Here is a 144,179-nt window from a genome sequence, read left to right on the forward strand (position 1 = left end):
GGAACAGTAGCTATTCAAGACAGTCTTGATTCAAACACACCAGATACTTTACCTGCCACACTAATCAAACACAGACAAAAGATGTGCAAATTGCTATTTTCAAAAGCTGAAATTAAATAGTTTTTTTGCAGTTATAGCAGAAAGACAACTACAGACATATTTTATCAGTCAACCAGTATTAAGTGCAAGTTCCAAACAAAACAAACAAAAAAACCCAACAAACAAAGGAAAATATCAAATTATTTCATACAGTGAACTTAACTTGCGAAATATTATTTTCCCGATAAATTTTGCAATAGCTGCCAATTATTTTACTATCACTTCTTAAAAAGTAAACAGAGGATGACACCCAACACAAAGTGGCACCTGAAATTATCTACTAGATCAAGACTCGTGAAACTAAATTCAGGTCATACAGCGGCAAGTGATTTTCAAATGTTAATACCTTAGGCAATTATTGTCAGTAATGGAGAGTGTTAAGTCAGTACTGGTTTGCTCACACTACAGCCTCTACCAAGACTAATAAAGATTTCAACAACAAGAACAGATTTTTTCCAAATTCAGATAGATTAAAAGTTTGGCACATGTAGTTTATCAAATGTAATCCCCTCTCTCTGTACCTCTATACCTCAATATTGACAGCCATGAGACCTTTAAATTCCCAAGATGGAATGAGGTCACAAGCAGACAAACACACAAGAGGAACTTGCCAAAATACACACGTTATGCAATTATTCTTGCTGTGCTGGGGAAATCCAGATAAAACGCAACTACAGCACCCAAACTGCTGCTCCCTGGGTTGTCGGCACTTCTGAGCTTTGTGACGGCAGCAAAGCCAGACAGGTCTGGGTGCTGGCTGAGCCGCCAGCTAATACGGCCGTTTCAAGGTGTGTTCAAGTCCACATCCCATCCTTCACAGCAGAGCTCCAGAACACTGAAATTGGCACCCGTTTTCTACCTTGAGGTCAACATTTTTAGGAAATTAAAAAAAGTCGTAACACAGAAGTATGTTAAAGACAGATCAGGCAAAATGCCAGAGCATCACTGGAGTTCTTACAATTGCTTCGACTATTAATACACTTTGCTGGCTTTGACAATTGAATCCATGGTAGCTATTCATACCACACATTGCAGATCCATCACCATATAAACTCTTGAAACTCTTACCAGTTGCCAGGCTTATATGCTATGACACATTAATACTGCAAAAACCCACACACATTAAGCTTAGCCATTGTCTGGGTAAATTCAGGTCCAATCCAACAACTTAGTATGTCACTAACTTACAGCGCAGCCTTGCAGGACATGTGGGAGTATGCCTAGAACCCCAAGAACTTCATCACTCTTTCCAATCGGACTGTCCTTCATTAAAAAAAATAAATTAATTTCTTAGTATTACAATTGACTTAAACAGTAGTTACTGACAGCGTTACCAGAATTAGGGTAATTTTTTCTAGCTACTTACACTGCAGTAGCCCTTGGAGACCAGAACTATTTCTAACAATGTGAAGACTGAAAAAGGAAGACCATCACCACTAATTTTTAGCCGCTGCACCTCACTTAGTTTGACTGGATGGTGTAAATACAGCAGTAGGAACGAAACACTGCAGTATTTGAGAGATGTTGCAGTGGCCTTAAAGATATTACTTCTATGTTCCAGATACTGCCCAGGAGTTGAACAGTTCAAATAAATTAACCATTATTATGAATTTAAAAATTTCATCCATTTCAGAAACACTATCTGGTTTACAGTTACAGGAATAAACAGTGGCTAAACATTATCTATGCATTTCAGAAGCCATAACTTTTGTAATGTATCTACTGCTGTATTAAAAAGGAAAAAGATTGAAAGTAAGAAAGTTATTTGAAAGTCATTCTCTGATAAGTATTTTTCTAAGGGACAAATAACTTGAATTTGACCAACATCTTTGTTATGTGGTTTTGTTGTGGGTTTTCTTTATTGTTGTTTGTTGCTTTTTAATTGTGCATGAATAACTCAAAAAAGAATTAAATTTTGTTAAACTATTTTCCATTCTGAAATAATCTGCGGGAATTTGATCACATATAGAAGACTGAGCCTTTCATGCTGCTTAATAATCAGCATCATTCTTGCATAGGAATGAAATTGGACTGGCAATGTTACAGTAGGCATGGTACTTCTCTGCTAGGAATTGAATGCCAGGATACTGCATAGCTAATACTGTTTACAAGCTGTTTCTATCTGTATTAAAAAAAATCACTATTCACATTACCTAATAACTTGCTCTAATTAAGAAGAGCAACAAAATGAAAAGGGAATAACCATCACCTTCAGCTCTCCCAAATGTTTCAAGAACAGATAAGGGAAAAAGTTACGGTCAGTTGACACCATAGCTGCACATTTCATTCTTTTGTTATAGTCCTTCTTTAAAAGTATTATGAACATTACACAATCACTACTATGTATCCCAGATTTAATTACCTAATCTTCCAGTATTACAAAAAGCTAATTGGGGTGGGGACTCAAATTTACAACGAGGTTGTGTCTTTCTGTTTCAAAACAAGTAATTCCCAAAACAGACTGGTAGCTTGTGACACAACAATGAAAGAAAAAAAACAGCAATTACACAAAGTGATTTGACTTGATTTGCAAACAATATCAAGTACCTCCACTTCTTTATTATGTTTTTAATATATATAATATTACTTCCTTATTTAATAAATAAATAAATAATGCCTGATCAGATTTCTGGGTAGTAAAATTTATTATCAGTCTGATTTCATATCCGGGATCTGTTCCTGAAAATAAACACTGAGCTGTTCAACATCAAATAGAAGAGAAAAAAGATTTGATTTGAGTGACTGACCAGTGTGTAAAACTAGTCAGATACATCTATTTTAGCAGCCTTGCAGATAAAATTAATCACTCTTTTAAAAGTGAAGCTGTTCATGTAACACTGATTTTCAACACAGTACTGGAAGCAATTAAATCATTCAGCAGCTGTACTTTTGTTTTTTTAATATGTATTGATACATACATACAAACATGGACAGTGCACAAGAAATCCCTTATACATCTTTACACTCAGTAAGCATAACAAAGAAAAGCTGAAGGTATGTCTTCCCTTTATGAAGAAATCAAGTAAAAATTGCAAAGCATTGCTAACCTCAACAAGCTTTAATCTACTTTCTATGTTCTGTAAAAGAATAATTGCTCCCCTTGCTCACAAAATTATTTCAGGATAACTTGTATTATTAAGATTAACAACACAAAGCTCATTTTTAACCGTTTAATTTCAACATAATCTCCTTTTTAGTTGAAATAAAAAAGATTTTTGTTTAAACCCTTTCCTTATTTAATCTTATTTTATTTACAGACATTTTTACTGAAGTTATTTCACATACCATCACACACAAAATATCCACAAAATTCAGTGCACTGTGTCATGCAATATTAACCAAAAAAAGGAAAAAAAAACAACCAAAATAATAACGAAAAAAAAGGCACAGGACACTTTTAGAACAAGGCTTTTTTTTTTTCTTTTCCCCGGTGAGTAAAAGAGATCCTTGCTTAGCTTTTGTTTCCCCAAAAAATGAATCTTGGCAAGTATACAAGACAAAAAAAAAACTCAGAAGAGAACAAACCTGTCAGACTCCTTAATGTTTACTGCAAGGGAAAATTAATTATTTTTAATGCGTACTAAACCACTCTGATCGTACAGCAAAAAGTGGGAATCTACCTAATCCCTGTATTTCTTAGCCTAATTCTGTAAAAGATTTTCTCCTTCTCAAGAGGCTTGAGCATTATGCTTTCCAGTCTCCCACACGAACAATAACATGGAAACAGCAGTAGCCCTTGTCACAGCACCGCTGTGTGTATAACCTTGATAAACTACCTGCAGTGACTGAGGTCCGTATGCTTCCGTAGTTCCCAAACTGAGCAAGCAAAGCGAACAAGCCTCATCCTTCATGCTATGTTATAAAGCTATTCTAATATACGCTATATATGCTAATATGTGCTATATGTAGTATAACTTAACAAGATTTTGAATTGCAGTGTTATTTTGCATTTTCAGAAGGCATGCTTTCCTCCAACTGCTACGGTATGGTAGTATGGAGGACCATAAATGACAAAGAAACTGTGCTTTTGACTGAGCATTCCTGTGCAGATCTCAAGAGGATCCTAAAGGAATGCCTTGTCCAGCAGTTCTTACAGCATTTTCTAATATTTTGGAGGGTGAAAAACTAGTCTTTTGGCTAGCAGACGCGTCTGCTAACAACAGGAGGGGGACTAGGTTAGCGAAGACCATCCGTTAAATACAGGAATATGATGCTGAAGACAGAGACCACATTCCAAGCGGCTGAGCAATGGAAAGAGTTACAAGCCATGTTCAGAAAAAAAAACACCTCCCTTTCAAGTAGATACTCTTTTCCCAGAGTCCTTATTCCCCGTGCCATTAAGACCATCCAGGCTATCGGTGCTTGTGTACCTTATCTATTATTCAACTTGTTAACTCCAGAAAAGAAAGGAACAAATCTACATTATTGCAGCAGGCCTGGAAGAGGAGGGTAAAGAATAATGCAGATTATCAAAACGTGCATAGTCAACATTCATAATGCAAGACCTATGTACTTCTGACTCCAGACAAAAAACACAGGATCACTTTAAAATGGTCTGCAAGCAAAATAATTTTGGGGGGCAATTACAAAATACTTTGATTTAAATATAAAATCCAGTTCTGACAAACACAACCCCATGTATATCATCAAGAGAGCCCAAATCTGTAGTCTGAAGACATGGCCAAGACTGCTACCACCTGAATTACAACAGTAAGCATTTTTCTCCCTGTGCTGACCTGCTGGCCTCAAGACGACTGCGCACAGAAACATCAGTGAAACTCTGTACTGAGCAATCCAGAGGACTTTTCCTAACACGGTAAGCCAGCACTGAACTTACAGATTGCTGGCAAGATTTGCCATGCAGGTGAACAGAAAACCGCACGCAGGCAAAACGCAGAAGGTTCTCTCCTCACCCAGGAGGGTCACCTCTAGGGTTCCACCTCCTCGGGAGAAAAACCTCAGGTTTCTGCTGCTGTAGTATTTATTAGTCGTGTTGTTCCTCCTTTTAAGAGCAACTTAAGAGCTTTAAGAACTTTAGGATGTACGAGGTTTTTTTTAATTTTTTAATAATAGTTAGCTGTTTTAGACATTATTTTATACCATTACAACTTGTTAAGATTTGTTATTTTTAGTTTATGGCTTCTCCAAACAGGAATAACATCTCTGAGAAGCCTCTGAATTAGGAAGATCAAGCTGAATTAACTCACTTGGGAAGTGTTGCTTTGGCTGTTTTTGCTTTTACAAAAAATAAGAAAAATAAAAGATACCTGCAGATATATTTGTTATTTCCCACAGTGCTAATAGGAAAAAACTACCCTTCTTAACCCACTTATGACTTTTCCCCCCCTCGCTTGTGTGGTTCGTGTAACCTATTTTTTTTTCTTAATCTTTTGTTTTCATTTTTGTTGCCTACATTCTTCACAGAACTTTCGGGCAACTGTGAGAGTCAGATCTGCACAAAAGCAGATCAAAGCTGACAAAATGCTCATATTTTAAATACCGAACTATGGCCCATTTTTCCCAGTACTGCACTTACATACCCCAAACAACCTGCTACCGCCTTCTTCCACACCATCTCCTGAGAGACAGCGCCAGACCTACAACTCACCTCACTGTAGCCTGTTATCTGACTCAGACTCTGAAGTCTTTACGAAAGCCCTAATCACAGCCTAGATGTACTTTCGCACTTCCCCAACTCTCCTTCAAGAGCCTTTGCGTTCTGAATTTCAGTAGTCCTAACCACTGTTGCAGGATTTTACCCATATTTTAGAATTAGAATTTCACTAGATTTTTCAACTGATCTTTTACACCCTGCCTCAGCAGTCATCCAGATTTTTAGTAATCTTTGACCATACCTATTTTTTCATCTGAATGTATTTTGAAGTTTCCCTGGAACTACTAACATAAACGTCTTTATATCTTTCCCAGCCCTAGCATTTCCCAGTTTTGAAAATGTGAATAAAATCCTATCTTACAATATCAAATTCCGGTGTAAAAAACACAATGGATGGCTCAAACTCTTTCCTGGTTTTGAGAATAACTGGAAAACAATCTGTAATTATCTCCCACAACAGCACTTTTCCAAACCTACCTCTACGAAAGCTGCATAGCTTTGTTCCTATGAAGAGCTTTGTAATTCTAATTGCTGAAAAATTTCTACTATGTAAAACTTTTACTTCTTTCACAGAAAAAGGCTTTCCCCCGTGAATGGCCCAGGAAAGAGCCTGTCTAAAGTTCAGATACAGGGACTGCAACAAGTTTTCCTACTCAAAAGCAGACCACTCAAGTTCTCTTTACCTCCCTACTACACCACCCCTATGCTTTGCCTGTTCTTTAACGAACAGCTGGAAGAAGCAAAAAATGAAAATAACACAGAGACTTTGAGGTGGAATATGATAATGTAGAACAAATCCTGATGGAAATACTCATTTTGAAACTAACAGCTACTGAGCATTTTTTGCAAACCAAAGTTCAGAAGGTGAGCTGTTGAGCCTCAGCCACCACAACACCCATACCGCTGTAAAATTTAAGGCTACCCTCTTTGGCTCAGTTCTTCGTCTTTCCGCAGCTAACATTCACTTTCAGGTTTTACACTAGTTACTTTCTCTCTTCCTCTACCTTGTCACTGCTTATTAAATAAGTTCAGAGATCAGACAGTACGCTCCTGTCACGTGAGAGAGGATTTCCAAACACAAAAAGGCAGACCATACCTGACCAATAGGTATTATTTACACACATCCATTTGTGCATTCTGCAGTTCAAAATATAAAATGAATTTTAATGATCTAAAACATATCCAATCCAACTTCTTTATTTTTAATCAGTAAGGATCGATTATACCTTGGGAACTTTTGGTTATGTGCTCAAAATGTGAGTCACACCAGAAACTAAAATAAGCATAGAGAGGAAGGAATTAAGATAATAAAGAAACTGAGAGCAATAAGAAAATCCTTAGGAAAGCACAGCTGCCTTTCAGTGTTTAAGCAAAGAAGCAAAAAAAAAATTAATGCTGTAGAAAAGTAAATAAGAAGGACAAGTAAATTAAAGCCTACTCTACTGACACAAAATGAAAGGAAAAAAGAGCCACAGATTTTTTTTTTTCCTGTTACATCAGACACTTAACAGCTCTGTTCTACCCATACCTATCATATGAAGGAATATATTTAAAAAAGGATGCACATTTTATGCTTAGCTTGTTATTCCACGAACCCTGTCTAGAAAAATGACATTTTTGTCCTATCACAAGTCCATGATGATTCATAAGCAAACTTAAATCCTTACAAAGGAAGATTTATTTTGCTCTGCCCACCTCTATGACAAATCGGTAGTTTATCTTGCTTTACATTAACCCCGCATATCTGATGATTTGCTGAAAGAAAGCATACTTAGCTGAGCAGCTTTTTCAAAGAGATCACCCTCACATTTGGCATTTAACAGTATCATATAATAATCTAGAAACAAAGTAAATTTTGACATAAATTAACTGTATATTAACCTGTTACACATATAATTTAGCCTTAAACAGACAAAGTATTATGCTACAGTAAGGTGTATTAACAGATTAGTAACATATATAAAAAAAATAAACTGCTGAAACACAATCCTGCCTCAGTGAGTTAAAAATTAACTGTAACCTGAAATACTTGGCATGTTTTTTAGGCCAGTATTACATTCACATAAGAGTCCGAGATGTTAAAAAAAAAAGTGGTTAAACCAAGGAGCCCACATAATTACAATCACAACAAAGTGAGAGAAATTGTCACTTTGACAGTATAATTGCAAAACAGGGTCAGGGACATGTCCTTCGTGATCTGTGCAACCCTGGAAGTCCTTCTGTTGTAGTCATAGTCACCTGAAGCCTCATTTCTTTAATCCTAATACATGTTTTTGTTTTGACGTGGAAGAAGAAGGGCCCTAAAGGATTCAAGAATTTGAAGGGAGAGGTGGGTGAAGAGCAAAGTAGTTATTCATTTCCAAAGTAGAAAATATTTTTTCTTTTTTATGCGTCTTTCCCCATTATAGTCTTAGTGGCATAAGCCAGTTTTAAATACAGCTTGTTTGTTTTAAGAAACAGCACGAAAACAAGAATATATTCTCATATATGCTCATATATTGGACTGTATTACAACACAAACATACAAATGTTTACACAGCAAAAGTTTATTAGCTTTTCCCATGTTCGTATGACTTTTTAAGAATTTGAAGCTTAAAATTAATCAATTTAGAAAGAAGTTACAGCCAGTGTTAACAAGGAAGTATGCTAAAAAAACAGTAAAAACATGGCTAAATACACACTTCATCTCTTACTCATCCACATGATGAGACTAGAAGAATATTTTTGGGTCCTCACAGCCTCCTAAAGGAGGAGTTCTACCCCTTTTTGCCACAAAATATAACAATTAACTTACCTTACCTGAAAATAAAGCAATTAACTTACCTTTAACACTTTTTCTGTTAACATCAGCGCCTTTTTCAAGCAGATACTGAGCAATTTCTTTGTGGCCTTTGTAGCACGAAATCATCAAGCACGTATGCCCGTGGCGGTTCGACACCTCCAGGTCTGCTTTGTGCTCCACCAGGTACTTCACTATCTCCAGGTGGCCGTCGAAGCAGGCAGCTCGGAGCGGGGTCGAGTTCGTCAGGGTCGTGTTGTTGACAGAAGCACCGTGGTCTAGCAGGCACTGAACCACCTTCAGGTGGCCGGCAGCCGACGCTGCCCACAGCGGCGGGGCTCCCTCGATGGTCTCGCCATCGAAGTTGACCGACCCGCCGACCTCTATGGACGCGGCACAGTGCTCCAGCAGGTACTCCACCATCTCAAGGTGACCGTAGCGGGCCGCCATCAGCAACGGCGTGGCCCCGTTGGTTTTCTCCGACACCAGTACGGCCACCTCCTCCCTCGTTTTGCTCGCCAGCAGCTTGGAGAGGAGCCGCAGCTTGCCATCGCGAGCTGCGTTGAACACGGCGGTCTTCAGATCCATCTAGCCTGCGCCCCTCGGCTCCGAGCCCGGCGACCAAGGAGCCTACTGGCGGCACGCCCGCCGCCCGCCGCCTCCTCTCGAACGGGACATGGGGGGGGGGGGGGGGGGGAGGCTCCGCGCCGGCCCCCAGCGGCCTGCCGACGACCTGTGGAGCACACAGACGAGTCGCGACGGCCGAGTCACGACCGGCGAGTCGCGACCACCAACGCCTCCCCCCCCCCCCCCCCCCCCACGGCGGGACTCCCGCGATGCGCCCCGAAATGGCGGCGGGGAGACGAGGGACCTGCAACCTCCGGCTCCCCCCGGCTCCCGGCCGCCGCCCAAGCCCAGGATCCCTCCCCGCCTGACCCCACCGGGCCCCGCCGAGCCTCGTGAGGCGCCCCCGGGGCCGCCGTTACCTCCCCGCGGCGCCGCCGCCCGCCTCACAGCACAGCGCCCGCCGCCCCCCGCCGGCCCACCATGACAGCCCGACCGCCAGCCGCGGGTCTGCCCGCGGGCGCGGCGCAGCCCGGGAGGAGGGGGGGGAGCCGGGCCGCCGCAGCCAATGAGAGAGAGGCGCGGGCGCCCGCCAGCCAATGGAGAAGGGGAGGGGACGGGACTACGCCGCCGCTCCAGCGCGGCGGGCGGGCGGGCTGCCCCGAATGGCGGCGGGCGGGGCAGGGCCGTGAGGGGAGGGGAAGGGAGCCGCGGGGAGCGGGGAGGCGCGGCCGAGAGGAAAGGGGCGTCGCGGCTGGCGGCTCCTCGGGGTCCGAGCTACGCGCATCGACACGCCGGGCTTCCAGAGGGTCTGCTAGCCCCGTGGGTGGCGGGTGCTGCCGCATCCTTCCCCCAAACACCGCCCGATTTCGAAAAGGCTGCGGGTGGAGGAGGACGGACCAAGCGGGGCCGCCATGGCGGGGCGCTCACCTCAGGGCAGCGTCCGGGTGGGAGGCAGCAGGAGGGGCTCCTCGCCTCATGGCCGTGGCATTAATGGGCTGCCTGCCTGGTGTACAGCTCGGCATGGCTCTGCCCTCCTGCCCCACTAGCTCATGCCACTCTGGCGGACATTTTACTGTTTTATCCACAGCCCCGGCTCCAATAGTGTGAGGAAAAACACAGGGCACCACACAATGCTTGATGGAGTGATAGGTCTGGACCATTTTTTTTTTTTTTTGTACAGAGTTTGCACAAACTCCCATTGAGACCATTTTGGGACTCACATTCAGTTTCCAGCCAGAGTGCCTGTTACAAAGCCCTGTATTATTTCACGTTGTCCATTCAGTTCTTTCTCTATGTCCCAAAGGGCAGAGGAGGATGAGTGCAGAACTGTAGGTTCCCTTCTCCTCACATCAGGCAGCGCAAAGGAATACACCTAAGAAAAACCTAACCCGCACCTCAGCTCTTAGCTTAGACACTAAAAGCAACGCATCTGTATTAACCTGGAAATTTCTGCAAATTTTTGATCTTGCTTTTCATCACGACACAGGGGGCACCACCAGCATGGCTATACTTCTGCTAGGCCCTGAGCTAACACACATCTATCTCCATGATGCATTTTTGCATTTCGCAATTACACCTCTGCATGCAGTGTGTAGCTCATGTCCTGCCTCTGCTGGTGCCCAGTCCTTACACCAGCCTGGCCGAGGGTTAGATTGGGAAGCAGGTACAGGACCCTCTCTGGTGGCAGGAGATGCCCATGCTGTGTGAGCTGGCCAGGGGGTGCAAACCTGTGTCCCCAGGCTGGAGCGAGGGCTGTTGTGGGTGGACACAAGCTGAGAAGGAGAGGTCTGGTCCCCAGGTACCTCATTTCAACAGAGATATGAGCATCTCTGCCTGTGTGCCCAGGAGAGTAAGGATATCACTTTGTTTCCAGAGAATTCATCTGAGCGGAGATTTTACTTCCAGCATCTCCTTGAAAACCATTCCAGTATTTGGCTCACTGATTTTCTGTGGTCGTATTGAGAAATCAGAGAGACAAATAAGAAAATGATAATCCGTTTAGTTCTAATTCATAAAAAAACTTGTATAGATCATGCCAATTTTCTATGCTATTAAACTATATATATGCACATATGCATGTATGTGTATATAATGGAGATGGTTTGTAGGTTAACTTCCCTAAAATATGCACAGTGGTTTAGTGATGGAAATATACTACAGGGGACAGGTGCTGTTCCACGTGATGTGGGTATTTCTGAAAGGTGCAAACAAGGCAAGCTTGCAGATGTCCTCATATGCGTGCTTTTTAACAGCCTGCTGATGCGTCTGCTGAAATATTTCCTCTCCTCTCTCTCCATGGTCTCTGGTGCTAATTCAAGTGGCTGAAAGTACATTTACAGAAGTTGCAGTTTCCAGGGATTCAGACATCTCTGCTGTTAAAATTGGTGGCAGATGTGCACTTAGCTTTAGGTCAGTATTTGCCGAGCTTGACAAAACAGAATTTCCCTCTAAGAAGGCAAACTCGATTTTCTTCCTCTGCTGGCAACCTGTGAGGAGAGGCTGATGGAGCTGGGACTATGCAGCCTGGAGAAAAGACTTGGGAGGTGCAAAGGAGATGCGGTGCTCTCTTCAGTGGTGCCCAGTGGCAGGACAAGAGGCACTGGGCACCAACTGGGCACAGGAGGCTCCCTTTGAACACCAGGAGCGTCGCTTTGCTGTGCAGGTGACCAGGCACAGGCACAGGCTGCCCAGAGGCTGTGGGGTCTCCCTGCTGGGGGACCTCCAAAAGCCCCCTGGATGTGGTGCTGGGCACCCCCAGAGGTCCCCGCCAGCCTCTGCCATGCTGTGACTGTGTGATTCTGTGTCCTCCTAGCATGCATTGTGAATGACATGCACGTCTGAATTCGTGCATCCATTCATACACTCCAGCTAGCCTGTGCATGACCATATGTTGCCTCTCCAATGACAGTATTCTGGCTTTTTGGGAGAGGCTGCGGTAGGCTGCATAATAGATCTGAAGCAGTAAAACCTGTAAATTTAACACAGCAGAAGTTAAATGTAACAAAAGCAACTGCCAAAAAGAAATTATCTCCCAAAGCAACATTTGCCACTTACAAAATATTCTCATATTCATCAATATGGTTGTTTCAAGTCATCAGTTGACTAAGCTGTAGATAGCAAATGGGTTAAAAATTAACCTGCTGTTTTCTAACCATGCCATTATTAGACAGAGCCTGTGATGCTCATGCTGCTAGGCCAGGAGCAGATTGTGCTGTGCTGTGGTGGGATCCTCCACCAGAGCAACACTGGGCATGCACAGTGGCTTCGCATACAGACGACTGGTGAGACTAAGCCTTTGCTCTGTTAAAATCTGGGTCGTGCCCTTGTGACACCAAAGGCCTCTGGTGTCCCACAGGCTGTACCTGTTCTGGTATGTTACACAAGTGAAACCCCAGAGGAGGCTGCTCACCATCTCTGCGCTGCCCTCCTTTACCCCATCCATATTGTCCTCCTGCTCTTTTCCCTCCTTTGCACACAGGCCAAGGCAAGGACAGGCCTGACAGTGCTGGCGAAGACACACAGAACTGTAGTTAATAAACTCACGAGATTTCTACAGTGGGTGGAATAGAAAATACATAACATCCTCTGCTTTCTAAATATAGAACAGACATTTCACCCACCATGAAACCTACCAGGCTAGAGGTGGCATTTGGCAATATGCATACTCAGCTCCCATGCATCAGAGCAGCCCCCTCCACTGATTCCCCAGAATACATCCAGAAAAAGAAGGGAGCTGAGGCAGGCTCTGGGGAGTCCCAAGCGTTGGAAGCAATCATCTCTGCGGTAAAGCTACTTCCCCACAAGTAGATGTCAGCAGAGGAGGTAAGCCAGAGAAATGCTGCCTTTACCGAAAGCAATGGGGGACAACAAAACAGCACGAGCACCAGGCAACGGCCACAGTTGCGACACAGGCATGTGGTGGTTTCTGCAGGAGCTGCGGGGTGGCCGGGAGCACCATGAGCACGCTGCTGTAATGCCAGCCCTGGGCCTTGGCTGCAAGTGCCGGTGGTGCCCCTGCCTTTTAGCCATCCCCAGCTGCCACCAGCAGTCCGCAGCAGCAGCTTGCAGCTTGGACGAGGATGGTGGCAAGGGCCACCAGCCCGCAACAGTCTCTGGCCCTGTGGGTGCATGCAGGAGTGGGTTTCTGCTCTCGTTTTCTGCCTTCGGGCCGTGTACGCCAACAGCTGGTCAGATGCAAGCCTGCAGCCTCTCAGCCCTGTGAGTTGCTTCCTTATTAGACCACGAATAGTGACTTTTCCGTGCATCTGCCTCTGACTGCAGGCTCCAGCTTGCTGCAGGAGAAGCAGAGGGCATGGGACTGTCAGAAAGGGACAGTCAGAAAGCTGTTTCCGAGCCCGGCTTTGCTCTAGGTTAGGAGGCAGTGGGTTTTTTTGTGACTTAGGGCTCACCCATTGACTTTCTCAGTTCTCTTGTGCAGGGGTGTCTCCTCTGCCTGTCAGTCTAGTGGCTTTCTGCTAGGAAAGACCAGTGACATTTACAGGGTGGTTCTTCTCTCGGAGCTGCTGCTGGCCACGGCCAGCCCCAGACACCCAACCTGCCTGACCTAAACTCTCAGGACCCTCAGCAGCATGCCAGAATGGTTGAGGTTGGAAGGGACCTCTGAGGATCATCTAGTCCAATCCCTTAGCCAGGACTTTTGCATTTCTGAGCTGGTCTGCCCTGTAACTAGTTCCCTGCACATCTAGGCTGCATGTTCTATTCCTCCAGCATATGAGCATCAATTTTTTTTTTTTTTCTTCTCCTGCAGATTAGGTTACTAAAACACATTTTACTAGGGCTTCTTGCAAACATGCCTCGGAAGACGCACTTGGAGCAGATTGGAGCTGCTTGCTTGCTTTTTAACACTAACAGCGCTGAGCTTATTAAACATGTTCTCCACAGATGGCCTTGGTTCATTTAGGAGTTATAGATTTCTTGGATTTAAGCCACTAGTACCTTGAGTACACAGCCACAGTCCTTTCCTTAGGTACCCCAAACTCTGGCTGTCAGCCAGGGAGCTCAGGCAAACCATCCCCAGCACTGAAAAATGAGGAGAAGGTGTGGGAAGGGTGAGCTCTATCTCAGTGAGATTTTTTTCCCATTCTAGTGGTTATGCCAAATCAGAATGACAATTTGCTGAGAAGAAGAGCTTCTAGTTTTACCCTGCCCTTTCTCTATGGGATGAGTGCAGGGCGGGGTGACGTGACAGTCAGGTTTCATGTTTGCCACATGCCAAGTAGATTGGGAAGCATCTGAGACTTGTGCCAGAAATTTTGCAATACAAATGCACTTTTAAGAGAGAAAAAGCAGCAGATGGCTTATTCCACTTGATAAGTCTTGGCAAATAAAACACAGGTGGCGACATAAGGATCTCTGTCCCTGCTTAACAGCTGCAGATAGCAAGACACAGAGGTTGCTGCAGAGCTTTCAGAGCTCTTCGAGCACCTAACCCACTGGGGCAGAAGGGATGCAGCACAGCAACTTTCCAATGTGCTTCCTGTGCTTTTCAGCACCTGGGCACCAAGTAAGGTGTCCCTCATGTGAGCCACCCAGTAAGAGGTGGGTCAAACTGGGGGGGTCTCTGTAGCCCCCCTGTCCCATGCTGCAGTGGCAGGAGCCCTTTGCGATGCTCAGGATCCCCAGGATCCGTCCCAGTCTCTCACTTTTGCCAGGTCAGGACATACAGAGGGGACAGGTGGTGGTGGCGTGACATCTGGGACCTCCAGAGGGAGGAGGTGGTGCAGAGGCTGCCGACTGCAGCGTGCTCTGATGCAGGCGGGAGTCTGCAAACGCTATAGTCATGGCAACAGCGCTCCAGATTCTCCCGGAGAGAGGTAATTCAGCTTCAGGCTTAATTCCATATATCTGGCGTGTCGTGCAGTGCTGTTCACCCAGCAGCATGCTCACAACTCTTTTACCATACCGGAGGTGGGGTGGGGTGACCCAGCTAGTTTCTCCATCAGTCGCATCCACAAGAGTGAAACAGGGGCAGGTCACAGCTGGGTGACACACGCATTCCGTCATCATTTTTAGTGCAGGATACAAATTTCCTCCTTTTGCCACAGTACCCCTGCATACCCTTTTAACACAGGGAATTAAACGCTCTGGGAACTTTGCAGGTAGCAGGAATGCAAACACCTGCAAGAGGCACAGACGAACAGCAGTCAGCAGAGGGTACAGCCCAAAATGAGTGACAGGAGCTTCATCTGGCTGGAGTCTGTAACACCCTGGCAGGTTCTCAATGGCCAGGCAGTTTTCCCCCGAGCTGGGCAGCACACCCAGAATCCTGGTAAGTCCACCAGAAAGGTTGGCTACAGGCACCCATCGGGCTATGCAAAAGGTAAAGGTTTCAGAAATCAAGGTTGGGTACAGCACCAGTAACGCAGTGTGCAGTGGCAGCATGCAGTGGTGTGAGCAGACAGTAACACTTTGCAGGAACAGTTTTCATTTGAAATAGCTGCTGAAGGAGAACAGCATCAAAACATGAATGACCTGGGGACTTTTGCCCTGAAACATTGCCTGGGAGCTCCATGGTAGGATATTGCCTGCAAGTTTGGGCTTCTTACCGGCAAAGCAACTGGTGTCTCCTGGGAGCAGCCTGAAGAGATGGTCTTACAGAGGTGGAATGGTTTCACAGAGGTGGAAACAACAGTTAACAGCAATGTACTGACTTGGTAGCTGAGGAACAGGAGTCTTGGGGTTGCTGAGGTTTGCTCTGAGCCAAAGAATGAGCTTCCCTTTTTGGAAACATTTGGCTGCATAACAGCCCAGGGCAGACCACTCCTCCTCCCATTTCTCTGAGACTTTTTCCAGTTCTCCTTTCCTTCTGCCTTCTATGCATAATCCTCCCACCAGTATGGTTTATATGCTGTACAGTATAGATGTGCAGTCCTACATTTACCATTTCAAACATCACAGGAAAAAGTCAATTTACACCAGGGAGAAAAAAAAAATACCGTAAGCAGCACTTAAATGAATCAGCACTGACAGAGGAACTCAGAAACCCTCCCACAGCTGAAACCCTCCTTGTGGCTTTGCTCCAGGAGTTCTGGTGGCTCTGCCAGTGCTGCTGAGACAGAGAGGCTTGGGAGCGCAGCACATCACGCCCCTGACCATGGCTTCTGCTTGCAGGCAGCTGCCTGTCACCAGTGGGCATTGCATCCAGCACCAGGGGCAGTAGGGTTGACTGCCTGAAAGCGCCCTCCCTGCTCAGGGCTTGGCGGGGCCAGGAGACTGCAGGGACCCAGTATCCCCCTGGATCCATGCATTTGCTTCCCTGCGGCACTGGGGTACAACCCTCAGGTGGAAGGAGCACGCGGTGCATCTGTAACTGATTCTCACCCTGAAGTTTTGAGGCAGAGATTCGCAGATGTTATTCTGCTCGCTTGCAAAATAGGGAACAGAGGCAGAATGCAAGACACCATGTCCAGTCATGCTGCATGCAAGCAGCGGCACAGCTACCATGCCAGCTGCCTCCCCACTGGTACGGCATTGACGCCAATCCTGACACCAGAGCCCCTTTCATTGTCTTTTCTCTTCAGCAAAGCACAAATTGTTTTAGTCAGAGCTGACTGTCCTCACATTTAGAACAGGCATTTTTCAGTCACTCAGAAAAAAAAACAAACTGCCATGTTCTAATTGCATTTCCACCAGAAAAAAAAAAAAAAAAAAAAGCAAAGATTTCCAATGCTGTTTTAGTAGTTACATTCCACATCCACAACACAAAACTATACTTAAATCTAATGTAAGGTGGCTTAGTAAATCACAAGTAGCAGTCTTATCAAACATAGCAGGAAAAAAGCACCTTTGAAGATCCATCTTAAATCTATTCATACTGGCTTAAAAGCTAGGATATTTGGAAAGCAATTCAAAATAGAATTGATTCAAAAAGATGCAGTTTCTGTGGCTCTTCTCCTTTTCCAACTTGAGCTTAGAACAGTTACCTTGAAGAAAAACACAGTCTCCCTCATTATCTCCAATGCAATTGTCTATTTTTTTCCTCTAAAAATGTACCAAAAAAAAGTTCAGTCAAAATCAGCCAAGATGTTTTTTACTGAAATTACAACACACATCTGAAAATGTGTTTTTCTACATAAAAAATAACAAACGTAGCAAAACCAAAATATCTACATGCCTGTTTCTCAAAACAGCAGCATTCTTCAGGGAGTGCCTTTCATAATGTGTAGTTTTCATAAAGGACTAATATTCCTTCTTTATTTACATGTTCCAGTATCAAATACAGGATGTGAAGAGCTGTAGACTTTTAATAGAAAACTGTGCAGTTCTGGCAGAGCACACAAGACAAAGAAAAAAATAGCTAGGGATTGGGATTGTCAGCCCTGTAAGAAGGCCCAGTGACAGTCATGCCTTGATATACAGCATGTGTTCAGTGGTACTTTATTAACATGCTATGGCAGAGAATTTTACCATTAATTTTGTCAAAAGAATAGTTTCCTTTATCAAACAAGATAAGAGAATACCACTTCTGCTTTATTCTGAACATGGTCTGCCTTCACAGTTATTTCACCATAAGCGCTTTAGTTTCTCTCTCATCCTTTCCTGCCACCATCTCTCTCTCACTGTTGCCTACCTGTAGGCTCTCAGAAAAATTTCCCCACTTGTTTTGCAAAGCCTGGACCATCTCTTTCAGTGTATCAGTAGTCTGCAAAGCAAAAGGAGTCTTCTCACAAGTGTTGTGGTTTAGCCCGGCTGGCAGCCAAACACCACACAGCCGTTCGCTCACCCTCCCCCCTCCCTCTCTGGGATGGGGGAGAGAAATGGGAAAGTGAAGCCTGTGAGTTGAGATAAAGACAGTTTATTAAGACAGGAAAAATAATAACAATAATAATAATAATAATAGTATTAATAGTAATAATGTGTACGAAATAAGTGATGCACAATGCAATTGCTCACCACCCGTTGACCGATGCCCAGCCTATCCCCGAGCAGCCGGCCTCCCCCTCCACCCCAGCTAGCCACCCCTATATATTGTTCAGCATGACGTCAGATGGTATGGAATACCCCTTTGGCCAGTTTGGGTCAGCTGTCCTGGGTCTGTCCCCTCCCAGCTCCTGCTGCATCCCTAGCCTGCTCGCTAGCAGGACAGAGCGAGAAGCTGAAAAGTCCTTGGCTTGGTGTAAGCACTGGTCTACAACAATTAAAACATCAGCATGTTACCAGCGCTCTTCTCATCCTAATCCAAAGCATAGCACCCTACCAGCTACTAGGAGGAAAATTAACTCTGTCCTAACTGAAACCAGGACAACAAGATAGGAGGTTATTCAGCTGCCTTGCATGTATCAGAGAGTTGTAATTGATCCTGTTTGCTAAGAGCATTGACAAAGGAGGTGTAAGACTGAAATGCATACGGATGTCCACTCAGATTTTCTGCCAGTAACATAATAGTTATGCTTAGCCATTCATAGCATCACTTCAGTTTTCCAAGATTTGTTTACTACAAGGCATCCCTGCAAAGTTTGTTCCAGGTTTAACACTAAGTTTGTTCTGCAGCAGGTTCTGGATTCAGGTGGATTCTTCTACATCACCTCAGAGTGCAGAGTCACAATAGAAAACAGCCTCAATATTCTGATTACCCCCGCAAACTGTTGCAGCTGTGCTTGCAGGCTCCCAGATTTTGGCAGATTGGCCATGCAGTTCATTAATTAGCTTGAGGTCTCTGAGTTGTATTCAGGTTGATAGGCTCTTGCTGCTGCTGTTTGGGGTTAGTACTGCCTGTCATGACAAGCACACACACCTGGGACTGATTTGCTGACATGACTAGCATCTGTTTTCTCCTTTCTAAAAAAGGAAAAAATGAAAAGAGAAAGAAAAAAAAAACCTTCAAGGTATTAAGGCAATGTGAAAGAAGAAAACTTTTTGAAACACCACAAATTAGTTTGCATGGAAGAAGTTGTCATGCTAATGAGGGAAGGCAGAAACACTAAGAGAAAAGCTGCTGCTTCCAGTTCAATAGTTTCCAGCCCTTTTCCCTGATGAATGGGACACAGGGCTCTCTTGATATGGCATCTGTCCTGTGAGGGGACATTGATGGGCTTGGTGTTGGGACCACAGGCTGGAAGCTTGCCCACTCTGGTATGGTCCACGCTCTTGCTCCAGCCAAAGTCAGTGAGGGGGCAGAATGGGGAAGTGTCACAAAAAGCATTTCATTCTTGTTTCATCCTTTAATAGTTGTTTGCTCAGCTCAAGCTAAACATAGAAGAACATCCTCCCTTTGTGTAAAGAAGCTAGAGAAGCTGAGGTTTTTAATACTGGTAATACCCTTTACAAACCTGAGTAAATCCACAGGTCTGAGTGGGGCAGGACCGTGGGTGGGACCACAGGCATTTGGTACTCTCTTGGTGGAGAGGCTTCCATGCCAAAGCATCCCGCTGCTGAGGAGGGCTGGACTGAGTGCTCTCCCAGCCCTTCCTTCCCCAAGCAGTCCACCAAGGGTGCCCCCAGCCATGCCTCGGGCTGACCCACAGCTCTTCCTTCTTTGTACGCGGGGTTAGGCCTGTATGAACCCACTCATGTCTCAGCGTGGGGCCTGTGGCAAGAGTCACCCACAGCTTCCTGCTGTCCCCACATTGCTAACACCTTTCAGCGCTGCACAGACTGGATGGGCCTGGTTTCTTCTTCTTCCATCATTAAATGTTGGCTCCAGCTTACCCCTGGAGCCTCGTGTGCTCTCCAGTGGTGGGTGAAGTGCCAGCTGCTCTAAGTGGAGATCTGCTCAAATTGTGATTTCATCCTTCAATGCCAATGGTTTGGGCAGGAGGTCCTGCTGCCCCCTGGGGCAGGGCCTGAAACACTGCAGCTCCTGTTGAGGTAGAAATAAATTCTGTATTAAAACAAACCAGATCACTTTTGTTTCTAAAACAGGTTCAGCCCAGGTCCAGTCAATGGTTATTGGGATAAGCAAATCTTTAAGGATATGTGATGACCTGGCCATGCAGCCCTGCACAGGAAGATGGTAGCTCTGGAAATCACAGGAACGGTAGATTTGAGAGAAAATACTGTCTGCTGCACAGCAGGATAATGGTTTATCAGTCACACAGTCTGCAGTAAGAAGGTGACAGCCTGAACAATGAAGATATCTACCATTTTGAAATAAAGCCGTAGCAAAGCTTTACACACCTCTTTTGTTCATTACATGCTGTTAGTCCCTGGCAAGCTGCAGGAGCGGGAGTGCAGAGAGAAGGGATCTGTGCCTTCCACAGAGTCACTGGAGCAGCCTCTGGTGTTTGTTTGATCATGCTTCCATAGCACAGAGCTGGTTTTCTAATGAGTCAGCAAAACTTTGGGCCGATTTCTTTTGTTTGAAAGCATACACGAAGAAAAGAGAACAAACTGAAGGCTTGATTTTGTAGTGAGAATGAATTAGCAACAAGCTAAGTGCTTTGAGCAGTAATTACAGTACAACACAGACACAGCTCCTCTACTAATGACCCCTTGAAAAAAAACCCGCGTGACCTAGCATGGGGCAGGCATGCGGTTACTGTGCTTGTTTGCTGCCCTCTCTTGGAAGCAAAGACCAACCTCCAGGAAAGGAAAAGCAGAATAAAGGTTGTCAAGAGAAGGACAAGCAGCATATACACTCGCTCCAAGAGGGTGGAAGAAAAAAAAAAAAAATATATATATATATATACACTCACACACCAATATACTAAATAAGTAAATATACCAAATAATACCAAATATGCCAATAATACAAAAACAAAAACAACAACAAAAACTTTTCCCTGCATTGGAAAGAATAATGAAATGCTTCTAAGCATCTGCTTTCTTTTCTAAGGCAAAGTGTGTGACAGAGTTGATCTCAGTGATGAGGCTGTATGTCACAGATAAACATCACCCTTTTCTACCCATTATTTTATACACCTAATAAAATATATACCTTACCTCTCCTTCCCCATAAAAGTGATTTTCTAAAAAAAGAGTGATTTTTGCTTTTCAAACCCTACAGCAATATTTGAGCAGACCTCCAAGGCATTGCCTCACTTGCCTTCTGCAAAGATTTCTGTCTGTAATGTCATAAAGGCTAAAAGAAAACTGGATCCTGTGAGTAACGGTAATCATTTGCAAGAAATAATAGTTCCACTTTTCAGAATAAGTTTCTTTCAGCTTTAACTTCAGGCAAGGGAGTCTGTATCGCTGAGGATCCTGTATGCACAATAAAGATCCAGCTGGTGGGCCCACTGGTGCTGCTGACTCTTTGCTCCTTTGCCAAGTATAAAGCTCCTTCCCTGGACAAAACGCCCTGGACACAGTGGTGGCAACAGAGGTCTGTGTGTCCCACAGCATTTTGCAATTGGATTAATTTTATTGGAAAAGTTTTTATCATGATTAGACTTACGTCAAAAAAGAAATCCTCGTTATCAAAACAAATACAGGACTTGTGTCATCTCAGCGAATTCCTGAGACAGTTTTCTCCCTTTTCTGACCTTCTCAGCCTACAGCTTTGGAGAAGGTCAGCAAAACCTCAGTAAATTCTGTTGATAAGCACAGGACTTGGTCCTGGAATATTGTGCCCCAGTTATTTTAGAAATCAAGATACTTCATATCCTATGAGAAGAATTTATTTTTATTTTTATTTTTAATCTTGAATGGTATATGAAGCAAAATTTGAAATATATCATGTGACAAAACAACAACAACAAAAACAAAAAAATACCCAGCCCTCTTTAAAGACTGTACCACCTTCCCCAAGGACATAAACTTTTGTACCCCACATGAAACACATCACTATTTAAAATGTTCCATAAACATAGCCAAGCAGCCTGAACTCCACCTGGGTCTCAGTCCCTAAAAGAAAATATATAAAATAGCTGACGCCCATTTTAATTCTGACTGGAGATCAACTGCCAGGGATCTTTAATGAAACTTCCATGGAGGGCCATGGAAGTCCTCCCATGGAGGATCCATTCCTCATCATCTTTACGTATAGTAGAGGCTTCAACCTTAAGAACCACCTGCATCTACCCCAAAGTCTGTTTTGTGTAAGCAGGAAGCTGTGGATGCTTGTCACTTTTGAATGAAGGGTATTTCCTTCACTGCCTAAGTGTGGAAATCCAAAAGCTTCATTTCAATCCATTTTTAAAAATTTAATCTCATCCCTCACCCAAGAACAGTGTTATCACCTATGGTACATATTCCCACTCCCCTTTCCAACTCTCCCCTCAGATTTTGTTCATGTGCTTGCTCATGGTGTGGAGGAGCACATGCAAACCCTCAGCTTACCTTTGGCTGCTGCAGGAAGGGCCTGTCCCCAGTGCTCAGCGCCCAGCTGTGAGCAGCTAACTCTCTTCTCCTTGCTTCCCAGGTGATTACTGTGCACACATACACGTACAAGCACATTCGTTTATCTCAGGGAGATTTGCCCAATTCAGCCCTGCGTCTGAGACAGAAACAACTGCATACTCATTAACCTCAGGCTGATGTAAACTCAGAATCCTAAGGACAACAATTTCACTGTCAACAACTCTGTAAGTGAAACAACAAAAGGACCAAAAACGAGTCCACCTTTCCCTCTAGTGAATGCCACTTGGGGAAACTTGTGCTTTTCTTCCCAGCTGGATTCTTCATTTTTCTGTAAATTAGATTTGCGAGCAGGCAATTTTTGGGAGACCAGATACACGTGCCGGAGTAGAGCTGTCTGTGTTGTGCTATGCAGTTGCTACATCTCGAGCGACCTCTGTTGCCAGAGAGATGGGATGACAGAGGTGGATACCTGATTTCCCCTGGCAGCCTGTAAGAAACGCTAGAAAAAATGGTAGAGAAGAGCTTTAGAGACTGCCTGGAAGAAGAGAGCTCTTCACCCTGCCTGTGTGCCCTCTGCTTTAGACAGGCTGGCTCAGCGTTGCTCCCCTCCTTTGGGGAGACTATTCCACAGACTCACCCGGGATATAAAGTGACACTCCAGTGTTACAATGTCTATACTGCCCTGCTGTCAGATTCTGTTGAACCAGATGAGTAGTTTTCCAGGGGTAAAAAAAAAAAAAAAAAAAAGTGAAATCACCAGATATCAGTAATAAAACTCACTGGAGGTACAGGAAGCTCCCATTTGAGATGCACTTGGACAAATCTGGACTAGGAAAGTGGTAATGAAAGACAGTAGTAATGAAAGAGAAGATGGAGGGACACAGAATAAAGACCCATTAATAAAGCAGAGGAAGCAGCTGCAGTTTTACCCTGATGGATGAAGAAGGAAACAAACATTTCACCACTGGTGGTGCCCACCAGGTTCTTGTTTTGGGCTGTGTTGACTTCTACCTCTAAATTTTTTTTCACTGATGGAATCAGAGTGAGCATGGTAAATGTTTTCCCATACACCTAGTGTACTCATTTACCCAGTATACTCTTCCTGCAGGGCTATAGCTGCCCCCACTTCTAGATAAAGCCATACCTCAGGACACTCTGGCTGCTGTTTTCCATTTCCATTCCCTTAACATTTCCCAGTCTGCTGAAACTGTGATGAAAATTTCTTCCCTAATAATTGTGCTGATCAGTCATTGTAGTATTATGGTGTGTTGGTTTACATCATACACTGATCAGTGGAATTTTACTAGGGACTTTGGTGTTGTATGTGCTTAAGCAAGCAAACTAAAGAACATCAGCTCATTGCAAAGTCAGCCCCAGAGATATGGGCTCAGCTACTTGGATGGCCAGAGAAGTAGCCTTGCAGGCAAAACAACCAGGATAATGCTCGCATCCTAGCCACTTCTAACATATCTATCCTTGAAGTCCAGCCCCCTCACCCCACAGGGTCTGGTGTCATAGATAAGTAACTATTACAAAACTGAATGCAGGGATGCCTGAAGTAATAGGTAAGTTGCCTTGTTAAGTTTTACTGTGATTGGTAGTCAGTAGTATGTGTTAATTAGTGATTGGACAATTTATATTGTACCTGTATGCCTGAAAGGTATAAAACCCCATGTCCAAACACACTCATGTATGAAGAAAAACTTACCCTTGTAATTCTATACTTTGCATCCTAGCCACTCTCCTCAGTCAGCAGTGAATTTTCATGACAAAATAACATTGCAGACAGCTTTATCAGACATTTATACTTGCTTTAGCCTTTTATTATTAAACTATGTTTTGCAGCCACAGAATGATAGCCAAGCATTTTAAGAGAGTATTGCTTACAAAACCACATCTAGAGAACTGATCATGTTCAATAAAGCATGACTTTTGGTCATCATACACAGTACTCTCTTGGGACAACTTGCACACAGCAAGGAGAACACCTTTTTACCTGTGCTGCCTGCCAAGATACCGCACAAGCCTGCATGTTTTCTCCCTGTGCCGTATGCCTGTGCACCTGTCCATGCATGTGTCTGTTGTAACTTCACAGCACTGTTTGTGTCTGGCATCCTCCAGGTGGTTGCAACCTGCTTCTGGGCTGGCTGCAAAAGATCAGTTATTGACTTTTGATTTAAGTAAGTTGGTAACACATTTTCACTGAATATGAGCCTGGGCTTTTCAGTGCCTACTGGCTGTCTGACCTTGGATCTACACCTAAAGGGTAACTAGTCTGAAACAGCCCACCTGAGCTTTAGTCTCACTCAGATCAGCTGATCAACACCTGAAAAGAATTGACATCTGAAACGAAAAGTTGTGGAAAAGGAAGGTTGTGTATCCAGCAGGGTCCTCATAGGTCCTCTCTCTAGTTGCTGTGTGCACATGCCAGCTCTTGTTCAAGGTGTGATCCACCTGAGGAAGCCATCTCCACAACTCCCTGACTCAATGGAAAGGGAAGTGGGAAGGTGCCCCAGGCTCTTGTGTGACTCCCTCATGGTGAGGGCTGTCATCCAGCATGTCTGTGCTCCTCAGTGCTCACCGGTGAGTGGCCTGGGTCAGCAAGAAGTGGATGCAAATCCCCTTCACAGGTGTGTGTGCATATATATATTGAGCTGAAAGGAAGCAATTCTGGAAATCAATGGGATTTTTTGGAGCATTGTTTTTCCACACAGTTGGGAAGAGCTCTCCCAGACCTGGGGAGAGCAGACTTCAAACTGCTCAGGGAACCAGCTAGCAATGTGCCCTAGGAAACTGCTTTTAAAGGCATTGAGGTTGATCAATCAGGCTGGTCGGTTTTTAAGCACTCAGTTTGTGGATGCCATCGCGGGACCTCTCTCTATTATTTTTCAACAGTCCTGGGAATCTGGAGAGGTCCCAGTTGACTGGAAGCTGGCAAATGTGGTCCCAGTTTTCAAGAAGGGCAAGAAAGAAGATCCTGGCAACTACAGGCCTGTCTCACTTCAATGCATGGTAAAATTATGGAGAAGATTATTCTGGGGCTTATTGACAAACACCTAAAGGACAACACAGTTATTGGTCAGAGCCAACATGGATTCCCTAGGGGAAGGTCATGTCTAACAAACTTAATTTCCTTCTATGATAAGATCACCCATCTAGATGACCAAAGGAAGCCAGGTGATATAATCTTTCTGTATTTCAGTAAAGCTTTTGATGCTGTCTCTCACAGTATCCTTCTGGACAAAATTACCGGAATACAGTTAGATAAAAGCATAACAAGAGGGGTGAACAATTGGCTGATGGGTCAGGCCCAGAGGGTTCTTTTAAAAGCAGTTACATCAGGTTGGCAACCTGTCACTGCTCTGGTTCCCCAGAGCTCCATTTTAGGACCAGTCCTCTTCAATGTTTCATAAACAATTTGGATGAAGGACTTGAAGGTTTTTTAAACAAGTTTGCAGATGATACCAAACTGTGTGGAGCTGTTGAGTCTGTCGAGGGTGGTGAGGCCTTGCAGAGAGATCTTGACAAGTTAGGAAGCTGGGAAACCACCAACATTATGAAATTTAACAAGAGCAAGTGTTGGATTCTGGAGCTGGGAGGGGGCAACCCTGGGTATATGTACAGACTGGGGGAAAAGATGCTGGAGAGCAGCCCCACAGAAAGGGATATGGGGGTTTTGATCAACAGCAAGCTGAACATGACCCAGCAGTGGTCAGGAGGGCCAACCGTTTCCTGGGGTGCATCAAGAACAGCATTGACAGTCGGTCAAGGGAAGGGATTGTCCTGCTCTACTCTGCACTGGTGCAGTCTCACCTTGAGCACTGTCTGCAGTTTTGGGTGCCACGGTGTAAGAAAGACATAAAACAATTAGAGTATTCAAAGGGGGGCTACAAAGATGGTGAGGGGTCTGGAGGGCAAGACGTATTAGGAGTGGCTGAGGTGCCATGGTTTGTTCAGCCCAGAGCAGAGCAGGCTGAGGGGAGGCCTCATGGCAGCCTGCAGCTCTCTCACGAGGAGAGCAGAGGGGCAGGCACTGAGCTCTGCTCTCTGGGGACAGCGACAGGACCCGAGGGAACGGCATGGAGCTGGGACAGGGGAGGGTCAGGCTGGGGGTTAGGGAAAGGTTCTGCACCCAGAGGTGGTCGGGCACTGGGACAGGATCCCCAGGGAAGTAGTCATAGCACCAAGCCTGCAGGAGTTCAAGAAGTGTTTGGACAGCGCTCTCAGATGCATGGTCTGTTTTTTGGGTGGTACTATGTAGAGTCAGGAGTTGGACTCAATGATGTTTGTGGGTCCCTTCCAACTCAGGATGTTTTATAATTCTATGATTACTAACAGTTTATGCTTTTAAAATAAGCTATATATGTGTTTTTAATGCAGTTACAGACTGTATGAAAGCTGCTCAGCTGTAACATAAGGGTGCATTGATAGCGATAAAGCAGCAAAGCCCCAGGACTGAAGCACTAGACTAAAACCCAAATTCTAAATTCCCCCATTAGCTTGTGAAGTGACTTCTATGAACTTCCATTTCCACAGTGGTATAACATTTCCAATGATGGTTGTGTTATGAAGTGTTTTCTGCAGATGGAACAGGCTGTGTAAGAGGTAGGTGACCTTGTGCCATGAGTCCTTAAGCTGCATCCAAAGAAGCTTTAGTTTACTTGATTATTTGCGTAGTCCGAAGAGGACCTGTATATTAGCAGCTTTAAATCAGGAAAACTGTGTTTATTTTGGGACGTTGTTTACTTTATAAGGTACCTGTTACCTGTGAACCAGTTCAATTCCATGGTCATCATTGTACGTAGAGCATGGAAAAGACACATTACAGTGCAGAGGTTGTGGCTGAACAAGCTTCCTTTCTGGGCTTAGACCTCAGTGATCTGCTGTTCATTTCTTGTATTATATCATTATGATTGAAGACAGTGCTTGAAGGTTGTCAGTAAAAGACTGTTGCCTGTTGCACTATCGCTTGGAGCTAAATATGTGAAGTTTTGGGGGTTTAGTGTGCATGCTAAAGCCCAGATTGTATTGTTTGCATGACAAACTTTTTTTCGGTTTGTTTTTCAGTATCTCAAAGAATTTTGTCTTTATGGTCTATACTATGTGCTTATTGTTTATCATTCATGTGATTCATAAATAAAATTGCTTTCTGTGCAGAATAAATAGTAAACTTTAAAATATAACTGACAAAATACAAAAGTGAAAGTCACTGACTTGAAATATATCAGAAGAAAAACACTGTGGATCAGTTTTTCCCTTGTAGCTTTAGCTCAGCGCTTAGTAAACAAGAATTGCCATAAGTTCTTCCATTTCCTAATATATTACCACAAAGCAAAATACATAGTTCCTTCTGAGAAAGAACTGAGAAAACTGTCATGACCAAGTGGTCTGCAGTTTTGGGTGAGGCTGTGTCCTGTTGCAAATATGTGAAAGGGAGGAAAGATTCTGGTGTGTTTTTGGAAGCTTTACCCCTTTCCATTTTCATCCCCACTCTGTCTGAACTCCTTGTACCAGGTTGAAGCAGCTCTAGCTTCACATAAGTGTAAAAGCTCTGGTATCTCCTCATTTTAACATAGACACTCAACCTTCATTCTCATCTTATCCAAGCAGATAATGCTCCGCACGTAACACTCCTATGAAGTGGGAACAATCTTGTACCTGTTTCAACAGATGACAAAATGAAACAAAAAACAAGGAAGGGCTACATCTGAAAAACACTGTAGTGAATCCAGAACCCAAGAACATGTTTTCACAAAATCCCTAGTTTGACCTATGACTGAGGTAGTGCCTGCCAAACTGCCTCCCTTCCAGCCCTCTTCCACTACCAGGCTGCTTTCCTTCAGCCAGAGCCAAGTGCTTCTCTCAGTGTTCTCAGCTGATTCAACTCATGAATTGATCTGCAAATAAGGGAACTTTGATGGACAAGAGGAGGACACATTCTTACTGACTTTCCACAAGCATCCCTGAAATGGATCATTTCATATCCATTTGACAGCTTTGGCAGCAGTGATCGTTTTATCAACCCTAATTACATCCTTGCAGCAGAATAATGTTTCATGGCCACTTTTAAATGTCACATACTCCAAGTTAGGCCTTCACAAGTGGACAAAACACATCCAAATCAAGGGGGCTGCAAGTTGTGTTAGCATGATCACACTACAAATTCGGCTTATCATAGACAGGTAATTTTGTACTGAAATTCACTTTAAAGATTTTAAGTATCAAGCTTAATATGATCATGTAGAACAAGTAGAAAAATATATACTGTGATCAGAGAGAGCCTTTTTCTGTCTCATACAGCTCCCTGCTGCACAGTCTTTATATATCCTCTAAACACTCCTGCTATTATTCTTACTTTGCAGGTGTGGAACAGTAGGACATGGTGTGTCTGTGCTGTATTTCAGGTAATGGCCTGAATTGACACTTCTATTGCACTTGCAGCTTTTAGAGGCATACCTGGCTTTAGATGTGGATTTCAGCATGATTGGAAAAAAATCTCGGGACCTACATTAAACTTTCATGCAGGTCTAATCACATCTTCAGTACATCAGATAGTTCAAAAACAACATGACTCACACAGCTAGCATTACATATCTCTTCACTGGCCAATATGATACAGACAAGTTAGCTCTGTATCCCTCCTAGAAGGACTTTGGCACCGACTGTTACACTGACAGTTTGAACTGCTTGGACACCCTTTAGCAAGAAAGATGAACAGAGCCAAGAGAGGCACAGTGCCAGGGTTTCAATTTTCTTTCTTGCTTGACCAATAGCTACTTTACCAACAGTCACAGCTTGGGGAAACCACTTACTTATGGTGACAGAGAAAGCAGAGGAGCTAGAAACTGAAACCATGTTGCTTGAAACCTCAGCTACTGAGGCTAGATACTTAAGTCCCATTTTTATTTTATTTTATTTTTTTCTAGAATCCAATCCATGGCCTGGAGACATCTTGCAGCTAGGTTATTTTGAAATATCCGTTTAAGCACATGGTATGCCAAAAAAAAGGTGAAAGTCTGCAAAAGATTACAAAATGCATTGGAAATTTCCACCTCTCAGAGACCTTAGTACAAAACCAGTCCTCACTCAGCAAGGGCCCATGGCTCCCTTGTGGGCAGAGAGCCAGAGGCAACAGTGCAGCCAGCAGGACTGGGACCTACCGCTCAAAGTCATGGTGAATACCATATTGCAGGGGCAATGCAGGTCTGAGGTCAAGCCAGCCTGCTGTTCAGGACCAAGCCAGCAGTTAACAGTCAGACCCACAATGATAGGCTGAGGTCAGCAGCCTCCAGGTCAGAGTCTATCTCACCAAATCCATAGTGGGACCATGACTCCAGTATAGCTCAGACAGGAAGGTACCAAAGGCTGATTTAAATAAGTGCCTGCTCCCATGGTCGGCGTGTGGTAGTGAGGGCTGGAGGCCTCAGATGACACTGGTTATCAAGGCTTATTAATGCCTTTGGGACCCTGACTGTCGTGAGGTGGTGTGTTTACAATGTTGTTATTTAATACTAAAAGAAAGTTTGTGTCCTTGTAGTAGTCTCTCTCTCCAGTCTCTTTATTGTTGTCCCTTTGGGAGGCATCAAAGCCAGACTCTGTGAGGGTCATCTCTGGGAAGTTTCAGTTTCCACAAGGCTTCTTGCCAACTTCAAACACAAAGCTGAGGGCTGCTGTTCTGTTGGTGATTTATCGTGCTGGGTGAACAATATGCAAGGACAGTTATGGCCACAAAGGCCTCTCAATTAAAGGAATCAGGTACTCTTTCAAAAGCCTGTTCTTCCCTGAGGCACATGAGGCTGCTGAAGTTCCAGCTTCACCAGGTGCTTCATGCTGTTCAGGCAGTTGGAACCCGTTTCATCCATGTATTTGATCTATACTAAATCAACCTTTTGAGAAGAAGGTTTGCTCTATGTCTAACAGCCATCAGGAGACAGAACAGCTCAAGGGATGCTTTATACCTCTGGGTCGCTAGATCAAAACAAACTCACTCCAGGTCAGGTATGAAACTGAAACTTATCTGTCAGGTTTTGGTAGGCCACGTGAAAAGAGTGGATAGTGTTGTTGCAGCTCCAGGCAGAGCCTCTCAATAGGCTCTGCAGGCAAGACAATGAACAAACAGCTCTGGGGACTGATCTACTGTACCATTCGTAGGATAGTTTCTGGAGGTCAAGTTTTTAAAAGCACGATGTCAAGGCAGCCGAAGAGAGCAGGTACTGCTGTTCTCTTGGCTGTGCTCCTTCTCCGGACAGATGTAAGATTTCATCCTCCTACTGGAGAAGAGTTTTATCTTTCAGATATACCGATTTCCCTTTCAAGCTGCTTTGTTCAGGATTCTTTGTATATTTCCTCCAGAGGTGAATGGACTACTGACTGTTTGCAACAAGTTTTATAGTATCCAAATCCAGTTTCTGAGTGAAAATTTGATCTTTTATGCAGTGAAGACAATGACTTGTGTAATGGGTAAAGCCTTGTTTGTTCATTAAATATTGCTGATAGGGGGGTTTCAACGGTTGACTGCTTATATCCCCAATATCCTGTTGAAGGAAAAAAACAAGTATGGGAACTTCCTGTTAACAATTGCAGTAGAAACCAGCTCCAAAAAAAAAAAAAAAAAAAAAAGGGCACAATGGCATCCCCCCCCGCGTGGGAACACACATATCAGCAGCAAAGTCACGACCCCAACGCAGAGGAAGACGACGATCTTCATCCTCACGACCACCAGAGGACTGACGAAGACCCCCTAGCAACAAGCCTTGCAGTGTAAGAAGACACCAGGATGTGCCACTAAAAACCCGGAACCACAAGACTATAAATCGAGACTCTGGTGGGCTTAGGGGTGTGTGCCGTTGGCGGAGCAGGAGACTCCCCGGCCGCCCAGCGCTGTTTTATTTATCGCTGCTTGCTGAATTGCTCGAATAAATTAAAATTCGATCTACCCTACCCACGATGTGTTGGGAATGATTTCTACCAAAACTAATTTATAACAACATGTACTGATTTTGAACTGTGCCAGACTACTTTATAGTAGTGTATATTTGTTTACATCATCCAAATATGTTTTTCACTTGAAAACAACTGAATCAAACAGCTCCCAGAGGAGCCCCCGGGGCCGGGCTCGGTGCTCCAGCTCCCCGGGCAGGCCGTGGCGGGACGTGGGCAGGCCGGGGGCCGGCAGAGGGCGCGGGCGGTGCCGGGGGGTGCCGGGGGGCGCCGCCGGTCCCCGCCAATAGTCGTCGGGAGCCGGGGGGGGCGGCCCGGAGGCGGGGCGAGCCGGGGGGGGGGGGCCCGGAGGCGGGGCGGGCCGGGGCCCCAGTGCGGCGGCGATGCTCGGCCTGCGCCACGCTGCCGCCTCCCTGCCGCTGCTCCCGCTGCGGGCGGCGGCCGCCATGTCTACCCTGCTGGTGAGCCAGCCGCGGTACGGCTGGCTGCGGGAGCTGGGCCTGCAGGAGGAGAACCCGGGCGTCTACAACGGGCGCTGGGGAGGCAGCGGGCAGGTGCGGCGGCTTTCGGGGCCGGGGGGAGCGGGCGTGGAGGGAGGAAAAGGGGGGAGGCGGCGGTACCGTGCCCGCGGCCGTGCCGGTGACCGCCCGTCCTGCGCTCCGCTCTAGGTGGTGACGACCTACTGCCCCGCCAACAACGAGCCCATCGCCAGCGTCAGACAGGTAGGCCAGCCCCGCTACTGGCCGGCTGCGTGCTCGCAAACCTCCCCAGGGTCGTGATCTGGGTGGCGTGGGCTGAGGGGTTCGCCCCCAGCCTACCTGCCCGCTCGCCATGAACCGGCCCCTTCCTCTGCCGAGCTGCTGGCTGCTGGCCTTTTTGTGCTCCGTTGTCCTGCAAGCCGTGCTGGGAGGAGAGGGGGCTCTCCCCCGCTTCCATTCGCCTTGGAGGGAGTTGCGGGATGGGGGTGGGTTGCATCCTTCCAGTGGAGTTGTGTGGCCGTGAGAGGTGTAGTCTTAAGCTGGGGGGTGGAGAACAGAAGGTGTGAAAGAGCAGTGTGGCATTTGCATGGTAAACTTGTGAAAAATTGTGGTGTGAGAGTAGTGTGGTGGTGCTAACCTACTCTTTTACATAGGAGGGTTCCTTTAGCTCTTGATTTCTCGTGAGGCTGGAGGAATAGGGCAGTCCCCATGGTCTTCAATTAATATCTTTCATAGAAGTAGTATCTAAGACAAAATATGGTACATGAATGTATCATGAATGCCTTCATTATAACTACTATTTGTGGAGCATCCTTTGCCATCTGAAAGAAAATTTCAGCTTAAGATCTTTTTGTTAGGCAGTACATATTTTTATCTAGGTTGCTTTTCTTTAACAGCAACTTGAAACAGCTCAGCGTGCCATTTGGGAATCAAACTGTGACAGGATATAAATTTCCTGAGAAAGTGGTATTTTTTAGTGCAGCATTATCCACTAGAAATATCCAGTGCTTGAGTTGGGTGCTCAATCTTTTCTGTGCATTTTGGGGGGGATGTATCACTAACTTTTTCCTTGACATGCTTCTTCATGTAGGCTAGCTTGGAGGACTATGAAGAAACAGTAAAGAAGGCTAAAGAGGCATGGAAAGTCTGGGCTGATGTAAGTTAACAGAATTATCTTTAATAGTGTTTATCTTCTATAGTGTATCTCTGGCATTTAAAGACCATTAAGTTGGCCTGTTGGTTGGAGGTGTAAAAACATGTTCATGTTCTATATGTTGCATTGAAGCAAAAATCTGTAATGAGGACCAAGAAACAAAGACAGACAACTTGCATTCATTACATTAAGGTACAAAGATGAGGACATTGACTTTGCAAAATGTTTGTTCTGAAAAACCTGGCACCTTTACATAGGTTTGTGCCTGTAAGCCATCGCCAGCAGATCTGCTGAAGTTCAGAAACCATGTAAGCAAGCACATTATCACTTTGGGCATATTTAACTTCATGTTGCAGCATGCTTTCTCCTGCGAGAGTTTCGCAGAATATTTGGATATCTAACTCCTGGTGATAATCTTGCTTTCAAGGGGTAAGGAAGTCTAATAGTTTTGACTGTACTTTTTTGACCGCCAGTTGAATCTTGATATTTCACAAAAGAGCTATGTTATTCCAAAGCTTTAGTGTTATGTTGCTGTATCAGACAACAGCTAAGCTCTTTCTCCTTAGGAAGCTGTAGTTCTCAATGTCCCTGTACAAGCTATTTCCAGGCATCATCTGCTCTCTTGCTGGCCATACAAGGCTTGCTTCTACAGATACCTGGCATTTCTTTGATACAACTGAATTTTGTAAGGTATCAGGCATTCATTCTGTACTTGATCCAGCAAAGTAGGCTGCCTGACCTGAAGAGAACAAAGTTTAAGGCAAATTCAACAGCTGTCTCAGGATATGTTAAAACATGTTCTTTTGTTACAGTTTGTGAATATGTTAGTGAGTGGATGCCTGCTCATAATGTCTTTGGAGATAATCTGAAAGGTCTAACACAAAAAAGAATCAACAGGTCTAGTGCTTTAAAATCTCATCTCAAAGCTGTTTGTTTTTAGTTTGTGAATTTTGTTGGTTTTAATGAGCTCATCCAAAAGATTTTGCCTGTGAAGACGTATGCTTGCTTCATTTATGAATTCCTCTCTTCTCTTTCCAGCTACCTGCTCTTTAGCAGATTTTAATCCTGTAAATGTTGTTTTAAGAAAGTGGCTTATTATTGATCCCAGCTATTGATTATTATTTAACATACTGGTACCACATCTTAAAAATATATTAATATTTGGTATGTGGGTTTAATTTTTCTAGGATTGAAGCTTCTATCTGTCTCAGCATCTGCTAACAAAATAAGTGTCGATAGCCATTGTTATATTGAAAAGAAAGTTTGGAAATGTATTAAGTACACTGCAGAAGCTCAGAAACTTTTAAGAATGCTTTAAAAAAATACTTGTTTCTTGAGGTCCAGCTGATTCTTTTGGGGCCTTGTGAGTGGTGTAGCTGAACACAAGTATTAGAACTAAGAACTAGAAATCTGCCTGCTTCTGTCAGTATTCAATGGAATTGAAGTTTTGAACAGGCATAAATGTGTGCAGTGTTACTAGTCTCTGCAAGGTAGGAGTTTATTGTAAAGCAGATAAAAATGAATGCATAATTATGAGAAGAGGAAGAAGAATTACAGCAACCAGTGATCTCTTGCTACAGGGGTAGCAAATGAGCATAATGTATGCAGCAGAAGTCACAGATGTTCTATCTCAAATGCATTCTTATGTTTTCTTTTGTTTTGACTAGATCCCCGCACCGAAGCGTGGAGAAATAGTACGACAGATCGGTGATGCCCTGAGACAAAAAATCAAAGTTCTAGGAAGCTTGGTAAGGTGTTTTAAGAAGCAGCTTGACTTCAGAGGAGGGGAAAAAAAGGTCAAAACTGTTTTGCTCTTGTTTTAATGTACTACTCTGCAATACTAACCTTAATAACCGTTAAAGTGCTGTTGGTTCTGTTAACTTGCGTGAAGAACTTCAGATTTAAAAAAAAAAAAAGTATTATAGCATTCTGACATGCTACACTGAAAATGGTATTTCTTGTGGGGGAAACAAGTGTAATTTGTTCTGATCCTGTAAGCTGGCTAGGAAGAGTTACAACTGCTGCAATGCTGTTTTCCCACTTGGCCTGCCAGATAGAGCACCGTCATATACTCAAGATATCCTGAAAAAGGTCTTTCTCTAACACAGAGCTTTTAATCTTGAGCCCTTTTCTGGTGTTCTGCACGGTTTTGAGAATTGACATGTGGAGATATAAGGCTTCAGAAGGTGAGATGATCTTAATGAGATCTTCTTGCAGTGCTGTGTAGGATGTAAAGGTTGAAGGACCATTCCTTTAAAACACTCACTAGTTGCTAGGGAAGAAAAGGGGACAAGTGCGGAGCTTGCCACTTTCCTTTTACAAGGCTTGCCAGTATGTGCTGCTATTCAGAAACAGCTATCCTTGAATAACTCCACATGTAGTCAAGCCCGTACTGTTAACCTACAAAACTTTGCTCTGCTAGTTCCCTAGATGCTGGCTCCCTGTGATAGTTTCTGTGGTACAGACGCACATTTGTATTCAAAAACATTATAGCTCCCCAGTGTGTGGACAGACAGCAGTTTGTATGTTCCTCAGAGAAACCTTGTTGTGTGTTTGTAGTTTTCCTGAACAGATAATGAGCCCGTTCAGCTCTTCCAGGATGGGGGATGAAGCTTGGGGTGAAAGCTGTGTGGTAGGTGTTCAGGTATTCAGACTTCTCTTGGCTGTAGATTATGAAACTGGCATACGTAAAAGGGAGCAGTATGGCAACTCACCTTTACATATTCAATTGAAACTTTCCAGCCTACCCTCAGAATGTACTTGCCAATTGTTCAGATGTATTTCTAATACTTTCACAGGCTCACCAATTTGTTTCTTAGTAAATACATCTGGTGCCTCTCAATAGCAGTCCACAGGGTTTTTTCCTTCTGTCTTGAGGTGGCCAGACATCCTGTTTGCTGAGTATGATGCTCAGATTCTAAATGATTTGTGCCCAGTAAATAATGTGTTACATAAAATCTTGTGGTCTCTCCCTTCTCAAATGTCTCCCCTTTCTTTAGGATGAAGCAGAAATCAGATATGCAGTTTTCCTGTGAGCAGAGTAGCCTAGCAAGGCTTTGGAACCACAGGCATCATAGCAGTACCTAGAAATGTGCTTAGTCAGTTTTATTTTAATCTTTGCATGGAGGATAAAATCATTGAACCTGACTTCTTGCTTAACAGCTTTTTAAAAGCACAATCCTCAGCCTAAAGTGGTAGGTGATATTTGCATAAAGTTACCTGTAGACATCATAGCATCACTGCAAAATTAAGTAGTAGTAAATGGGTAACTTTCCAGTTCCTAGGTAAGTGAATTTCCTTACTTATGGAGGAAAATATCTTCAAATATCAACTTACTCTCATTGGCAAACAATATGTCTGCTGTGGATGCATACATGCTTTTAATAGAATAGAAGGCTGTGGCTTAGGACTGACTTCTGAAGAAAAGGGAAAAAAAAAACCTTGATACTAAACACCTCACCGGGGTCACTAAAAGACTAAAAATGAGCAGTTGTTTTCAGCAATGTTTGAAAATTGGATCTCTCAAACTCACTTTGAGATGTTATGAGTAGTTTTCTTAAGAAAAAATCTAAATGACTATTTTCTTCTGCTGGAGCAGAGAAGTCCCTCCTTTCTGATTTATTTCACACCTGATCCAGAGTGTATGCAAATGACCTGACAAAAATGTTCTTTGATCCAAAGCTATGATTCTCATTGCTGTTGGATACTTCTTTAAATATATTAATTTCTTCTGCTGATTAATCTCCTCTATTAATTTCCTCCTATTGTATGGGAATGTGACTCTTAATCTGGTCGTCTGTTGTGTTTTTTCTTTAAGCTGTGAATATCTTAGGAATAGGTGAATCTCTTCTAGTGAAAAAACCTGCATTGAATCTTACCTGGTGTACAGATAAACCTGATAATAGTAGGAGACAAAACGTATTGGAAATGAATATGAATAAAAAAAAAAAAAAAGAATTGTCTTGTACTTAATGTTTTCAGGTCTCATTGGAAATGGGAAAGATTTATGTCGAGGGTGTTGGGGAAGTACAGGAGTATGTTGATGTCTGTGATTATGCTGTTGGTTTGTCCCGAATGATTGGTGGACCTATTTTGCCTTCAGAAAGTAAGTATGTGTGCAATTTTCTTCTTTTTTTTTTTTTTTAATTTTTTTGTATTACTGAAGGGATGGGGTTGTAATATCCTAAATATATAGTGACATACCTCAACAAAATCTCTGTGCTGTGAGTTATTTATGGAGCATGTTGTCTAGGAACAAATGTGCTGTTAGGCAGTAACACCACTGCCAGAAGTATCTGTCCTATGGCTTGTATCAAGTGAGGCAAGAGATTTTTCCTCTGCTCTGTGAAGCATTAGATTCTCTTTGCCATCTCTGTAGTGAAGGTGCTAGAGGAAGGTATGTAAAAAGTTTGTCGGTGTACTTAGATCTAAGAGGCCTTTTGTCAGTTACTAATTAATAAGCAACCAGCATTCTGTTATACTGAAGAGTTAAAATAGTAACGTGGCAGCATGAACTTTTGCTAGTTTTTTTCACAGTCTAGTTAATCTTGTTCCAGTAAGCTGAACAATACAGCTTGTAATACAGCTATCCACAAGTTAACGCTCCGATGAACAGAGGAGTGCTGCAAAGTCCCTTGTTCACAGGGCTTTGTGATTTCCTTTCTGAAAAACATTCGGTGGTTGCAAATTGCGGTATGTTACGTCTTTGCCTTCAGGACCTGGCCATGCTCTTATAGAGCAGTGGAATCCTGTTGGCTTAGTGGGAATCATCACAGCCTTCAACTTCCCCGTTGCAGTTTATGGGTGGAACAGTGCAATTGCAATGATCTGTGGAAACGCTTGCCTATGGTAAGATACAGCTCTCCAATGTACTAACAGTATTTTAAAACTGCAGAGCTATTATCTCAGGCATGTGCTTGTTATCGAATGTCACTTGTATCTGTGTATTTGATTCCATTTTATGTAGGCTTAATTTATTTTTATTTTTAAGGTTCACTTGTAGTCAAAAAAAAATTCTTTGCTGATAACCTTGGTAACTTCTTTATGAAGTGTTGAGATCCAGACCTGCACAGGGCTCAGCCAGATGGCAAGTTAGTGAAGAAACAAGGTTTAGGTCTTGCAACACTGATACTGACAAAAAAAATATATATATATATATATTTTTTCAGAATTGATACAGCTCAAATTAAGAATTTAGATAAGTGACTTTACTTTCTTTCTCCACTCCAGCTTCGCTTCCATTTAACTGCTTCACTGTAATATCTGACCTAGCTCTTGTTCACGCTGGGCTTAGCAGAAGGTCTGAATGCTCAGCTGTGGACAGAAACACATTAGTTGTCTTAACATATATCTGATAACCAGTCTAAGTTTGCTGTATTTGACATACCATGAAACTGCATATTTAAATAATTATTTTTTTTCCCCCTTTCAGGAAAGGTGCTCCTACAACATCCCTCATTAGTGTTGCTGTTACAAAGTGAGTTCTGGTTTCTTTGCTTTCTGTCTAACTTTCTAAATAACATTTTTTTTTTTTTTGTCTGAGACAGTGCTCAGTGGTAAGAAACACTTTCCCCTTGTTACATAAAATGTAACAGTATACAGTATATATAGCATGTTACCTGTACCATTGCCAGTTTTTTCCTGGGACCAGTTCTGTGCTTCAGCTGAAAAAGGAAGCTCTGTGGCTTGCTTCTCTGTAAAAGATGAATTGCTCATGAAATTCACCTACCCATAATCACACACTCATGTTTCAGAATAGTCTATTTGGGAGTCTCAGCCCCACATCAGCACTATTTTTGTTTTTTGTTTGTTTTTTGGCAAATTCTGTCTGGCTGAGAAGACGTATCTCTGGATGTGTTCACACAGTCCTTATTATCCAAAACTACTAACATCACAACATACCTTTCCAGGGTTCAAAACTCATTTCTGATGAGAACTCTGAAATGTAATGTCATAGTGGTACTTACTCTAGGTTTATTGCTACGTTGTTTTACTGTATTAGCATTTTAAATACTTATCTATTGCAAGCTACAAATAAGATTTATTTTTATATGCTAAATATCAAAGGTTCCCTTTAAAATAACTAACTAGGATGTCTTGTAGCTTTAAAATGGGCCTCAGAACATGGCCGCAGGCTACCTATAAGTATTTTAAGTAACTTCATTAAGTTATATAAATGTTTCTTTCTAATAGTGAAAGACTATATGGCCAAAGTTTTTACACACTGATCTAATGTTTCTCTGTGCCAGTTGTGTGGATACATATGGAATATAATTTTGAGTCTTACTTCTGCCTGAGCAATGACTGTAACACCAAGGTCCTTGAATGGAGAAGTGTCTGTGTTTTTTAAAAACTTATTAACTGCAAGACTTTTTTTTTTTTTTTTTAAATCTGATTCTTCTTCATGTGCATGGTCAGATAGTTTTAATGGCTCATAACCTTTTATATGCACCTGTCAGAAATCTCTGAAATTTTTGCATCTTTGGTTCTAGGATAATTGCCAAAGTCTTAGAGGATAACAAAATACCTGGAGCAATTTGTTCTCTGGTCTGTGGTGGAGCAGACATTGGGTAGGTAACATTTCTTGTGTTTTGCGAATATGGATAGAGGCCAAAGAATATTATTTGGAGGGATTCCTGGTTTTAAAATTAATCCGATCTCCAGGAGTTGCCTGTACAGGCAAGTACAACATAAAATTCCACTAGTCATACACTTTTTTCACTTTCTAGCCCATTAGTCTTTCAGATCACTTGTAGAGGAGAATACTTCCCCATTTGCCATGCTCACGTAGGGACTGTGCACTTGCATATAAATGCAAAATGACTAAAAGTGTTCCATGTGATTATTACAATGTGGAAATTCCTAATACAAATACATACTTGAGAGTTTCAGGAGGATAGGTGAAAACAAAATATATGGTAACCATTAAAAATCATAGGTGTGCTTATCTTCTTAGGTAACACAGCAATGGGAACTGGTCTCACTGTGTAGCTTGGACTAAATTGCAAAGTTAATACAGGCAATAAACGTATGGTTTGGCGTGAAACGGAGGAGGGAAGCAGTTGTTCCTCTTTCCTGAATGAGAAGCTTGCCTGATGTCTGCTCAGTCACTTAATTATGTTTGGTGTACCTGAAAGGTGTGAGCGTCTTTTCTAGCTGTTTGCTCTTCGAATAAATGTATATCTTGTTGTGCAGGACAGCAATGGCAAGAGACGAGAGAATGGACCTGTTGTCCTTCACTGGCAGCACAAAAGTGGGCAAACAAGTAGCGCTTATGGTTCAGGAGAGATTTGGTGAGTGTCAGGGGTCTTTTCTTCTTTTGTTTCCGTGGTTGCAAAAGATAGGGCAGCCCCATAGTACTTTAAAATTACAACTTACTTCACTTACCTCCTTTGTTACCTTTTTTCAGCTTGATGAAAGTAGGATGAGGAAACGGCTCAGAACTAGCTACTACATCTTTCATTTAGTTCAGTCACAGTTCAGGATTTTTTTCCCAAGATGTTCACAGATCTATGGTCCTGCAGTTAATTTGGAGGTTTCTATAGCTGTATTGTATGGAGATTTATAAATGGACAGATGGGGCCTATGGTCTTTTGGCAACTCCATTCATGGAAAAATACCCCTTTGCCTTCTACTCCTTATAAATATGGAAGAAAAATTAGGACCTTTGAGGTACCAGATTTGTTTTAGATATTTGGAGATGCATAACTGTGAGTCCATGCACAGCTGCTGGATTCTAACTTTTTAGTTATAAACAGAAAGCATTGTGAACAGGACTTTCTTATTTTGCATATTTGAAGTTTGTTAGTGTCAAAAAAATTCAGAACATGTTGCAAAGGTTTACCCAGAAGTAGATTGTGATCCTTTCTCTCAGGTTCGAGATAAAACAGTTGCCAGAGAAATAAACAAGTCTGCTTAAGTGTTATTTTCTTCATTTATACATTTTGGTCTGAATAGTAACTATTCCTCTTCTTCATCTGCCTCGTACTATTTATCCTGCAGTTTGTTTTGCTTTCATCTTTTCCTTTCCAGTGCTATTTTTACCTATTTTTTTTTTAAAAACTTTTTTTTTTCTGCTCTAGCTGTTCTCCAGGTATCTTTCTTCACATTATGTGATAGATGTATATTTTTCTACAGTGTATTTTTCTACTTTAACTAATGCAATTAGTTGACTACACTGTCTATCCAGAAAAATACATGTAATGAAACGTAGCTTTAGTTAGAGATGATTTTGCTGAAATGCGCAATAAACACATGTGCAATTGATGTAATTTTTGTGTGTTTTTATTAGGCCGAAGTCTGCTGGAACTGGGAGGAAACAATGCCATTATTGGTAATATGCAACGTAGAAATTTAGTCCCATAGATGTTATTTGAAAGTTAGTATATAAATGTTCATAATAAATTGTTCTTTTTTTTTTTTTTTTTAAACACTAGGGGTTTAAAAAGTCCTTAGTGGAATGTGTTTGTATTGTTTCTTTTTCTCTTTCTGTCTTCTGTGTTGTTGAGGGGTAGTGCTTTAGGATAAAAATGAGAATTCAAATTAATGTTATTACTTTTGAATTGAAGAATGGAATAGGTGAAGCAGTAGGGGATGTAATGGGATGTGGACAACGCTGCTAATAAAATTTAGATCTACTCTGAATGTGACATTTTTAGCATTTTAGAATAGGTACATCTACGTATATATGTAGACATATATATGACACCTAAGATAGTATTTTACTTGAAAGTAAAGCATGTAGGTATTCATCTCAATAGCCTGTTTTACAGGTTTATGTAGTTAAGGGCATGTTCTGATTCCCAGATAAATATGACATAAGTTCTATAAAACTGAGCGATATGACAGAAAGAAAATATAAACAAACTAAATACCTAAGCTGCTATTCTAAGAAGGCTGTGTTACAGCCTTCTTTTTCACCTTTGCTGTGAATTGAACAAATGTTGTTGCCTATCTAGAATATTAAGCGCTTTTGAAAATCTGGTATAATCAGTGTCTTTTTTTTCTTGCCTGTGCTGTTTGGCACAGAGTAGCATAAACTTGCTTTGTATTTAGAGAAATGTTTCCTTTTTCATATAAAAGTCCTGCTTTTTCTGAAGTTGACTTTGAATGATTACATGAAAATTGCTTGCTTGGACTTTGTTCCAGATTTAATAATAGTTTTGGACACTTAGAGAATTCTGTGGGACTGGTTAAGCTGAATGATATTTTGGGGTCTTCTGAGGCTTATACATACAGGCTTTGATATAACATTCTCATGTCTTCTAGCCACATAAATTTGTTCAGCTCATTTGTATTTTACACTATTGTGTACCTGTGCCTTTCAGCTACTTTTTTTTTTTCATGCTATGAAGATATCCTTTACCATTGTTTTTTTTATGCAACTAGACTTCTTCTCATGAAGAAGTGGCAAGAAATTGCTTGTAATTTTTTGGATTAAAATGAAGCTGAGCTTCTTTGCAAACTTTATCGTGATAGGCTCTTTAGTTCAAACTCTGAGGTTCGAAGCTGTGTTTATGTCCAATTGCATGTGTCTAATTCCAGGTGCAATGGGAGTTTTGAGGTGTTTTTGCCTATCTTAGTGTACTATGCTAGTGCTGCTATTCCTAATGCTTCTTGAGCAGCCTATCAGAGTTCATTATATTCTGTTTAGTGTTTTTGATTTTGTAAGTTTAGAGAACCTTCAGCACATAAACACCAGTTTGCAACTTGTCTGTTTATTTTAGTAACATAGTGATGTTTTTAACTTTTAAGTGTTTGAAGATGCAGATCTGAACCTTGTCATCCCATCTGCTCTGTTTGCTGCTGTGGGAACAGCAGGTCAGAGGTGCACAACTGCCAGAAGACTGGTAAGTAACAGTGTATGAACTTGTTTGGGTAGTTCTGACTTTAAAATTAATTCCAAATTAGTTCAAAAAAAGCCTATCAATTACTAATATTGTGGAAAACAACAAACGGTATTTATTAGACATTTTTATTCTGACTAAAATCAATATGATAGGAAAATATGATGGCAGTTTGGCAGATGAATTATGGTTTGTCACTATAATTCTAGTTCCAGAGAGTTTTTTGCATTTATTTCTCACATGGTCCTAAAACTTTCAAAAATAAAACTCATCATAATTCCTGTATTTCTCTTCTGTTGCATTGCAAGAACTCATTTGTGTGTGCCTGCTTCAAATTATGGTTTGTGGAGTTTAAATTTCAGCAGTGCAAGGGTGCATGTGTTGCTTGCATGTTTTTTCCTTCTTTGATTTTTTTTTTACCAATCACTTTGAGCAAATTTAAATGTATCACATGTGTTTGTGTAATTTTTTTCCAGAATTGGGTTGATTCGGTAAATTTTTGTAAAGAAAGATGTGGTTTAACCTTGGGCAGATAGGAGGGGTGGTGATTCCTCAAATTACAACAATAAAAATCACTTGAGTATTTGTACTAAAATGCTTAGCTGAAGAGTTTACAAAATATGTGGTTATTATTGATCTGTAATGGGGTTAAGTTAAAATGTATTTTTTTTCTTTGATTCTTTTAAATCTTCATGATTTGCTTTCATGGTGATGCTGCTGCTCTCAGGCTTTGCTCTTGTGTTTAGTTTTAAATACGGTATTTGCTGAATATGAGCAATAATACTTTTGCACTTCCTTCATCATTACATCAGGCTTAGTGGCATAGCCTTCATTGTCTTTCAGCCTTCTTACCGTGTTTTGTTTTTAGTTTCTCCATGAAAGCATCCATGATGTGGTCGTGGAAAAGCTTGCGAAGGCCTATGCCCAGGTCCGCATTGGTGATCCATTGGATTGTAAGTAGCTGTTTCCAACTCATGGCTTTAGGAGACACATTTCTGATGCATTTTTTCATTTAAATTCCAAGGTGATTATAGGTCAAAGATACCTAATTTTAGCAGTTTACCAGGGAATGGATATACCTAGTTTTATTTGGAATACGAACCCTGAAAGGAAGATGGAGAATCCAGCTACTACTGTTACTGTTCATCTTGGACAGGTTAAATAGTTACTCTCAAAATGTTGTGATAAAGGATGTTATAAAAAGTTGTCCTGAAAGAATTTTGTGTGTCTGTGGTGTTTTGTTTTTTTTTTCTTTTTTTTTTTTTTTTAGCTGACACTCTGTATGGGCCTCTTCATACCAAAGAAGCAGTGAAAATGTTTCTTGATGCAGTAGAACAAGCAAAACAACAAGGTGGCTCTGTGGTCTGTGGTGGAAAGGTGACTTACTTTTATTTTCCCTGTTACAGTTAGTTTTCTAGGAAAAAAATACAGAAACATGGTAGCTTAGGCCAAGATTGCATTTCGGTTTGTCATGTCATCCATTACAGAATGTTATGTTAATCAGTCAAAGAATGTCCGAATTGCAATCCTGTGCTTAGGGTAAAGATAGCTCTACTTAGAACTTCTCCAAGAAATGGCAATGAGCCTTTGTCCATTCCTTGCTTTACTCTTCAGTCATGTAATGAAAATACAAACAGCAATGTAAATAGTGCCTAACAAACACACAACAAAGAAAAACTACTGTTCTGTGCCTGGATTCACAATATCAAACTTCAAGAAATGTTAGAGATTCAAAAAGTCACTTCCTCATCTTCATCATATGTGATGTTTAATTCTCCTGGATGTAATGATCTGAGAAATCTTGTTTTTACAGGCATCTTTATTCCCAGTGCCTTAAATTCTCATCAGCTTACAAGTAGGAGAAAGGAACTTTTTTTTTTTTTGTCAGCTGGTAGACTTTGAGATTTGGTTACCTGTTTAGTAGACTAAGTAATGCCTCTATATATTAAACATGTAAACAAGAGTAAAATTCAAGTTATCTGCTCAGATGATCTGACCTTCGATTTCTGATTGATAGGTACAGCTGTAGTAACCAAACTATGAATGATTCCCTTCCTGCAATGGTACTAAGCAGGATACTGGTTTGGCTGAAGTTAGTCAGTTTTTTCTTCTTTTATATATTTTAAAGGTTATAAATCGCCCTGGAAACTACGTTGAACCAACCATTGTGACTGGCCTTCCACATAATGCACCCATTGTGCACACTGAGACATTTGCTCCCATACTGTATATGCTGAAATTTAAGGTAAAATAGCAATGTGAAAATAGTCTGGTGTCAGGGATTTCAGCAGAGCAATTTCTGATATGTGTCATGTTCATGCAACTGTGCTGACAGTTCAAGAAGCACTAACCATAGTTCTGTACTGTGGGACATGGACTGTAATAGCTTACCTCACTGTGTAGCTACATTTATATGTTTTCTGTGAAGAACGCTGCTGTTAAGATGAGAGTCTGTACAGGAGTAGATCTTTGTTGCTCATGTCTGCCTGCTCTAGAGTAGGTTATGTTTTTCTGTGCAGTCAGGGGGAATATTCTCTCTCTGACTTCCTGCATGTGTATTTGCCAAGTGGTACTCAGTGTATGTGCATTCTGGTTGTAGCATATCGGAGTTTTCCTGACAGAACTTCTTTTTAACTGCTTTGCTTTTAAAAGGTGTGGTTTAACTACTGACATGCTTCTTTCTAGGAGGAAGAGGAGGTTTTTGCCTGGAATAATGAAGTAAAACAAGGTCTCTCCAGCAGCATCTTTACCAAGGATTTGGGAAGGATTTTCCGATGGCTTGGGTATAATTAAAATTATTTTTCTACATTCTTAAGATATAAGATTGCTGTATTTTGTGTCTTCTCATATCTATACATACTGCTAGTTGAACATTTTACAGCCCTCATTTTAGGGAAGGAGCCTTTCCTGATCCTGAGCAGTAACTGTGTCCTATCTCTTTTCATAGACCAAAGGGATCTGACTGTGGCATTGTGAATGTCAATATCCCAACCAGTGGGGCAGAGATTGGTGGTGCTTTTGGTATGTTACTTGCACTGTATATTTTTTTTTTTCCTTTAAACAATGAAATTCTCTGGTACCATTTCTGCAGAGTTGGTATTATTCTTAAGGTTTCTTTTTTTAATGCTGAGTGGATTTTTTAACTAATGACTGCATTAGCTTTTCATGCAAAGAAGAGCTTCAAGTGGAAATAAGAATAAAGCATCATTACTGTGAAGTTAGTGTATCTTAGATCTCATCTTATTTTTCGAGACTTTAATCAGTCCATTTAAATGACTAAATCTGAAGAAATGAATGAAGTTAATTTTGAATTACACTGCTCTAGCAGAAAACAGAAAAATGACTAGAGGTAGTTGGGTTTCATCTTTTAAAAATATATGGAATACTTAAAAATCAAAGACTGATATCGCTTTGGTTCCTCCATCAAGGTAATGTAACTCAGAATTATGTTCTGAACTTGTTTAGAAATATGTCTGAGTGGAAAGCTGTTTAAAATGAAATTTTAGTTAAAGCAGTCTTGAACATGTTTGTTGTATATGTTTGCATGTGTTTACAAAAACTACAGCATAAAGTACTTTTGTGAGAGTCTCACAAGATTTTTGCCCTTTTTATATCCAAAAGAAAATGGGATAGGAAAGAAGAAATATTTATCTGATCATTTAAACAGTATAAGAACTAGCACATTCTTGTACAGTTGTCTTATGTTAAAATATGTTTAAAACAGCATTCTCTGGTGCCAGCATGGTGAGGCTTTCAACTTTGGACAGATGGTTTTTGGACTGAGAACAGGGAGAGAGCTAGCTGTGGGAGCTGTACGTAGTGGTGTTCTGGTAATTATTTCAGGTTTAGAACAAGGGAGAGGGAATAGTTTACCCCAAGAGTTTTTACAAATGTCTCACCTCCTGGAGTTAGTCCAGATTTCCATGCTCCAGAAAATTTTCCCATTTTCATTTATAACCTTTCTCCTACAGGTGGTGAAAAGCACACCGGTGGAGGAAGAGAATCTGGAAGTGATTCATGGAAACTTTATATGAGACGATCAACATGGTAAGACAGATATTTTTAATTCCATATAAATGTAAATTACAGATAGAATTGCTAAAGTCCAAAACATGTAAATCTGTGACTACAGGAGGTTATTACACTAAATGTGAGATAAACATGTAAAAGTGTAGTTTTTCTTTTTCATCAGATAAGAATTTACATCTGTGTTCCTAATAGAAGATGATTTCTTTAAAGACCTACCTTTCACTACCTCACTGTTCCTCAAAAGGAAAACCTCTTTTTACAGAACAGGGCAGTTTGTAAGAGCTGGAAAAAGAGTTCATTCTTTAAGCATGGTTTATTTGTTTCATAATTTATTTATTTTTTGTTTCCCCTCTTGCCTGATCTTAAACCAAGCTAAAAATTAGATTACTGAAAATTTTCGGGAAATATTTGAAGTGGCACCCACAGAGAGGGGGCCATTATTGCCAATGAGTGCGTAATTTATTTAAGTGTTGGGTATCTTTCAATGAGTCTGATGATGGTTAGCCTCTAGCAGTTATCTTTCCCATTCCCTCCCCGGCATTTTCCTTTGCTAACTTGGTTACCATGTGAAGACACATGAATGTGAGAAGTCACACCTTGATTTTCCTATATGGACATTTTGTTCTTAAGAGATGAAATAAGGGATTATACTTTGATCTACCAAGGAAGAGAGCACAGGGAATGTGGTCTTTCCCTGTACATGGTTACTATTCTGAAAACTGAACTAAAGACAGCTCATGTCTTTGAACAGACAAACCACTCCCAGAAGTCTTTCGTATCCATGTAACAGTGGTCAGAAGCAATGTACTTGGGAAGTGGGCTGCATAATCTGTCTCAGTGATCAAGCCTGGTCTCTAAATACTTGTTTCTCTTCCAGTACAATCAACTACAGCAAGGATTTACCTTTGGCTCAAGGAATCAAGTTTCAGTAACAACGTTATGAATGGTCATGCCATGAACTAACATTTCAGAACCATGCACCTTCTAAACCCCATGGCGAAGAAAATTAATTACCTAAAACTTGGCTGCATCAATGGTAATTCTGTCAGAAATCAGATACTTTAAAATTGCTTAACTTTTAATGTATGAAATTGCTACTTCTATCTTCAACTGAGAAATCCATGGTCTTTGGGAAGAAGGGAAGGTGACTGAAATTAACAAACTTGGACTGAGGTGGCCTGGATAGTCTTCTGTTGCTTTATCACTGTACTTCAATATCATCACTGTCTGTATCTCTTGCCTCCTTACACTTTGCTAGTTATTTCCATCTAGTGGGTCTATGCTTCAAACTACATGTTGAGTTTCCTACGGTTACCTGGTGCTATGGGGGGTGAGCAGTGCAGGGCTATTTTTCAATGCATAAATAAACGTACATTTTATGAAATTCCTTGGGCTTGTAGGCTTTTTTTCCTCACTGTTTTGGAGCAGGATGAGCAGTCTGTCCATTTCCTCTCGCTGGGCTGACGGCTGGGAGGGATGTCATTCGTCTAAATGAACCACTTTAGTTTTCCACATCTTCTTTGGAAAGGAGACTTTTGCTCCATGTGTTGGGAGATAATGGGAAAGATCAAGGGATAGTGCAGGCTTGCATAACAATCTCTTAGGCTAGAAGGATCGAGAGCTGATTGAGGTTACCATGGGCCTTTTGACATCCTTCAACCAAATGAGCTGAAGAACCAGATGCGCAGCCAGGAGGGAATACTTTTCTAGCAGGGATTTGCTGTGGAAAGGCAAGTTGTTTATGTGCAGTTTCAAATTAGGTGGCACTTTCTCATGGAGACTGAAGACTACAGACACTGCGAAGTCATTTGGGAGTCTTGCTTAGAATGCAAGACAAGAAAAGGCACAGTGCTCTTATGCTGATTCTTTTCACTGAGTAACTTCAGAGATTTTTTTTTATGCATTACTTTTGGTAAAAATTTCTTTCCACTAGGTCTTGCATACATACCATGTTTCCACAATCTCTGAACATGGCTGAACCATTCATTTTGAGCTCAGATTATAGGACTCAGATCTAGCTTTATTTTGATTCTAAGATTTGACATACAGCTATGTTGTCCAAACTCTGTTAGAGGTCCAGCATACTGCAACACTAGCTGGTCTTTCATCATAAATTCTAGTTTTAAAACAGTGTTTCAAATTTGCATCTGTATTATAGAAAGTATTTTGAGTGGCACTTCCTAAAGAGCAAACAGTAGGCAGTTAAGTTTTTTGTACTGGAGATCATGAGTCTTACATTCAGATGAACTCTCCTGAAGTTCTTTGTGCTTGGCCATTTAACTAGGAAACAGATTTCTTGAAAGAAATTTGCACATAGAAAGATATTTGCACATAGGAAGAACTGAAATTCCTGAAGCAGACAAATAAATCATTAGCAGGTAGACCACAAAGAAACAATCTAATTTCCATTTTTTTTTCTTTTCTGAAAATAGCACCAGTTATAGAAGTTCTATTCTTTAACACCATTGTGTGTCATGGAGTGTCTTTGTGAAACGGTCTTAACAATGAAAAATAAGCAAAACTTTTCTTTTTCCCATTTTTACTGCTTATTAATAGTTTTTGGGTAACCTCATTATGTCACATCTGTTTTTCTAGAACATAAAAGGCATCTTTACTTTTTTGGATAAAATGATTTCACAAATTCAGTGGTTTCTGTGTGCAGGAATAAAGTTAGCTCTGCAATCTGACTTTAAATACATGAACTCAGGCCATGGTGGAATAGAACAAAAACGGATGATGACAAATATGAATGGAAAAAACATACATGAATGTTGTTATGAGGGTGACTGAGCTTTACAGCAAATCTGCTAAGTTATTTTTTGAAGTTTAATTTGAAATGTTGATATCTAACAATCCCTTCTTCAACACAAACTTGAGTAGTCTTGCAGAGGACTCTCAGCTTCAAATGCTTTTGTAACTACCTCTGTGAATAGGCATATCAGATGCACTTTGATTACAATTTGATCCTGACTTTTGCTGAGTGTATAAGATAGTATTGCAAAGGCAATGTTACCTGCATTGTCATTTGATTTCTAGTATGGCATTGCAACTGATAATCATCACATTTCATCTGTTTTCCAGACAACTCTGGATTCCTTAAATGATATTTCCAATCTTGCTTCTCTCCACCCCTTTATTTAGTCACCTGTTCTTGAAGAATGTTACCTGAATTGACTAGCTGTCTTCCAGTGAAGGAGGTCTAGGGAAACTGCCTTAAAGACAGGCTCCAGTTGCAGAGAGTAATAGGTTTGGGAAGGGATTTAGATGCTTATGAACTGTCATGATTATGACGAAGTAATAAAGTCAAGTAAGCTTACAGATAATGTAAACACCCTGTTTCTGAATTTTTGCTTTAGTTAGGAAAGTCCATTCAGGAGATTGTAAGCTGCGTTATCTGTCATTGGCTTATCTCACTGAAGAAAAACATTTTGAGTGTTCATAAATACATTTTGGAGCTTCTGGTATGTGCAGCTTAGTGGAACTTGCAGTTACAATACAAATTCTATCAGCAGCTTCCACTGTTGCATAAACTTAATTACCCCTGACTGTGTAACACCAGTGAATAACAAGTGTTAAATGACACATGATCAATAATTCATTTATTAGCACAGTATTGCTTACTGTGAAATGACCTTGATGGGAACAGTCTTGCAAGTAACTTACTTTCTTTTGGCCATGTTAATTTTAACCAAAGTAAAATGCTAATTCTGCTATTTTCATTTTTACTTATGAACAAACACAGCAGTTAATTTTTTAATGAATGATGAAAAATCAAAACTGCAGGCTGTGAACTGCTGCTACTCTTCCATTTTACTGCATCCTATCACAGTTTCTAATAGCACAGAAAATAGCAGGCTGTTGGTACTGGAGCTGTTTTCAGGAGCTAGGTAATACTACTTGTCAATAGCAGGATTCAACTTGGATTTTTGCAAATAGCAGCCCTGCAGTGCTATATTTAAAACAAATGGGAAGGTGCTCATTGTTGTCTTTCAGTATTTTCAGTTTTCTGCTAGACAAGGAAATCTTCCATCCAGGGCAGACAGGCAGTGGAGCAGCATTTGTTTTATTATGCAAGACGCTGGATCCTTGTTTCACTCAGCAACATCTGCTAGTAATGAAAAACAAAATGAGTTAGTGCAATTATTTCAGGGGTCTCTTGGCACAAAATGGATGACACAAGCTTAAACCTGCAGAAACCCTAACAACAGAATTGCATTACTCATATTCTCAGTGGTCACTTTTATTCCTCTTGCAGGGCCAAGGAAAATCAAACTGAACTTCAGGTATGAGGCAGCAGAAAGAAACACATTACTCCAGCATCCTGTGAGGATGGTTATAAACCAACTTCCCCCGCAGGGCTAGTGCAGCATTGCAGAACTATTCTCCAAACCTTATTCCGTGTAACTCACACTTCGCTGTCTCTTTATGGCAACATCCATATCATGTGCACCAAACTTCTGACCCAAGAATTCCCCTGCTAAATCCAGAGAACAACCGAGGCCACTGTTTTGGATAGCCCTAATAGCCCCAGTTGCCTAAATTGGTTTCTATGCCACCTCTTCTCTGTGCTACGGATCTTTACTCTTGCGTTAGCACCACGAAGCCTAATTGCATCTGGGGTCCTGTGTCCAGTTTGGTCTCCCCAGAGCAGGACAGCCATTGACTCCATGGAACAGGATGCAACAGAGATGGACAATCTACTGTAATACAGCACATCTGAAATGGAGAGAAAGGCTTTTGTTCACCCTGGAGACTAGAAGGGAAAGGGGAGCTCTTGTGGATGTCCTCAGCTCCTTTGGGGTGGGGGAACAGAAAGGATGGATCCAGGCTCTTCGGAGGTACACAGGAACAGCACCAAAGGCACTAGAGATCAAAGAAGTCTAAAGTTCAAAGTTCTTTCCGAGGAGAATACGTAGCCTAGGAAGAGAGACCCCCCCTGGGGGTCCTCACCTTGGAGGAGAGATACGGGCAAGAGAAGATTATTTGTTGCAAGACTGCTTCTCACTGAAGCTGTAGCATTGATGACAATCACCCTGGTCTCAGGTCTACCAAAGATATGTCTGTTAGTCATTCATTGTAAAACTAGGCTCTACAGATTTACCCTGATCTCAGAAGTTAGGAAGAGACTCTTAATGTGTTCTATTCAATCCAGTTGGCAGCCAGTCATCACTGGTGTTCCCCAAAGCTCAGTCTTGGGTCCACTTTCTTTTAAAGTTTTTGTCAATGATCTGAATAAGGGGATGCACCCTCTATGAGTTTGCAGATGATATCAAATGAGGCAGCAATGTCAATCTGCTTGAGGATAGGAAGGCTTTGCAGAGGTATCCGGATGGGCTAGATCAATGAGCCGAGTCCAATCACATGGCATTCAACAAGGGTAAGTGCCAGGTCCTGGACCTGGGTCATAACAACCCCATGCAGCTGTATACGCCTGGGGAAGAGTGGCTGGAGAGCTGCCCAGCAGAAAAGGACCTAGGTGTGCTGGTTGACAGCTGGCTGAACAGTAAGCCCAGGTGGCCAAGAAGGCCTAGGGCATCCTGGCCTGCATCAGAAATAGTGTGGCCAGCAGGAGCAGGGAGGTGACTGTCCCCTTCTATGCAGTCCTGGTGAGACCTCAAATACAAGGAAAGGAAGTTGTAGTGAGGAGGGTGCTCTCTTTTCTCAGGTGACAAGTGATAGGATGTGAGACAATGTCCTGTAGCTGTGCCAGGGGAAGTTTATATTGGATATCAGGAAGAATTTCTTCATGGAGAGTGTGGTTAAGCATTGGAAGGGGCTGCCCAGGAAAGTGGTGGAGTCCTCATCCCTGGAGGTATTTAAGACGTGTGTGAATGAAGCACTAAGGGACATTATTTAGTGATGGGACTCCATAGGTCAGGTTGATGGTTGGACTTAATGACCTTGAAGGTCTTTTCCAACCTAGAGGATTCTGCGATGCTATAATTTTAACAGAACAACGTATTTATATTATGTCATACTGTTTTCTCATGGTACTTCCATCATTCAAGTCTGTGTTGTTACTGAGATGTTCAAAGCCACATGGTTACCAGAACTCTTAATTTGTAGCTGCTGCCGATGTTATTGTATGAGATATTAAACATTATAGGGGTGGTTCTCAAACAGTTACCCTGTAACTAATCCATTCAAGTCTCTGCATTAATCTTAGCTATGTAAAGGTGTGTAAATTACAGGAGAGCTTTTTGCCTGGATTGTCTTCTGAATATGTTATCTGCACCAATGTGATGTGCACATGTTGCACATGTGTATATTCTTATTTCTCTATGTGGAAGAGGATGCAATTTTTTAAGACTTGTATATGGGACTTATCATATGGAATAAAATTCTTGATTTAACAAAATGGCGTGGCAGGGACTTCTGCAGTGCATTATTTCAGTGTTATGAAATAGATATCCCTGGATGAGCAAAACGTGCAGTCATGCTATATACCTAGTGTTTGTAAACTGCTGGATTAATTGCATTTGTTTGTTTGCAAACTTTTGTTGCCAATGAAGTGTTTTTTACAGTGTGGATCATTAAGTCTAACCTTGCATTTTGAACAGGGTTGCCTGCAGGTACGTGTTACACTTGTTTGCAGTCTCTATTCCTTCTGCTGAAATTATCAGCATCGATATCTCATATGGCTTGTTGCTTTCTGCCAGGTAACAGGGACACACCTTAGTATTTCGGAGTAGGGACTTTGCCCGGTAAGGCATCGCGGAGCATTTTTTTCAGCGTCGTGTTCCTCCTGGTGTCGCTGTTGGCCTGCTGGTGTGCAGCCGAGGGCGTTTGCTCTTCAGTTCTCCCTCTCGTGCCTGAGGTCGCCGCAGAACAGTCTTTCCATTCATTAGGCAGATGTGTAAAACACCAGCCTATTCTTCTGAATGCCTCTTCTATTCCAGCACAGCTGCGAACGTTACTTCTTTTCTGGTAATTAAACCCACTTTATTCTGCAAAAGCCTCAGCTGGTTAATGCAATTCTTATATAAAATATTAAATCCAAAATCCAAAAGATAAAGAAATTCTATTTCAACCAGGTACTCATTGCTGGGAAACTACAAACAAATTGTTTAATACACACTTTGCCCAGTATGTTCTCTGGCATTATGGTTCTGTTTTCCTGCAACCTGATTCCAAAGTTGGGTTCAAGGGAAAACACAATGCAAGCTGGATTTCTGAACTTTAGAGGAAGACACATCCTTTTATTGTATTAAGTCTGGAAAACTGATAGTAATTCAGTAGTAATTGCAATAACAGAGAATAAATGCAAGCTATTTTACTTCTAAGGCTTTTGTTTAATGCCCAAAGTATTACTGAGTGGTTATGGTCTTTTGCCTTATGTGGGTTTTAAGAGATTACTCACTCATTCACCTATGATTTACAGTGGGCTACAATGATAGAAACCCCTCAGTCCAGTATGGCAGCTGCATTTGAACAGTGTTTTAGGAAGTGCAGCACACACTCTTCTCTGCATTATATTTGTCCACACTAATTCAAGGAGCCTGTTTACAAATGACACTTAGGTATGCATATACCACAGATGAAATACTGTTTTTTTTTTTGTTGTTGTTTGTTTGTTTTTAATTTTAATGCATTTGTTTAGCACCAAAAGTATGCAGAATACTCATAAACTCAAGGGTATAAACTCAAGGGTATAAACCTTTCTCTACCTCATATGTGCCTGTATTCACTTAAGACTGTACATGTTCACAATTATGGATTTGAGGTACTGCTTGTTAAGTGTAAGTAGGGGATTCCTGTTTGCCCTGTAAGGAGTAAATACATACATCAATTTGACCATGACAGCACCTAATTTATGGTAGTGGTTTAAGGCAGAAAAAAGCAATAGAGTAAGGTTAAAGTGATGTTTCTCAAAATAGTACAAGTCACTCTATCCTCCCAGGTTTTGTTATTGGTATTATATATTTGTAGCTTGAAAAAAACACAACAAACAAAAAATGTGGGGATCTTAGCTGAAGGTATGTAGTAACAAGGACTGACAGCAAAGGAGACAGACTTATGGTGATAAGGAAAAAGTCAGGGATGGAGCACACAATAGAAAATATAACAATAATGTAGTCAATCATTGCTGTTCTGTGGCATTTGTAACCATACTGCTTCTGTGACCCTGCTAATTTCCTACTCCTTTTGATATTTTAAGTTAGTGAGTTTTTTTTTGTTGTTGTTTTGTTTTGTTTTTGTTTGGTTTGGTTTGGTTTGGTTTTCCTGCCAATTTAATGCTGAAGTGGCATCCTGCAAAGTCTGACAAGCACCAGAGATGTGCAGGGAAACCTTTAGGAAGGCAGCAACCAGCTGTTGGCTGCAGAAAAAGGAGAGGCCTTGAAAGTGAGAATAAGAAATTCAAAACCAGCAGCAAAGAAGCTGGTAAAGCCATGGTGAAAGACACAGGCAGTATTGAAGAGGAGAAAGAGGACCCAGTACCAGGCTTTTAGATGCTGGATATTACATTGGGAGCTCTGAGGAAGACAACATCAGACTTGCAGATGGGAGATGGGGAAGAGTGCACAAAATAGAATAGGTTGAAAGGGTATGGTTTTACAGTATAAAGGAACAAAAGGATGAGAGAATTACTTACTGGGTAGGGAGAATAGGGAAAGGAGACAGAAGGAGTTTTAGTTAACACATAAGACTGTAATTAGGGCACATAAAGCACAGACATATTCACGACAGAACAATATCAAAACCTTCAAATCTGCTAGAATTCATTGGTTGGAGTGTGAATCTGGCAGTAGGCCAGGCTGTCAAAACTGCCTATTATGATTAAAAACAACAAACAACAACAAAGGAAAGGAAAGGAACTGAGAACAGAATAAGCTTTCTTGTTTTGATATTTGTGTTTTTTTAATTATTTTTTTTTTTACTATAAAAATGGTCCCAATCCCATTCAGAACATTTTATGTAAATTGAAATAAACTGTACCAATCCCTTTGTTCTCTGTGTCTGTTGTTTTAATCCATACATTTCATATCTAGCTACATCTATATATTCGATAGCTTTATGCTAGACAGTATTTGTCTTAGTACTCTAGTTTGCATGTTGCTTGTATCACTTACTTTTCTGGCTGCTCATTGCCTTCTTATTTCTGAAAAATAAATACTGAGAGTTCAAGAAAAGGCTATCCTTACTGGTGGTTTATTACTCCATGTTGCGTTGTTCCAACAGGAAATAGTAAATATGAAGCATAGTTTGCGCAACTCTTCAAGCCACAGATTTGCCTCTTACTCTAAGTGAGAAGTTTGTCATTCTTTGGTATTAGCTGGTTTCTTTGTGAGTTTTTGAAACCAGGATAAGATTGGCATTTTAAAGTCTGCTGGGTCTGCAAAAATTATGTGATTTGTTTGTCTTACAATGGTCCTCAGCTAACCAGAAAACAAGTTTTTTAAGTTCTGTATTTACACTACTAAGAAAACCTTTTGGAATGTAGGTTAAAACACCAGGAAACCATGCTCTTTCATTTTTTCTTACAAGAGAGCAAAATCAAAATGAGTTCTGACATAGAATTACAGTGAATATGACCCAAGTTAAAACAATTTATTTTTCCTCTAAATACCTTCAAGTATATTTTCTGTAGCGTCTTCATGACCTTGTGTTTGTTTTAGTTATTTACCTGATCATCATTCTGCAGCTTCTCATTCTCCAGCTGAGGTGAGATTATTTGACCTTTGCTTGTGGTTCAGTAAATCAGCAGAGCAGAGCAGAAAATAATTATTCTCTTCTCATTATACTGGCTTAGCACCATTTCTGTCTCATTTCTGCATAGTTACTCCAGCTGGGAGCGGAGAATCTGGAGCTGTGTGTGTCTCTAACAGGCTGTTTTGTTAATTAGGACTGGAGGTGTTAATCTTTGCTTTCTTCCCACAGAGATGGGACCAGTACAGTGAGCACAGCCATGCATCAAACCTGTATTTCATGTGTAATATATGGCCTCACCTAAGTGTGTAGATGCACCTGTGGGACTGGTTGGGCATGGGCCTTACCTTGCTTAGGTAAGAGCAGGTATGTGGGCACGCAGTTCAGAGCTAAGGTTCACAGCTGCCGGAGAGCTGCCCCTCTCAAGGAGATACTCGGCTGGCCTTGGAGGGGCAGGGAGGTGAGGTTGCAAGCCTCAGAAAGCCAGCGTAGTGGGTGGAGGGAGTAAAGTGTCTGTTTTGTCTCCAGCGAGCATGCAAGCACGGCCGCCACCCATTTCCTCTGAACTTTCCATCTGCAGAGCCAGATGCCAGGGGTCAGAGGTAGCTGAAGGCCTCGAGCCAGATGAAGCAGGCATGTGGCGGCCTGGTGCAGTGTCCTCCGGGGAACGGCAGCGTGTGTTTGTGGCATGGTGGGGCCTGACCGACTGAGGGAGGTCTGCCCTGCTCTACAAAGCTTCCAGGGTGTTGTGGTTCAGCCCCAGCAGGCGGCTCAGCACCACCCAGCTGCTCGCTCACTGTCCCCAGGTGGGATGGGGGAGAGAATCAGAAAGGTAAAAGTGCAAGAACCCGTGGGTTGGGACAAAGACAGCTCACTGGGTAAAGCAAAAGCTGCACACAAGTGAAGCAAAGCAAGGAATCCATTCGCTGCTTCCCATCGGCAGGCAGGTGTTCAGCCACGCCTAGGGAAGCGGGGCTCAGCATGCAGAACGATTTCTCAAGTAGACAAACACCATTGCTCTGAATGTGCCCCCCTTCCTCCTTCTTTACCACAGCTTTTATTGCTGACCATGGAACTGCATGGTACGGGACATCCCTCTGGCCAGCCTGAGCCAGCCTTTGCCAACTGTCCTGGCTGTGTCCCCTCCCAGCTCCTTGTGCACACCCACCCTCCTTGCTGGCAGGGCAGCACCAGAAACTGAAACGTCCTTGGCTCTGCGTGACCACTGCTCTGCAACAACTGACACATCCGTGTGTTATCAGCATTATTTTTCTCCTGAATCCAAAACAGCATCATAAAGGCCTCCACAAAGAAAATTACCCCAGCCAAAACCATGACAGAGGGAAATTGTTTCTCTACAGTTACCCTTTTGCATTTTACTACAAGGTGAAAACAGAGGTTTTGATATTAAGACAGCTTTTATGACAGGTCATTATGAAGCAGGGTTTAGGCTTGTGCGTTGAATCTGGGTCTGAACAAAATCTTGGTTAGACTGCTGCCCAGTCCTGGTTAATTTTCCTGGTGATTTTCTCTGGAACCAGCCCGACCCTCTGGCCTTTAACCAGCCTCTGTCCTGCAGCCTCTTGGTGCTTGATTCAGTAGGTTTCCTCAGAGCCAGGCTGAGGAATCTCACAAAATCCAGTTGTCACTGTTGTATTTTATGACCAAGCATGTGTATGTGAGTGTGATAGTCAGATTCAAGTTCACTCCTAAATATAGGTAAGTGCTGCCAAAAAGAAGTTTGATGCCCAAAGCAGTATCTTCCACCTCCACCCCTGGAAGATACATGCGTTTTTACCCTTGACACTCCTTCCTCTACCAAACTGCTTACCCAGCTGATCTAATCCCTTTTAGCTGGGCAACAGAGTGCTTTTTGCTCTGGGACATTTGTGCTCTGGGAGCTGTGCACAAAATAACCCTGCACAAATCAGGAGGTGGATGGGAACAACACCACAGGCATATGGGTGGGGATGTTAAGCAGGAGCAGGCGGCCAGGGAGAGAGGTAGCAGCAGGGAGGCAGTGCTCATGGTCTTCAGTCCTGCTGAAGACAATGGTCCAACAGCTGGAAGGTTGGACCACTGTCAAGGCCTGCCTCATTCAAAGGCTTAAGGGCGGTGGGCTGGAAATGTGCATATGGCTGGAGTGATTTGGGCAGCAACCGTCTGATGAAACGCATAGCAATCAGGAAAAGATAATTTCTTTATACTCGTTTTTAATCTCAGGTAAGACATGAACCACTCACACCTGCATGGGGTACAGTAAATAATAACTGAAGCAGCCAGCCACAAACGTCTTATGAGGGATTGCTCATTGCAAGTGCTAGAGAGGTGGAGGAAAGACAAGTGGTATGGGTTATTTAAAAGGCCCAGCACTCCTGTGGCGCACCGTGTGATGCATGTTATTGCCAATAAAATCCTAGGTTAGCAACTTCCTTTTCTCATTAACTATCCCCAGCAGAGAAATTGGTTGGTTGTATGTGATTGAGGAGAGCAAGAAGAACTACTGATTCTGCAGCAGAGGTGTAAATGGACATTTTCTTTTGTTTCATTCATCTGTATCCTTTGAAATGTGTTCTCACTAGGCCAATTAGATTTTGGTAATAAAATTAGTGACTTTTTTTTTTTTTTTTTTGTTTACATCAAGAAACTTATACTGAGAGTAGCAGCTTGGCAGCAACTCGCACAGAGCTTCTTCTCCGGTGTTGTCATTTGTGCTGCTGCCAAGAGGCCCTGAGCCAGAAGCCACAGTTTGCTTGGACTTCTGAGCCAGTGCGCGGCCATCCACTGCAGCAAATCATGCTTAAATTGCATTATTGTATGTGTTAATATGATTGCATGCAAGGCAAAGCAGAGAGGGTGTGCCCTGGGAATCCAAAGACCCTCACAATAGAGAGACTTTTGTACTTTGGACAATTCTTGATTATAAATAGATTAGATAATCCAGGCTGATGCTATCTACTTATTACTGTGATAGGTTTTCTGGCTACTTCCTTAACAAGGCTGCCAAAATTTCTTCTAGACTGATGACAGTTAAGAGGACAAATATGTTGGAGGAAACATCAAGACTTTACTTCAACTCACAAAAGATCTGCCTTTCATTTGGTCAGATTGCACATCCTCATTACCCTGCAATGATGCCAAAACTTTTGCAGCACTGTACACTTCTAATCCTGATACTACTGGTAAGAATGCTGTAGTCTCCTGTCATTAGGCTCTGGTGGCTATCCAGTGCATGAGCTTATTCACTTAGGAAATTTCTGTGTCTGGTTCAACCTGAGGAGAAATAGGTCTCTTCTTCTAGGTCTCCCACAGCCTCTGTTGGACCAGCGTGGGATAAGCACCCAGTGGAAGTGCATCCCCTTATCCATCAGCAGTGGCACGTAGCTTTCAGTGGTAGTGACGCCAGGAGAAATAACTACCAGAGGTGGTGAAATTACTGGAGATTTAAAATTTTCCCAGTCAAGGGAAGGTCTGTGCCTAAGGGCGATGGGAGTAAAACTGGGGGCTGTCTCCCCCAAGCAGAGCCAGGAAAGTGCTGGCTATGCAGTAGGGAAAGTCCTGCACAGCTCATAACTTTCCAATTTCAGGCTTCCAAGCATCATTTTTGGATGGTCCAGGACACCATGCAATAGCAATGTAGTGGCTAGACCAGCGTAGCTGTTACACGAGTTGCTCATCCATTGAAGTTCTTGAGGTGTATCATAACAAGTTTTTATTAGAAAGCAGTCCAAGGAGTTGGAAATATTTTGGGTCCCTCTCTACAAGAAGGATATTAAGTTGCTGGAACACAGTCAGAGAAGAGCAATGAGGCTGGTGAAGGGACTAGAGAACAAGACCAGGAAACAGTGTAATAAAGATTGTTAATTAAACAATTAATTGTTGTGAATTATGCTGTTTAAGAATATAAAAATGGTCAAGAGCTAACCTTTGGCTTTGCTAATAACATCAGTCTTCAATATCTAATGCCATAGTCAGGTAAATTAAAAAAAAAATATATATTTACTTGTGTTATTTTTGTGAACATTTTGCATTGATCTTATTTAAAGTCATGAAAATGTTAACACTACAATGCTGTATTGAAAATTAAATACACTGTAGGACACTAGGTAGTTCACAGTATAGTTGTTGTACATTACACCAACATAAAAAGAACGACATTTTTTTCACAAATTCAGATGCATAAATGGAATTTCTAAAATTAGCTTCAAGAGCTTATTATAAACAATCAAACAGACCCATGATTTGGTAGGTCTGTTCCTTACAGTATAGTGTTTGCTAATTCATGAAACAAGTGAATGAAAGAAGAAGACTGGTCAATACAAAAAGTAAAAGATGAAAGAGAGAATTTCTGTTTGGTGTTGGTGCCTAGACACTAATTTCACTATTAAAAACACGGAGGAAAAATGATAAAGTGTGCCAACATGTAATCTTGCTTTTGCAGAAGAAAAAAATAATATTGCACTTAGCTTACAGTCTACCTTCTCCTGAAGTGTGTTTGCTATGGCAGACATGCTTCCAACTTTAATATTAAGGGCTGTCACAACTTTTAAAAAGCATCAGATTTCAGTAGATTGGAAATAGTAATACAGCACTCATTGTTATAGGTCACTCTGCTGCCTGAGGGAGCACAAACAAAACAAAAAAACCCATCACATGACGCATACATTATGCTTCAATAATCTTTGATTGCCATACATTGAGGAGTTTTCCCTGATGCTTACAGCTGAGGTGAGCAGCACTCTCAGCTTGCATAGAAGCCTAAGAAATCACTGCTGATGCTTTTGGCCCATCTCACCCATCTGTGGCAATGGCTCTTGGGGAAGCAAAATGGTGTAGGACAGAGATACTGCCTCAGAATATTCTTGTAGTTTTCAATGTTTTTTTTCACTTTGCATGGAGTACAATTACAGAAAGATCTAGAAGGAAAAAGGAAAAAGTAATGGCAGCAAATCTGGAATATTATTTTCAGCATTGTTCAACAGGCATTTCTTTGATACTGTGCTGTTTTAGAAGATCTTTATCTTCACATATCTGTTGGAAAGTTAACTATTTTTGTATATGTTGCATCAGGCAGCTCAAGAACGAAAACAGAGGTAGAGAATGGACAAAAGGCACAGGGAAGGAATAACCAAATATGTGATTTCTGAATAGCCAGCTCTGAACATTCTTGTGTCTTTAATCTTAATCTCAACCCAACACTCTTGTTTTCATTAGTTCAATTAGACCACAAACTACAGATTGCTTTCATGGGAGGTGTCACTGTAATGGTCAAGGATTGGTTACAGAACCAGAGGGACTTGGAAAGTCAGGGGACTTGGTAGAGAAGCCTGGAAGATGTGTTCCTACAGTCAAGAATTTAAAAATCTTTCAGATCCACAGATATCTTCCTAATTGCAATTACCGTTGACCAGAAAGAGTGTTTAGAAGTCTGTGCATTTCCAAATCAACTAATGTAGGTGTGGTTGTTTTGGTTGTTGTTTGTTTTTTTTTTTTTCATGCATGTTACTTGCCTCACTTAGAACTGTTTTACGGGAAAATATAAACAGGTGTATTTTCACACTCATATCATAAACCAATGTCACAAAGCACTTATTTCTCACATGATTCATCTGTGAGCGAAGGTTCATGGTTTATTACATACGTAGTGGAAAAAGGTCTTAGTACAAGCTGACTTTTTTCTCACTGTGCTCCTGCTCCAGTAGGCGGCCACATGTGTATATTGTCGAGTTAGCAAGATGAAAGGGCTGGAAAGATTTAGAGCTGCGTTTTGCCCTGCATGCTAGGTCCAGTATCTAAAGTTTTAATTGAGTTACTCATTACCTTTTCTTCTTGGAAGGAACCCTTATCTATTTATCCATAGATAGTGTGAAGATCTGGTTTTTAATTTTGTACTTGACAGCACATTTGAATGATTTTCCTTTAATCTCCTGCTAAGTACTGCTAGCATGCCTACTCAGTGGAAAATTACCTAATCAATATCATTAAGTGAGAGCAGCAGGTGAAGAGGCCTTTATTGTAAAGTCCAGCCTACTTGCATTGCTGAAGACTAATAAATAATTGTTATGAAGTTCAATATAGAATATCGCCCTTCCAGAATAGGATGCACTTCCTACATCATCATGCATCTTGACACGAGCTTGCTGTTATATAAAGTCTGGAAAAAGATATCTTTTCAACTATAAGAACATAATGAGCTTTTAAGTGGTAGCCAAATGAACTCAATGCAGAAATTGGCAAGGCAAGCAGGTTGCGCACATAATAAAAATATATTGGCACAGGCTCTGCACACAATGGACTAAAAGAAAAAAGCTGGGGGGAAAAAAGCTGTCTAGAGTGAGTTCAGAGGCTGGCAACTAGCAAGCCTAGTCAGCATGACATATATTTGGCGGGCAATAATTTCTAGGGCACTCTCTTCAAGAAGCTAATTCTTTCCAACTATTTTAACAGAGATGTAAACAGACATCCAACTCAAATGGTGGTTACCCCTTCCACCAACAGTTACACTGTTGGAAAGGTGTTTGGATCTTCCAAGGGAGGTATTTTTTTTTGGCAAAAATACTGTGCTTTGTGGGAAAAAGGGTAAAGTGATTTATGCTGAGCATATGCCACTTTATGCTAAGCATATGCCACTTCAGTAGTGGATACCTGAAATATTTTTCTGCTTTTTGTATTAGACACACATGCTTAGGGAAGGCTTCACTAACATACAGCTGCCTTGAATTCCTGCTCAAAATCTACTTGGTAAGATACTGCCACCTGACCACTTGTAAGTAGATTATAATAGAGACCACACTAGGTATGGAAGAAAGAGAAAAGCTTCTGGTTATTGTAACTATCCTGATGATAACCCCTGAGGGCATGGCTGCAATCCTGCCATGAGCATGGAAGCCTGGTCATCCAAATAATTTCAGATTCAAGCTAAGCTGAGGAGGCACAGTATCACAGGCCAGTTTGACTGAACTTAGTGCACCCTCTTAAGTGTGCAGATGACACCAAGTTGGGCAGCAGCGTTGATCTGCTTGAGGGTAGGAAGGCTCTGCAGGAGCATCTGGATAGGCTGGAGTGGTGGGCTGAACCTCATACAGGTGACTACCTGTATGAGGGTCAACAAGGCCAAGTGCAAGGTCCTGCACTTGGGGCACAACAACCCCATGCAATGCTACAGGCTGGGGGAAAGGTGGCTGGAAAGCTGTTTGGTGGAAAGGAACTGGGGTTATTGGTTGATAGCTGGCTGAACATGAGCCAGCAGTGTGCCCAGGTGGCCAAGAAGGCCAACAGCATCCTGGCCTGCATCAGAAATAGTGTGGCCAGCAGGAGCAGGGAGGTGATCATCCCCTTGTAGGTGTCACTGGTGAGAACACAACTCAAACACTGTGTTCACTTTTGGGCTCTTTGCTACAAGAAGGCCATGGAATATTTATTGTCAAAACACCTACATTTTTGGGTAGGAATAGTTATCATCAAAATAGGAACAGTTAGCATCATAATACTGTGTGAATCTCAGGGGTTAAATGCTCATAAGTGCTGCTGAGTTAGTACGCACTGTGTATATTATTTTATTGCATGCATTTGACTGATGTTTAGTTGAAATCCAAGAATGCTACTGGTAAACAGGGAATAATTTAAGAGACAATTAAATTAAATTTATTGGCATATATTTTGTTGCGGCTTTTCTCTGAACAACAGGCTATCATGAAACTTTACAATTATAAGCTTGGATCATACTGAATTTATAACTCAAGACAGCAAAAAACACCCTCCTTTTGTGAAGTCTCCATTACATGCAGCAATATTGAACAAAAATCTCCACTGAGTTCAAACTGTAAACCTAGATGTGTCAAAAAAGGTTAGTTGATTTTCCCAATGGGGCAAATTTGTATGTCAGACTGATAGTCTCACCAGGCAAATTGAAAGCACGTGCTGGCAAAACCCTTTCAAATGATATTTCTCTGCTGTTTACAAAAGCATACGCACAGGTACTGAGCACAAAAGAAACTGTTTGCTTAGTTTTCTGTATAAATAACCAGCTTTGTCGTCATCTTTACTGCATGTCACACCTGCTCTGTAAATGAAAAAACTCCTGTGTTCTTGGGACTAACACCTCACCGGCAGCTGCAGCTGAAACAGCTGAGCAATGGCCCTGAGAGGTCTGGGCAGTCTGAAGGTTTATTTAGCGTTCACCAGCTGACTGTGAGCTGGAAGCTTGGAAATGAGGGTGCAGGTGTAGCAGGAAGCAGGGAGCATTAGTATACAGCTGCATGAATATTCAGGTGAAAGTGGTAGCATTAAAATCAAACACACACACACATAACCATCTGCAAATGCTAGTGTGAACTACCACCTTTCATGTTCTGCTGAGATGGGTTTTATAATGTTTGCTTTCCTTGGACTACGGACTACCTCCTTCACACCAGTAGTAGCATGCACTTTATACCCCTTAACCTAAGCCAGATCAGGCCAGTAATTTGGCAGAAAACTAATTCTACAACCCCTCAACCCTCCATCCCCTCCAAACTCACACTACTTTATTTTCTCCTCCCTTCTCCCTTCTGTGAAAACGTACAGTAAAAGAGCTGGGAATATGAAAAAGTGAAGAAAGAAAAGGAAGGACTCTTCCTCTTGATAGTAGCCTGAAGTTAGATGAATTCAAAAATACCAGAGAACCATGCCCATAACATATTCCATTCCTCCACCATACCGCCTCCAGGGACTCTCAGCTCTTTGGTCTAAGTTCATACCAGTGAAGCAGAGAAAATGATCTTTAAGTATTCTTACCACTATGCAAGGACTCTATTTGCTGCATATTGACAGAATGTACTGTGGAAAAGGCAGGCCATGTCTAGGATTCCCACCCACAACCACCAAAATGTCTTGGCACTTTCTTCAAAAGTAATTTTCTGAGAAATAAATTCAAACAAAGTGTTTTGAAGTTTTTGGTTTGTTTGTTTCCCTCTCTTGGAATAAGAACTTGCATGAAGGTTGGGTTAAGATTGTTAAAATAACTGGATCACCAGCTTAAACTAGGAAAAACATTACTGATGTACTCCTGTTGCCTTCCACACATCTCCACTTTCACAGCATCTTGCCAGGACCCAGTACTACTACTATAAAAACCCGAAGTCAGAAGGATCCTGAGGCCCCACTTTCACAATCTGTATTCACATTGAAAATCAAGATCAAGTGAGCTTTTGCCCTTCTGCTCCACCATGCTTCAGAACTGGTGGAATCTAGTTCTCATTCTTAACCTCCTCTAAGCTGTGAGGGAGTTTATGACAACAGACACATATAATCTGGACCACCTCTCCTATGAGGTGGAGCACCTCTCCCATGAAGAAAGGCTGAGGGAGCTGGGGATGTTCAGCCTGGAGAAGGCTCCAGAGAAGGCTCCGGGGAGACCTCATTGTGACCTTTCAGTACTTAAAGGGGTCTTATAAAAAGGATGAAGAAGGATTAGATAATGATAGGACAAGGGGGAATGATCTTAAACTAAAAAAGGATAGTTTTAGACTAGATATTCAGAAGAAGTTCTTCACTGTAAGGATAGTGAGGCACTGACACAGGCTACCCCAGAGAAGCTGTGGATGCCCCATCCCTGGAGGTGTTCAAGGCCAGGCTGGATGGGGCCTTGGCCAACCTGATCTAGAGGCATCCCTGCCTATGGCAGAGGGGTTGTAGTCAGATGATCTTTAAGGTCCCTTCCAACCCAAGCCGTTCTGTGATAAATGGTAATTAAAAAAGAAGAAAGGAAGGAAGCTTTTTTTTTCTTTTATTTATTTTTTTAAATCAGATTATCAGGAAACCTCTGCAACTAATTATTAGTTATCAGTATTAACACTGTCTGCTAAACATTTGGTGTATACTTCTGACTTTCTTGAAGCCACCTATTGCTGCACAACTAGTGTTTCATCTTTGCAGACCAGCAAAACCCCACCCCTTGGCCCATTATCTCAAATCTGGGAGGAGAATCCCCCTTACTCTTTGCCCTGTTCATACCCTCTTTGGAAGCCACTTTTCCTTGCTCATCCCTGCTGTTGTTACTTTCCTCCCAAATAGGATTAAGGCAAACCACTCTTCTTCACGAGACTGACCCATGGAACTGAATGACCAGACCGAGTCACAGGACAAAAGCCAGCCCACTTAAACACACTTGTAGACTTGCACATCTGCCAAGGCCTTGTCTGTGCTCTGTCCCCCCATTTGGAAGTACAACAGTACTACATACTGCCCAAATGTGCAGCATGAACAGCATGAAATCCTTGAGACATCATCCTCATCCTACCTCTAAAAAAGCGAGGAGTGAGGGTACAAACCGAAAAGCTGAGAAAAGGGGTACTCGTGCAATGACTCAGTGAGCTGAGGCGACCACAGAACCAAAAGCTCTCAATGCTGCTGCTTTCTTTGGAGCGCAGTTGCCTTCTCCCTCATTTGAGGCACTGCCACACCTTTGTCCAGACTCACCTCCCCTGACACGCTGCCACAGGCTAAAAGGCAGTCGTCCACCTCTGACTGATTACTCTTTCACTCCTATAGTTATTCTGTTCGCTTATGGCTAGTGATAAAGCCTGCCCAAGGGCTTAGGCAACCTGCTTTACATAAGGTAAATGTCAAATATTACCTCTCTCCCCTGTTTTCCTACAGGAAGGCATGTCCTTGCTGATGTAATGGAGTAAAAGGCTAATTCAGCTCAGCTGATGGACATGATCAAGTTTCCGTGAAGTTCCTTTGACAAGGTGACGTATGGCTTCATTTTAAAGCACCATAAATGGAACTACAGCCTTGTTACTCAAACTGACATTAAAGGTAAGTAAGCAGAGAAGGGAAAGAGGTAAGAGTCCAGGATATTGCATAAGCTGCAGAACTGTGGAGAAGAGGAGGGGGCAGGGAAAAAGAAGGAGGAGGGGAAGAAAATAAAACAAAGAACCAAAACCCTTTTACAACAGTTTTCTTGTGAAAACAAGTTTTACAATAAGCCCATGTTGACTAAGGAAAGAAAGGCATAGGTTGCAACAGGCAGAACAGTCAAATCTCACAGATTTCTGACCAAACATACTCAGATGTAAACTTGAGCCAGGCAGGCACACATTACAGGTTACATAACACTGTCAGCTGCCTCAGCATTACATTATTCATCCGTCATCACTCAACAAGGAACCATTTGAGAAAATTATTAACAATTCCTCACAAGAGGTAACTGAAATGCAAGAGGTTCCATCTGAACAACAGGAAGCTCTTCTTTACTGCGCAGGTGACAGCACTGGTACAGGTTGCCCACAGATGTTGTGGTCTCCTTCCTTGAAGATATTTAAAAGCCACCTGGACACGGTCCTGGGCAACCTGCTTGAGCATGGAGCTTGGATGAGATGACCTCCAGAGGTCCATGCCAACCACTCTATGCTACTGTAATTCCTAAAAACACTGGGGGTCAAATTTTCTTCTGCTTGTTTTTTCTTCCCACACTGAGAAGACCTTGAGTAAGACTGAGTAAGTGGAAGCACACAGGCAGGATACAATTCCTTTGTATTTGGTACTACATTCTGCATGAACTTTGTGTGGTGAGGTATGAGCCTACTCAGATCATAAGCATCATGTTTGACTAATAAGCATCATATTTGATGGATGGAATTGGGATGATCCAAATTATAGTACTGAGGCATTTGTTTTTTAAAAAAATTTATTTAAACAAAGTAAGGTACATTTCACAGAAATGGTCACAAAATGCATAGCATATATAAACCGTATTGTTACTTTACATATACTAGTTATTATTTTAAGTATTGCTTTTCCAAAACCAACCAGCCTGCTTGATGAATCAGAAAGCTAAAAAAACCAGTTATCCCATCTTAGGGCACTGAAAAAAATAATGATATGACAAAGCAGATGTTCACTTCTTCATTCAGTCTACTGGAATTATTATTATTGCTGCTTTACTAATTTGTCAGTTTCTATTATGTGGAAACATCCCATCCCTGGAGTCACATACCAAGACAAGACTTCTATCAACTGGAACATGAATTGCATTTGCTCAGACAACCAAGACTCCATGCAACCACAAGGAAAGGTGACTGAAGTCTTCACGTTGATTAACTTAATGGACAGAGATTTTACGTGTGGACAGAAAAATCATCATTTTTTCCAAGTTGTGCAGACTTGTCACACCCATACTGCTGTTCATAAGCAACTTGATTGTAAGTTGGCAAGTCCATACATATTTCAAGCTTTACTTTGATGTAAAATTAATGCCTGGTAGAAACAGACCTTACCCTCAGCACTGATGCAATGTGGAATTGAGCCTATTTAGAGCATCTTAAAGCCTGAGCACACATCAAACATTCAGAACTTCATAAAATCAAATCCAGAGTTGTCTGTTTTTTGATCTTTGGGATGCAAGGGCAGAAAGAAAAAAAGCACAGCACTGATTCATAACCACAGCTGCAAGTCAGATACCAACTCATTCACACAACACTTCAGAACATGAATTATAACTGAAATTCTTCCCATTCATACTTACATGACAAAAGACAGAAAATAAATGCTGAGGTAAGAGGAGTTGCACCGGATTTGCACTGGCATAAGGAAGTCTAAAATCAAACAAGCTGTAAAATTCATTAATTGCTTCACACAGAATAGAGAAGGAAAAAACCTCTTATTTTCAAAACATACAGATACATGTATGTGCTCAAGAATAGAATGACTTTCTGTATTGTGACATAAGCTTTACAGTAGCTTAACCTTGGCTTGGACTGAAAATAAAGAAGTTTGAACTCTGGCCAGCGGAGCTCCTTTAGAACTGTTTGTCAAGCAAAACGAATGAAGGCTCAAGCAGTCCAAGAACATTGACATTTCATTCACCGTCTTCAAGAAGTTTTTGTAAGTTGTTCTGTATCTAAGAAAGAGAAAAATTAACTGGGCAACCAGAAGTGTTATACTGCATTTTTAAGAAAAATCAAGACATTCTTCAATATACTTTCTGTGTGCCTGTTAATTCTGTCACAGCTATTTATACCACAGGTATTCATGTTAAGTGCTTTCTGCACTAGTCAAAGGAACATCTAGATATGATCAGCCAGCAGCAAACCTAGCTGATCAACTGAAATCAAGCTGATAAAATCATCTCCTCCTCCCATGGATTCTCTTCTTCATTAGGTCTGAGAAAACAAGAGAACAAAACCAGAGCTAGAAAGAACGGAAAAGAAATGCAAATATTTTGAACTTGATCAAAATCTACTAAAAGCCTCAAACTTACAAGTCACAGCTTCTAGGTTTCAGTGGGTAATTGAAAGAGTTTTATAACAGCTTCAGCTACATAGACTGCTGACATGTGCACAGAAAAATAAAGTCTTCCAAACAAAAACAGTTATGTCCCGCATTCCAGACTTAGTATACTGATTGTGGGACACATTCTGTCAATTACACTGAAGGCAATTAAAGTCAGTCACATCCTCAAGATTATTTATGCAGACCAATTTTACACAGCTTGTTTATCTATCTTCCATCTCACTGTCCTTAAAAGCAGCAAAGGGGGAATATACTGGGACACACGCCATCCACATGCGTCCTATACATCTTAGTAACTAGTAGTCACCAGCCAGATTTAGTCACAGCTACTTTCAGACTTCAATTTGAGGATCAATTTGAGGAGACATTGTACTTCCTGTTCTAGACACCACTTCTTAATCCTACCTTGTGATCTTCTGGCCCAGAAGCACACCTTTTCCAAGAACAGTAAGAAGCACGTAGTTTTTTTAAGAGTCTTACACATGAATTTCCATTCATCAAGCTACATTAGAATAAGGGAATGAATAACATCAGGACACATTTTCCCTCCACTTTTATCCTAATAGACATGGTGCATTTTTTAACAACTTGTTAAAAACATTAAAAAAAACAAAGCAAAATTCTGCTAGGCCATGTAAATTTTGTGACTCCAGGTATGAAGTGGAACTGGTAAAAATCGTAAGGTCACATTGAAAAAGTCATTGCAACATACTTTTGTACGGAACATTTGCTACCTGAAGAGTAATTCTTAAGTTTTTAACCTAGTTTCTGCAATGTATCTTACAATGCTACAGTCCCACAGGAAGGGAGGGGAAGAAATGACAATTTGCACGGAAATTTTTATGCTAGTTTTGATTCTGAAGCCAGCTGCAGTCAATTATTAGCACTTTTCACCAAGACATAAAACGAACAAGCAAACAAACCCACCCCAGTTGAACAGTTACAGTAACTTTGCTAGGAGAACATACAGCTATTAGACTTCTACCAGTTTTGCAGTACATGAGTAGGGTCAAACACTGTTCTAACAACTGCTGATCTACATTAGGGACGTGGCAATACGAAGCTGCAGGCAATACTCAACTTGTAGGAGAAGAAAGTAATAGTGTCTTGAGTATTTTCCAATACAACATAAGGCTTCAATTCTGCAGGCACTAACTGAAAAAAGCACATGACTGAAGACTCTAATTCAGGACAGAAGGTCACTTCTCTGGGAATAGCTGAATGCTCTGACCATCCGGCTGCCTTTTACTGTGGCTCCTAGCTCAGACTATATAAAGGACTGTGAAAGTGCCTAGGCCTGCTGCAAAAGACTGGCTGGCTTCCCACTGAAATGAAATGAGGTCTCCCATGGACCATCTTGCCAGCTGAAAGCCTGCCCCAGACATCTGGAAGGCTGTAACCTCTTAAATGGCCTAATATGGCTAAAGATTGTAACTAGTAATCATCTGGAAAGCATTTTTCTCTTGTATTCATTAAGCTATCATCCAGAGCGTACAAAGGGGTTATGCTGGCATTATTCTAGATTTCTACAGATAAGGGGGTGGCTGTGTGTGGGGGAAAATCTGATATTGTCAGAGGCTCTATAAATCCTATGCCACACAGGTAACAGTGATATTATATAAACGTAGCTTTAGGCTATTTGGGAAACCTATTTTGGGGATAAAAAGGCATTGAAAGACCTTGGCAAACACCCAGTTTTAGAAACAGAGGCAAAAGTATTCCATGTGACTTAAGCATGTAGGAATTCCAAAAACTTTTGTTTTCACTAATCCTTTTTTTCCATATTTGGTGAGTGATACTGACTTCTTCCCAATATACACGTTTCATATGCTTATACTAGGCATAGGTGTCAAGATTTTGGTGGTGTGTACTGCAGGGTGACCTCTGTGAAGAGGCTGGGGCTGTCCCATGTTAAATGCAGCCATTCCAGCTGGCTCCAATAGACCCACCTCAGGACACAGCTGAGCCCAGCAGAAAAGTTGTTTGTACCTCTGGGAAAGCACATTTAATACATGGCAAAGACACCAGACGGAGAGAGAAGGAGAGAAAAAGAGTCAGAAACAACACAGAGAACATCAAGGCTGGAGGAGGGGGAGGAGGAGGAGAAAGGAGAAGAGGAAGGGTGGAGGTGCCCCAGTGGCAGAGCAGATATCCACACTGCAGCTCATGGAAAGTCCACAGCAGAGCAAGTAGCTATTTCCTGAAGGTACAGCTGTCCTTGGATGAGCCTACTCTGGAGCAGGGAAAAAATGAAAGGAAGGAGTGGCAGAGACAAAACTGTCTATGCACCAACTGTAAACCCCCCACTGATCCCCAAAAACAGCTCAGGGGCAGGGAGGGAGAAGAGGAATCAGCAGTGAAGGAATGAAGATGAGCCTGGGATAGAGGGGAGAAAAAGTGTTTTTCTAACATTTGTCTTGGTTTCTTGCTACCCAAATCTATTTTAAATGGCAGTAAGTTACACTGATTTTCCCCAAGTTTGTTTTGCCTGCAGTAGTAACTGTTTTGCAATTTCCCTGTCTTTATTTTGATCCACAGACTTTCTCAACCTATTTTCTTCCCCTGTCCTGCTGAGGAGGGGGATTGCGAGAGCAGCTGAAATGGTGGGTCTGACTGCTGCCCAAAGTTAAGCCACCACAACAGCTAAAGCGGAAATAAGGTCTCCCCACCCACTCTTGTTTTGCATAGGATTCCAATTTCAGCAAGGGCATTTAGTCTTGCAATTAGAGAATGGTAAGGTGTAAAGGTCAGGTATAGGGAATTACACAGCTGGTGAAACAGCATTTGTGTTACTGAAGAGAAACAGGCAGATTCTAACCATTCTGTATAAGAAGGATGACTATGAATGCCAGCATGTTTTTTGTTTATTTGTTTTTTAAATCAAAAATACAAAAACACAAACAAAAGCTACAGACAAGGAAATCCTGTTAAGGAAATTGCCTGCTAAGTTCAAAATCCTTAGCCCCAATGGACAAAGGAAAAAAAAATCAAGATCCATATATGTAATAATCACCTCCTGAAGTGTCTGATTTACTAGTGTTCTGTATCTTGAGCCTCAAGTGAAGGCAAAACACTTACATATATTAATGCATGTACTTGGGCTAACTTATGATAGACAAAACCTCAGTCTTTTGTCTAATAAATATGCCAGTTCTGTGTACCAAATATGGGAGTGACTTGACATTTTCAAAATAACAGACTATAGAAATTCAGCAAGAACCTGATTAATGTATTGGCATTTACATCATATCATATGAATTTACCTTTTCCAATTTTATAAGATTGGCAGTTAACTCATCACAGAGGGCATCAGCATTAATTTGCAGATGAGATCCCAAACCTTGGCGCACTGGATGGCTGTCAAACAGAATGAAGAATTCAGTATGATGGAAGTGAAAAAGTAGAAAGCAGAACTGAAAGACACGTAGATAGAAATACTTTGAATGGTAACATTGTGAACTGTACTTGTTTACTGAAGCAAAGGCCTAAGTCACTTTTGTACTCTTGACTGCATTCTTTGTATTGTCTCATTCCCCAGAAGCTTGGATGAAAACTTTACAGCTATTTCCACTAGAAGTTAAAGAGTTGCATAAGTTCTGTGCCTTGTGACTTAGAGGAAACCAAAAAGTCCAGCCTGTTGACACGGGTGAAGTGCACATTAGGTCATCCCGTATGTTGTACTGTTTAGTATCAGAATGACAGAAAACAGGACCTTCCTGTTTAAGAGTGTTTCTGAAGAGGGAAAAGTATCCTGCTAATCAAAACGTGCCAGAAGTGGGAAAGTTTTTTTTTTTAAACATTGCCTACTATTTAGTATATTTACCCTTCTCCTTGTATTATTGGTGAAACATAGACATAAGCCTTTTTAAGATAAAGAACTATTTCCTTCATATTCTTTTTTTTCAAGAACCTAAATCTATCTTTGTTGTGGTTTAGCCCGGCTGGCAGTCAAACACCACACAGCCGTTCGCTCACCCTCCCCCCTCCCTCTCCGGGATGGGGGAGAGAAACGGGAAAGTGAAGTCTGTGAGTTGAGATAAAGACAGTTTATTAAGACAGGGAAAAGAATAACAACAATAATAATAATAATAGTATTAATAGTAATAATGTGTACGAAATAAGTGATGCACAATGCAATTGCTCACCACCCGTTGACCGATGCCCAGCCTATCCCCGAGCAGCCGGCCCCCCCTCCACCCCGGCTAGCCACCCCTATATATTGTTCAGCATGACGTCAGATGGTATGGAATACCCCTTTGGCCAGTTTGGGTCAGCTGTCCTGGGTCTGTCCCCTCCCAGCTCCTGCTGCATCCCTAGCCTGCTCGCTAGCAGGACAGAGAGAGGCTGAAAAGTCCTTGGCTTGGTGTAAGCACTGCTCTACAACAATTAAAACATCAGCATGTTATCAGCGCTCTTCTCATTCTAATCCAAAACATAGCACCCTGCCAGCTATTAGGAGGAAAATTAACTCTGTCCTAACTGAAACCAGGACAATCTTCTAACACAAGCATGCCCGTCATGCTGCTTTCCACAGAACACACATGAAAGCAGCTGGATCCTGAGCAGCAGAGTCATTGTTCAGTATGACCAAGATTGCATTTAGAGTGACGTATTTTTCATGGAGGGGTTGTCAAAGTAAGCTGAGTTAACAAGCATCTGCACTCAAGGATTTGCTACAAGTCTGAAACACTTTGCAGACAGTTCCATCCAGCCTGGTACAGCTGTCTTGAATTTTATTTTCTTCTGTTTTTCAGGTGGTGCTTCTCTAGCTGTCAGCATTTCTAATTGTGTGTCACTGCAGGCATTGCAGTGAGATTTACAAATGACTTTAAGTCATGTTTTTCAGGGAAGCTCAGAAAAAAAATCCATTGTAAGCAGGGGAGAAGAGTTAATGCAAAATGTAATACTAAATAAGTTCATAGCATTCTCAGCACACAGCTGAACTGCCTTCTGTCCTAAGAGAAGAATAGGAAACTGATATGACCTACAGTGGCATACTGCCATGGTGCATGCACCTGAACTGTCTCTCCATTTGCTGTCTGCAGATTTCCTGTCCATGCAACATGGATAAAAAAATAACATCGGGGTAGATTACATTCATGATCTGGGTTTTTCCACAGCTATGGAATAAAATTACTGAAGAATTGCTAGCAGAATTCTAATAAAAGATCAGCAGTCCTGCACTGGTCCTTCCCTAGACTTATCATGCACTAACAGCATATTTTCTATTTTTTTTATAGCTTGAGTATTTCTTACGTGCTACCAGGAAACATGATTTGATAACTATCTTTCTACTTTATATAGAGAGCAGTCCTTGAACCCTTTTCCTATGGCCTATCTTTTTGCCATTCCCCTTCAAATAAACAAAGAATGCTTCCTGGTTGCAGTTTTTACTATTACTACTATTATTTATTTTAGAAGGACAGGACATCAGTTTCTAAAGAAGATCTGGGCAGCCCAAAGCTTTGGAAAACATCCTACAAACAAATCAGATGTATTAGTCCAAAGACTATGAAATACCTTCTGTCATCTTAGGCTAATAAAATGACATTAAGACCTAAGACTAAAGGCATAGCTTTTTAAGAGAATCATTATCTGGAAAAAATTTCTCTTTAGCAGTTTACACTGAAGTTACTCACAGCTATCTTTACATGCTGGAAGTAATATTACATCATGACATATTACACTTGCATTAAAACTCTCGAACAGAAACCTGTGAGATGAGGTTTGTGCAAATACAAGAACTACAGAACACAAAGAATCCTGAGGGCACTACAATATCACAGGAGTTTCAGAAGAAAACAGATTGGAGCACTGGAAAAATAGATATTTTTTAAATTAAAGTAGCTACAGGGTGTATCTTACTCTTTAACATGTGAATCAAAGGATGTGATGGAAATAAGACGTTCCTCCAGGACATTGATTTTGTATCTCATGTAGAAGGTAGAAAATATTAAAACACAGACACTGTAAGAGAGCAAAATAAGGCACTTCAGTTAAGTTTGTATGGACATGGAAACTTCAGAAGTACCTGAAAAATTTAACATTAAAAGGCCATTAAATCATTATTTGTACATGTTGAATAATAATGGCATCTTTTAAAAATCTTAAGTTTCTAAAACTCAGGAATACCCAACCAATGGCATTCAGACAGTTCTGAAAGTCTATTCCTTGAGCATGGCTTTGATAAATGCCCCATAAAATGAACTTGCAAGTTGTTAAACTCCAGCATTTCCTGAACCAAAACATCCTTTACTTTTATAATTAAAAGGCCCATTAAATAGGTCTGACCTGGCATTTCTATTTCTGAAAAGGATAAAGGCCAAAATTCACAACAATTTCCTCTTTCAAGTAAAGCTTAGAAGATACTAATCTATGTGTATGTAAGAAAATCCAAGTATTTTGACAATCTTTATATTAATTGTTTACTTACAGAACTGCATAAAATATAAGTATGTGGTTCAGCGATAAGAGCTTCTGGGACTTCATTTTGTGGAAGAATCTGAAAACTTCAGAATGACCTCCTAGGAAAAGAACAAAGTGTTATTTTGATCAAAACACAGCAGGGTACACAAATGGTGTTTTGAAGCATGCAACAGATGATATAAATTATATGAACTTAACTAACTCCAACTGAAGATCTGCCCTTAATTCCTTACCATTTCGAAGACCATTTCTGGCTTTTCCTTCAGGTATGTGTTTACTGTGCGCATCTGAACGGGCAGACTTTGCTTCAGTCTTTGAAACTTTCAAGTGAGTCTGTGTCTCAACGACATGATAATCTGTTAAAACCAAGATTTTGAATAAAGCCAAAATATGAAGTCAAAGGAAACTATCAGTAGCTTAAGTTTGTCAAGAAACAGGAGGAGTTTAACAAGCATTTCTGGACATGGATAGAAAGCAGCAGTTGGTTTACTGTCCTTAAAACAGTTCGCATGATAATTCAACATAATGACAAAACAGAAAGAAGCACCTGGACAGGAAGAGGATTGTGTATGGTAAATTTACATTTCCAGATCCTTTGAGATACGGCAGCCCATGCAAGCTCCACAGATTATCAATTAATTTCCAGTCAGAAGATTAAACAGACCCAGAAGTAATCTCTCAAAAGGACTGAATATACAATAGTGATGATTCCAAAGTACTTTAATAGCAATTTCAAATGGAGATAAAACATCGTTACTTTAAAAGGGAAGACTATAGCTCCCTCTCCTGCCCCCCCCCCCTTTTTTTTTTTCCTAATTGCAGATGATATCTTGAGTGAGATAGGACAGAAAAATCCTGTCTCACACAGATTTGCTCATGTTTTACTTGTACATTCTGGACTGATCTAATGATACCAAGAAACAGATTCACAAGGGACATCTGCCCCTCAAATGATTTTCCTTTAATTCCTAGCGATTCTTTAACTGAATATTGCTTTTTTTCTGCTGTGTAAAAGAAAATTGAAAGGTTTGAAGTAGTTATCAGCCTTAAGGAAGAAAGACAGCAAGTTAGATTATTATTCAGAAGCATTCACACTGCAAGTAATGACACTAAAATTTAGGTACTGCTCCACAAACACCAAACAATTAAAAACACACACAGTAAATACGAAAGCAAATAACCTCAAATTGTACTACTGAACAAAATTGACATCGGAAGAAAGAAGAGTTAAATAAAACTAACCCAACTGAAAACTGCTATTAAAAAATATATTTATAATGTTTCATTTGAAAGTAAAGGTAAAAATTTCTAATTATACAAATTCACTGAAGTCCAGATGGAACCAGGAATAAAAATGGAACAAAACCACATTAATATGCTAATATATAGTAATTGCATAGCAGACTAATACCCTAGATTTTGCTGTTAATAACATTCAGCATGTGCCACATTAAATGAATTCTGCAATATTTATGAACTTATGTGCAGTGTGTTTCTTTATGACTGCAAAGAATAAAACCAGGGTTTAAAAAAAAAAGGAAAACCATTTCAAAAATCTTTTTTTTGATGACCAAAAGCCTGTGAATGACAGAGCACAATCTTTATTCGTATAGATTCGAAGACGTTACTGTGTAACTTGAACAACTTCAAAACAGTTCACTAAAAAAAAAAAAAACAACAACAAAAGAGAAGAATAAAGGACAAACACCTCCTAAGTTGTATATCTGGTAGCATAACTGATAGGGAGCAGACAGTGCATGCAACTGGAGGCAGTAGTGATAAATCAAACCTGATGCTTACAAAGTCATTTCTTAACTCTGGATGACAAAGGGATATAATAATGGAAACTCAGTTATTGTGACTTGGAGGAAGACCTTAAATAAAAAGAAAGGACTCCACAGGACTGTGGAGAACACAGATACACCTCCACATGAGAAGGGGATTGCAGAAGCAAAACTGAGAGCTAAGCTCTACCCATTTTCTTGGGGCCCCATGATCCCACTCACCTTGAAAGCATTCAAGCTCTGGGGTCTGTGAGCCTGTGCTACTGGACTCCTCCATCTCTTGTCTTCGTTGCTGCACTATTCTATCCAGATCAGAATAGTCCTCATTGAAATCCTGATGGAAAAAGAATCACAGCAACATTCAGCCCTGTTCTAAGTCTAATCGGTCTTACTTCCTCTGACCTCCCTTTAGAAACCGAACAAGCAATTACAGATTTAAAACTGTCTGACCAGGAACAATTTTTGATATCAAGATGTTAAGATCAATGTCAGCAAAATAGGCCCCTTATCACCAGAATTTAAGCCCCATTTCCTGCCCTCATTTAAGTAAAGAGATTAAGCCTGTCAGCAAAAGAAATGCTATTAGACAAACACAGAAGTCTAGAACAGACATTACTAGTTAGAATCTGGTCATCACATGTGGCTAACACAGCTCTTTCAGTTGTCTGAGCTGGTTCACAAAGGAAGAATTGCAACAAGAAACACTTCAAAAATAGTCAATGGCAGAGGAAGCGGCAACTGTAAGTTAGTACCGAGAGTTGTGAAATCTGTCAGCTACAGAGAAATATGTAGGGCATATGCACCTAATCAGATCAAACTACACCTTTGCTAATCATTTCCACTGCTTCCTAATGTTAAATAGCTCATAGAAGCTTCAGAAACAGATGTCACAAATCCCTTTGGTTTCCTTCCCTCAGAATTTATAAGTGGGACTTGCAATGAACAGCGCCATGCAACAAAAGAACAAACACTGAAGCTGTTTACCAGGGTCAGAGTTGTAGGACGATCAGCCCTGAAGCTGTTTTCAGCAGAAGATGGATTGGAACTGTTGCCCATACTTAAATCCTGAAAAAAACAGCAGTTTTAACAAGGAACACATTTAGCAACTGCCTAGCATTTAAAAGCAGTAAAGCAGTAATAATGAACACAAAGCTACATACCGTTTTCATTCCCATTAGTACTTACCCCAAGATGTCTACAGATAGATTTTAATAGCTTGTAGGTGGTATCTCTGGAGAGTAGGGAGACAAACATGTACTGAAAAACAAAATTTCCAAAACTGTTTGGAGAAAAGACACACAGTGCAAGCTTCCTTTTATCTAACTAAAAGTGGTAGGTGGTTTTGTTGATCACATAACTATTTTAAAGAACCTTCATATAGCAGGGAAAACGTCTGCTCTTTCTTAACCTATGAACTGAGGTTAATCACATGGAACACGGAACAAGCACAGAAAATGACCATGTTCTGCTGCAGGAACCAGAGTATAGGCCAGATCTATTATTCAAAACAATTTTTCTTGTTTGTTTTAAAGACTTTGCATACTGTGTTTTCCCTAACTTAAAAAAAAAAAAAAAAAAAAAAAAAAAAGCTCATTCTTTGTACATTCTCCCATGTCCACAAAACTATTCTGCCGTGAAAATGGGTCATTTCTAAAGCTGCTGATAGGATGGATAATCACATTTTCTACAGATTGATGCAATTACAACAGAGAATTACTGGGAGAAACTGTATTTTGTTGCAGCTAGGGTGTTGCTGATCAGATGAGTCACCCAAATAAATGTAAGAATACTGTAAAGGGCTGCCAACAATGTAGATAACCCTCCCTCCATGCACTTTCTGACCCAATTGTTTTAGTTCCCCCAGTGCCACTACATAGCATTCTTTGAGAATGAGGAATGACAGATTACAAGCAACAAGTTGCAACTAGAGATTACCTTTCTCTTCTCCTCATAAAGCTAAATATAACTTTGTTTGCTGCAGGTCCAAAGAAAAAAGACAGGAAGTTAGCCGGAGGGAAAAAATGGTCCTTGCCTGTCACCAGAGAGGAGGCAGAAGAAGCTCAAATTATCCCTTAAGAAACCAGATCCTCCAGGCTCAAAATCTAAATGATGACAGGTTACCAATTCTTCTAGCTGTTTAAATGACCACCTGGCACCTTCAAGAATCCCTCACGATTACTGCCTGTAAATAGTGAGGGCAAGAAAGCAGGAAAAAAGTGAAAAAGAAAGCAGTGGGGTATGGATGTGTTGTCCTCTACCAGTACTTACTCTGTCTGTGACTGTTGCTATGATCAGAGCATTTGGCACAAGAAGGGCAGTTTTGGTTTTCTTCAGAAGTGTCACTGAGAGCACAGGTATGCTAATCTGAAACAAGACCATTGTAGTGTTAGTCCCAATACATGCACACAAATCTGCATACACAAGGAGCCAGTCTACCAATTGCTATAAATCAGATCTTCAGTGCTCTACACACAAATATTTATCTGCTATATCCCTGATTACTAATAACTCATTTGGTAGGTATGGTTTCAGAACAACGCTATTTCTTAACTATTTTTATTTCTATTTTGATCAGATGCTAGTCCAGGCTTTTGCTTATGTTTTCCTTTTCTTACTCCTTCCAGCTCTTAAAAGACTATGGGCTTAGTTCACAGTAGATCTGCAGAACAAACTAGTCTTAAAGTTAGGCTTCCTGTTTAGGAAAAAAAAAACAATAACAAACACTTCAGAACACATCAGACAAGAGGCTTGTTGAAGAATGAACCTATAACTCTTCACCACTTTACAGACCCCTTAATTTGCAACAAGCAGCTGAGTAAACAGCTTGTCCTTCAGTATCACCGAATGATCCAATACCCACATACCTACTGTCTCATTTAAATTGATTCTTGTGTGTGCCATCCAAACTTCAACATTTATGTTGGAAAGTTCTCAATTTTGCCTCCTTTGCATTTATATCCAACTGCATTAGTGATGGTTTCAGGGTATTTCAATTCAGATATTCTTTATGGGGTCTTGTAAACCTCACATAACAAAGGACTGAATAACTGGTTTGACTTACTGTTGGAAAGCCTAGAGCTTAGGAAGTTAGACAGATATATCAATCCAGGATACACATGGATAGATGACAGCTTCTGTTAAATATTCCTTTGCTTCAACTACCTGAGAGATTCAGAATTAAAAGTGTCCAAAGATTGACCAATGGGTGATTAGAACACTGAAATGAGTTCTCCTGAATTGATGTGTTTTAAGTTAACTCTGTTCTGTTTCATAAAACCTTGTTATTATTCCAAAAAAAAGCTAAGTGCGAAGCAACATCAAGTCATGAAATGAAAAATTATCATTTGCTTCAGGTAACAAAAAATTTGTTTGTGTATGTTTGTCTGGATGCAAGATTTCCAGCCACTGTTTAAGCATGGCTAATCACTTCACTGATTGTCATATAAAGGCCAGAAAGTCACTCAATTACTCAGTGCTTAGTTTCATTTAAAAAATCTGTGCTAGAGGGGAAGGGGGTGCGTCTGGGGTGGGGTGGGGGCTGTAAGACAACCAAAACAAAATCCAATGCCTGTAATTTTATATTATCCTTAGGCCTAGGCCTGTAAGTCTGGACACCATTTTTCTATCGGTTCTTGATATGTCAAGTCTATTTGTCCTGCTACAGAGGTCAAGTCTTTTGAAAAGAAGTTATTAAACAGCTACTCCACTATACTTTTTCTTGAAGTGGATTATTTTCTTGTTCCACAAAGTTTTTGTAACACTTTCATTCCAAAAACTTTTTTTTCTGGGTGGAAAGAAGGGAGCAGCTATGATGGGTGTTTGACTGGAGAAAAACAGAACTGTCATGCAGTCAGAAAACAATTTGCATCACTTTTAAAAAGCAAATAAACAAAGCCAAAACAAATAAAACCCAAAAACAACACAGATTTTTCAGCAGAAATTCTAACAGTAATAATAAAAAAACGTGTTTTAGAAGTTTTGAATCGGTTCAGTCCACCTCAAAGAACTTTAAATAAGAGATGTTAATGGCATTCTGTTGCATACAATTTTGATGGATAACGTTACTGTAATCAAGACTAAAGAGTACTTAAGTGGGATTAAGTACTTGCTTACTGCACTCTTACTTCAACATTAGATTAAAATGGGAAAATCACTGCAAAGTATTTTATTTCTGTCTGGAGTAATAATTCTTTCACGAAACAAAGTTTTCCTGCAGGTATCTTGGAAAGCAACTAAAACACTATGATGATGCTTAGCTCCAGGAAAGATCGCAGGCCAAAACAGATGTATAGCCAAAACAGAATGACATGGAAAGAGTGAACTCTTTCAAAGCCAATTAAGTCCTGCAGAAGGAATCTTGTTTTCGAACATGCAAAGTGTTTGCATTGCAGATTCAAGTCTCCTGACTTGCATAGCTATTTCACCTACCAAAGGTTTTAACAAAGATTCTGTAGGTAGAAAACTTGTGTTGAAAAATTAAATAGAACATGTAGACCTGCTGCTTCTCAAAATAGATGGGTTCTGAATAAGTTTAGATTGTTCCAAGTAATAGAGATTTTGCATCTTGGCAACTCTGTCAATATACGTGACTGCTGTGAAGGTGGTTTTTCCAGTTAAGCTTGATTTCCTCCTCCCTCTTTTACATTATTCTTTATTATATCCCTGATTTCCCTGTTGTTTTGTTGATGGTATTACTAAAAGTCAGTGCATGCTCTACGTGACTGAACCTAGCTTTAAAGTGTGTGTGTTGTAGGGGCTGAGGAAGACAGACGGAAGTAAAAGACCAGGCCAATCTTTCACTCTTCATTTTTTCCCCTCAATGTTTTCTAAAAAATATTCTACAAACATTATTTTCTAGAACAACATGATTATCATTTTGCATCTTTTTTAATGTCTTTCTATTCTACTTGGCAGACTCTTACTGGATTTTAGTAATATACATTTAGCTTAGCTTGAATTTTAGAAAGCTGTCCCTCAGCTTGGAATAGACCCATGCACATTTCATTTGTGCTGAACAGGAGATTACTTACATGGCAACTTTAATTTTAATGACAGGATAGGTGTTACTAACTATGAATGAAAAGAGTAAATGATGAACTAGTCTCCAACCCTTTGTTAATTTTGATTTCCTTGTTGTGCTACATAGCTTTCACTGACATGCACACCACCCACATTAACATACTACCTGTAACTAATACAATCCTTCAACTAGGAAACAACCATAGCTTAGTTTCTTGGCCAAGCAGTAATATGCAATAAGCCATTAAGTCACTCTCAGCAGCGTGTTGTTAATCATTTTAATCATTTTTTTAAACCTATTCTACCTTCCTAAAAGCCATTTCAAAGACATACCGTGTTCCATCACAACATTTGACAGAAGAGAAATAAGATATTGCAAGTACTAAACTGGTTCCAGCACCTAAATTCACTGAGAAGGGTCTTGATCTGAACAGGAAATCATTCAAGGAAGTACTTGATAAAGAAGGAAGCAAAAATCAAGCCATTTCCCAATAAAAGCTCAAAGACAGAACAGAGATTACATAAACAAAGAAAAAGACCCCAAACCTCCAAACCAATAAAAACAGAACCCACCTCTTCTTGGACACAGTTTTTTTTATCTGTATAAATAATATTTGCCACAGGGGCTGGCCTAAAACCTTATGTGGGTCATATCTATATCGAGAAAAGAGTAAATGATGAACTAGTAAATTAGGATCTTCCCAATTGTTCATGTCCTATTTCTGTTCTTCACATTAGACTCACAAGTAAAAACCTTGCAGGCTGTTTTTTCTTTCCCACTCGTCTGTTCATGCAAAACCAGAAGGATCAGCTAGAAGAGCCCCTTTGCCACTCCTCTCTGAAGACTAGTTTAGTTTCTTCTTTAATTGTCTGTTACTCAGCATGCTTGATCCTTCCCTTCATTTCCCCAATGTAGTCCTTAAACTTTTCAAACCTGCCTCCTCCTCCTCTTTTTCAAACACAAAAGACACATTTTTGTACAGTTTCTGTTAAGTGGGCTTGGCATCATTATATTTCATATCCTTTCCTTTCACCTTTTTTTTTTTTTTCCAGACAGGAAATACTTGATAGACACTCAATTCTAGAATGATTTTTGGGCTTAGATTCTGAACAGTCCATGTATTCAGTGCATGTTTTCTAGCCTTGCACAATAGATTGAACTTCTAGTGATGACCAGATTCCTAAGGAACAGCATTACTATTTCATACACAATGATTTTACAAACCTTAGTGTCTTTACCAAAAACCTTGGAATGGAAGCAAATCCAGTTTTCAGAAAGGAATAACTTTCCTTGGTACAGAATTTCTTTCTGCAGAGCACAGGTAAAACCTAAAACACAAAGATATTCTATAATATTTAAGGTAGCCATAACCCACAATAAAAATTTGGCATCTTTTTTTGCTCTTTTTTTTTAAAGCCACAATTTGTTTGGGTATATGCCTTTTGATAAACATTGTCAAACCTTGAAATATTCAAAAAGTTTTAAGAATACATAGAGAAGCTCAGAAGATTTCACAAGCCTAAATTTAATTCAAAACATCTGAAAAAGACTGAAATGCATAACTTGGCTCTCATAAGCCAAGAATCTTTTCTGAAAGAGTACCACCTAGGCTCCTACAAAGTTTTAGACTAGCTTTCTGGTAACTGTATTATGTAAATATCAAAAGCATAAATTAAATGTTTTAACTTTAAAACTTTTAGGTCTTAAGCAGTTGTCTGGACCAGATGACCAACAGAGGTAGAACACATGTAAAATAATCCTGCTTTTACTTCACAACCACTGAGCAAAAGCAATTCTAATTCATGAACTGCTATCCTTGTATTCCTTTCAAGAAATGTTTGCCCTTCATCTCTATGTAGAATTCACTTGTTAAAACTATCACAGGAAACAGTAGAATCTTTTAAGTCCTCCTCCTACCAGTGCTTTTAAGTTTCAGAGCACCATCAACAACAAGAAAAGCCCAAGCTAGTCACCTGACTGGTGCTGTCTCAATTAAGCAGTGCCTTTAGTGAGGGAGCTTCAGTACTAAAAAATGTTGCACTGGGTTACTCTGTGAAGAAGTGCAAAGTAAACTACAACTCCAAAACATGCCCAACACCTGAAGAATAAAGAAATCTGTGTTTTGCAAGATAACAATGGAAACATCCACTGCATGCAGGTGAAGGCCTTGCAGCTACAGGCAGCTGTAGTTTAAGGATTTTAAAACGTACGTAGTGCCTTTTATATGCTGACACAGTTGGCAGGTAACAACAGTATTTTGGTCCACAGCCAGCAGTGACAAGGGTCTTAATACTTACTTTGTTTCAGTGGCTCATCAATGGGAACATCCAGAAACAGCTTATGAAAGTGTGCATTTGCCTTCAGCTAAAAAACAAAAAGCCCCACCACCAAAGATACATGCCTTATTAGATATTCTTATGATTAAGTGACCCATTCCACTGCATATTCTCCCAGTACCTTCTCATTTTGCCCATTTGCTTTATAGTAAATCCTCACTTTCGCTATGTGGTTATAAAGTCATTACCCTACACAGATGAATAAAGGAACCTGTATTCTTATATAACCATGAACTATAATACTAGTAAACAACAGTGCTCTTGTGGCAGTTCTGTATTTACTCTTACTAGACATAAACAAACAAGTCCATCCTCTGCCCTACCTGATTTGAGACACGTTTTTTCCTTTCAATCTTGGAATCATTCTTGATATCTGTTGTCAGGAGTGGACTGTCTGAACTGCTTTTTGTCCTGAAAATAAAAAAGACATACTATGTGAGATGCTTAATCTCATTTCATGTATCTTTATAAGTTACCAACAGGACATGCTTTTCTATAAAACACATTAATCCTTCAGTAGCAATTATCCAATTCTTCAAGGACTGTACAGCAATGAAGAAGAGTCTGTCTTAGCCTTAAACCATGCTAGTCCTCACTGAAGGTCTTTTTTAATTTGGAAGGAATATTCTAAATTACTAATTGTAAGGAAGAAAAAAAATAATAATCAAGGCATTTTTACAAACAATGTATCATCAGAGTGCTTAGCTTCACATTTGTTTGTTTCTGGTCAACACATAAAATACTAAGCATGTTACTTAGTAATGTAAGAAAAGTAAGGCAAAACACAGTCATAGAGAGTGCAAGGTAGCGTACTTGAAGCTATGAACTTGTACTACAAAAGGCAGTCCCATTTGGAAAGTGCAACAAAGAAACACAGATGCACAAATCAAAGACTGGCTATGAACTGTGCAGAGTAGTGTATGGAAATCATGAAGATAGCCAGCAATCCTAGAAGTGAGGTCTCCAATAAATGAAAGGGAGTTATGATTGACAGTTGGGTAGGAAATTGTTCCTGTACAGCTTTAGCCACTCATACTGGAAAAAGAGAAACAACTACTTCTGAGTTGTTGGGTTTTTAGAATGAGTATAGTGGAAAATCTCTGAGGACGATGGGAAAATAAGTTCTGTTTGTTTGTTTTATACAGGAGAAACTCATGACATGAACTGTTTAGAAAAACAAAAACAGAGGTGGGATAACACTGCAGAAATGAGAAAGAGAACATTATCCCTGAGCTTACACTGCACGCAGAAGAAAAATGTATAAACAGGCTATAAAAGAAGTTAGTTCTTTTTAGAGGCCTTCAGATGCAGACTGGCGAAGATCAGCAGGAAGGATAAAACACAATACAGCAACTCTGCTGAATGACTGGAAGAACGTGTTGTGCTGAGCACTGCTAATACCATGGGGAAAAAAAGGTGCTACAAGCTTCCATTACTGCACCGTATCTTGCATGGTAAGTCTTCTCTATTTCCTAAACTTGTGAGGTTCAGGGTTTCCAGTCAAAACTGTAATGCTTATGCAAAACTGTAATGCCTTATAGCAGAAACCTCCCATACACATGGATAGCCCCATATATTTCCATGCAATATACCAGTCAAACTGAACAGCCAGCCTTACACAAAACCTATGCCAGCCCCTCTGCAGCACACAGTTAAATTGTATGAGAGAGATAAAACTAAGGAATGTTTACATAAACAAGTAATCATTAATTTCTTCGTATTACTTCAAATACCTTCTCCTTAAAGATGCTTGAGGAAATTAAGTGATGCTTTGCAACTATCTGACTTGTGACCAGAACCACAGTGTCAGGTTGACTGCTGACTTTTGCAGTGGCTGCTCAGTTGAAAGTGAAAGGGATGCAAAATCTGTATTTAAGTCCACCGTGTGGTGGACTTCTGCTTGTCAAACTGGCTGTGAAAGAGACGTAACCAGCAGAGGCATTGAACAGTGCAACGTATTTTTCCCCAGAACAGGAAAACTAAGACAGCCCAGAAGTTCATATTCCCACTGTTCTGGCTGCTTCTGGGAAATGACATATCAGCTCCTGGATGTAGGCTCTGATCCCTGTTTACTCATATCGTGTGCAAGGCAACCCACAACTGAGATGTCTGCTAAATCTCGCCTTTCAGTTTAGCTTCTTGAATAGATGGTAAACATTCTGATTATCTCACTAGCAGAAATGTGACAATGCTCCTGACCATTACCTAGCAACATCAACTTTCTTCCGGTTATCAAAATGTTCCACTTCACCGGTAGGAGTCTGCAGCAACAGAGTAGGTGATTTTCCTGGCTTTTTTCTTTCATCTGTTCCATTTTCTCCATCTGAACTGCAGAGGGGAAAAAAAAGAAAGCAACGTATTTTGCAGGATTCATAACAATGTCAAATACCACTTCAACACGTTGACATTATTGCATATACTAAAGAACAAAATTATGACACATTTTACACTAAGGTCCTGAAAAGTGTTCATCTACTGACTTGACAGTATTATACATCTGAACAGGTATGAGCTCCAGTACTGGAATTTCAGCAATGAGTAGAGGAAAACTGAAATACTGCCAAGGATATTTCAGTGCTTATAACATTTGCAGCTCTAGCTTCCTTTCCAAAGATAATGTGCTGCTTCGGAAAAATGCATTCCACATTCAGTACTTAGACTCGATGACTAATGGAAATTAATTTGATTGGCACGTTGGGAGAAAAACATCCTGCATAACAATATGCAGTGCTTAGAGAATTGTTGGTTCAATGTTCCAAGAGGAAGCTGGATACTATTTTGTCTCTACCTTTTCCATGAGAATTGACTGGCATGGTTTTCACAAATGAAGGGTGCTCTCAAAGTGTCAAAGGCACTGATTTTACAAAAGCAAAACTTCTGTCACAATGTGCTGTCCTTTCAGAGCACATGGCACTGCCTCAGAAATATAGACTAAGCAACGAGAGCCTGAGCGCCAAGAGATGTGTCATCAAAACACATCAAAGCACTTTCTCAGAATCCCCTTTTAATCATTTTCAGATACAACATTATTTCAAGAAAATTTAGAGGAAAAAACGTCATTAATAGCAGAGTATGAAGAATGGCAATACTTTAAAATAAGACACGACATGTATGGACATACATACACATACACACACTTTTGGCAGACAAAAGCCTCAGCAAGATTATAGGATGATATTTGCATTAAAGAAAGACAAACTATGTTGCCCATTAACTAAATGCCTGGTCTGAATGAGCGTATTTACAGAAGTCTTCCATTGCAGTATTTAATTTCTGCAATTTTACAGCAACAACACAGCCACTGCCATTAAGGGACAGTGTCGTGACAATAAACAATTTATTTTTCCTACTAAGACAAAAGTTTTGCTGACAGAGGTTTCCAGAGTAATATAATTTGCTTTTAGTAAGGGCATAATAAAATCCACTGCTTTGATTATGCTTTGGTAAAAAAGATCAGAAGATAGTCCTCACAATGTCTTAGTGGAGATCTAGTGAGTTCAGTAATACCCTACTTCACAGCTAAACTGAGGTTAAAGTAACAGGACCAAAGCCAGGCAAGTTTTGCGTTACTGGTCCTGGGATTTGTTCTCAAGGTGTCTTAAGCTTCCATACAGCAATTATTCCCCTTTCTGACCCTTCCCCGCCACTTAACCCTCCCCACAACAGGGGCACTGAATTGACACATGCTAAGTCACATTTTTTATATACTTGAAAAGGTTACAGCACTAATAAAAATCTATGAGGAAAAAAAAGAAATAGTTTCCCTGTTGCTTCACTGGATTGGCCCTGCCTGACCACCAGACACCAGCTCTAGTCTCAGCCAACATCACTAGAATTAAATGGGGTGATTTTAAGTATAACGCAGTCTTTTGCCTGAAAAACCCAAATAAAGAGATTTTACGTCATTTGAGATTTTAAGTGGATGGACCCGTCAAGCCTATATTCCAAAAGCTTGCAAATCCTACAAATGTCTTAGCTAAGGTGTTGCTATCTGTTATTTTTCTGTTCCCCAAATTTGTAGGATTCAAGGAAGGCCAGAGAATACCAGGCATTAGTGCTATGAGGAACGAGATGAGGCAAATTTGTCAGGTTCAATCCCACCTGTGTTTGAAAAGAGCAGTGCAGCATGGAAAATCCCATGTGAATACGGCTATGACACAGTGATACAGTGATATTCTTAAGAGGTAGCTGCTTGAGCCTAGAGCCTGACCAGCATCCTTCATCACTGCTGTGGACAGCTGGCCATTCTAACCTGACAATGCTCCTGGCAGATCAAAGCAGCCTGTGTCACACCCACACTTCTGTACCAGAAATTTGTTTTCAAAAAATACCTGTGCCATGGGGTTTGGTGTTCACTTACGCCCATCAGCATGGTTAGACATTTTGTTACCCCTAATTGTATAATTACCTACCACTTGATAAGTAATAATTGCTTGTATTCACATTTATGATAATTACTTGTGTGAAAGTAAAGAAATGACTTTTCCACCACCTGTGAATTAATCCCTACTTTGCAGTTAAACCTAAGAGTCTTTCTATTCTGTCTCTGATGGTAAGCCCCTTACCTTCCCTCTTAACCACTGCTATTCCTGAATTGCTACTGTCTGAACTCATGCCCTCCAGCTGCTTTCAGATGCCAGAGAGACGGGGAATAAAGCTAGGGCATCTCACCACACTAATCCTACCGACTGTTCTGTGTGGAAAAGCTGAGCTCTACCATGCCAGTCTGGTCACCTCTCCAGGACCATCTTCTGCAGCCAAGGACAGAGAGAACATACCCAAACAAGAGTTGCCTCCAAAACATCTCAAAGGTGAGGAGACTCACCCTCCTAAACACATTCGGCTGATTGTAGCAATTGGGTACATTCCTACCGACAGTCTTGCTGCATCTATCCTTCACTCCTCTCCTGTGTGCCCACTTCAAAAACTACATAAGGATTTGTCCTTACATTTCTGATATTTGTAGCTCTGCATACCAGCTGATTTCCTAATAGATATTTTTAAAATATCAGAAGAATCTTATTTTAGTTGACCTTCTGGAGAAGGCGAGATCAGAGGTATGACCTAAAAAACAGCACACTATCTTTTGTCAAGCCACAAGGTAATTAAAGCACTCCCTACATTTTTCACGTGTAAGTATGAATTCATAAATGCTTTCTAAAAAGAACACAAAAGTCAGAAGTCCATGCAAAAACAAAGATCAAGGGCACATAAGAAATCATATGGTGCTTAATACAACTATTAACAATAGTTGCATGCAAATGAATATTTGAAAATATCAGAGAAAAGCATGTAAAGTTTGAAACACCAGGACTTTGCTGATATGAAAATAAACATTTTTCAAATCGAGTATGTATCATAGACTTGATACTACTATTAAGCCTATTTAAAATAATAGCCAAAAGAAAAAAGTTGTCTCCAGCATAAAGGAAGTTTGTCACAGGGAGTATTTTCTAACCCAAGGGCTCGTGCTTACTATGGGATCATAACTTCGCTTAGATACAAGGATAAAATAAACATTAGTTATAAGCAGTGTAGTTAAACTCCTTGTAAAAACATCTCTTTTAAAACATACACCAGTAACTGACAGGTAATTTAAGATTAAATCACATAAAAGGGAAAATGCAAAGAAATAAATTAACCAAGGCAAACAAACAAAGTTTCATTCTACTGAAGTGTTCAGAGGTACATTATCAGTTGATGCATTTCAAAAGTCAGAGGAACTTCATCTTGTCTGATTTGAATTGTTTCTGTGGAATAAAAGCTTTCTGACAGACTGGTGTATCAAGCTCTTGGCACTACAGAAAGCTTTCTGAACTTCAAATGTTTTTCTTGTTTGGAGCTAATCTTCTACAGCACCTGGAAAATTCAGAACTCCTATGAAAATATGCTATGTCCCATTAATTCAGTGGGAATTTTTCAAGAAATCAAAAATTAAAGATAGAATTATAAAATGTGTATTTTTTCCTTGTCCTTTTCAAAACTCGTTTGAATAAGAAACACCAAACGAAGTAATATAAAAGAGATGTGGTAATAGGCCACAGTTTGGAAAGGAAGCCTTAAAGAATAACCAAGAATAACTGCTGCTTTTAAAAGCCAGATACAGTCTTACCAAACACTTCTCAGGCATACGTAAAAGACCTCAAAAACCTGAGGACTGTTTAGTGGTTACTGTCTTCTAATTGCCCACATCCACACACACCTGTGCACAAAGCTTCCTCAGATCCATCACAAAGACAACTCAGGCTACTCGGTCTGTGTGATAATAGGTCTAAAAGAAGTTTGAAAGCCAAAGAAAGTTGTTACAAACTAGTCCCACAGTCCAGATTATGCAGCAGCTACATAAAAAGAAAAAGGCATCTTGAATACCCAGAGGCTGCAATTTTGATTGTTTGCAAAACCACAGACAAAACAGTATTTTCCTACAGTTTAAGAGGAGTCAGTCAGCATTGCTCAACCTTTCCTCTGTGGACAAGGCATACATATTGGATTGTCATGTCACCTTAGAAGCCCTGTTACCCTTCTTCATCTCTTTTATACAAAAAGGATTAATTTTGCAGCAGCAGCTAGACTGCTGAATTGTTGCAAAAGGTTGACCAAAAGAGCATGAAGCAACTTCACCTCTATTGTCCACAGCCAGGCTTGGTACAACATACATGGAAATATTTATCATGAATACAAAGATATTCTGTACATTTCAGCTCATTTAGGTATCTACTGGATTTACTGAGTAGATGTTAACAGATCAAAGGGACTTGTCAAAGAAATTGAAGCCATGAAAAAGGCCAAAATAATAACAATAGTGTTACTTAAGCTATTCTTACTAGCAGACATGAGTCTGTTCAGATAAAGGAACTGCCTATTCTTTCCGAAGCTAAAAATTAAAGGGAGAGGCTAAAAATGTCACAGCAGCCTGCTTCTAGTAGAGGTGACTGCAAGGGGGCAGGGCAAAGCGTGCTGATGTCTGGAAGGACATTGCTAAGTATGTCTCAGGCTGCAACCACTGCCTCAGCACAGACATCCCTAAAGGAGCAATCATCTCAGCCTTCCCTTCACCAGGCCTATCCACACTGAAGTCTTAAATCTTCCTTCAGAAGCTATGTCCTGACATTCCACTAAACCTCTTTTCCACCCCAAACAAGCCTGAACAAACCTTTTTTGGTCATGTAATCAGACTCTGGAGTGCTTCATCTGATACGTTTGCATTCATACCTTTTATAGTTGAATTATTTCACCCCTGGACAGAAGAAAATACCTTTTTTTTCTTTTCTTTATAAACTCTCCTATTGTCCTCTTCATAGCAGATTAGAACTGTACTGCACAAACCATCAACAGAGCTCAAGTCAAGGATTTTAGAGCCGTCTGTTCAGCCATGCTCCAGCTCTACATGGCACAAGGCACTGTTTATGGAGGAAAGTACATCTCCTAGAGAAATATGGCTCACAGTAATAAGTTTTAGCCTCTTTCCAAGACAAAGTATCACTTTTACTGTGCAACTGGAAAGCCAAACATTGTCACAGATCATCAAATCGGGAAGAAAATGAGCTACAGTTACCTTACTCACAAAGGAATAGCAATCTGCTTTAACAGTGCTGTAATAGATGTTAAGGATAGCCATAACGTATCCCAGCAGAGTATCTTTGGTATTTGTGTAATTTGACATCATACTTGGTATATAGCCTGTACTCAAGGCTGAAAAGTAAATGGGTAAAGCAGCTGTATGGCATTTCTTACTCAAGTATTTTGTATGACAGATATACAGCCAGCAGAGGTATTTGCACCCAAGATGGAAGACAGCAGGAAAGCATTAATGAAGAAACAGAGGTGTGAAATCCTCCATGAGGGAAAGGGTCAATTTATTAATACAAATAAGTATGAACCAGGCTGAGATTCAGTTGCTTCAGGTTGTTCGAGGTGCAGGCTAATTCTCTTCTCATTAGATCATAGTCAAATATGGCATAATGATGGCAAAATTATACAGTGGCATGTTAGCTGAATATCATACGCACGTGGATGGAAGCACAGACATATATACCACGTGCTCCTCCATGCATTTTTTGGATGAAACTGGTCTGTGTACACAGGTGGAATCCTGATGTCAGCTAGCATTGATTGTCAATGGCTAAAGCCTTTATTATTATTATTATTATTGTCTTATTTTTTATATAAGTACTGAATTTCAGAATTATTATTTCAGAACAATTTACCGTGTTCTATTTCACACTTATCTCTAAGAATAGAACTACCTGTGAGTGTTACAGGTGTCTATGCAACTGTAAGTTTATTAAAAAGATGAATGAAATTTTTGAGTTAATACTGAGCAAAAAACCTTCCAACACTGTCAAGGATAGAAGAAGTCTTTTTTTTTTTTCCCCTCCACTGACCAGCCATTTCACATAATAACCAGATCAGGTTTTACACCACCTTACCACTTGGACATCAGCAAGATCACTGTGACACCACAGACGTCATTAGCAAGTATGTAAATTCTCTGCTCTAAATACCATCTATTATTAACTGGCTGTATTCCCTGTCTAATCAAAACCAGACTGCTATCAAGTTCCCTAGACAGAAAAAAAAAAAAAAAAATTCCCTGTGCTCTGAAACGTGATACACAATAACAAGATATTTCATTAGGTTAACACTAGCACAGGAACATAAGCCATTTAGCTCTCTTGTCTTGTCAGGAGTTTCCCTTTCAGATATCCACTTCGAAAAGCAAAAGCCTGCTCAAACACATCTTTGCTCAACCCCACAAGACCCCCATGATGCAGTTTTCGTGGGAGTCTCAGCAGGGCGCCCAACAAATATTCATCTGAATGTAGGCATAGACAAGTCAAACACATGAAACAAATCTTAATAGACACATTTCTGGGGAAAAAAATAAATAAGTAAAAGATCTCAGGGGAAGATACTCCTTCATTTCTACTTTGGACAGGAGCATGTGCTTTTTTCCTTCTCCAGCTGGCTAGCAGCCTTTAGTTGGGAAATTTTTCCTATTTCCTAGTTCTAGCCTACCTTATCTTCTAACCCAGAACAAGATAAAAAGCAGAACTATAATTCCTATTGAAGAAGAAATGTGCAGCCTTTCATTAAACCACATTTTTATCTTTAGCTGCCACAGGTGACAGGAAAAAGGGAAGAGAAAGAAGAAAGAATTCCTGATCTATGGTTTGTTCAGGGTGCAGAAAAAAAAGAACAAAGGCACTTACATGCCTGGGCTACCAACTGTTCTATATCACATTAAATTAAAATAAATACTGCAACTGTACACAATCCATGTGTGCAGTATGACCTCACAGGGCTGTATCAATTAGATCTGCTACGTAACTCAGGCAAAGGTGATACAAATCTCTCTCTGTATCTGCACAACTGAGGCACGATCACCAGAGCACACGTACAAAGGTTTGGCCTCACTACCTGAAGCTACATCTCTGTTTTGGAGGAAGAACTCTGGAGCAACATGCCTCCACATGATAAAAGACTTGGCTGCCAGCATTAACTGTGTTTCTGAAAAAAAAAATAAAAAATTAAGTAGTTATATCAGACTGCATTAGGGTTTAAGAAAAAAAAAAAAAAGCAGCAGACATCATCAGTTATATTAGTGACTGCTATTAAGAATGCAGAACAGTTAGAGATCATAGGAGAGGTTTGGGAGTAATCCTACCAACACCTTTCTTTTTCTTAAGTGGCAGGGGAAGGAATAAAGCCATAAAACAGGAATCACTTGCTCAGAACATTGTTTCATGGCTCTTTTAGAACTATGGACTCAATATGCTGCATGCAAACTGTCTGAATCAATGTATGGTGAAAAAAAAATCATTTTCTTTCTTTAATCAGGGTATTAACAAAAAGAAGAATGACTTGGTTTGATCATGTAGCAGTTTCTTTCATACCTGGAATTGACAACAGATAATCCACAATCATCAATGAGATTTCTCTGTGGAAAAGGCTACACTATGTTAGCACAGAAAATGTAAAAAAGTTATGTCAAGGGATGCCCAACTACAGCTTTTGTTGCTTTAGGATTCCCAGCAAGAACAGTACACATCAAGGCTTAATGTCTAATTGAGATGAAAATGATTATCTAATTGTGTCCATCTATCCTGTTTCACCACGCTTTGATCAGTTTCCACCCTCGATAGAAGGTAAAATAACTACTGGAGGCTCCCTGCTCACCAAGGGTCTGGCAATGCTGAATTTCCCATAATTATCTCTGCAATCTATGATGATGATGATCATTATTATAATTAATTTTTCACTTCTGTTTCTTTTACAGACTTGCTTATATGTTCATGGAACAGGCCCAAAGAATGTAAATACACATAATACAAAATATATTATTTCATAGTAGGAAATACTAGCCAAAGATGACACAATGGGCCTAACCAGCATTAATCACAACAGTGCCTTGGATTGTGACACTGCATATAAAAAACCATTTTTCTTCCACAGTCTTGGAAAAAGGTATTCTTCTTAGAACCAGATGTAACACATGGTGACCAAACCCCTGTGAGGCCAGCTTGCCTTTCTGTTTTCTGTGTCACAGGACACAGAGTCTGAATGCCTTGTAAATCTCTTCCTCTACTTTGTGGAGCATTTCCACAGTCCACATGCTGTCCTCCACCACCTGGCCTACAGCAAATTTACATGGATTCTAAAATTCCCCACAGTCGAATGGACTTATAATTTCATTATACACTGCACTTTTGTACTATAAAATTCCTTCTTGTCCAGAAAAAGGTTGAACAAACCTAAATGGCTCTTCTTGAACATAACTTCTTCTTCTACTGTAACATAAATGGTAACTGCAAAACTACTATCAAGATTGTAGGTGGTCTATCTTTAGAAATAGCCTAAACTAGAAAGAAAACAAAACGAAACAAAAACACACTATCTACCAGTAAGGAGAAAGGGTGTATTAGGAAACCTAGCAAGGGGGAGGGAAGCAGAAGGTAGACAGCCACTAGACAGTCTGATGGGGCACACATTAATAGTCTGCAGGATTACCTTTTAAAGGGAGTTAAAATCACCCGTTAACGAAGAAGAAAAAATGCCAGAGTTAATGCAGCTCATTTTTCCGGGAAGAGACTGCATCATTTTACCAGGGTACCTAACTGTAGCATTTTATCTGCCATTATTTGCCCAGCACTCTCAAACTTTGAGTTTCTTCTATGGCAAGATTCCCAGAGGGCTAAATCACTGAAGTACCCACAAGAACAGATCTTTGCAATGGACACACCTAGATAGGATTGATTCCTGGGGGGCATCAGGAACTGCTATTTCATAGTGAAGTAACTAGAAGGCTTTGCCCATCCATCCACAGAGGAGGAAGGTGTCAGCCTGCCTCTACCTCCCCTATCCTGCTGAGTTTCTCTGCTGCCTATCTGCAACTTGCACGTTATTTCTTGCCACTCTTTCAGGGAAGTTTATTAACCTTTCTCACCTTGGCATGCATGATATTTTTCAAGGATGGAGGTAGAAGATTTAGTTAAACGAAGCGAGTATTTTGGTATAGAACTGACAGTCAGTTACCGGGTAATTAAGAAGAGGAAAACGTGTTCTCTTCGTACATACACTACAATCCTGGTTCTCCCTTTTATTCAGGTGTCCCACCTACCTGCACTTAATTTCATTACTGTAACAGGCACCCCAGCATGAGACAGCACACTACACGATTTTACAAAGAAGAGGCAAGGGCTCTGTGCAGAGGGCTGTCCAGGAACAGCAGCCCATGTCCTCCTAGAGTCTCCCACTGACTCTCCTTCCACTGTCAGGAAGGAAAAACAGATGTTTTAAATATTTGTTTACAACTTTCTGGCAAGAAAACATGAAAATGTCTCTAATTTTGAGTAACTCGGAGATGATCTAGAAAAACCAAGATGTTTATTTCCAAATAAAAGTGGAGGAACAGGCATGAACAGCTTGTCCTACTCTCCTGTTATGTTCAGAGAAGGAACTTTCTGCATTAGGACAGTATTTGAAGAGACCGCTGCTAAGCATCCTAGCTGGATCCAGACCTACCTATCAATTTTGGTTAGAATAAAGAATATCTGCAAAGATTGACAGACCAAACACAACGTGTCTCAGGTGTAACAGCAACACAAGTCCAAAAAGGTATGCCAGTTATATATATCTGTCCTAGCCAAAGGGTTTGACACCTCCTTCAGCCACAAAGGAAACAGAGGCTAGGGAAAGCTCTAGCTCTAACGCTGCCACTAGCTGAACTGCTTTGTGAGTTTTCTTCTTTTTTCTCAGTTTGGCTTAGGTCACACGGGTGAAAGCTTTCCAGTGGATCAGCGTAGTAGATGGACCAGGCAACAGCAACATATGGGGCATAAAGACCACTGGTCTCAGCAGCAGCACCACTAAGTAAGTACATGATTTCAAATCACTTGACTGCAACATTTATGGGGATGGTTTTAAGGTGAAAATACTTTGATACTATCTTTGTGCATCACCTGTCAAACACCAGCAACAAATCCCACTGCCCAAAGCTTATCCGAAAATGGTATTATATTGTCAACAAGCAGTTCTGGTAGACCACAAATAACCAGTAAGGGCAGCAGATCTGGGAGTATTTCAGGCTAGCCAATGTGAAGGACTTCGGTACAAAGAAAATGTCTGTTCAGATTCATGAGGTATGCATTTACACATGGCACAATTTTTTAATTTTTTTAACTTAGAGCATGTATATAATTTAACTAAATAAGAATGAGAAAAAAAAAAGAAAAAAGTAGGAGCAATTAAAAACAATTATCATGAACAAATGGAGGTTGTCCAGATCAGAAGTCTCATTTCTCTCACAACTCAAATTTAAATGTTCCACTTTGCAATCCTAGCCTTCTTTTCAGATCACACAGTACAATTGCCTCTTAAAAAATAACAAAGAACTAAGAGGGAAGTATTAAAAAATACGATACTTAAAATGCATTAACAGGACAGAATGTGAGTGTAGGCACACATGTACATCTTTCTCCTCCTCAAAAACAAACAGCAGCAAAAACAAACAGCAGAAATTTAGCTGCTGAAAAGGGGTTGATCTGTATCAGATGTTACAGCTTTTAAAGAGTAATAAATAACCTCCACTTACCTCTGTGCATATTCTATTTCTCTCAAGTAATATCGTTAAGGACAAAAGTTAGTGTGCTGTGATTACGTGCAGGTCAGCCAAATAATTATTTTTTAACTTATCAGTTGACAAATAATTATGAGTTAACATCTGTTATTACAGCATAACACAGAAAAACACCATAAAAGTCGCATTCTGTCTTTTCCCAGAAGTACATAATTTGCTTGTAAGCATTTTCTACTGCTTTCAGTAGCGCATTTTCCCCAGGATCTACAACCTATTTTAGCTCAAAAAAAATTGAAAAAAAAATCTAGAAGATTCTACATCTTTCAAAGGCTCAGCTCTTCATTTCTTTAAATTAACTGGACATTACCTTGTGCCAGCAACTGTAAGAGGACAGAACATGTCACTTAATGTTAGCAATATCTTACCATTCAGTCACTCAGTACCCTGCCCTCACATAGACAGACTTAATGGTCTCAGGACAAATACTGCCTGTAGTGGAAACCAGAAACTACCACCCTAACTCACCAGAAACAAGTATGTGTGAGAGGAGAAGGATGCTGACACTGAATATGAAGTGCTCCTTATTACATCTCTGCCACTTCTCTTTAATACACGGCGTTTTGTTTTCAGAGATACAACTTCTGTTCCACCAGCAGTCCCTGCAGTACGGCTAATAGGTCCTTAGACAAGTTGAGCACCACCACAAATGTCCCAAATAATGCACCACAAGTCAGAGAAATAAATGTCTTCTGAAGACAACGCAATGGTTAACTCTCTTTTGGTGCCAGGCCATCCTAGAACATAGTGGTCATTGAAGACCACCTGGAAGGTGCTTTCTGACCATGAACTTTTGGCTCACTTGGGAAGAACTCCATTTAATGACGAACTTTCCATGCACCACTATTTTGGATGTGGATAATGACAGCACACATCTTCCGTTCAGTGATACCTCTGGGGTTGTTCAAGCCCCAGAGATGAGCTGCATGCTTTGCAAAGACATGCCTGTCACCAAATATGCTAGAAAAGTCAATTTTCTACATCTATACGAATGTATTTAACTCTGTGTAAAGTTTCCTGAGTCACTAGCAGATAATCTTCTCAGATTTAACCTTGAAACAAAATAAATAAATAAATAAATAAATAAATAAATGGATACTTGTACAGCTTCAATCCGTCACAGGCACCTATCCCCTGGGGAACTGTTGTGCTGGCGGAAGCTTATGGAGCCACAAAGTCCATCTCTAAACTGAACAACACTTTAGGCATTCCTTCTGGAAGTGCAGATTAGCATACACATAAATCTCTCTCCCCTGTGCATTGGAAAATGCTAAAAGATTCCATGAGCCTCCACAACTCTGCAAGGGTTTTTTTTTTCAAGCAGAAGCCAGCACGAGCCCTGTTGGTTGCACACTGTTTCCTGGAAGTACATGAAGGGAAAGAACACCCCACCCTCCCATGCACACGCTTATTTAAGATATTTAAAAAAAAAAAAAAATCTTCAGTGATTCAACTTTTTGCTAGCTCAGCTCCGAGTGAAACAAAACCAAGTCATGGCCCTTGTTCTTCATCTGAACAATCCCGCCTGCAGATTAACTTCAGCCAAACCGAAGTTACTTAGTTTCTGACGTTAAGTCACGGTCAAATAAACACAATGCTTCTTCAGGGATCCACTTCTCAGTTAAAGTAGGATTGGCAAATAAATTCTAACTTTGTTTCCAGCTGTGAAATGTTTAAGTGATTCTCTGGTTTATGACAAAGCATTTCAACATCTTCCGATGTATTCCACAACGCCCGGTGTTTTTACCCTCCTGCTGCCTAGGTTAGAATTGCTGAAAACTTTGTAGCCAAAGACCACCATGCTGCCCCCCACACGACACCTACGTTCTTCTGAACAGCAAAAACTGAGGGCTAGGAAAAGGGCTGTAGTTACGGAGACTTCTCCATTTATGACACTGGTTAAGACTAACCTCACTTCTGAAAGCAGACTAGATCCAACTCTGAAAGATTAAATGCTTGGGGACAAAGAAGAGCATCATGTAAAAAATCTGATGATAAATTCTCTCTAAATCATCAGGTTCCTGGCCCCATTCTTAAGCATGGAATCAGATATGGATCTTGCATACCTGAAAAGCTTCGTTAGGTTCATTGGCACAGTTCTGTGGTGGGGATCAGGACCTAAGGCTCGAAGTAAGAGGGCTCTGAAGTTTAGGGAGCTACACCTCCCTTGTTACGTGAAGTCTCTGATGTGGCTACACCACATGGGACAAAGGACATTTAGAAGAAACCTGGGTTATTGCTGCTCTCCAACCAGAAAGTTATTTCTGGCAACAGATTTCACCGTGATACGTATTTTGGGGATACAGCTGCTTGGGGATCAGGGACACAACGCAAAAAAGAACCAAACCCACAGACCTCCGCAGACTTTCTTTCCAGAAAAGGCGCCAGTTGCTGGTAAGTTGCTCTCTTGGAGCCTGTTTAAGATTAAATCTTCGTGCAGAGTTTTCCTCCGGGGAGGAAAACCCCCAAAGAAAGGGAGAAAGCGACTCCCCACCCTACGCCCCCTTGTTGGCGAAAAGCTGCGGGTTTTCCAGCGCCTTCTTTCCCCGGTGTCAAACTCCTCGCACATCGACGGCCATCACCGCGGGGTGGCAACTGGCCGGGGGCACTCGCCACCTCCCTCCCGGGCTAGCCAGGGACCCGTCCCGCCTCCCCTACATCTCCCGTCCCGAGCAGAGGCCGGGGCTCCCCGCTACTCACAGCCGCAGGGCGCCCCTGCATTCCCGCCTGCCGCCGGCCCGCCCAGCCTTCGGCTCCTCCGCCTCGCAGCGCTGCTCTGTCATGAGCACCATGGGCACGACTTCTGCCCCGCTGCCTCAGGGCGATCAGCCGCCGCTTGCTGGCCGGGCTGGGCCGGGCTGGGCAGGGCCGGGCCGTGCTGCCCCCGCCCCAGGGCGGGCACTGGGGAGGCGGATCCAGAGTTATGGAGGCTGAACGAGCAAATGGCCTCCGCGGGGCTTTGTCCGCGTGTGGAGGCGCTGAGGGGAAGCGCTGAGGGGAGGCGCTGAGGGGAGGTGCTGAGGGGAGGTGCTGAGGGGAGGCGCTGAGGGGCGGCCCGGCACACACACACACAGACGCAGACACAGACACAGACGCAGACAGACACAGACAGACACACACACACGCGAACACACACACACACACACAGACACAGAGACACACAGACACACACACACACACACACAGAGCCCGGCCTCCCGCAGCTTGGATATTCTTTCCACCTGCCAGCTTCTGCCGGGATTTTCGTTTTCCTTTCTTTTACGGCTGGTTTGTCAGCCCCGGTAAACCACCGAGTGTTGTGTAAAGTCAGACGAAAAGTAACAGCTTCCGCCGCCCACCCGGTGCTCGTCAGGTCGAGGGGACACTTGCTTGCAGCCCGGCAGAGTTTGGTGCAAGCCATCTTGCGTGGCAGGCACGAAATATGAGCACACACATATGGGGGAAAATGCTTTCCTTATATGGTTAAAACCTGACAAATAGTTCAGTTTGAGGAACTAGTGTTTCCACGAAGCACCGCAACGCAGAAGGACAGAGTCTGTGGTTTTAGGGACGTAATCTAAAAAAGGCCAACCTTGGAATGAAAGTTCCAAATAACATCTCTAGGAAAAGGTCAGTTTTCATGGCTTAATGCATTAGAATATATCAATGGAATTAATAATAGGTTTATCACATTTTCTTCATCTACACCCATCTCAGCCACCAGATTCACAGGAGGTAAGGGCAAAACACATACAGAACTGTGGTCTCTGTGGATATCAGAGTAGGATATAGATGCTAATGTATCTTCCAGTGGCATTAATAAGATTCATAGACGCTTGACACTTGCACAGTATTTTGAAAAGTGAAAGAACTAAGCATTATGTAATGTTGCAATATATTCAGGAAATGGCTAAAGAAAAACAAGTGTTAAAGGTTAAAAGGATCAGGACTGCCAAAACTGGTTGGACATCCTGCAGAAAATGTGAGATTAATTTCTGGTCTTAACTAGACTGGATGAGTTTTGCTAGCTCCAGTCCTATAAAATGTAAACTCTATGCACCAAGCTGTGTGGAAAGTAAGAATTTTTAAATAGTTGTATTTCTGGGAGAAACCATTAACTAATATTTAGGTATAACAATGTGAAAACGAAGGCATGCGTAGAAAAACAAATGAGCTGTAGTTATAGGAAACATTACCCTAACCTGTTAGGTTCTGTATCTGTGAAACTTTGCTGCCTTATCCTCCCCTGTGCAGCACCTGAGCTGGTTTGGCATTCCCTCTGTCACCAGTGTAGGCCAGACACAACCTGTGGCTGTATAGTGGTGTCCTGTTTATGGAAAGGAAAACAGAATAGGCCCCACTTCAGTTGTATGGGCTGTGAGTAGAGCTGGAGCTGAAAGGCAGGGTTGTCTGTCTTCCTGTGTCTGATAGGATCCAGGACCCTGTGCTGGGATGCAGCAACCCATGTGAGGCTTCGGGTTCCCTGGGAATTATTCTCACTGTCAGTGAGCACTACCACAGCATGCACTAGCAAAAACCCAAGCACACTTGCTGCAATCCTCGGTGCCTAAAACCAGCAGAAAAAGTGGCTGCTTTCCCTTTGTCTTGTTTTTGAAGGCCTTTCATTACTGGGATGCACTGAAAATGTATCAGTTACTATTTTAGTTTTCTTGTGTAGCTCTGCTCCCTCCAGCAGAATAATGCTGATTTACAGTAGGTGAGAGTCTAGCATTTAGATATTTGAACAGATAAAATCATTTGCCTTTTGAACACTTTGGCTTTCAATCTTTGACAGATTTAGCTACAGCAGAGAAATGCTACTGCTGCCTGTTTTGCTCACTCCTCTCCAGAGATTTCTGCCTCGACCACAGTGGTTAAAAAACTGGGAAGAAGCTGCTTGGCCCCTGCAGCTTAGTCTCTGCCGTTGTAGTTTCAGCCAGCTCCATTCTCAACGTATGCAAAACATTCTGCACTGAATAGTCAAGGTATTTACTGTAAAAAGAAAGTGGCATTCAAATAAATTGATGCCTGCAGCACAGACACTAAAAGTGAATCCTTACTAGATACTTTATCCCATATCATGGTATCTTAACCCTTGTCAGAGACTTGGTTCTGGCAAGTTTTCAATACATGCCTCTCTAGTGATTCTTCCATATTTTGTTATTCTCCTTTAATATCAGTGGAAGTAATAAGCAATGGTTCTAGCTTGTTGGTTTTGGAGGATTTGAAAAAGAAACTCTGTGGCCAGCCTTTGTCAAAATGTGCACAGTGCAGTAACTCCAGAGCAAAGCGACATATTCCAGAGTGATAAAAATCGTGAATGCCAGAATTCTCAGTAGTAGAGAGAGAGAGTAGTAGTACGAGAGGTGTTATATTAAACTATCAAATGTGTAGCTGGTCATGTGGGTGGAATATTCTCAAAAGCTTTATGCTTTTACTTTTATATGCTACAGCAAGTCTTAAATATGCAAAAAATCACAAAGGAGCCTTTACTGTACAGGTATAATTGCTGGTGTATAATAGATACAGTAAAGTGAATATGTCAAGATGAAGCCATCAGCAACAGAGACCTGTTGTGTGAAAATCTGAACTGTATTTTTCTAGCTGGTGAAGTTCAGATTGGGGAGAGAAAAAGAAATTAGTGTGTTAAAATTTCTGATTACTGTTTAATACCTGCAGCACTAGTGATGCCAGGTAGGCAAAAATTGACATGCTTTTGCTCCGAAGAGTCTAAACTAAAGGGTCAAAGTTTCAAAGGAGGTCAGGAATACCTTTTTCAATAAGTAGGACCTTAAAATTATGTATAACACAGCGAATGAAGAAAAACTAGAGCTGAAATACTAGGAAAAGCTTTTGTTAAAAAAAAAAAGAAAAAAAGATACGTATGAAAACAGTAAAATTGAACTGGGAGAGACTCACCAAGTCATCAAGTTCATTCCCTATCCCTACTCCAGTGTTTGCTATCATCATCCATAGGAAGTCCTCCTTAATCTCCACTTGTCTTGAATGACATGAGGAAGGGAAGGGTAAAGGGGCCCAATGAGACACACCAGGAAGGTCAGTATAAAACAGCAGTAGGACTACCACCCATGCCTAGGGATTCTTGGATAGGACATTGCCAATGAAAGATTTAAAAAAAAAAAAAGACAATCTATCTGGAAATAAACTGGGTCAGAGATTGTGATAATCAGCATTATTTAACTTGTGTTTTTATTTCAGTACGGTAATTAAGGATATTCATAAAGTATTTCTCAGTTTATATGGTGGATATCAGCATGCCTAATGTGAGCAAACTTCCTTGGGACAGAACAAAGCAGGAAATGACTACAGTGACATACAGGGATATATATACATGACTACAGTATATATTGAGCACATATCTATCTACTCAGTAGAGAATTATTCTGTACTTGTTTGTGCCATTCCTCCTCCTAAGTCCACAAGTTTTGCTTTGAAAGGTAAAAGCCAGAAATACTCTTCTATCTGTTCCTCTCAGGGTTACAGTTGATTTCCATGTTAAGAAAATTTTAAGACTGCATAAAACAACTTTCTAGGAGATGGATGTCCCCATGTTGAAGATGAATTTGACTACCTAAAGCTTGGTCTGGTGTCTTCTGCATAATTAATGAAGTGTGCTATCTGAAAGACTGTACTTTAATGTTTCATTTGCTATACTAGATGCAGAACAAAAGCTTTTCTACTTTAAGCTGAAAGCAAATCTGATCTAAAAGAGAAGCCTGTACTACAGTAAGTGATGATTAAAATAACATCATTGAGTTTTATCTCTCACAGCATATATTATTCTTTCATATCCTTTGTCTTTTACAAATTTCAGTACAAAGTCAAATAGTAGAGAACTTGTAGGTAAATTTGGCTATTATATTCAGTGCAATGAATTTCCAAACCGTAGTGTTACAGTCTAAATGCTTTCCATGAATGAGGTGATTTTTATCAGAAATGTCAATTGGCAAAGTTTCTCAAAAATGACAAAATCAGGTGCAATAATAAAAAAAAAAGATACAAAAACATACAGCCTTTATAGTACCTCAATACTGGTACTTTTGAATGGCAGACCACATCTCAATTTAAGTCTTTTCTTCAGTTTTCTATATAATACTCTGCATTGTTAGGATTCTGTAAAAGATACTCAAATGTCTTGGGAGCCATTAAGTGATGAAAGAACCATTAAATAAATCCTTATATTGCTCTGTGGGAATACAATAGGAAAGCAGATGTGTGATAAGTAGCATATGACTAGGAGCTGTGATAGTATGAGACACAAGTTAGACACATCTGAGAAGATGTTGAAACAGTAAGAAAAATTCATTTCCAGAATGTATGTAAACCACCTGCAGGCCACAGTGAAATGACTTACAGCTTGGGAGGTGCAGACTGCAAAAGAGAAAAAAAATTATATGCTAAAAGAGTGATGCAGCACTGGAGAAGGTTACCCAAATAGGCTGTAGACTGTCTATCTTTGGAGGTTTTGAGTCTCAGCTATACAAAACCACACCTGACCTGATTTAGTGTTGGTGATACTCCTGCCTCAAGCAGGAATGCTCAGAAACATCTGCAAATCACTCAGCATACTTGAAGTGTGCTCAAAACGAATGGAATAAACCATCATTGTAAACAGTCAGTACAAGATAACTAGTGCCAGAACAGAGTGAGAGTTCTGTGAAGGCTAAAAGGCAGTTTTGGCCAGCTGATCCCCATTCCCTGCCTGGATTAAGATTTTCATAATTTATTCATTTTTTAAAAGTGTGAGCTTGCTTTATAGAGACCTCTGGCAAGTGATAGGTTTCATCTGATCATTTTGCTACAAGTCATATCAACTTATACATCTCTGTTTTTGTTTAAAGGAGCCTAGATTACTGTGTTGGTTGTACTGCCCTTCAGATAGGGAAGCACCTGGGACACGTGAACTAGGCTGGCTTTACAGCTAGCTGGAGCATTTCTCACCACAGACAGTGAGGCATGCTGAGGCTGTTCATTGTGGCTGAATACTGAAGGAAGTGGATGCAGCAGACTACACTGCAAGTATGCATTGTAGCAGCCAGCAGGAAAAAGCAGAAACATTTTCACAGAAAATTTATGGGGTATTAGTAATATGGTGTCAGCCTGCCTCGTAGTGAATGTATAATAACATTGCATATGTACTCCTTCAGCACATTCACTGTCATTTCAATACCAATGTCCTTCACACAACTTACTGCGTAAAGTCATTGAAGACACGCTGCACACTTACACAACGCATCAAAAGAAAAATATGGAAAGGGGGGGTTAATGGCAATATACAGCCTCAGCAAAGCACAGTGGAAGTGGTAAAGCAAAGGAACATTCCTCTCTCCCCAAATCATTCATGAAAACTTTTTCATATTCTGAACACAGCAGCCTTGGTACATGTAGTAGTTTTCTTGCTCTCTACGTCATCTCTAAGTCATTCTAAATCATCTCTAAGTCATTCTTGCTCTCTACAAGATGGCATTCAGCCAGCTGGCACTGCTGAAAAGCACAAGTCACTGTCTCCTCATATTTCTTGAGAAAAAAAGCAGTCATAGCATATTTCCCAAGCAATACATTGCCCTGGATGCTTCATGGATGGCACTGTTAGAATGCGGTGATGCCTAGATCTTGACACTTATAATGAAAGTACCAAATCCCATGGCAGTAAAATTCATTTCTTTTCTGCATTTATGACCATCATTTAATGCTTTAGCCAGGTAGGCAGGAAGAGCTAAGTAAAAATATCGCTTCTTCTACTGTGGTGGATCAGCTTAGCTTGATTTGTTTGTAAATATCCAAAGGAAATCCCGGGTGTCATCTACGTGTCACTTTTCTTTGTGTAGATTATATGGACAAAATTTTCAATCCAGGTGCACCAGTATGTTACGGCATCAAACAGATTACATGTCTAACTAATAATGTGCATGCATGTATGCGGTTTTTATATCTGTGTGTCATACAGGAGTGTATATATACATACACCTTCTTGGACCACATATACATGCATTTACACATTCAACGTACATCTAAATTTGGTGATCACTTTGTGAAGAGAATCATTCAGTCATCTGACAGTCTCTGAAGAACAGCAATATGTTAAGTATGTAAGAAAGTGAAAGCTAGCACAGCTTCCTTGAGGATACACTGAATCTTCCAAAAAAAAAAATAAAAAAATAATAATTATATATATATAATAATATATATATTGTCCAGACTTTCCAGGAGCTTAGAAAGGTATTGCTCTTATCCTGAGGACAGCAAGCTTAAAGTGAGGGGAACAAGAGAACAAGATGACATGAGAAAATTCACGATGCTATGGGTTCTCACAGTCTACATTGGAGGTGGTTGTGAATAATAAGCTGAATGATAATAATTACTGGATGGACTTGTGAGTTATAAACCGGATGAATTTACTGTTTCATCTCACTCAGAACCAGGAGTTATATTATTCTGAGGAAAATATTACCTAGGTACATCCTGCATAGGAAGGCCATACAGGGTGAGCACCAAACCCCAGATACAAACCATTGAACTGTGAAGTGTTTGCTGGTGTTTCAAGTGCTCGTAATTAAGCTATAAAGACCATGTAATATGCCTTTTGGAGTGTGGTAGGTATGTGCTTATCTCTTTAAATTTACTGCTTGGACTTGTCTGAACTAAGCCTCAGTCTCACAACAGTGCATTGAATATGTTTCTGAGATCTGTAATTTCAACATAGAAGAAATTTTGTTAAAAAAAGTTCACAATCCCATATAAAAATCTTCAGAGAGAAAGCCCAAATGTATGGATCCTTTGTTGTACCCAAACAAAAATGCAACTGCAATAAAACAGTCATTACATTTTATGTTACAAATTGTGTTACAAATATGTATATATATTTCTCTTATTCTGCTGTAGGAAAAATATTAATGGCAGATCACAGATGGAAAACACTAGTGTTTAATTAACTGATTTTTGGTGCATCACATTGACAAATCTCTGAAGATGACAAGTCAAGAGGACCCTTTTGACTTCCATTCCTATGACTATGCCTTTAGAAAACATAATTCTTCCATATTATACTTTTTTTTTTTTTTCTGATTTTTTAATGTTACCTAGTATCAATGAATGCCAATGGCCAATGCTGAACCCCCACTCCCCCACACCCCCACCCCTTTTTTTTTTTTTTTAAAGCATCTGATATACTTAGATCTTTTATGCCTGCAGTTGATTGCTGCTAAGGTTGATCTTAACATATTTAGCACTATGACATTCACAGAGTTCTTGGTCACTAGTTCTGATCTAAATTGCTGAAAAATCATATGTCCTTGTGTTCAAAGTATTTTATTTTTTCAGATTTGTTCTGGAGGTTGGCCAAAAACCGGAAGGCTTGAAGTTTATCTAAAGCTTAGGAGATCTGGATGCAGAATATTGACTCACGTTATAGAGATGGGTTCCAATGGGGAGGTTGAAATCCCCATTTCAAGCCATGGTGATAAACTGTGAGCTCCCTAGTCTGAAATGTTAATAACCCCATGGATGCTGGAAAATTTGTGCTCATCTGCATGGTGCCAATTACAGTGAGGTGCAAACGGAAGTGTATAATAACTTGGGTATATTAGCAGTTTTGGGCCTCAGGCATGAATAATTAGGATGAACAGGAGCAATCATTAATACAGTTAAATTGCCTCTGTGGATACATCTTCATTTATGGGAGATATCCTTTCAGAAAATAGGACGGTATTGAAAACAGCATGTAAAACCACAGAGTCTGCATTTCTTTTTCCCAAGAATTGTTCCCTTGATTTTTCACGTGCCTCATTTTAGATAAGCATATAATGACTGCATCAAACACATGAAAAGCAAGTTCAGTGAGAACAAGCCCAGTCCAGCTGCTAAGCTCACAGTGTGCAATCATGCATGCTTCTTATTAGGTTGCCTTGTATTTACAGCCTGTTATTCTGTATTTTCTGCTGATGGAGGTATAGTTTCACGCAGAGCTTTATGGTCATAAGATTCCTTCTTACTGGAGAAGCAGTTGAATAAACTGGATTTCTGGAAGGCCTGCCCCCTGCCACTTGGTACTTGGCAGACAGGTCAATTATTGAGAAACACAAGGCAAAGGACTCTGTTCTTTGTAAGGGTTGGTCATGTTGCTATCAGAGTGTATATGGTAGCTTTTTGTGTACCAGTTATCTAGCGGTAAATAAAAAGTGGGTAAATCTGCCTGCTCAGAGTTCCAGGCTGGAGAGAGAAAAGAGGGCAAACTTCTTATTGCCCAAATTACAAGTGGTTAAACATAACCTACTTGTGTTCAACCCTCTGTCCACCACTGTATTTACTCTGTACTTACTTGCCTAACTGGAAAATAAGAATAAGAGAAGCATAAAAATACGTATGTGGATGTTGTTTTAAAAAGCAAGCGCTAATTAACTACTTCTAGGTAAGAGCCCCTGAGAGCTCTAATTAAAACTTCAAATTTATGGTTCCTTATTGTGTGTTCAGACTGTTGGGCATTATCTCTCCGACATTTGAGTCGGAAGAAAATACATTATACAGGTATAGTATTAAAAAGCCCAAATAACATTTCACAAGGGGAAAAATGAGGCCAGCAGACTTATTTATACTCGTGACCCAATTAGTGATACAAGCCATCACCCAGCTACAAAGAAATTTAATTTAGTCACACAAAGAATAAATAGAGGTGCTCCCTGCAAATCAGTCTTCAAGGTGGACATGAGCAGATATGAAAGGCAGAGCTTACTAACGAATTTTCATGTTGGTTAAGGAACAATAAATATTTAATGTTACTTTGCATAGCTTTTTAAAGATAATTTATTCATAATGGGTTAACATAGATAGTGGTGATGTTTACCTGTCCCTCTCCTGCAGTAGATGGGAAGGAATGAATGAGGAGTGCGAGCAACCTCTGACTCTGCATTTCCTCATTTATCTGTGCTGTCTAAAATGTGCATGATTTGTCCAGAAATCTTCCTTACAATGAACTCTACCTCATTATAAGTTCACAATCCAACAAGTCCACACTTCTACAGTAAGAAAAGAGATTTCACCTTGAAAATCATTTGTGATTGTTCTATCAGAACACCCATTAGCAATCTCAACTTACATGAATACTCCTTTTTCTGATGATATCATTTCTCTTGAAACATAATTTAAAAAACATTGTAAAGTTTCCTATAGGCCAAAACATACATCAAAATATTTTGTCAAATTCCCTGTTCTAACCCAGTTTAAATTTGTTTTGTACAGAGATAGTAGATAGTATTTGATGACCTTGCAGAAGTCATTTAAAGACTTGAGTTTATATAGTACTATACACACTCAAAGCCCTGCTTCAGTGTAAAAGTTACACGAAGAGAGAACACCCTCCTGCCCCCCCGACAAACTTCTCCTTTACACTCTCCCCTTCCCAGTGCAATCAGTAATGCAAGATAAATTATCAGCTCTGTGTGCATTGCCTTCAAAAATTAAGCTTCCCCATCAGGGTATTTCCACTAGTGTTTGTCCCAGTGCCCTCCTGTGTTGCTGCCCTATCCCTCCTGGCATCAAGTATGTAAAGAGCACCCAAACGCCCCTGAACTTACCTTATAAATACTGATCCGGAACTCTCTGTAGGGCTGACTGGAGGAGGGTCATTACTTGACTTTCGGAAGCTGCTCTGACTTTCAAAATGAAAAACCGAGTCTTCCAAGGAATTCCCTTTTCTCATCATGTTAATGGTGCTAACTGCAGAGTTAGGTAAGTTTGGGTCTAGAGCGATCCTTCAAGCACACGGCCTTTCACTGCTGTAGGAAATGCATTCCTGGTGTGACTCCAGCTTGGGCTGGCTTTAAAATCAGTTAATCAGTAACACATTAATGTGACATCACAAGGTTTTTTTCTTTTATATACCTGCAGCACTTCATAGATATACTTTGAAACAAATCTCATGAAATTTAGGTGTAGTATGTCTTTGGAAAGTCGATACTAATAGCAATAAACTGTTTGGATGAATTTAAGAAAAAAAAAAAAAAGACAAGAAATCTTAATTCAAATGATGTTGCATTGCCAGGCTTGTACTAAATGTAGTAATATGATCTGTCAGAAATTCTACTTCGTGAATTACCTGCAGGTCTCTAATTTTCCAAGTTCGAACAACATAAGAGTGTATGTTTCAGAAGTGACTATATCCACCTGTTTTGACATGCCAAAGTCACTATATTGCACTTCTGCAGTAACATATTTGTGCACATGCATGCAGGTAGTTGCCATGAAATAAAGTCATTGCAGTTCATTTTAAACACAGAAAATCTTTTTAAATCTCAGTGCACCAAACACAAACTGAACAAGGCCAGTTTGCCTAATCATTTTTATTTATTTATTTTCCATAGGAATTGGCAAACATTAACTACAGAATTGCATAGTTTACTGTTTGTTGAAGATGACTATAATGATTAGGTTAGTCAAAGAAATGATAAGCAGCATTTCTTTAAATTGTGAGCCATCCCATACAACTGAAGTAACACCCCAAGATCTCCAGAACTTCTGCTAATCTTCATTTAGGGTCTGCATGATAATAAGCCCTAGTCTGTGAGACTGAATAAACATGTGGACTGTAGCTCTCTCTTTCTATTGTCAGCATCTATAAATAGATTGTGAAACAATACAAATGCATTTGGACTGTTCTCATATTTTGCTGCTAAGCTGAATGAAATCTAGTCAAACTATTCTGTCTTTCTGAATGCGTCATTCCCTGTTCACCCCCCTTCCCCCAAGCCCTACCTTCCTAATGACTTAAAACCTGGTCGTTGCATTTTTAAAGATAAAATTCATTTTGAAGTCAGTATTAGCCAAACTGTAATGAACTCTGTAAATGATGGAAACAACAGGAAGAACAGTAACTATTAAAATACAGGATTAGCATAACAGTCAAGAAGTAAAGGTAAAGATGAAACAGTCATTTTCTTGGAAGTGAAAATTCCAAATAAATGTGACTCTCTCTTTTCTTGAAAGGAAAAAAAAAAAAGAATAATATACACACTCTTGATCCTCGTAGATATTCCCTGTAAAATGGAACAAATGAAACAGTCTGTATTTAGGAGTGGTTTTCAAGCTGCTCAAAATTTTCCTGAGTTAATTTTTCAGAATGAATGCATCTTTCAGTAGCTATGCTATACATATTTGCTTCTTGCCATCAGAGCCTTTTTTTTTACTTTGGTTCTGCTTGATTCTGTGTGATCATAGACTACAAGCACAGGGCTGGTGAGCTATGCAGTGTTTCTTTACTCCTATTCCATAAAATAAGTGATATAACCTTCAACACATCCAGCAAAGAAAAGCTGTTTTCCTCCTCTAGTTACAAGGAGAATTTGCCTTGGCTCTCTTATTTTGTTGACATCTACCCACTTGTGATAGCAAGTCCTTATTCTTTTTAAAGAAACAAAAGTCCTTATAACTGAATAGAAAACTTAAGTGACATAGGAGTGGCTGAGGGAGCTGGGGTTTAGTCTGGAGAAGAGGAGGCTCAGGGGTAACCTTATTGCTCTCTGCAACTACCTGAAAGGAAGGTGTGGGGAGATGGGGGTCGGCTTCTTCTCACAGATAACTAGTGATAGGACTAGAGGGAATGGCCTCAAGTTGTGCCAGGGGAGGTTTAGGTTGGAAGTTAGGAGACATTTCTTCTCAGAAAGAGCAGGCAGGCATTGGAACAGGTTGCCCAGGGAAGTGGTGGAGTCCCTGTCCCTGGGGGTGTTCAAGGAAGGGTTGGACCTGGTGCTTAGGGACATGGTTTAGTGGGTGATGTTGGTAGCAGGGGGATGGTTGGACCAGAAGATCTTGGAGGTCCTTAATGATTCTATGATTCTTTGATAGTGAGCTCATAAATTACTAATATGAAATGTTTATCTTTGAAAACACGCTATTTGTATATGAAAAAGTAATGAAAACCTTTAATGACAACTGTGTTCCCTCTCGACATTAAAGAGCAAGTATAGAGAAAGGGCAATTGAATTTTTTCCTGAATGGATAAGAGCAGGAATGTTTTCAGCAAGGAGCAACCATGACACAGTTTCCTTCCTTAAAGTTTACGTATCCATGTTATTGTCCACGAAACAGTTAAGTTCTCTTACTGAACACCCTGACCCTCTCTAAATTACTGTTTTCTGTCATATGCTAACACAGGCTAAGTGTATGCTTTCCAGCCTGCTATAACATGACCACGTTGAGTATGCTTACAGAATCACAGAATCATAGCATAGTTGGAATGGACCTTACAGACCATCCAGTTCCAATTCTCCTGCCATGGGCGGGGACACCTCCCACCACACCAGGCTGCCCAAGGCCCCACCCAGCCTGGCCTTGAACACGTCCAGGGATGGGGCACCCACAGCTTCTCTGGGCAACCTAGCCAGTGCCTCACCACCCTCTGAGTGAAGAATTTCTTCCTGTGCTTGTACTGAAGAGCTTCCAGGTTTCCCGATGCTGGTGCTAAACTAGCCAGATCAGGTACTTGCCTGGTGAGTTAAATGCTCTTGTGGCCACACAGCTGATGTTATCTGACTATGCGAACTGTGTTGCAGCAACACTGGCATTATCCACAGCCATGAGAAGCAAAACAAGAGAGTGGGATGGTGCCTTCAGATGTGCTGCTGCTGCTTGTTAAGAAAGCTCAGTTTTCTTGGGCATTGGCAGCACTAGCATTAGCTGCCACTAGAAGGAAGGGAAGCAGGCCCTAAAGAATTTTTTTTTTTTTTCCTGGTGGGAACAGTGAAGGTGCAATGGTGGCACCGGTGCTGTTATATGCCCAAGACATGGAGCTTTCCTCTCCTTACTATTAGTGTCAGACAAACTGAGTTTATGATGGATTTCTAATGCCTCTGCACAACTGTGAGTGTGATATGTTTTGGAGATTGTTTTGGGGCTGGAAAAGAAGGAGATGGTAGTTTATAGTTAGGAGTCCACAAAGCTGTATAAGAGGCTTGAATGGCTTGAATTCATGCCATTTTTTACTGGAAGGGATTCTCAACTGTTTGATCTGCCTGGGAATTGTCCTGTTCTGATGCATGTATGTGCAAGCATTTTAGTTTGTGATTACTGTGCCAATTTTTAAGACAGCCACTCTCTCTCTCTTTTGGATATTGGTATCCATAAAATTTTCTATGGAAGTTTTAGATGCTCACAGAAACTTCATCTATAGAGGCATGTGGAAGAGACAGTGCTTACTTTTCTTGCTGCTTGTTTCAGATCTCTTAGCAGTAGTTAACGGAAACCAATTTTGTCAGTATATCTTTTCTCGTTCTGATGTGGTGGATCAGGTGTGGAGAGAAGTTGATACTCCTGATGGTGTAGCTATCTGCTGTACACTGACTTCTCCCCAGAGAGTTGTTCATCATGTTCTGCAGAAATTGGTAGCTCAGTGATGTGTAAGCTTAAATGTATTTATCTGACTGTTTCTTGGTGGCCATTATGATAAAAACAGGTTTCCCCCTTTTACTTACTGTTTCTCTTCCTCTCTTCTATTTTTCTTCAACACCATATTCATATTTGGCTGCTTATTTTCCTCAGTTATCAAACTACACCCTTTAATTCTTACCTTTGACACTGACATTTTATCGCTCACCTGCTAGGCTATATCTTCTGAAGTCTAGTGCTGTTGCAACTGTTTCTGATAGGCAGGCAGAGGAAAACAAAGAAGTGGTTGGTGCCCTTGAACTTCATACAGTTTTATTCTCAGGCACAGCCACCACTGAGGGGTTAGAATTTATTTTGAAAAAAATTACAATTCTCTCTCTCTCTCTTTTTTTTTTTTTTTTTTTTTTTTTTTAATCCTCATGACTGCTGGGAATTTTTTTCAAAGCAAGTTACTCCAGGAAAAGAAATGGTGGTTTGTTGTTACTTTCTCCTGAAGAATTTGTTCTGGGGAAAGAGACACCATGTCATATATTAGCAACACATGGAATTGTGTTGCATTTATTTTAACTCACTGTATCTTGATGAAGTGATCCCATGTTATCAGATAAGAAGAAAAAAAGTGGCAAATTCTGGGTATTAGAGTAAGATCTTTGGTTCATGCCGAGAAATCATTTGTGCCTTGCAATAGGTGGCTGATAAACTGCATAAAGACTGTAAGTTGAAGTGATGATAAAGGGAGACTACTAAACAAAAAAAGAGATGGCTGGAAATACATTCTGAAGAAAACATTCAGTCTTGTTACACACCCAAGAATGAATCCAATCAACACTAAACCAGCTGTTGTACTCATGGCAGAATGTAATACTTATGATTTGAGATCGTAGTGAATTTTTTTACAGACAGCTTTAAAACAGTTTACATCTTGTCTGGAATGTAGACACACAACCTTATAGAGTTTATAAAAAAGAGCAGGAAGGTACATGAGTGAGTGTTTCATCAGGTTGTTCTGAGTCTAAGTTACAGTCTGAGTCTGAAGTCACAGTCTTGTAAGATTATGGAATAAGCCTGTGCATAATTACTATGTTGCGATCCCTAGAATAACGGGGAATGAGGACAGAGCAACATTTATCAAATAGCCTAAAACACTGGGTTCTTGCTTTGTTGATTTGGCTCAGATCATTTTCATTTTCTGTGTTACCTAAAACAGCAACTGCTCTGATTCAGACCTGACATTGTCCTTCATGGTTAGGATTGCCTTTATTCATTTATTTATTTTTCTTTCACTGCCTTGTCCAAGCCTGTGCAAGAACTATTCATTTTTTCTCCATTGTTTTCCGTTCAGAAAGTGCACCTTTCTTGTCTTTCTGTGGTCGCTGTGAGGATTACAGCCAAGGCGTGCAGTAAAACGTTGCTAAGAATGAGAATTGGCATTACCTTACCATGCTGGTAATGTGAAAGGCAGTGTAAGTTCAGTAAGCAGCACTGTGAAATGCTGAAAAATTCTGCTTGCTTGTAGAATTGTCATCATCTCTGAGGTGAGCTTGTGCTAGCTGTCTTCCATTTAGATTCTACTGTATCAAACACTTCACTTTGTAAATGAGGTACTGGCTTGCACAGTGTGGAGGACCAACACTGGCTATGCTTTGGCACCCTCTCTCGAGGGTAGTGTGGCCGAAGACATTAGTGAATAAAATATGAAATTTCAGCAGAATTTATCTAGTGTAACAGTGCCAGAAAGACATGTGAGCCAATAATAACATGTGGGACATACAGTGAGGTAACAGCTAGTAATGCAGTTATCAGAAAAATCAGCAACAAGGTCAAAATAGGAATAAAAGTCCAGCAAGACCAGCTGTAATGTGTCAGCACAGTAAATCGTTAAACGGGATGGGCGTTTGAGGTATTATGTAAAACCCCACTGAAATGAATAAAAGCTTCATATACTTTGTCAGACTTACAGTCAGATCACTGTCAGACAACCCTGTGCTGCAACACTGATCTTAATTTATAGATAAGAGTTATGGAAAAAACTCACTTGATAGAAGCTTGCCGACAGTAATCAATAAACACACTCTGAAAAAATCATGGATGTGATTGCTCTGATTTTCTCAGAAAGTTATTAGACTAGCCCATGAGGAAAATAAACATGTCCAGGAAACGTAACCATATTTTCAAACCTGATTTTCTGTTCTTTATCAGGAAGGTGGCAAGTTACTGCTCTGATGCCTAGCAGTCCTGTCAGAATATGGGTCCAACTGTTACATTCCCATCCTACCTCCTATTGTATATATTTTACTGTGCTTAAAACAAACCTTATGAGGAAGAATCAGACAGACTGATTTAATCTTATATGATTGTACAGGAGATAGTTTCCTGAAAGCAAAATAAAAGTACATTTGAAAAACAAAACATACCTTTTCCTTTTGACTGCCTTTCCAGAAATAAATTGCAGTCCCTGCATATGTAAAAATCTATTTTAATCTGCTGTATTTCTCTGTGCAAGTGTGTTAAAAGCAAAGCTTTATTTATTTATCTGATTATTTATTTACTTTACCAAAGTAGGATAATTAGAAAGAGACATGTTGGGGCAAAAGAGAAACTAAAGTTCAGGTGTGGCTCTTTGTCCTTGAAGATTACATTATGTTTAGCTATGTACAGGATTTAAATTATGTAAGCCTATAGTCCTTTTTTTCTTGAGGGGTAAAGGAGATAGAAATTATATTGCTCAGAAGCACAATATTTTAGAGGCAAATACTGTGTTTGCAAACAGGCTATTGTTTCATTTGTGTTCCATCCATCCATATGCTTAACCTCTGGGGCTGCTTCTCTTGTAGTGTACAAGGAAGGGAGTGAGTGCAAAGGCTGAGGAGGTTCCTGAAGGCTGCTGCTGGCAGGTGCAGGGGGGTGCCTCGGCTGGAACCCACCATGGCAGCTGCAGAGCCCCCCCCGCTGCTGTGCCTTGCCAGCAGATTGGGCTTTGCACTGGGGCTGTAGGGAAGGAAGAGGCTAGAGCAACCTTCTGCAGGAGGGTGAGGTGTGGGTCGATTTTTATTTTATTTTATTTTATTTTATTTTATTTTATTTTATTTATTTTTGCACCTAATGGTAAGTATTTCTATAACACTTATCTATGAAAATTTATTGTAGTACCCATATTTACCACTTAAGAGAATTTGCCCCACTTTAGCTGCTAGTAAAGAAACTGGAATTATGCAGTGATAGGTTATAACAACAGGGCCTCATTGGTCAAAAATACCTCTGTGGGTGTTCTAATGAGGAGGTTAAACCATTGTACAAACACCACACTTAAAAGCTGAATAACATTAGACCTGTTTTTACAATTACATTAAATGAAACTTGAAGATGTGAAGGTATTTGGGGAAGGCTAAGGGCTAAAGCTGAGGCTAAAGGCTGATTTTGATCTAGTCTCTGTTACCAATTAATGCTGAGTGAAAAGCCTATTCAAGCTGCCCACATCAGTCAGATAAATAAGGTGGAGGGAGTCTTCAAAATTTCTGCTCTTCACTTTGACCAGTAGTACAGGATCGTGCCCTTGGGACAATACTTCAGATAAATTACTTAAAGCTATTGTTTGCAGTAGATAACGTTACTTAAAGGAGCCGACCCGTCGTAATTCTGGTTTGCTTGTCTCTGCATGAATTCCTCCAGTGGTGGTGACTGGGGTCAGTTTTTTAGCAACCTCTTACATCTATGTTTTAATGTTCTAGTAGCATGGTTTTTTTTTTTTTTTTTTTTTTTTTTTTTTTTTTTAATCCATTGGATGAGACTAAACAAAGCATATGTATAAAAAACAACTCAACAAAGCTGGCAAGACTTGCAAGAAAAAAGTTAACATAAATCTTTATTAAATTAAAAAAATGTGTTTGAAAGTACAAGGAAAAGCTTCAAAAATCTTTGTACGAAGATCTGGCTTTATGCATCAAGCTTTCTGTACTTTCCAGGGGTTACATAGGTTATAACTTAAAATTATATGACTTAGAATTTCAGTACAGACCATTACTCTGTGTGGAAAAATATCTTCTATGGTGAACAAAACACATAAGAAACTATCTAGTAAGATAATAGCAGAAGAAGCACCATAAGAAGTCTATATCCTTACAAACACTGTTCAAACTTACCATTTTATACATGTTTTTTTGGTGTGGTGGTAATTTTGCATGTGCAATAGCAGTTTTCATCAACATATTTCTTTCAGAATAACACAGGATTTGTTCTCTGCCTAATATATGTTCAACCTAACTTTGGTTTCAGCCTTGTTTCTGCACTTTCTGTTTGGAACTAGGAAAGATAGATGGTAATGTGCTTCTTGTGACTACCTGCAATCACTGTCTTGAATTCTTCTCTGCAGGCCTTCAGAAATAAGGTGCCTATTTTCTGAATTCTGTTGAAAGTAAAACTGGATAAATCTCCACTTTTTGTTGTTGTTTTGTTATGACTTTTATCTTTTCTGCTTGTTTAATGGCTTAGTATTTTTCACACCTTTCTTCCCATCCCCTTTAGAAAAGTTTCCCTACAGCTCTACACAACACCGTTTGTAATCCTCTGTGTATGTAACTTTTTTTCCTCAACAAAGTTATTAACTTGTGTTGCTCAAGTCACACTTTTACACCATTTTTTTTCCTGAAAATTCTATATTTTATTATCATTTACTCTTTTCTCCATCTGGCCAGGACATCATTTTCCCCCTCTGATCAGTGAATTTATTTTCCTGGTATGCCCTCAGGAGGTATGGAAGGCCATAGACTATTACTTTGAAATGAAGACAAAATGAAATAGGTCATCTAGAAAAAATAGTCTTTGTGTGCAGTGAATGTGTGACATATACACACCAGTATAAAACTGCAAAAAGTCAGGTTTATTACCTGCAATTTAAATTAAACTTTTTTTACTTACAAAGGAAATTTGTACTTTCCACAAAAATTATTTTCTAACGTTGACTATTTCTTTGAGTTAGTAAAGTAAGAAGACTCCCTCATGGTATAATTTAGGATTTGAATGAATAATAGAAATTATCACTAGAGCAGTCTAAGTAATAAATTATTGTAGACCACAACAGTTAAAAAAAACAGAAAAAAAGAAAACACTTCCTAATAGCAGGGCAAATTGTAATTTTCTGATCTAACTTTGCCTCAGGCAAAAGATGTGATATAGCTACATTCAGAGAAAGCTGATAAAATATTCTTCTGGAGCTTTCTCCACTTTTTTCCTTAAAAATAAACAAACAAATACCACCCCCCAATTAAAAAAAAAAATAAAAAAGAAACCCACAGCACGCCCCCTACTGAATATTTTCCTATTCTTGCTTTTGACTTGAAACGCAAAGTTCCTAAATCTGTGGGAGAACAGCCCCATCTACTGGATCCTGTCACCGCGAGTGCTGGCAGGAGGCATTTGCTCTTCTCCTCCTCTCCCTGAGCCATGGTCAGGGGCCACCGTGGACGGTAGCTAACAGCAGTGAGACAAAGTGCAGGTCCTGAAGTCAACATGGACCAGTACAGCAAAATTTTTTTACCTGCTTTTTTTTTTTTTTTTTTTCTTTTTCACGGGCTGGGGTGTATTTAGCATATTCCATTTATCATGCAAAAACTATTATCACATCATTTCAGTTAAAGAGCATCCCCTACAAATATTCTCCGCTTGACAACACAACGGTCTAGGAGCTTCTTGATTATCTCAGCAGTGCACTTATTAAAAGTTAATCTAGCTCTTCATTGGTAGCCTTTCTTCCAAAGTAAACTTTTTGCAGTATGATCCATAAGTCCTTCTGACTCTCACAAAATGATGTGCAAGGGATGTTCATTTTTGCAAGAAGATAAATTAAAGCTACTTTAAGGGGTTGATTCAAGAATCATAGAACAAAAGAGGAAGTTGTGATCTGAAAGCAGCCAGATATCAAGACAAGTGCTTAGTAATTTTTTGTTGTGATTTATTTGCTACTTTTAATGACAGAAAGTAAGAAATTCACAAATAGAAGGAGGTCACATATATTTTTTCTATAGAAAAAAAGTGTATTTTTAAGCTGTTTTTTTTTTTTTTTTTCCTCAATATTGTCTAAACTCCATGATAATATTGCATTTTATGCACCTGAGATTACTGAAGAACAGAGTAGAAGGTGTCCACCTGATATGACCAAGTACCAGTGAGATCGTGATGCCTCATCTGTATCTCATTTCTGATGTGGATGTTTGTAGTTTGTTAATTATAAGGGAAGCTATAAAAATTATGGTGAATAAATCAAGCATTGCAGAGTGATTGTGATGAATGACAACTAGCTTTTGTGAATTAATATCTCGAGCCTTCAAGAAAAGAAGAGAAAAAGGGAGGCTGTGTGTAGTTTTGAAAAGGCTAGTTAGCTGCAGAACTGCTGAGTCTGTTCTCTGCATTAGCTTCATCATCTGTTTAGTATTGTTTGTTGCTGGATTTTTTTTTTTGTTTTGTTTTCTCCACTGACCTCCAGGTGGGTATTTCTCAGCATCTAATTTTTATGCAAGAGCTTTAAAATATCAGGTCTTAGGTATTTTAAATCATATATCTGAAATGAGTTATGGAGAGTGACAAATACCAGATCCTAATCGATCTGACTGTCAAATGCAAACCTTGAATATATCCTGAAAAGGATGGGGAAAGATATAATCCGAGGAGGTTTAGCTATGGAATCTAGATTTAGAAAGATGAATTGTTTTTATGTTTGCCAGTAAATTTATGCTCAGTCAGAAACCCTTGGTGATAACTGTGTAATCCATAGCTTGTCTGCTCTAAGGAATACACTTGTTAAAATGATGAACACTAATCCAGGCTGCCTATTGTACAGTATAAGCTTGCAGATGCGGATAATGCAGTAATCTGACAGGGGATCAAAGCTGGTGTGAAAGTTGTTGCCAAACCAGTGCTGGAGAGGTTGTATTGATGACAGTGCTTCATTTGGTAGGACAGGGCACAGAAGCGTGAACAGGACATGGTACTTCTTTAGCTGAGAGGTCTCCAGGAACAGTTCAGTGATCTTCTGACTTGTGCTGCTTTTTTCCCTGTAGCAATATACCTGTCTATGTGAAGCTCTTCATCTGTTTCACATGGAATGTCCACCTCATACGTCTTCTTATCCACAGATGCATTCATTGTGGTTGTTGCTTATTTCCTTCCTTGTTTCCCACACTGCTAAAAGATACAGGAGTGCCATGTTGGTAGAACATGCTCACAGACTGAATTTTTGTCTCTAAGTCTGCATGGCAATCTTGCAGCAATATTCTGATGGAAATAGCTTGCTAGGCTGAATGTAGTCCCATTATAAGCTGGAGAAATATGAGAGGTAGTACTGTCCTGAGCCTGATGTAGAAGTGTATGCAGTGCTGGTTGGCATTTGTGATGAGGGCTCACCATTGAAATTATTTGTGGAATTGAGTATTCATCTTCAGTTCTAAAAAAAACAGTGGAAAGTTGAACTGGAATTATTTATGGGGGAAAAAAGAAGTCTTTGTGATTTGCTTGTTTGGTATCTGTGTTTGTAAATCACAACCTCCCACCCTGGAAAAAAAAAAAAAAGCAACACAAATTTGTTTTTGTCACCTTTGGACAAAAAGGTACCTGAAAAAACATTTTGTAGATTACACTCTCTAAAAGAAGATGGGTAGAAGATAGATCAGGAATATCAACTTTACCATGAAACATGCTGACATATTTTAGCTCACCTTTAATTCATCTACATCTATTTATGAATCCGAGGCTTTTGAAGACTTTTGCAGTGTCTGGTTTTCCTGATCTGGCATACTGATTTTTTCTGCCCAACAGTGAGTATCTCTGCCTGTTGCACACAGGTATCTGCACAGTCTGTAGGCAGTGGTCTAGATAGATAGAATTGCTAACCCCCTGTATCTGTTTTATTGTTTTATATTATTAACCCCCTGTATTTTTGTTTTTAATTGCTACCCCCTTGTATTTTGTATTATATTTACATTAAACCTTTTATAGTTTTGCTCTTACTGCACAAGCTACACTATGTATTTGAGCTCTATTACATCATAAGCACTAAATTTCCTAGTTAGTTGCACAGATATGGGACCAAACATCACTGTAGACACATTAAGTGTGTCCTAGCATTATTCATTTGACTGCATTCACAGCAAGAGGCTAGAGGCTGCAGGAACCTTTGCTAAATATTTTCCTAATGTATATTCCTAATCCATTAATATATTTTTTCTCTTGGTTAAACTGAATCCTCATTCTTGTAGGTTTCTTTCTCTGAGGTTTGTTTTGTTTTGTTTTGTTTTCCCATAGGTTGTGTTGGAAAGCATAATGTGTTGGGAGACCAGTACTTAGGAATGTGTTTAAAGTTGAGACAAGCAAGTGCTGTGCTGATCAAGAAAAACATACATGTATGTCAGTGAATTATAACAGCAATTTGAAACAGTAAAAAGGAGCATTTTTCAGTCCTCAGCATGTCTCTATATAACTTCTGTGGAAGGTGAAGAAGCTCTAAAATCATTCTAAACTGCTTCTGTGGACATTTTTTCTTTTAAACTATCTAGTTCATGAAATATTCTATCAGCCTGATACTCATCCTCGTTTGCTTTGGAAATTGACTTGGTCTTGAGTGTTACATTAGGGATATAAGTAATGTGTTCTGTTTTTTAATGCACTTAAAGGAATATCTGGAATTCCTGGCTTGCACTTTGGCTAAGCTTTAATAACAAATTAATTTTCTGGTTGGATTACATTGAAAAAAGTGTTTATTTAATAGTTTGCCCCCTGAAAGCATGTACAGCACTTAATTTGACAGCTGTTTCTTACAAGTGCCTGAGGAAAAAACAAACAAACAAAAAAAAACAAGCGAAGAACAATTCAGGTGCTGTATCAAGTAAACTTAGACAGCTTTAATTGTTTTAATTCTTTAGGATTATGATTTATTTACTTATTGTCTTTTTGTCTGAGCTAGCTAAAACTACACAGGAACACTTTGAAAGCATGTTTTTAGCTTGCAGGAGCTTGACATCCTTATACAATTGAAGAAGAGAGTATTTAGTGCCTTTTGATTATTTTCCTGAAGAAAGCAATTCTTCAGATATTCCAGGCTGAGAATAACTTCTCATCCACTGCATCTTTTGTTGTTGTTATGGTAACAAGTGAAGGAGCTGATGCACACTAAGAAAGATCCAGGGGTGTTTTGATTTCATAGTATGCTTGATTTTATTGTACAAAGACTCTGTGTGCAGGAAAGCAGAAGGGTGTCAGCACACTCCACAACAATCAACATCCCTGGCAAGAAGGGACTATTGATTTGGTAATGCTTCCCATGTTACTTATTGAACCGACTTCATTCTAATAAACACAAAGCTCTTCCCTCAGCTGGTTGTCGATCAAAATGCAGGCATTTGCATACTATTGGAAAATTAGCCTTTCATCTCATCCCAAACCATGGGAAGTAAATCTGGAGTGTGCAGGTGGTGATATGTAATCTCCAAGGCCTGTTATAAAGCCAGATAAAGCTGCTAGCTGAACATGTCTGTATGTATTTCTTCTCAGAGGAACTTCAGCTGGATATTAAATTTGCTGTACCTTGTTTTCCTTCCAGGACTACCCAGTTTCTAAAAAGATAAAGAGGCTGTTGATGAAATGATATAGAGTACAGCAACCCAAGAAAAGTCATCCTGACCAGCCCTGCTCTTACTGAGAGTACATGGTGGAAATTGCATTGGGTCCCATGTTGCCTTTTGGGGCTGCATCATCAGAATGCATGCCTACTCTGTGGGCCTTCAGCTTTTATGCTTAACATCTCATTCGGACTCTGCATAGTTGTTTTAGTTCCTTTGAGAAAAAAATCTTTTGCTTTTGCTGTGTTTCTCAGAACAACTGTCTTTGCAGCTTCACTTGAATAGCTTCAAATAACACCCTAAACATACGTAAACCAATCAAACGTTGAGAGTTATTTGGCACTTCTTTGATGCAGGAGTAGAAAATGTCAAATAAAACAAAAGCTATTGCTGGGTAGATTAAAGTTTAGGGCTGAGATGTGAGCAGACAGTGACGGTATCAGGATTTAATTAATCTCTGCTTTTCATTGGTAATTGTTGATTTCTGAAATCAGCTCAGCCTCTAGGTGAAGCACTAGGAGCTCCCAAAATGCAGATCATTTGTGAACAGGTGTTAGGGCGTAGAGCAAGGGAATGGATGATTTGGGTAACTGGAACCTGACTGCAGCTAATGCTCATTGAAACAAAAACTAGAGGAGTAACGGCCCACATGAAGCAAATTTTTGATTCTGCTCAAGAATTCTGCTCTGTCTTACTCGGCTCTTTTAGTGTTATAGCCTGAAAGCAGTAAGAGCTCTTTTTTACAGTGTAAATGTGGTCCATAATGAAAGACAGATGCACTTTGAATTAGCAGGCAGAAAGTGGGCTGTTCATCAGCTGGGGTTATTTGGCTCTGTCCACCCTTCCTGCACCCTGCCCCAGTGTGCAGGGTCCCAGGCACTGACACTAAGATGAGGAGCTGGATGTTGATAATGGTAGTGCCAGGACTTGGCTATGCATGCTGTTTTTTCAGTTTATGCTGTTAAAGGATTTCAGCTATAGCACTGGTAATTAGTAGCTGTAGCGAAGATTATGTTTGTTTATTAAGTAGTTACATACCCCCAGTATTTGAAACCTTTGGGTTGGACTGTTGCTCTTTTCTGAACTTCTGACATTTTTTTAACCCCTTTCCTTGCTGCAACTTTCTTCAGGATCATGATCCAATTGCACTGAAAACACTCATGTCTGTCACTTTTAACTGTTCGACCTCCACTTACAATACTACTGTGAATTTAAGTAGACAGATTTATGAAAAATGAGTTGCCTGCTGAGGTAAACAAATTTTTCTTTTGAAAAGCAATTACTTTCTTATTCATTGTTAAAAGGTCGCCTTCACTTTGAAGGGATACCTTCAGTCTGTTTATTTTTCTGAGAATGTCTGGTAGGCACCATACTACTGGTGTTCATTTGACCTCACAGTGCAAGTCAGTAAAATTGGAAGGCTCTTCTTTTTGGAAAAGAAAAATGCATAATTCCTCTTTAATTTTGACATTTTGTTAAAGCCTTTTGCCATGAGGTAAGCAGCAAATCTCTGTGAAGAACAAAAGATTTTCATGGTCATTCCCCATGTCATTACAGAGCATTGTGAAGGTTCTGCTATTTAAAGGTCTTGTTTTTAAAAAAAAGAACTACGTCAATGACATATTGTAGCACTCCTGGCTCCAGCTTCCTTGCTGCCATAGGTTGCCTATGGACAATGCAGTGAATGTGAATGCAGTAATGACCAGTGTTAAACCTGGCAACCCTGTAGATCTCTTTTGATACCAGTCGATGTAGCTGCTTGAGTGGTGGTTATGCTGACAGAGTTTTGCCATAATATATATATGTATATATATATATTTATTAACAAAATCATGTACTGTTAAGAGTATACCTATTCCAGTACCCATTTCCTGTAGTGACTCAGAAAAAAAGGTAGTTCCTTATAATTTTCAAAGTGTAACCTAGCAAACACCATAAGCTGAGATGTGTTAGAAACTGGGCTGGCTAATCATGCCCTTTAGAAGCTCGTAGAGCTCATTAGATATCTTTAGAGCTTCCTTGGGCCCACACCCTACCCATCTTCCCTATGTTTGTCTTTGCCTAATAGCAGCAGGCAAACTTATATTCCTCAGAGGGCTGCTAGGCATTCCCCAGTGCTCCTGGACATTGATGCCAGAAGGTCCTGAAGTTTCCCAAAGAAAAGCTGTTGTGAAAACTGCTACATCTGTTGGCTGCTTCTGTTAGCTGTGCTGTAGATATAAACATATATAAATAGATACAAACAAAACATATATATATACAAATCATATATATACAGATAGAAACAAACAAAAAAAAATCATTGCAAAAATATAATGGTTACATAGAACCAGGAAGAGATTTTCAAGCCTGGAGTCCTTCCTGGCAAAGTCTTACATAAGTAAATCCATCCCTTTCCTCGTGTTGAAGAAAGATCTAGAGATTATGAAAATGGGGAGGAGGTAGTTGTGTTTCTGTCTGCCCGACCTTACTATGAGAACATCATACTGTCCCAAGGTCTTCAGAACTTAAGCTTGAATTATAGAAAAGTTTCTAGACAAAATCTCCACATCCTTTCTCTAAATGAGGAAATGCAGCAGTAAAGATGGCTGGAGAAAGATGGAGACATGATGATCTGGGATTCTAAAGGGATTGGTGTTATCTGATAGAGACACTGATATCCCTAGATGCTATGTCACGTTACAGGATTTTGAGGATATCTTCCTTGTTCCTTTATTTTACTTCTCAAAGCCTGCAGTACAATTCAGTGAATGAGAATCATTTGAACAAGTAATGCTGATGTATGTTGCAGAGTTATTCTGCAGTCTATCAAGATCAAAGTATATTGCAAGACAGCATGCTTCTCGAAACATTCTTATGTACAAAGGAAAAAAGCACCAGGCAATTCAGTTTTCTGTAAGGTATTGCTAACTACTGCTCGTAGTGAAAGCTTAGTTTTACTGCTGCCTGTACTTCTGAAGTTGCTATATTAAAATGTTTATGGTGATTTATTTATTTATTTATTTTACAATTAAATGCTGTAATATCCACTCATCACTTTGACATCATTGTCTGAAAGGCACTGAGCGCTTTTACTGGTAATTTAAAACAACTTCAGATGAAATTTCTGAAGATCTATGATAGCTGAGATAGTAAAGTGAAAAATTCTGATATACACTTATTTATAATTATGACATTAATTCCTTAAAACAACAACAGAAAAACAAATCAAAGGCAAAACTATAGTGTTTAAGTAAATTGACCTTACAGAATCACAGAATGGGCGGGTTGGAAGGGACCTCTGAAGATCAGCCAGTCCAACTCCCCTGCTGAGCAGGATCACCTAGAGCACATTGCGCAGGATGGCATCCAGGTGGGGTTTCAATATCTCCAGAGAAGGAGACTCCATAACCTCTCTGGGCAACCTGTCTCAGTGCTCTGTCACCCTCACAGTAGAGAAGTGCCCCCTCATATTGAGCTGGAACCTCAGTTTGTGCCCGTTTGCTTCAGTTTGTGTGCGTTGCCTCTCATCCTGTTGCTGGGTGCAACCGAAAAGAGACCAGCTCCATCCTCTCGACACTCTGCCCTCAGATATTTATACACATTGATGAAGTCTCCCCTCAGCCTTCTCTTTTCTAAGCTAAACAGACCCAGCTCTCTCAGCCTGTCCTCATACGACAGGTGCTGCAGTCCTCTAATTGTATTAGTAGCCCTCCTCTGGACTCGCTCCAGTAGCTCTGTGTCCCTCTTGTACTGGGGAACCCAGAACTGAACACAATACTCCAGGTGTGGCCTCACCAGGGCTGAGCAGAGGGGGAGGATCACCTCCCTTGGCCTGCTGCCAGCACTCTTCCGAATGCAGCCCAGGACACCATTGGCCTTCTTGGCCACATGGGCACATTGCTGGCTCATGGTCAGCCTGCTGTCCACCAGCACTCCCAGGTCCCTCTCTGCAGAGCTGCTCTCTAGCAGGTCAACTCCCCGCCTGTACTGGTGCTTGGGGTTATTCCTCCCTAGGTGCAGGAGCCTGCACTTACCCTTGTTGAACTTCATGAGGTTCATCACGGCCCAACCCTCCAGCCTGTTGAGGTCCCTCTGAATGGCAGCACGGCCCTCTGGGTTATCAGCCACTCCTCCCAGTTTTATGTCATCAGCAAACTTGCTAAGGGTGCACTCTGTTCCATTATCCAGGTTGTTGATGAGTAAGTTGAACACTGGACCCAGTACTGATACCTGGGGGCACCGCTAGCTACCAGCCTCCAACTAGACTGCACCACACTGAATTTACCTTAAAATCTGCATGGAAAAAAAATTTCTAAAGCAATGGTTAGTAACATTAATGATATTATCTATATATCTGCATAAGAACACGATGAGTATCTTTTCTGAAAGTTTTGTTACTTAAAATTGCAAGTAGTAAATTTAAACACTGAATTCCAGCTTGATTCTGACTACTGTTACAAAAAACTGGGGCTAGAACACAACTTTCTTTAACAAGAAAACAGATACATATTTTCCCTTGCATTGTTTCTGCTTTTACAGTCCAACAGTGAGCTTCATCCTTCCTCAGTTTTGAAGAAAATGTTAGATAGAGGCACTTATTTATTTATTTATTTTTTAAATTAATGATTTAAGCAAAAGAGATTTTTAAGAAAAGTGGACCTGAAATTTCCAGTAGATCACAGTGTAATTATGCCATCTACTGCTGCATTTCTGGTGTCACATTTGAGTTGTCTGCCCAAGTAACAAATACCACAGTGGGCAATATATAATCTCACCAGACATAATGGCTTGGTGTGAGAAAGTGTTCTATGGTTTAAGTGATGAATACCTTTAAATGAGACACATCAATCAGTTGTTTTTTGTTTCTTTAATCCCATGAGTGCCTTTCCATTTGCAAAGTTTACAGATACTAATGTAGAATGAGATCATTACTTTCTACCTTTTCATGATTCAGCTCCTGAAGTAATATCAGATTTGCAAATAATATGTATCATAAATTGACAATCTAGAGATATTTAAAGGCAATACAATGTGAAGTTTGGATGCAGAAGTCACTGATAATTGGAAGAAAAGGAAAGGGATACCTACTTGAAGTACAACATCCTTAATGTAATTCAAATAATTCAGATGTATACTTTCTATAGGACAGTCACTCACCTCTTTCTCCAACGCCAGCCTTTTTTACTCGAATATTTGAATTCATTTTGAAGTTCATTAGAGATTTAGTATGTTTCTACTGTCTGTCATAGTGATTTGTCTAGTCTGATCTCAAAAAAGAGTAATGATAAGCACTCTCTTCCATTTCTAAAAGACTTGGATGTTAAGATTTTTTATTTATTTATTTATTTTTTCACTGGGACATAGTGTAAGACTTTCAACCTTTAAGATCACTGAGGTTTACAGGGGACCTTAAAAATTTATTCCAATATATGTTTTTCAGCTAACTCTTCCATAATGGAAGATTTTTACCACATCCCTCAAGACTGAATAACCCTAGTTCTTTCAGCCTTTCCAGTTTTCCAAACCCCTGATTATTCTTATTACTCTTTCCAGATTGCTCACATCTTTTTTTGAATTAGTGCCCAAAACCAGGCATAACACTCAAGCTGAGGGCAATGTGTGAAGAAATTCTCATGGGTGATAAAGCCTGTTCTATTATGCTTTTTCCGTTGGATCACAAACTCACCAGTTAACTCCTGGATCTCTTTCTACAGCACAGCTGCATGTGCAGTCATCTTTTACCCTCTGACTGTGCAACTGATTATCTCTAACCATGGAAATTTGCATTTGCTCTTATTGAGTACTGCCTAACCTCTGCTGTAGTGAGTTAGAATTCAGTTAATCGGGATTTTCATACTAAAACATTCTTTCAGCTTGGTCCCTTCCAGTTTGGTATTGTCTATAAATTTACCGAACATACCTCTTATTTCTTTCATCCAAGCTAGCAATGAAGTACCGAATAGTTCTGGACATGGGAAAGACTTCTGTAAAACGACAGTCTGTATCCTGTTATAATTTGTCACTAAACTGCTGAAAAATTTGCTATTTAGCTTGTCTTACATGTTTCTTTCTCTTGATCTCATATTTCTTACAAGAATGTAATCTGAAACAGCTTTATAATCAAGGCTTAAAGTTGAGCTACTAATGCTTTCTATTTCTCTCCTGTCTGGAAGGGCCTATACCCTGTTAGAGGAACGGAGGAAGTGTGGTTAACTTCCTCACTTTCTCACTTCCTTTCTACCTTTGTGGTGCAGAAACTTTCTTGTTCTACTGTTTTTTTTATGAAGTGGAGGTAAGCTGACAGACCTCTGATTCCCAAGTTCTTTTTCCTTTTCCAAGGGCAGACACCATTACTGTTATTGTTGTGGTACTCTTCTCACTTGTCTGGACTCCTCCAGGTCATTTATGAATTGTGAGAGATAGCTGCTAACAGTACTGGAGTTGCTTCCTTTGGCCCTTTGAAGGCACTGTCCTCTACCCCTGCTTAGCCCTTGAGCACTGTTAGACTGTCTCCATTGTTCATGGAGACTCTGGTCTCAGTATATTCAAAGATGAGTTTCAAAACACTGCCAGCTTGAAAACATCCAACGTGCTCTTTAACCTGTGATAGCTGGAGATCTTACCTCTCTGTCACTAGGGCTGGTCACATTAACTGTCTGATGATACACTGGGTAAAGAAAGAGGCAAATTGCTACTGAATGTGCCAGTCACTGAGAACTGCAAAGCAGCACTTCCTCTCCATTGTGTATCAAACCAACTTGTTTGGTGGTTGTCTTCTCATTAAGTTATTTACAAAATAACTTTAATTTCTCCTTAACTCTTCAAAAATTGGTCTTTCTAGACTTAGTTCTCTTGTATGTTTAAATTACTAATGGCATTAAAAAATAATCTAACCTAATTTCTACATATAATTTTCTTTTTGAATTCATGGAAAAAATGAATTAAGCAAGTTGGTGTCTTCCAGGTCTTCCTTATCTTTTCATTGCAGTGTGATAACTTGCACTTCTGCCCTTACCATTGTTCCCTTTAAAGGTTACAAGATCTTATTCCCTTCTCTTCTTCTAGACATTCATCCCGTGAAACTTCTGTGACCACGTCTGTAAGGTTATAAAAGTCTGTTTCCTGAAAGCTATTGATTTTTTCCTGTCCCCCCACCTCCCTCAGTTTCCTTCCTAAGAACCAGAAGTGTTATTTTTTATTGCTGTTCTCACCTCAGTTACTTTCTGCCTTTACTTTCTATCACTTCCAAATTGTGCTGCTCTCTTGCATATGTGATTAAAAGATGCCACTGTGTAGAAGAACTAGTTCATATCCTGTGCTGTTTCAGTGTTAAACATGCCCATTACCTTAAAATTCTGATGCCTAGATGACCCTGGTGCCCAGTGCCCCACAGAAAGGAACTTGCAGACTGATCTTGCCATCTGAATTTATATTAGATTTGTGCTCTACCACCTTTCTTGCTTTCCTCTTCTGTTATTTTGCAGTTTCCATTTGCCTGATGCCTCCTATAATTCAGATGTAACAGCAAGTATGCTTGAGACAACATTTTTTCTTGGTTGACTTTCTGCAACAGGTGTATTTTTCTAGATTTCATGTTAAATTTATATGAACTATTCTCCAGCAAGTAAGAAATCATAACTTAAATTAAGAATAATATCCTCTATGTCATTGTGCTTATTCCCCATTGTTCTTGCAACATAACATTGTGAGTAGAGTTGCCCTTTCATTCTTTCAGGGCCCAACAGATTTTTTTTTTTTGTAACAGTGATACATGAATGCGAACAAATATTGCACTAAAAAAATGGAAATATACTACTGAATTATTTCTTTGTGTTTGCAAAGAGTGTTGTAAGTGCTGTCTGTCCTGTACTGGTTAAACATGTAGAAATGGTGGTGATTAGAAGGGCAAAAAATAAATATTCATGTTCCTTGCAAATTCCACTGGAGAAATAAGGAAGAAATAAAGGAATTTTCAACTCTCACACTTCCTTTGTAGTTTTAACTCAAGCTAATCCTATTAGAAAAGTACGATTTGTAGAAAGAATTTGGAAATCTCAGTGCATTGCCAGAACAAAAATGAAGTAAACCGAGCTCTATGGGTGCCAAAGTCACAATGAAGATATAGGGATGAAAAAAGTATTAAAACATGATAATTACATAAGACCTCCAATTATGCTATGTAATATATGATAAACCAGCAGATATAAATCAAAGTCAGTACTACCCTTTTGTGCGTTTGTGTTTATGTCAAATGCTTCTGTAGATGCTGGGACCTGTCGTCACAGAATTCCTAAGATACAGGAAGAAATCTGCTGTCTTAAGAGTGGAGAGGTATGTTCTTATTTTAATATGTTAAATTCATATTAATTTTAAATATAACTCCTGTAAAGGCATAACTGTAGAACATCATCAAGACACATACATATAGGAAAAAGTAAAAACACCTCCTTCATTTCAAAGAGATATATCAGAAAGCATACATAGAATCACAGAATCATCTAGGTTGGAAGAGACCTCCAAGATCACCAACTCCAACCTCTGACCTAACACTAACAAGTCCTACACTAAACCATATCACTAAGCTCTAAATCTAATAATCTTTTAAAGACCTCCAGGGATGGTGACTTAACCAGTTCCCTGGGCAATGTCACTGTGCATTTCCAGGAAGAGTTCTTGTAACTTGCCTGGACCCTTGCACTTGCAAAATAGTGAGGAATGTACCGATTTCCCATCCCTCCTTTTCAAATGAATATTGAGTGGGTCTGCACATGCATGTGTATATATATGTTTCTGGGTGCAGCTTTCAGTGAGAATTGAATTCCACAGTTTATAAAACTCTCCAGGCGGCTACCGGTACTAGTAGTTACTACTAGCTACTAGTACTGGGTACAATTAGTACCTACTAGTAGCTACTAGTACTGTTAATACTCAGGTATAGAGAATCTGTTGCTCTTGAATGGTTTTGATAAATACAGTCCGTGCTTCTGTTGCATGGGAGTTTAATTTGGTGTATCTAGCTAATCCTCTCATTGTCTTCAGTTCAGTCCCATGCTAAGGAGACATTCTCTAAGAACACAAAACAGTTACTAACTAGCTTTTATGAAGCAACTGACATAGCATGAAGAGCAGGTCACTGACTTCAAGATACAATAAGATCAAGATACAAGAACTTCAATAAATACAGTAAGGTGGTAGGTGTGTGGCTGAAGACAATGTACTTTTCTTTTGTTTAAGAAATAGTTTCTTACACCATCAGCCTAGTGCTGGAAGGCTAGGAATTGAGAAATGTTTTGTCTGATCTGTTGGTCAAGCTGCCCTCCAATCATGTGGGAATTAATCTAGTTGGTCTATGAGCTGAAAACAGTTTACAAGTCCAAAGACAAGTGGTACTGTGATATAAACTTAAACCACTTAAAGTTATTACCTTTTTTTTTTGTTTGTTTCATATGTTAAAATTTTAAAATCCAACTTGTCACTTACCTATAAGCAAATCTTTTCAGCTGCCCTAAGGAATTTTGGTGGGTCTTTGTTGATGCAGCAGGATTCACAGCAGTATGAACAGCCCTGGCCTAACAGAAATTTTCAGAACTGGTCTCCAGTAAGCTGTTTTGGGATCTGTTTCATGGGAGAGGTTGGTTTTGAAGGGAAAGGCACTGTTTCTTTGCATTTTCAAAGAATTCAGATGAAATTTTGCTCTAGTTTACACTGTGCAGGAAACTTTGAAAGTAAAATAGTCAGACAGTTGTGTTTTGCATCTCTTGTTTGTAACAAAATGCAGACAGTTGTGTTTTGCATCTCTTGTTTGTAACAAAATGCATCTTATTAGAAAGTGGAGAAGTGTCAGATATAAGTGGCAGAAGACTGGGGTGGTAGGGTTGAGTGCTTTAAAGAACAGAGGGGGAGAGCTTGTATGTAGGGAATAGGAGAGAATGAGAAACATTTATAACGGTCTCCTGTGAACTGAGGGGCTGTACCTAGCCCACTCTGAGGGGCAGTGACACTGTCACTTCATCACAGTAGTGCTGCTTAAATTGAGCCAGTGAGTGCAGGTCATGGCAGAAGGGGAAAGAATCTAACTCACTGAGCCAGTACCTCCCCAAGGAGAAGATTACAAATGCAATTCTTGCATAATTCAATAATTAGTTATCTACCATGTTAGAGCTTTCTTTTTTATGCTGACAGATATTGTTAAGCCAGTTCATTGCCGTTTGTGGGTGTTAGGGGAAATGCAGCAACAGAAGACATTAGCACAGCTTTCCTTGTTTTCTGGATGTACAACTGACCTAATTATTTTATTCTTAGATGCTGGTTATTTTTATATCTGAGTCGGACTTCTGTTGCTGACGGTCAGAGACTGACAGGATCAAATCCTGAGTTATTAAACCAAATGTTCTGTCAAAGCTGGTAGACCTCTGAGCAGGGTATGAGTGCTGTCCACTTGCTGTCTGTTTACTCGTCTGATCTGTCTTCAATTCAGTTAAAAAGCAGCTTAGCTGAATACCTGTATATCAGCTAGTCGTTCACATAATCCTCTTCTGATCATGCCTGGAGATGAAACCAGTGTGGAGATGGAGAAAGTCATATGTATTAAAGGCACCATAATAACTAACTGAAGTTGAGCTTAGAAGAAAGTACTCTTTTAATTAAAGTAATTGTATTGGCTTTTTTAAACAGTCAGTTTAAATAAAACTCCCCTTTTACCTCTCCAATAGGAAAAAATAGAGTACGTCCTTTTGTTTGTTTTTATAAAGTATGTTTATTTTATTTTATTTTATTTTATTATGTTATTTATTTTATGTTATTTTATTTTATTTGTAGTATGAAAAAAGGAAATGAAATTCTAGTGGTAGGAAAGTGAGATGCTACAATAATGTCATTCTCCATATGGTAAAAGTGGTCAGAGCACAGAAAAACTTGGAAAAGAAATAAGGGAGAGGGCTTGGCCATGCAAATTAGCTGCTATATTATTCTAAACTTATTTAAGCACTGTGGAGTATTAACAGACAATTTGCACTCCATCTAAAACAGCCTGATGACCTGTAATGACTAGGTTTTGAATCCTGTAATCTGAATTTACTTAACAAGGTAATTAAATATTTAAAGTCAGTTCATTTAGAGGCTAGAATGAATTATCTTTCCACATTCGCAAATTTCTGCCTTTCTATTAGTATGCATGGCTGTACGTTCTCAAATTTTTTGTTAAAGCTTTTCTTTCAAATCTGTATCTTAGCTTTTGCCATAGCAATTAAGACTGTGAAGAGCTTTCCGTTGTCCTAGGAATTGAGGGAAAAGAAATTACGAAATGCTGAATAAGACAAAATGGGTTTTGTCCTCCTTGTAGCATAGAAAAGCACTAAGGAAAGTTAATTAAGTTCAGGAAATAGACAGCAAGATAATTAAGATTAGGCCTAATTCTACACGGCAGGCATTCTGTGCTGTTTTTGAAGAAACTAAAGGGACATCATGTAGAGAAACTCCAGGCTTTCAGTCAGACTCTTGAAAGATCATTACAGGTGATGTTAAACAGTGAGACAGACTAATGTGATAGCATATGTTTTCTTTTACCTTTCTTTAAAAGCAAAATTGTGCCATAAATGTAAACAAGGACTAAATAGACAGTTTATTATTACTGGCAGTGAGATATGTAAGCAAATCTGCTGCTGAAAAACAATAGGTGTTGCTATTGTTGCAACTTCCTCCACCAGACTGGTCTGCCGTGCTGTACTGCAGTTTATTACGTTCTAGAAAACCACTGAGAAGGGTCTTTTGTTTAAATCAGGCATACGGTGTTTGTTTTCCTATTATTGGAGACCTCCAACATACCCTGTATGCTACTATGCAGTACCAATGTAGCTTCCTATAACTGCTGGAAAAAGAAAATCCGCACAGAGGCTGACATGAAACCTAATTACACTCTTATCTGCTTCAAATTTTTATTACTAGGTACATGAGAAATCTTGGAATTGAAAGTGATGAATAAATTAAATGGAAATGTGGATTCTAGTTATTTGATCTTTGAAATGCTTCTGCATTTGCAACAGCAAATCAGTCTCTATTCTTATTAAGCAAATTCAGGTACCAACGCTTTATTCTGTATGCCTGTTTTCATACACCAAAACCATCAAAACTTTCTGGGCAATCAGTCCCAGGAAATATTCTATACTTTCTTGAACATTTTTCAATCACTACTATTTGATAGTTTTGATTTTATGCTTTCCTGTGTAAATGGAATTTAAGGTTTATTTTGTATTTATGAGCTGTTAGAAAGTGTTGTTGTGTTGTTGCTGTTATTCTACTACCTGATTTCTATAAAGGCTCCATATAACTGTAAAGCTCTGTAAGTTGAGAAGTAAAAGAGCTGGAAAACACTGTATACTAGAAGGTATTTTCCCCCATATCTCCCTCCAGACTTAGTAACAGTAAAAGTGCAAATAAGGTATATAAAAATTAATTTTGTTAATAAATTTAAATACATAAGAGGTTAAAGAAATTGTAAGATGAGGATGAAAAATAAGCACATGAAATATCTAGTGCATCTATGTCAAAAACCCAACCCAAACCAACCAAACAAAAAAACACTACCCAAACCAAAACAACCCGCAGGCTGATGAAATCATCTGTGTGGTGCTACTATTGTGGTGTGGATTTGGATTAAATAATAAAATACTCTAATATATTTTGAGTGTGCATCACATATCTCAAACGTGGCAATTTCATATTCTTTTTCTTATATATCATGTTCCTGGACTCATACCTATGTTTAAGTTTTAGCTGTCATCCTAAAAGTGTTTATAGTCCTCAATCTTTAGAGAAAACTGATACTATTTCTTAAAGGAAACAAGTGCTTCTTTGGGAAAATGTAACCATATATTTAAAATCTTCTTATTCCAACTTAATTTCAATACATTTTTTTAAACACTTAATTCATGACTACTCTATTTAAGATTGGTGATACAAAAACACAGTGATTACTTGAGAGTAAATGAATTTTATATGCAGATAACTAAATGGAGAGTTGTAGCATGTAGTTTGTTCATTGTGGGTGATCAACTAAGTAAAACTGGATTTGACATAAAGGAAAGATTGGAGGGATTACTGGAAATGAGTTGAAACACAGTGGTTTATTTTGAAAACTACTTATCTTAATGACACTGTAGCATATCCAGTTGCTGAAACTTTGTGCAGAGGCTGTCACTTGATTATAATTTAATTTTTTTTTCAATATTACAATAGATTGTATTTAGTTTCAGTTTCATACAGAACGTTTGAAGAACTCTGTTCTTCTCAGCTTGTCTGAGAAGAAAAAATCATCGGATTCTCTATTTCTAAAAGAACCCAAACCTTAAGTTATTTTAAACTGGAAGATAAAAACTTCTACCAGCAAGCTCACTGAAAATTCTTATGGTGCCTTGAGTGTCAGTGCTGTCATTTTTTATAGGATGAACTATATTGTTCATATAAAATAAAATTAATGGAGTTCATTGTTAGAAGCTGAACCTTAGGTGTGCTACTGAACCAGTGTCTCATAAAAGAATTTTTTTGTATGTTACCAGCTGTGCATTGAAGAAGACAAACCTCTCTGCTTGCTATCTGCCTTGACATCCTGCTGAAGCCTTGGACTCTTTTCTTCACTCACTTCTGCCATTTGTAAGGTTCATCATTCTCCCTGACACCCTCTGTTCTTTGGATATTATAAGCAGACTCTTTTAGGAAGGGACATTATGATTCTCTGGAGAAGTGGTGTTGAAAGCCAAAACATGTTTGTCTTCAGAAAAAGGGCTCCTAAGGTAAAAGTGCTCACTGTTGAAGTGAGAAATGAGTGTACAAAGTTTGTGCAGCAATTCTAATACTTTAAGGTCCTTTATACATTCATATTACACACCTTCTAATCAGATACCTTAATATCTCTGCTGTCCTACGTAACAGGACACAACTAAATTCAGCTAATGTAGCTTGTTTGCATACATTGTATTTTCTCATTATGGTAAAATTGTCATCACTATCACTGTTTTAAAGTCAACATTCAACCTCCCCTCTCTACTTGGAAACTAATTTATTCCCCTCTGAATTTGAAAGTTTTTCTTTTTACCATTGTAGTTTGTGGGCAATGTGAATTTGGACTCTTCTTTCAGTTAAATAGTTTGTCTTGCTCTTTTGTGTGTGTCTGTGTGTGTAAGTAGTGTTTCACAGAATCATAGAATGTTTTGGGTTTGAAGGGACTTTAGAGATCATCTAAAGATTTCTGAGGATGTCTCCAAAGAGGTTTGTTACTTTCAGTAGTGCAAGTTGTTTTCCCTGGGTTTCTGATCAAATCTTGGACTCTCACATATTTAATGGATGCTTATGTTCATACTGGGTAGATATATTTGTGGTTTTGAAAAAATATGTATCCATTTACTTAAACAAAACCACCCTCACCGCCAAAACAGAATGAAACAAAAGAACCCCCCGAAAGAACATGAAAAATAAAATCCAACCAACCAATAAAAGCAACAATAACAAGAAAAACAACCAACCAACCAACCATACAACAACAGCAAACATAGAATTTTCTATTTTGTATATGCAGTTTTTTTTTTTTTTCCTAGGACATGATTTATCCTGAGAAGATGTTTTGCTGCCCACAACCCCTGGGAGATTCTGTATCACCATTATGGTGCATTCTCTATGCCTAACAGATCTTGTGTGCTGTTGCAGATATCAAGGCCAGCATCTCAGTCCTGAATGTTTTATTGAGACTTTGTTAATGAGATTTCTTGTGGAGTTATTTCTTTCAAGGGTGACTTGACATATTTATTTGCTTCATGTCGCTGTTGAAAAGCTAAAATTTTAGCTGCTGACCCAGCTTTGGCTTTTGGTTGGCTATGGTCCCTTGATAGCGTGATGGAAATGAATTCCTGCCTAGGTGGTGTAAACACTCTGCTAGTGAACCACAGAATCACAGAATATCCTGAATTGGAAGGGACCCACAAAGATCATTGAGTCAAACTCCAGACTCCACACAGGACCACCCAAAAATCAGACCCTATGTCTGAGAGCGTTGTCCAAACGCTTCTTGACGTCCGGCAGGCTCAGTGCCAGGACCACTGCCCTGGGGATCCTGTCCCAGTGCCCAACCACCCTCCGGGTGCAGAACCTTTCCCTAACACCCAGCCTGATCCTTCCTTGTCCCAGCTCCATGCTCTTCCCTCGGGTCCTGTTGTGGTCCCCAGAGAGCAGACCTCAGCACCTGCCCCTCCGCTCCCCTCGTGAGGGAGCTGCAGGCCACCATGAGGCCTCCCCTCGGCCTGCTCTGCTCTGGGCTGAACAAACCAAGGGACCTCAGCTGCTCCTCCTATATCTTGCCCTAAAGTTTTATGTCCTTCTTATACTGTAGTGTCCAAAACTGTACACAATGCTCAAGGTGAGGCCGCACCAGCACAGAACAGAGTGGGACAATCCCTCCCCTCACCCATCAGGCAGCGCTGTGCCTGATGCACCCCAGTGTACGTATGGCCCTCCTGGTTGCCAGGACACTCTGCTGGCTCATATTCAACTTGCTGTTGACCAGAACCCCCACATCCCTTTCTGTAGAGCTGATCTCCAGCCTCTTGTCCCAGAGTCCATGCATACAGCCCGGGTTGCCTCACCAGAGCTGTAGAATCTTGCTCTTGTTAAACTTCATGCAGTTGGTGATTGCCCATCCCTCTAATTTGTCAAGATCTCTGCAAGGCCACTATCCACTCCTGAGTAAGACAACAGCTCCTCTTAATTTACTATCATCCACGAACTCATTTGGTATGCATTTGAGTACTGCATCCAGATCATTTATAAAAATATTGAAGAGAACTGGCCCTAAAATGGAGCCCTGGGGAACCCCACCAGAGACCGACTGCCAGACTGATGTAAACCTTTGAGCCCAACCCATCTGCCAATTGTTCACCCATTTTATTATGTACTTGTCCAGCTATATGCTAGGCATTTTCTCCAGAAAGATACTGTGAGAAACAGTACTGAGAGCTTTACTGAAATCCAAAAGATCATGTCTACTGCTTTCCAGTTGTCAACTAGGTGGGTGAACTCATCATAAAGGGAAATTAAGTTAGTTAAACAGAACAGTCAACCATTGTCAAAAATACCCTGTTTCTGAAGTGTTGTCTTTGACTTGTGCAGAGAACATTTGCAGGACATTCTCAGTCTCAAAGTCTGAAAGAAGCCTGCAGCATGGTGTCCTGCATGCTTTTGCTGCAGTGGTGATACGGGTGGTCATGGTGAACTTTGCTTAATCCTCTCTGACAGACGTTGTTACCCTCACAACAGAGTCATTACAGGGAATATTCATTTTCATTTCGGTTATGTCAGTGCCTCTAAGACAGTGGCATACAGTATGTATAATTTTGTTAGTGATGGTGAAGGCAGCAATCACACATCCTGCACTTGTCTTGGTCCTGCCTCAGGGTTGATTAAACATGAATCAGTCCATGAATGCAATGGGTTCCTCTTTCAGACTAAATTTAAGGTCTTATTAGAGCTGGTTTATTTTAGCATGCTGGGTTGGTTCCTATTGACATTCAGATTCTGACCTAATAGGTTACAAGTTAAAATATAGGATGGTGTGTTTAATGGCTGAGAAGCAGATTTGTGTTTCTTTGTGTTTTATTAATCTGACATGCTGTTGTTGCATAAGCAGTCTTAGCAAGGTCTGTCAGTCAATGAAGTACTTTCCCTCCCTCTCCCCCAAACTAGGAGTACTCTTAATTTCCAAAGAGCATTTGGTTTTTGCTGCTATCGCTGTGTTTCATGGAATGCATCACCAGCTGCTCACTATATGCTCAGTATCTTTGGTCATGTGTGGCAAATGTGTAGTAGGCTTAACTTGAAAATCAAATCCAGTCAGTGTTGGATTGCTATTCCTAAATAGCTTTGAAGAATTTAACATATAATTTTGTATATCAACAACTTCAATGCTAAAATGCACTGTGACTGTTTTCCTATTTGGTAATCTTAATAGTTCAGGATGCTCAATATCTGATCCTTATTAGACTATCAGATGTGAATAATCTTATACTCTTAGTTTGTCTTCAGTCTTCTCATTTTTTCCTTGCTCTCTCTGAAGCCATGGAAATAATTCAGTTGATATACTTTATCTCTCTTTTTTTGCTTTCCTAAGTGTTTCAGATCTTCTTGGTCTGCTGTTTTAGATACAAAGTCAACAATGTTCATCTCTCATGCTTTTTACTGTAGAGAATCTTGAGAAATGGGAATGTTACCTTCTCAGGCAGTTACCAAAAGGTTCCTTAGGGCTCTCTATTGTGACTTTCAAAATCAGACTTAAAATTGGTGTAACTGGTACCTCCTGTTACTGACTCCTGGTAATACAGTCAGTATAACCAACACTACTTTATAAGGCAAACAGCCATAATATATAAGTGGGCTGATCACATACCATCCTCCTTCTCTCCCCTTTTTTCCATACTGTGATAAGACTATGTGCCCACTGGCATTGCCACCAGGATTTGGTGGCTTATGTTAAAGAACAGATAAGCCTTCTGTCAGCATTGCAATAAGACCATCAACATTGTGAAAGTCCAGGATGTGCAGGCATCCGTCATGAAACATGGAAGTGTAACAGCACATGAGATATGGCCTGTAAAATCAAGCAGGAGCAAGTCCTGAGTGGGAGTTGGACCAGAACTGGTGCTGGATGGCAAAAGTGGTGATCTGCTGGTGGCCAGAGACACCTCACCTCCACCTTCATCTTCCTCAGAGACTTCAGTGATTATTGTATTGTGTTCTGATTATTAAGAATTTGTCCCAAGCTGCAGAGGGTCCTGGTGACTAAACATCTACGTAACTACAAGTTCTAGATAACAAGAAAGCCATGCTACTTTCTAGAATTTCTGTGTAATTCTAAGCTATGGTAATTGCTAAAAGTTCTGTGTAACAAAAAACTATGCTAATAATAGAAATTATGGATTACAATAAACTACACTGATTGCTAAAAAATTTATGTAGTAATAAATCTCTGATTACAACCACAGCCCTGTGACCTCATTCTACCAAGGATCCCTAAAAGAACCTGCCCGTCCTCTGTAGTGTTGAGTGTCATCCACATATTTTTTAACTTTGCAAACATTGACTAATCTGTTCATGACTCTCTTCTCTCTTTTGGCATGAATGACCTACGGAACTTACCCACAATGCCTTCTTTTTCCATTTGCTCTCTTACTTCCATAATTCTAATAACACAAAAATATTCAGTAAACTGGGTGCTGTATTGAGTAAGCTGTTTCATCTGTTTTAGTGCATAATATGGAGAGGATACTCTGGTCCTGTAATAGGACCTGTAAATATATTAATATGTAATAGCTTCCTAGAGATGCCAGAGGGTATTATGAAATCTGGCTGAGTGTTGTTAGTGTTGGTGACTTTGTCTGCATGCCTTTTCATGTATTGTGTGACTTATGTGCTTTTTCTTCTGCCTAAAATTCTATGAGGTCTAATTTTTTTTTTCCAGAATTTTGCTCATTATTTGCATTGTCCTTGTGGTTTAATTCTGGCAGGCAGCTAAGTACTATGCAGCCACTTGCTTGGTTTTCCCAGGTGGGATGGGGGAGAGAGCTGGAAAGGTGAAAGTGTGAGAACTCATGGTTTGAGATAAAGACTGTACACTGGGTAAAGCAAAAGCCACAAGCACAAACGAAACAAAACAATGAATTCATTTGCTGCTTCCTATCTGCACTCCCAAAAAAGCAGGGTTCAGCACACGGAATGGTTCCTTGGGCAGACAAACGCCATCACTCTGACTGTCCCCCCTTTCCTCCTTCTTTACCTCAGCTTTTATGGCTGAGCATGATGACACATGACATGGGACATCCCTCTGGCCAGTCTGTGCCAGCAGTCCTGGCTGTGTCCCCTCTCAGCTCCTGGTGCACCCCCAGACTCCTCACTGGCAGGGCAGCAGCAGAAGCTGAAATATCCTTCGCTCTGTGTAAGCACTGCTCTACAAAAACTGAAACATCAGTGTGTTATCAGCATTATTCTTATCCTAAATTGAAAACAGCATTGTACAAGCTTGTATGTAGAAAACTAACTCTATCCCAGTCAAAACCATGACAGTCCTAATGTTGCATTTGTAAGACTGAATAATTTTGTCTTTGGCTGCAATTTTTCCCCTATTACATAGCTCTTTTTGTAGCTTCACGGGTTTACTGGTGCCACACTGTGTATTTGGCATTTAGTTTATTGTTTGCCTGCTGCTGCCTTGTCTTTGCATCTGGTGTTAGTCCGAGTTTTACAAAACATGTATTGATGCTATTTTGCATTGCATTAATGTTATAAAGTGCAAAATCTTTCCTCCAAGACACTTTTAAACTTTCATAGTATGTGTCTTTTTCTTCTCTATGAGCTGTAGCACAGTCATTTCTTTGACAGTGACCATGTGGCCCATTAGACAGGGCATTTTTCATTTTTTTTACAACAGCTCAAGCTGTTCATTTTGTTCATGTCTGTAGGTTTGCATTTATGCCTTTCCTTTTGCATAGCTTCTGCATTACTTTTTTGCTTCTCCTGTGTGATTAACACATCTCCTCTGTTTGTGTGTTTTATGTAGTAAATAAATCTTTTTCTTTCAATTCGTAACAATACATGCTTAAGGGGAAAAATGCTATTCACACAAACCTTTTTGTTAGTCAAAAGTGTTGTTGGTACAGTAATAGTCTGTGCATGTCTTCCAGGTCTCATACTGGTATCTTTTATTTTCCATTCCACTTCAGCATTAAATGATTGCAGGGCTATAATGAAACATGATCTGTCCATTCACAGGTAAAGAAAGCTCTGCCAGACCTGTG

General features: G+C 40.2%; 3 protein-coding genes across 6 annotated transcripts in view; 1 reads left to right on the forward strand and 2 right to left on the reverse strand.

Annotated features, from left to right (window-relative positions):
* Nucleotides 1–9,519, reverse strand: part of FEM1C (fem-1 homolog C) — a 16,543-nt gene extending 7,024 nt beyond the window's left edge. Inside the window, exons 1-2 of one of the 2 annotated variants that reach the window (XM_040541260.1) lie at nucleotides 9,479–9,519; nucleotides 8,537–9,225 (exon numbers count right to left, since the gene is read on the reverse strand). In XM_040541260.1, coding sequence (XP_040397194.1) covers nucleotides 8,537–9,080 — 544 coding nt within the window. In that variant the 5' untranslated portion in view covers nucleotides 9,081–9,225; nucleotides 9,479–9,519. Of the gene's footprint in view, nucleotides 1–8,536; nucleotides 9,230–9,478 lie in introns of those variants that run through there. The other variant, XM_040541259.1, reaches the window with a different exon arrangement.
* A 22,044-nt stretch (nucleotides 9,520–31,563) lies between these two features.
* On the forward strand, nucleotides 31,564–48,149 carry ALDH7A1 (aldehyde dehydrogenase 7 family member A1). Its single transcript, XM_040541394.1, has 18 exons — nucleotides 31,564–31,813; nucleotides 31,928–31,981; nucleotides 32,829–32,894; nucleotides 34,559–34,639; nucleotides 36,873–36,996; nucleotides 37,607–37,739; nucleotides 38,323–38,367; nucleotides 39,383–39,460; nucleotides 40,086–40,183; nucleotides 41,182–41,223; nucleotides 42,645–42,739; nucleotides 43,605–43,689; nucleotides 44,007–44,113; nucleotides 44,865–44,981; nucleotides 45,422–45,519; nucleotides 45,684–45,757; nucleotides 46,708–46,783; nucleotides 47,643–48,149. The coding sequence occupies exons 1-18, from the start codon at nucleotides 31,643–31,645 to the stop codon at nucleotides 47,695–47,697; spliced, it is 1,599 nt and encodes a 532-aa protein (XP_040397328.1). The 5' UTR covers nucleotides 31,564–31,642; the 3' UTR covers nucleotides 47,698–48,149.
* A 19,929-nt stretch (nucleotides 48,150–68,078) lies between these two features.
* Nucleotides 68,079–101,327, reverse strand: GRAMD2B (GRAM domain containing 2B). 3 transcript variants are annotated; one of them, XM_040541465.1, is made up of 14 exons: nucleotides 101,090–101,327; nucleotides 87,460–87,582; nucleotides 85,578–85,665; nucleotides 85,216–85,282; nucleotides 84,143–84,246; nucleotides 80,167–80,262; nucleotides 79,084–79,155; nucleotides 78,883–78,963; nucleotides 78,121–78,232; nucleotides 76,348–76,470; nucleotides 76,122–76,212; nucleotides 75,554–75,655; nucleotides 72,952–73,045; nucleotides 68,079–69,296 (listed from the first exon to the last, which is right to left on the reverse strand). In XM_040541465.1, exons 1-14 carry the CDS (start codon nucleotides 101,179–101,181, stop codon nucleotides 69,255–69,257), a joined length of 1,287 nt encoding a protein of 428 aa, XP_040397399.1. In that variant the 5' UTR covers nucleotides 101,182–101,327; the 3' UTR covers nucleotides 68,079–69,254. The 3 variants fall into 3 exon arrangements, with proteins under 3 accessions (XP_040397399.1, XP_040397400.1, XP_040397401.1); XM_040541466.1 differs by having other exon boundaries at nucleotides 76,122–76,209; nucleotides 101,090–101,309; XM_040541467.1 differs by having other exon boundaries at nucleotides 68,079–69,558; nucleotides 101,090–101,309.
* Nucleotides 101,328–144,179: the final 42,852 nt, after the last annotated feature.

Source organism: Cygnus olor, chromosome Z, assembly GCF_009769625.2.
Source record: "Cygnus olor isolate bCygOlo1 chromosome Z, bCygOlo1.pri.v2, whole genome shotgun sequence".
Taxonomy (NCBI): Eukaryota; Metazoa; Chordata; class Aves; order Anseriformes; family Anatidae; genus Cygnus; species Cygnus olor.

Excerpts from the sequence above, each read along its gene's own strand:
- ALDH7A1 (XM_040541394.1), top strand. The coding sequence starts at position 31,643 with ATGCTCGGCCTGCGCCACGCTGCCGCCTCCCTGCCGCTGCTCCCGCTG. Across the intron at positions 31,982-32,828 it reads CCATCGCCAGCGTCAGACAG|GCTAGCTTGGAGGACTATGA; the intron begins GTAGGCCAGCCC and ends TTCTTCATGTAG. Across the intron at positions 32,895-34,558 it reads CATGGAAAGTCTGGGCTGAT|ATCCCCGCACCGAAGCGTGG; the intron begins GTAAGTTAACAG and ends TGTTTTGACTAG.
- GRAMD2B (XM_040541465.1), bottom strand. The coding sequence starts at position 101,181 with ATGGTGCTCATGACAGAGCAGCGCTGCGAGGCGGAGGAGCCGAAGGCT. Across the intron at positions 80,263-84,142 it reads TTTTTGGTAAAGACACTAAG|ATTAGCATACCTGTGCTCTC; the intron begins GTTTGTAAAATC and ends GTCTTGTTTCAG. Across the intron at positions 73,046-75,553 it reads TTTGATTCACATGTTAAAGA|CCATCCAGTGCGCCAAGGTT; the intron begins GTAAGATACACC and ends TCTGTTTGACAG.